At 51.1% G+C, this 118,725-nt stretch overlaps 4 protein-coding genes across 7 annotated transcripts; all 4 read left to right on the forward strand.

The window, feature by feature from the left end:
* The first annotated feature begins 797 nt into the window (after positions 1–797).
* Positions 798–17,223, forward strand: ACE (angiotensin I converting enzyme). The gene is made up of 25 exons (XM_034070122.1): positions 798–1,007; positions 3,779–3,946; positions 5,186–5,273; positions 5,549–5,692; positions 5,766–5,957; positions 6,094–6,191; positions 6,689–6,861; positions 7,081–7,304; positions 8,495–8,639; positions 9,112–9,210; positions 9,428–9,550; positions 9,998–10,209; positions 10,691–10,827; positions 11,116–11,274; positions 11,680–11,767; positions 11,957–12,100; positions 12,328–12,519; positions 12,810–12,907; positions 13,204–13,376; positions 13,795–14,018; positions 14,205–14,349; positions 14,542–14,640; positions 15,041–15,163; positions 16,208–16,395; positions 16,611–17,223. The coding sequence occupies exons 1-25, from the start codon at positions 798–800 to the stop codon at positions 16,805–16,807; spliced, it is 3,843 nt and encodes a 1,280-aa protein (XP_033926013.1). The 3' UTR covers positions 16,808–17,223.
* A 6,371-nt stretch (positions 17,224–23,594) lies between these two features.
* Positions 23,595–52,645, forward strand: KCNH6 (potassium voltage-gated channel subfamily H member 6). Its single transcript, XM_034070171.1, has 14 exons — positions 23,595–23,670; positions 26,629–26,859; positions 34,778–34,933; positions 40,948–41,159; positions 43,916–44,344; positions 45,015–45,414; positions 45,998–46,197; positions 48,273–48,525; positions 48,604–48,797; positions 49,500–49,599; positions 49,737–50,024; positions 50,446–50,626; positions 51,487–51,685; positions 52,370–52,645. The coding sequence occupies exons 1-14, from the start codon at positions 23,595–23,597 to the stop codon at positions 52,643–52,645; spliced, it is 3,195 nt and encodes a 1,064-aa protein (XP_033926062.1).
* Positions 52,646–54,227: 1,582 nt separating this feature from the next.
* On the forward strand, positions 54,228–70,534 carry DCAF7 (DDB1 and CUL4 associated factor 7). The gene is made up of 7 exons (XM_034070096.1): positions 54,228–54,586; positions 60,647–60,805; positions 61,170–61,281; positions 62,325–62,443; positions 62,989–63,198; positions 63,757–63,874; positions 64,268–70,534. The coding sequence occupies exons 1-7, from the start codon at positions 54,449–54,451 to the stop codon at positions 64,438–64,440; spliced, it is 1,029 nt and encodes a 342-aa protein (XP_033925987.1). The 5' UTR covers positions 54,228–54,448; the 3' UTR covers positions 64,441–70,534.
* Positions 70,535–76,606: 6,072 nt separating this feature from the next.
* On the forward strand, positions 76,607–114,048 carry MAP3K3 (mitogen-activated protein kinase kinase kinase 3). 4 transcript variants are annotated; one of them, XM_034070100.1, is made up of 17 exons: positions 76,607–76,749; positions 82,348–82,469; positions 82,782–82,871; positions 85,946–85,986; positions 90,050–90,149; positions 91,328–91,441; positions 94,119–94,239; positions 97,407–97,540; positions 98,167–98,240; positions 99,749–99,816; positions 100,030–100,122; positions 100,910–101,101; positions 102,790–102,938; positions 104,448–104,579; positions 105,319–105,448; positions 106,889–107,066; positions 113,970–114,048. In XM_034070100.1, exons 1-17 carry the CDS (start codon positions 76,746–76,748, stop codon positions 114,010–114,012), a joined length of 1,785 nt encoding a protein of 594 aa, XP_033925991.1. In that variant the 5' UTR covers positions 76,607–76,745; the 3' UTR covers positions 114,013–114,048. The 4 variants fall into 4 exon arrangements, with proteins under 4 accessions (XP_033925991.1, XP_033925988.1, XP_033925990.1 ...); XM_034070097.1 differs by lacking the exon at positions 113,970–114,048 and adding an exon at positions 109,345–113,834; XM_034070099.1 differs by lacking the exon at positions 113,970–114,048 and adding an exon at positions 109,345–113,834 and having other exon boundaries at positions 98,167–98,228.
* The last annotated feature ends 4,677 nt before the right edge of the window (positions 114,049–118,725 follow it).

The raw sequence follows: 118,725 nt of genomic DNA on the forward strand, positions 1-118,725 counted from the left end.
ATCAAGGCCACGGGCACGGGTCTGGTTTTCATTTGAAGGGAACTTTGCATTACTCATTTGTCATCAGCTTCATTCCTCCGAGTCCAAACCACTCAGTGGGATGGGATGGGATGGGATGGGATGGGATGGGATGGGATGGGATGGGATGGGATGGGATGGGATGGGATAGGATGGGGTGGGATGGGATGGGATGGGATTTCCTTCCCAGCCGGCAGAAAAGCTCCATTTCCCTGCAAACCTGAGGTGCTGCCAGGAACGGGGTCTGTTTGGTGAGAAACAGCAGGAGGTGGCCTCTGGCTCCCCCCAAGTGAGCGCTTTCCCTTCTGCTCTCCCCCTTGTGCCAGGGCACTGCCAAGGGGCACAATGCCAGCTTGAAGAGGGGAAGCCCAGCCAAGCACTATGGGCCGGTTGATCTGGATCCCCCTGTGCTGAGCTGCGAGGGGATGAAGGGGCAGCACCACCACCCTCTCCATGCAGCCTTTCCCCTCCTTTCACTTGTTTTCCACCTTCTCCTTGATTCCCCTTCCCTCCCCTTCTCCTATCCCAGCCTCTCCTCCTTCCTTCCCTCGCCGGTCAGCTGCCAAAGGGACTTTGCACCCTAAGGCACCGCTCGCTCCTTGCTGCTTCCCGCAAGGCCGAAAGGAAGAGGGAAAGGCTCCGGTCTGCCCTGCGAGGGGAGGCCGGCTCGGTGGGCAGGGTTTGTGTGAGCGCTGCTGCCTTATAAACCACCGGCAGCGGGAGGCAGAGCCGCTTGCGAGGCACGGAGCGACCGGAGCCCCGCTGAGCCCCGCACCGCGATGCCCCCGGCGCTGGGGCTGCTGCTGGGGCTGAGCCTGGTGGGTGCCCTCCAGCCCGGCCTGGAGCCCCCCGAGGCTGACCCCACTGAGGACGGGGCCAGGTTCTTCGCCAGCGCTTACAACAGCACAGCGGAGCTCGTCCTCGCCCAGAGCGTCGCGGCCAGCTGGGATTACTACACCAACCTGACGGCCGACAACGCTGCTCGGCAGGTGGGTGATGCCAGGGGGGTGATGCTGCCCCAGCAATGGGGGCTTGGGCAGGCTGGGAACACGGCACGGTCCCTTCCTCCCCATGGGCTCCTCTCTCGGCAGCCCGGGGTGGTAAAACAGGGCTGGGAAGCAGAGGGGTTTGCCCCAGGTTGAGCCTTGGGGAGGCTCTGACATCCCTGGTCCTGGAGTAAAGTCTGGGTTACTTTTGGAGGTGGTTTTCTCCGCTTTCCTTGCCCCCTTTCCCAGTTGTCAAATGTCCCTGTTCCTGCTGTGTCCCTGTTCCTGCTGTGTCCCTGTTCCTGCTGTGTTCCTGTTCCTGCTGCTTCCCCAACTTTGGTTTAAGCAGGCACCAGGAGCCCAAAGTGTGCACAAGCAACCGGGTGGCATCGGGTCCGAGGCTGTCACCCCTCATCCCTGTATCCCCAGCCCGTGGGGATGAAACCAGCTTCAGGGAAGCACTCCAGGCTGTGGGGAGCTGGACACCAGCAGGGAGTCCCCAGAGCAGCAATGCTGTGTGCATCCCACAGGCATCTCCATGTGGATTTGGTGGCGCAGGGAGTTTGAGCACCCAGGGTGCTCCAGCTCTTGCTGTGCCCAGGGAGCTGCTCTGGTGGCAGGGGGCACAGCCACGGCTCTGTAAGCAGCTTGGATATACACCAAGCACCCCATAGAGCTTGTGGGGCACAGTGTGCCCTGCGTCAGGAAGGAAACAGAGAGAAGATCACTACCAGGTCTGGCTGCTGCCAACTTGGCAGGACACTCAGGAGCACCCAAGTGCCCCTTTAGCCTCTGTGAGCTGACACAACATCTGGGCAGGTACCCAGTGTCTGCTGCAGATGTTGTAGTGGGGTCGGTGACCATGGGGCAGAGCAGGAGCATCCCAACCGTGCCGAGTCCAAGGTTAGGACCCGGAAATCACCTTGCATGGACCTTTCTCAAGAGGCATTTCCAGGCTAGATCCTTTCCTGTATTAATGATCCTGGTCAGGAGCTCACTGTGATGTGAAGGTTCCAAAACCAGCCCTGATCCCAGGCTGGCCCCTGAGATCACCCCATTGATGAGGGAGCAGGAACATTGCTTTGGGATGGGGTGGTCCTGAGTACTAAAGGGTTAACAGTGGGCTGGTGTGACCCAAAGGCTGAATGTGGGGGATGTGGGAAGCCTTGGGCCAGGCAAACCCCACCAGTGTCTATAACACAAGAGGGGATGAGCCAGACCATGCTGGTGTGGGCAGCTCTAGGACCTGCCACAAAAGGTGGCCCAGGGACAAAGTGACATGGGGGCCAGGAGGCTAAAGGCAGGGGTGGACAGAAGGATGCTGGAATGACAGACAGGGAGATGTACCATCTCCTGCAAGCTCTGGGTGAGATAATGGTGTTTGGGTTTCAGGGGCAGCTCATGGATGTGGAGCTTCTCCAGGTGCCTGGGGCAGAGCAGCCTTAGGGACACATCCTGCACCACTGAATCTTCACTGTGCATCCAGGAAGGTGCTGGTAGGGAGATCTGGGGGCCATGGGTACCATGGGGGCACAGCCATGGCTAGGGGGTCTTGGGTAGCACCCTGGGCTCCATCAGAGCTGTCAGGAGGGTTTAGAGCATGATTTGTCTAACCAAACACAGCACCTGTGCAAGGAGAACTCAAATCACAGCTGGGCTCTGCTTCCTCCAGCTCCCCTGGCTCTGCAGCAGGGGCTCAAAGGGGTAAAGGCATCACCAATTCCATGGGGTGATGCAAGAGCATCTTGCTCCAGAGCAGGGTATCCACATCCCGGCATGCTGGCTGGCTCCCAGAGTGATGCTGGGGGTGCTGGGATGTAACCAGGGGCACCCAGCACTATTGGTATCCTCATCCCACACCCTGCCCCGGGGCAGCCTCCAGCCCTGCAGAACTGAAACTCCCTTTCCTCCCCACTGCCAGGCAAGGGAATGTGCAGATTCAAGTAAAACAAACCAGTCTTCTTGGAGCTGGGCTAAAAATGCCACAAATAAGAGCTAATGAGCTCCATAAATCACACTGGGATGACACATGGACAACAAACAGTCTCTCTGTGTCCTGCACATCTCCCTGGCCAGGACGCTCCCAAAAGATCCATGTTTCCCCAAAACAGCTGACACTGGGATGCGACCGCCTGCGATACACCCTGTCCCAAATCCAGCTGCCTAAATAACCCCCCATGGTGCAGGCAGCTCCCCGCATCCCATGGCCCTGGGAAGGGAGGACAGGGCTGGCAGATGGGTGACAGTGAGAGACCCACAAGTGGGGGCTTGGCACAAAGGGGTGCCCCTCTGCAAGGTGGAACCCAGATATGGCACTTGTAGGGCACAGGCTGCAGACAGGCAAAGGAGAAGGGAAGAGATCTAGGGAAGAGAAAAGTGGATGTGGCATCTCCGTGGTTTTCCTTTGGGATCCTGCAAAGGTGAGAACCAGCAGGAACAGGGATAAAAAGAAGGCAGATCTCAGAGCTCCTTCTGGCACTGGGGTCAGGCAGCTGATTGATGGAGCCAGCCCCGCAGCACCCAGACACCCCTATCCCAGCATCCTCACCCCATGCAGGCCATGACACCCTCCAAAGCATCCTCAAAGGGCACCTTAGTGGGTGCTTGGAGGCAGGTGGGAGCTGCAGACACTGCTGGAAGCTGCTGTCTCTGTGTGTGAATGTCACAGAGCAGTGACAGCCCTGACCTCGTGTGCTCCACTCTGAACCTGGTCCCCAGCCCATCACTGAGTGGGTGATGGCACATCCCAAGGCTGATCCCGGCTCCCTGAGCAGGTCGAGGCATCGCTGGAGGAGCAGGAATTCCTGGAGCTGTGGGGGAAGAAAGCCAAGGAGCTCTATGGCAGCATCTGGAGCAACTTCAGTGACCCACAGATAAGGAAAATCATCGGCTCCATCCAAACCTTGGGACCCTCCAACCTGCCCCTGGACAAGAGAGAGCAGGTAGGGGAGGTCCTGGTGAAGCCCTTGTGAACCCCTTCAAGGGGTTCCCAAGCCTCCAGACCCTGTTTCTGGCCTGTTGCCCCCTCCACTGTGTTGTGAAGGGTCTCCCTGGCCTCTGCACAGTGATGGGGGGTGATGGGGTGCTGCCTGCAGGGGTTGTGGGGTGCTTGCTGGCCCCATGATCCAGCCCTAACCTCATCTCAGAACTATCCCAGTGGGAAGCGGAGATTTCCTGCTTACACAGAGCAGCCTTGGTCATCACCTGGACACCAGCCAGGCTGTGCCCATGGCCAGGAGCCAGTTGGCTCAACCCCTTATCCCCATGCAGCCCACTGGAAAGGGGAATTGCTGCAGCCACCCCCTGCTCCTGCGCCCTCCCTGTGAGTGCTCCAGGGACATCCTGAGCCTTCCCCATCACAGTCACTTACCTAAATGTGATGTGACTTTGATTTTCATGCATGAAAACCTCACCCAGGCTGGGGCTGGCAGCCTCTTGCCCCTGAGGCTGGCCCTGTCACCCCTTCCATCCCACCCCATGGCTCCCTGACAGCCCTCGCACTCAGACCCTGGCAAACCATGGGGATGCAGCCCTTCCCAGGGAAACCTCAGTTCCTTCCAGGAAACCCATCCCTGCCCTCTCCCAGATAACAGACAGCATCCATCAGCCATGTCTCGTCCTTCCCTAGGCAGCTCCGTTCCACATCCACCACCATTCCCCTATCTCCATCCCCTCCACCCAACCGGCTGAGAGCAGAGAGGGACACGGAGCACGAGGAATTTCCTTCCCTGGGAATGGGCTCCCCAGGCAGGTTCCAGGAAACCTCCTGTTGCTATTGTTTGCTGTTGTTGCAGTTCACAGGAATAAATCCCCCTCCTCCTCCTGCTTTCCTTAGTGCTGTTTTTTACCCGCTCACATAAACAGGCTGTGCCGTGGCCCCGCTGACAAACAGCTTTATAAATAGCCCCGCTCCGGGACACCGCGAGCGCTCGCGCCGCCTTCGAGGGGGGTTCAGAGAGTCAACATCCATGGATTCTATCCCAAAGAGCCTCCCAGCATCCCCCATGCGAGGGGTGCAAACCCCCTGCGTGATAACACACTTATCTCACCCAAAGCGCTCTGTGTAAACACCCCGGTCCTCCTCCACATCCCTCCGCACTGGGATCTACGCACTGTAGATCCCTCCTGGAAGGTCATTCCCATCCCCTTTTCCAGTCCCAAAGTCTTTTACTTCCCCACAGTACAACACCATCCTGAGCAACATGGACAAGATCTACTCCACAGCCAAGGTGTGTGTGGACAACAGCACCTGCTGGGAGCTGGAGCCAGGTATGGTCCCTCTCCATGGCCGTGGGATAGTGGTGGAATTGGCAGGCCTGGGGTAATGGTTGGACTTGATGGTCTTCGAGGTCTTCTCCAACCTGGTTAGTTTTATGGGACCAAGTCCCCACATCTCCAGGGGTTGGTCCCACCCAAGGTCATCGGGATTGTCCCAGGATGCGGATGGGTATTTGGGTCTGGAGCAATGGTGGTGGCACCTGTGGGATGTGAGCCCCTTCTCCTGCTCTTCTCTCATGTCCTGTTACTTGTCCCCTCTGTCCCAGACATCTCGGACATCATGGCCACCTCCCGCAGCTACAAGAAGCTGCTCTATGCCTGGGAGGGGTGGCACAATGCTGCGGGCAACCCATTGCGTGCCAAGTACGAGGAGTTCGTGAAGCTGAGCAATGAAGCCTATCAGATGGATGGTAGGAGTAGGACGAGGGATGCAGGGGATGCACAGGGATCATGGATAGGAGCTCATCCCTGCCTCCCTGGTAGGATTTGAGGACACAGGCAGCTACTGGCGCTCCTGGTACGACTCAGCCTCCTTTGAGGATGACCTGGAGGATCTTTACAACCAGTTGGAGCCACTCTACCTCAACCTGCACGCCTTCGTCCGGAGGAAGCTGTATGATCGCTACGGCCCCAAATACATCAACCTGAAGGGCCCCATCCCTGCTCACCTTCTGGGTAAGAGGGGGGGGACCCTCTTCTTCCAGAGGGGCTCATACAAAGCCATAGTGGGACAGGGAGTTCCCAGTTATCACTGTGTTTCTCTTCCTCCTAACCTACCACCAGCTTTGCTCTGGCTGTTTTCTCTTCTCAGGCAACATGTGGGCTCAGCAATGGAACAACATCTATGACTTGATGGTCCCCTACCCCAACAAGCCCAACCTCGATGTCACCAGCACCATGGTGCAGCAGGTGAGGGGCTGAGGGACTCACTGGTGGCACCAGCGGGGGACAAAAATGTGGGGTGCTGGCCAAGGCTTACTCATAACATTTACCCCATGGGACTGGTTTCTCATACATGCATAGGGGACAGCAGAAAAACCATGTCTGGGAGGGGAAGGAACAAAGAAATGACCAAAGAGGCAGAGGGTGGGCAAAGAGGAAGGACAGCGCAGTGGGACTGGTCCCCAGGTTGGTGCCTGCATCCACACCATCACACAGCTCCAAATGCTCCTGGACCATCAGCCCTGCTCACTTCTCCTGTCCGTGCTGGGCACCAGCACCATTGCTTGGTGCTTCTTAGGGATGCTCACACCAATTCTGGGGCTGGGGCTCCCCATCAGAGCAAGAGGGGCAGGACCCTGGTCCTTTGGAAGGACTCACCTCATCCCTATGGTGCTGGGAGAGCATCAGAGGCCATGCCCATGGCATGGGCAGCCCCTTCCTCAGCCACAACCTCCTGCCTGCAGGGCTGGAATGCCACACACATGTTCCGGGTCTCGGAGGAGTTCTTCACCTCCCTGGGGCTGCTGGAGATGCCCCCTGAATTCTGGGACAAATCCATGCTGGAGAAGCCAACGGACGGGCGGGAGGTGGTGTGTCATGCCTCGGCATGGGACTTCTACAACCGCAAGGACTTCAGGTGTGTGGGGCCATGCAGGGACCCAGGGCTATAGGGTGAGATGCTCCTCCATCCCCCTTGGTGTACAGCTCAGTCTAGGGTATGGTCTGTGTGGGGCCCCATGCTGCCCTGCCTTCCCCTCCATTGGTTTTGCTTACCCTATGGGGTGCTGCCACCCTCTCGGCGATTGTGAAGGGTCCTTCCCATTACAGGGTCCCTCACTCTGTTTTCACCCACCAGGATCAAGCAGTGCACAACAGTGACCATGGAGCAGCTCTTCACGGTGCACCATGAGATGGGCCACATCCAGTACTACCTGCAGTACAAGGACCAGCCCGTGTCCTTCCGCAGCGGGGCCAACCCTGGCTTCCACGAGGCCATTGGAGATGTCATGTCCCTGTCTGTGTCCACCCCCAGCCACCTCAAGAAAATAGGTCTCCTCAACAGTGCCACAGAGGACACAGGTGTGGTGGCCACCATGGGGAGCTGGGTGGCTCGGAGGAAGGGGCTGGGACATGCCAGGGTGGGCTGCAGGCTGGCAACACAAGACCCCATGGCTGATGTGCTCCTTTCATCCATGCTTGGCTCCATGCACGTCCCCTTCTTGTCTCCATGAGTCCATGGAGGAGCCGTCTTGTCTTTGTATGTCCATGCACAGCCCCTGCTTGGCTCCATGTAGAACCCTTCATGGCTCCAACCCCTTCATCCCTTAGGGATGGAGGCATGCTTTCCAGAGCTTGTATGTGCTCTTCCCTTCTCCATCAGAGCCCCAAATCTGCAAACAGCATCTTTGTGCTTGGGCATCTTTGACCTCCCCAGTGTTTCCCCCTCCTCCACCAAGAAGCATCCACCCTGGGGGCTCTGCAGAGGTGGCACTGAGTGCTTACAAGCAGAGTCACAAAGACAGTGTCATTAAATACATCTCATGATGGGGAAGCTATTGCAGCAGGCAAGTGTTGGGCCAGTGCTGCAGCAACACCACAGAGCAGATGGTCCCTGCCTAAAGGCATCTCTGCCTGTTCACCAGTCCTTGGCAGCTATACCACCATAGTAATGGCAGCCAACAGCACCTCAGGGCAGTGCTGCCAGCCCCTCTTTGACCCCACAGCTTCAGCTGGTCCTTTTCCAACCTTCCTTCCCTGTGTTTGCTCAAGGCAATGGAGAAAGCAGACATCACCATCCCCTGTGCTCCCCATGACAGGGTGACTGTCCTAGAGCTGGCTCCGGTTCTGGGTCTAAACCATGAGAGAACAGCCCCCTTCACCCTGAGGCCCCAGAGTGAACATCTGAAGAGGGAACTGTTAGAGTTACACTCACAAAGACCTTCCCTCTGAGAGCAGGACTGTAGGAGAGGGGACACTTTGTGCCATTTTACTGATTGGGAACAATGGGAGTGACAATGTCCCCTCTCCATGTTTGTCACTCCCATTGGTCCCAGTCAGTAAAAAGGCACATATTGCCCCAAGAAGGAGCAGTATCGAGAGAAACCTCTTGTGTCCTACACAGCCCTCCATAGGGAGCAATACTGCATGTTGAAATGCTGTCCCCATTTCCATCCAGACCTGCTCACCCCATTGCCCATAAGAAGCCCCATGGGCACAGTGCCGTGCAGCCAGACTCCTTCCCAACCTGGTTCAGGCTCTGTTTCATGCAGAGAGCAACATCAACTACCTGCTGAAGATGGCCTTGGAGAAGATCGCCTTCCTGCCCTTCGGATACCTCATCGACCAGTGGCGCTGGAACGTGTTCAGTGGCCGCACACCCCCGAGCCGTTACAACTACGACTGGTGGTATCTGAGGTAGGGAATGGTCATCAGGGATGGATGGGGTGTGCCAGGAAGGAGGGCAGGGAAGAAGAAAGGGAAAAGTAGCCATGGAGATGGCTGGAGAGCAATGGATGGGGTGGATGTGGTAGAAGTAGTAAATGCCCCATCCCTGGCAGTGTTCAAGGCCAGGTTGGGTGGCATCTTGGGTGAAGTGGTCTAGTACAAGATGTCCCTGCCCATGGCAGGGGATTGGAATTGGATGATCTTAAGGTCCTTTCCAACTCAAACCATTCCATGATTCTATGATGGGTAGATGGGTAGGTGAGTGGATGGGTGGGTGGATGGATGGATGGATGGATGGATGGATGGATGGATGGAGGGATGGGAATACATGGGAGCACACTCTAATTGTGCAGATTTCTTCAGCACTGTGCCTTTCCCTTCCCATTCCCTTCTTTGATTCTTCTGACTGCCTGCTCACACTCTTCTTCTCTGTCATCCTCAGAACCAAATACCAGGGCATCTGTGCTCCAATTTCGAGGAACGAAAGCAACTTTGACCCTGGAGCAAAGTACCACATCCCTGGGAATACCCCATACATCAGGTAGAGGAAGCACTGGCACAGGGACAGATGCGTGGGGAGCAAGAGGAATGGGGCTCAGCTCTGTGGGCAGGGATTGGAATGCGTTGCTCCTGCTCAAGGCATCCAATGCTTGGGACCACAAATGGTGGGGAGCTGGTACATGACATGATGCCTTCCCCCAGGTCCTGGGACTTGTCCCTTTATCCCCAGCACTCACTTCCATGGGCTTCCTTGGCAGGTACTTTGTGAGCTTCATCCTCCAGTTCCAGTTTCACAAGGTGCTGTGCCAGGCGGCCAAGCACAGCGGTCCCCTGCACACATGTGACATCTACATGTCCAAAGAGGCTGGAGACAAACTCAGGTGGGGACAGAGGAGGGTCGGGACAATCGCCACGGGCAGATGTGTGCGTGGAAGCTGATGGTGTGCAAAGGAAGGAAAGAAGAAAGGAAGGAAGGAAGGAAAAGTGGCTATGGAGATGGCTGGAGAAATAGCTTTGCAGATGGATGGATGGATGGATGGAAATACATGGAAGCACTGGGGTGGGGTGAGTGGTCCTCACCAGAGTACTGTTGTCACTGTTGTGAGTTCTCACAAGAGGTTACTCAAGCGCATCTGGTACCTATGACTCCCTGGGTGTTAGCAAATGCATGAGTATGTGATGGGGAGCCCTCAGTCCCCACAAGCAGAGGCAGTTCCCAGGTTCAAGTCCCACTCAGTAACAATGTCTTAAACCCTTGCGATGCTGAGACACCATCACTCCCATCCCATGTCCCAGCCTCATGCTCTTGCTGTCCCGCTGCTCTGCAGGGAAGTGTTGAAAGCTGGGTCTTCCAAGTCATGGCAGGAAATCCTGTTCAACCTCACTGGCACGGATAAGTTGGATGCTGGAGCCCTCCTGGAATACTTCAGCCCCGTCACCAAGTGGCTTGAGGAGCAGAACAACAAGACCCATGAGGTGCGGGGCTGGCCTGAGTTTGACTGGCGTCCTCCTATCCCTGAAGGCTACCCTGAAGGCATTGGTAAGGCTGCAACTCCTCCCTGGACCTGGGGAGGGGGAGAAAGAGGTCTGCCAAGGGACATGAGTAACCCCCAGGCTGAGGGAGGGGAAGGTGCCCATGCCAGGAAAGAGAAAGGACCAGCTCCGTGTGGAATCCCACAGGATGTTGCTTTCCAGGAAGCGGTGCCATTAGCCAACCCCTTAACGTGCCATTGTCTGGTGATGCCATCAGTCATGGTGTGACAGGTCACCAGTTCTCAGTGGCATGTTTTCTGCTCTCATGGAAGGGTCTAGGGCATGAAGCTTGCCCTGTTATCCCATCCTTTATCCAATGGGGCACCCCAGCATTGCCCCTCTGCCCCCATTTCTTGGCTCAACCTGCTTCCAAGTTGTGGCATCCTTCTATAGACCTGTAGTTCTGGCGAAAGCTCAACTATGGATGGGGTGATGCTCTTGCAAAAAGGACTCTCCTGACCTTCCTCTCCCTCCTCCACCTCCTCTAGACAAAATATCAGACGAAGCACAAGCAAAAGAGTTCTTGGCCGAGTACAACAGAACGGCTGAGGCAGTGTGGAATGCCTACACTGAGGCATCCTGGGCCTACAACACCAACATCACCGACCACAACAAGGAGATCATGGTATGGGAACGACCCCAGGGCCGTGCAGGGATTGGCATCAGCCAAGGCAGGCAGCTGGTACCCAGGACATGTTTCAGATGAGCTCTGAAAACCAGGGCAGCATCTGCCCCCAGCCAAGGAGTAATGTTCTCAAAGGAGGTGGCTTTGCCATGAAAACCCTCATCATGCCATGAGGTACCCACAAGGGAAGGTGTCAGTCATGGCATGCCAGGTAGCGTTTCTAGTGATGGGCTGTGTCCCAGCATCTCCTCAAAGTAACTCGTCTTCTGTGCTCTCCTGCCCTTGCAGCTGGACAAGAACTTGGCCATGTCCAGGCACACGCTTGAGTATGGCATGAGGGCCAGGCAGTTTGATCCCTCCGACTTCCAGGATGAGAGTGTCACACGCATCCTCAGGAAGCTGAGCATCATTGAGAGAGCAGCTCTGCCCGAGGATGAGCTGAAGGAGGTGAGCTGCAATGGAACGGAGCAGGACGGGGGGATTCTTGCCACTACCCAAAAGGATGTTGTAGTGAGGTGGGGTCGGTCTCTTCTCCCAAGGAACAAGGGATGGGACAACAGGAAACTTTAAGGGAATGCCTCTGGGCAGCCATCACCTACCCTTGAACAAGGTGATAGTTTGGTACCTCCTCCACAAAGCCAAGATCCTTGTCTCCAGGGTTATCCCATGCCAAGGTTGCCTTTTAACCCTGGCTCCATGGGTGTCAATGGCACATTGCTTATTGGCCCCAGTATTGACTCCACTTTGCCTCTGTTTGGTGACACAACCCAGAGGAAAACACCTGAGGACATCATAAGGGGCTGTGACACTCTCCAAGGATGGTCAGCTCATGTGCTCTAACTTCCTTTGCAGTATAACACCATCCTCTCGGACATGGAGACCACGTACAGCGTGGCCAAGGTCTGCAGAGAGAACAAAACCTGTCACCCACTGGATCCTGGTAAGATCTGGCAGGGGGTGCAGGGAGCCATCTGCGACAGAAAGGAGGGATTAGTTAATAGGGACAAGAAGAAAGGTCCTGAAAGGACCTCACCACCTTCTTTGTGGTGGTGGTAACAGAGAAGCAACACCACTGCGTCAGTCCAGCCCATCCAACAGCACCCCTTTGGCTCCATTGCTCTCTCTTCAGACCTCACAGATATCATGGCCACCTCACGGGACTATGATGAGCTCCTCTTTGCCTGGAAGGGCTGGCGGGATGCTTCTGGGAAGCAGATCAAGAACAACTACAAGCGATACGTGGAGCTGAGCAACAAGGCAGCGGTGCTCAATGGTCAGTGCCCCACTCCCTTGGAGACCCACCATGGTCTTAAGCCCATGTGAGCAGAAGATGGGGCTGATCCTACAACCAAGGGTCAAAATCTTGTGGATATGGAGGTTCCACCAATCCCTATGAGACCCACTCATAGATATGGGGGGACTTGAGGTATCTGAGCAACAAGACAGACCCTTACCCAAGAAGGGCAGTGTCTGACAGCTTCCTCTCTTGCCCTGCTACAGGCTATTCAGACAATGGGGCCTTCTGGAGATCCCTGTATGAGACATCCACCTTTGAGGAAGACCTGGAGAGGTTGTACCTGCAGCTGCAGCCCCTGTACCTCAATCTGCATGCCTACGTACGCCGAGCCTTGTACAGAAAGTATGGTGAAGAGTACATAAATCTGAAGGGTCCCATCCCTGCTCATCTGCTAGGTAAGGGCTCTGCTCGAGCAGGGTGTAGTTTACTCCGAGTCGTACCAAGAGCTGAGGCTGGTCTCTGTTCAGCTCTGGACAAAGGGCCAAGGTTGTATGAGATGGGCACCACACTCATCATGACGACCTGTCCTGCATGGACAGGCTCCTCCTTGCACCACCCTTGTGGATGCAGGGAGGGGACCAGGCAGGGTGATGCATCCCATGCAGGAGAAGGGAGTAACTTGGCTGCCTTTGCTCTCCTCTTCCTGCCTCCCTCCTGCCATGCGTTGTCCTCCTGCACTTCCCAGGGAACATGTGGGCCCAGTCATGGTCCAACATTTTCGACCTGGTGATGCCTTTCCCGGATGCCACCAAGGTGGATGCCACCCCAGCCATGAAAGAGCAGGTCAGTGCTTTTCCAAGGGGTGAACATGTGGGACCCAGCACCCATTAGGTGTCATTAGGGCAATTACCATTAGGGTCATTGCCTCCAGTTGATGACAAATGCTTTGCTATTGCCAAAAATCTCCATCCAAAAGCCTCATCCATATCCTCTCTCCACCTGGACATGCCAAAGGCTGGATCCAGCTCTAGCTGCCGTCAAATATCAACAATATCAACCAGGCTGTCACTGGCCTCCCATCCCTCCCACAGCCCCTGGCACCATCAGCATCCTCACCAGGTCCTCTGCTCTCTCCCCAGGGCTGGACAGCCAAGAGGATGTTTGAAGAGTCGGACCATTTCTTCACCTCTCTGGGCCTCATCCCTATGCCACAGGAGTTCTGGGACAAATCCATGATAGAGAAGCCAACGGATGGGCGGGAGGTGGTGTGTCATGCCTCAGCCTGGGACTTCTACAACCGCAAGGACTTCAGGTGCCCATGGGGAGCACACGGTAGCCCCAGCTGATGTGATGCTGGGGCAGATAGCCATGTAGGATGAGGGAACATGGCCTGATGTCACCACAGCGTCTCTTGCCTTGTGCATTGTCACTGGTACTCAAGATGCTGACATTGCTGGCAGGACCCTCCATGGTGGATGGAAGGCAATCAGGGCCTTCCCTGCCCTGCCATGGAGAATGTAAATGCCAATGAAGAGGGATAGGGAATGGGCAGAGTCATCAGGAGTTGCAGGGGGAAATAGAGGTAGCAAGCCCATGGAGCAGGACCAATCCAGCCTGGCATCAGATGTGGGGAAGGAGGCCAAAGGGAAAAACAGCTCAAGTGGGTGTGATGGTTCATGGTGATTTTCACCCCAGCACTGCCCTCCCTTCTGCCCTGTGTCCTGCTCCAGGATCAAGCAATGCACCGTGGTGAACATGGATGACCTGATCACTGTGCACCATGAGATGGGCCACGTCCAGTACTTCCTGCAGTACATGGACCAACCCATCTCCTTCCGTGATGGGGCCAACCCTGGCTTCCACGAGGCTGTTGGGGACGTCATGGCCTTGTCTGTTGCCACCCCAAAACACTTGCACAGCATCAAGCTGCTGGACCAAGTCACAGACAACATAGGTGAGGTGGCAGCAAAGGTGGGGAGCTGCTGGGGGCAGGATGGGCTGGGCAGGGTGGAAGGGGTCAGGGACATGCATGAAGGGGACAGGACCTGCTGGGGACACCCTGCTCTGGGGCAGAATGACCCATACAGGGTGGAGAGGTGGGGATGGTACCACCTCACTCACACCTTCATGCCCTGGGCAGAGAGTGACATTAACTACCTGATGAGCATCGCCCTGGACAAAATCGCCTTCCTGCCCTTCGGGTACCTCATGGACCAGTGGCGCTGGAAGGTCTTTGATGGGCGGATCAAGGAGGATGAGTACAACCAGGAGTGGTGGAACCTCAGGTGTGCTTGGATTCAGAGCCCCCCTTTGGCCATCATCCCACTGGGTGTTTTCTCCCTATGGTCCAGTTGGCCGCAACGGGACATGATGGGATATATAACACCTCATGCTGTCCTCACATCCCACTGGGTCCCCTCCTGGATCACCCAGCCTTCTCTTCCCCATGCTGGGCTAACTCTTCCTCTCTGGCCCAGGTTGAAGTACCAGGGTTTGTGCTCACCGACACCAAGGTCCGAAGATGACTTTGATCCTGGTGCCAAGTTCCACATCCCTGCCAACGTTCCCTACATCAGGTGAGCAAGCAGGGCTGGGGCAGGAGAGTCACTGCTTGGACACAAAAGCAGGCTCCCCAGTTGAGATGCCAGTGATGGCACCATGTTTGATGGCTGCTGGGATAGGTGGTGGTACCATCCTGAGGGTGTCAGGAACCCTGACAGAGCTTCAGAGGAGAGGGCTGGATTTGGGGGAACTTCTCCCTATCCAAGGAAGATGGTTCATCCACCCAGGCAATCATAAACACATGTCAAAAGAGAAATAGCATCATTAGTTTGGACTGAGTTGATGCAGGTGTAGCTCCAAAGCCAGTGATGCTCCTCCAGACTGGAAGAGTGCCACCAGGGAAAGAGGAGGGGGCATTTCTTCTCTTGCACAGCCACTAGCAGTGTCCATTCCCACATCCTCACCCCTCTCCAGGTACTTCGTCAGCTTCGTGATCCAGTTCCAGTTCCACCAGGCGCTGTGTGCGGCAGCCAACCACACGGGTCCCCTGCACACGTGTGACATCTACCAGTCCAAGGAGGCTGGGAAGATCCTGGGGTAGGTGTGTGGGGAGGGCAGAGCCTGAGAACATTGGGGCTGTTCAGGCTGGAGAAGAGAAGCCTTCATGGAGACCTCAGAGCAGCTTCCAGTGTCTGAAGGGGGCCTACAGGGATGCTGGGGAGGGACCTTCATTAGGGACTGGAGGGATAAGACAAGGTGTGATGGGTTCAGACTGAAACAGGGGGAGTTCAGGTTGGATATAGGGAAGAAGTTCTTCACTGTGAGGGTGCTGAGGCACTGGAATGGGTTGCCCAGGGAAGCTATGAATGCTCCATCCCTGGCAGTGTCCAAGGCCAGACTGGACAGAGCCTTGGGTGAGATGGTTTAGTGTGAGGTGTCCCTGTCCATTTCGGGGGGTTGGAACTGGATGATTTTAAGGTTCTTTCCAACCCAAACCATTCTATGATTCTATGTCCCCCAATACCTTAAAGCCAGCCCAGTTACACAGGAGACAACGCCGCTCCTGGTCATCCATCCCCAGCATGGGATGCTCCTGGCCCTGGGTGCAGGCAGGAGGTACCCGAGTGCTGGGTGCTGGGGCTGTGATTGCAAAAGCAGCCACTAGATGGTAGCTGGGACCCTGGCAGGTAGAAGGCTCCCTCTTCCTCCTCCTCCTCCTCCTTCTCTTCCTCCTCCTCTTTCTTCTCCTTCCTTTTCTCCTCCTCCTCCTTCTCCTCCTACACCTCCTCCTTCTCCTTCTCCTCCTACACCTCTTCTATTTCCTTCTCCCACCCCCTGCTCCTTAGGGAAAACACCCTCCTTGCTTCAAAAAAGGCACCTGCAAAATTAACCCTTTTACCCAGGAACTGCTCTGCATCAGGATCCATTCACTGGAGGGCTTTAATCCATGCAAACCTCCCCATTCCCCTAAGGAAAACCTCCTTCCTTATGGCAGCAAACCTTCCTACCCCTGCAGTGCTGGGGCTGCAGACTGAACACAGGGTTGCCAATACTCAGAGCCCCACGGCCTGGGGAAAGGGAAGGGCCAATGGCCAAGAGTGGGATGGGGAAAACCACTGGATCCCATTTCTCCTGCCCCAGGGAAGCACTGAAGCTGGGATTCAGCAAGCCATGGCCTGAAGCCATGGAGCTCATCACGGGACAGCCCAACATGTCAGCTGATGCCCTGATGAGCTACTTTGAGCCGCTCATGACGTGGCTGGTGAAGGAGAATGAGAAGAATGAGGAGGTCCTGGGCTGGCCTGAGTACAGCTGGACTCCTTACACAGGTATGCAGGGCTCAGCCAAGCACAGCAGGGCCAGGCTGGGGCACACAGAAGAGATGGAGCTGTCTTGGTGCCCCTTGGCCACTCACAATACAGAGTATTTGGATGCTCCTCCTTGATTTCCCATGGAGCTGAGTCTAAAGGGCAGAGAGCATCCGAGACACCCAATACACCAGAGCCACCAGCACCAACCCTGTCCCTCATTTCTCCATTTCCAGCCACTCCAGCCCAAGCTGGCTCCAGCAGAACTGATTTCCTGGGCATGTCCCTGGCCAGCAACCAAGCCACAGCAGGCAGCTGGGTCCTGCTCGCCCTGGCACTCATCTTCCTCATCACCACCATCTGCCTGGGGGTCAAGTTCTCCTCAGCCAGGAGGAAGACCTTCAAATCCAGCTCAGAAATGGAACTGAAATAAGGCAGCGGGGCCAGGGTGCAAGCATGGGTGTTTGGCCAGGCTGGCAGCTCTGCCAGGGCCACCTTTGCCACTGAAGCCATGGGTTTCCAGAGCCCAGGACTCCTCTCTCCAATCAGGTCAGATGTTCTTTAGCCACTATGCAAGAGCCGAAGCAGAAAAGAGCTATTTATTTGTCAACGTCTGCATTGGGAGAAAGAGGGAATTCGGGCACCGGCAGGCACGGAGCCGTGGCTCCCATCAGCTATCTCTGACCCTTAGGCCAAGCCACAGAGACTCCAAGTGACAGAGGGCAATGTGGGGAGGGATGGAGCCCATTCCCACCCCTCTCTGCCTGATGCCAGGCTGTTCGCTTGCATGGATGGAAAATAAACCCATGTCTTGTCACCCTCAGGGCACCAGCTCAGCTCCTTCTTGCAGATGGGACCTCAATGGGACAGGGCTCTAGAGCAGCACAACACAGTGCAAGCACAGAGCTCTGGGGACCAGCCTGGCTTTGGGGCAAGGCAACTGCGGCACCCGGCTTGCCCCATCCCCATCATGAAAGCTCAGCATCCTCTTCCAGCATCTTCATCCTTCCCTAAACCATGGAAACACCATGAACCACGTGCCTAAGGAAGGGGCTCAGTTAGGGCCAGAAGTCCCCAAGGTCCAGGCCTAATGTGTTGGGGGGTCACCATGTCCAAGCTGGGACAGGGATGGGGCTCAGAGCACAGGAAAAACGTGGCTTTACATAAGAGCTGGGGGGCTCCAAGGTCAGGGATCGCCTCCTGCCATCCAGCTCCTGATTATCCCGGGATCAGCAGCTCGAGGCTTCCCCCCCTCCCTCTTCTTTCTTCTGCCTCTGTAAATAAAACTTGGTATTTGTTCTGCAGTGATTAGGTGCAAAACTAATCCCAGCCTGAGGATTATTGCAGCCTTGAAGAGCTGTGATCTGCTGCAGGCTGGAGCCGCAGGGGAAATGAAGGGATCTGGGATGATCCACCCGAACCCTTCCCATCCGATGGGCTCTGACCCCCCCAGGCCATGTCTTAATGAGGGGAAACTGAGGCCTGGGAGGGGTTCATTGCAGCCGAAGGTTCCGACCCACAGCACACACCCACAGGGAGGTGAAGCCCCAGCTCACCCCGTGTCCTTCCCCATGGCCACATCCTGACGGGTCTGCTTTATATCCTGCACACCAGGCACCCTCCTCTCCCCCTTCCCGGCAGTGCAGGGACCTGGCACGGTGAGAGCTGCGGATGAAGCCAAGTGTATTTTCAGCCTGGGAAAGCAGCTGGTGCAGGTGTGCTCCATAGAGCTCAGCTCCTCACTGGCACTTTTGAGCCCCCTCTGGTTCCTTTATGCCCTGTTAGTGGGGGAAAAGAGGTCTCCAAGATCACCAAAATCCCACAGGTTTGATGGAAATTGCTTTCTGGAGGGGAAGAACAAATAAAAAGGAGACACACTGAACACTGGACACAAGCTCAGCCCTAATTAGACATCAGAGAATCCACCTCGGGCTCTGTTCTGGACACTGGACACAGCTACAAGGATGTGTGATGCTTACGTTGAGCTACGGCCTCCTCAGAGGCAGATGGACAACCCAAGCCCATCAGAAGATGGGGGTTAGACACCAGGTTACCTTGAAACACGGGTCCAAGGTCCATGTGACAGATGGGATGGGGTTGGACACCAGGCTACCTTCAACACAGGTCCAAAGTCCACCCAGGTCCACAAGCCCAGCCCAGGGGAAGGCTCAAGGTCCCACCTTGATCTTAAATGGAGCCCCTGGAGCAGGAAATGGGGGGGCTAGTGAAGCCATTTGGGATGATGAAGGTGTGCTGGTGCCAAGATGCCTTTAAACCCAGGGTGATTTTCCCTTCCCCGCTGTGATAACATCTGGAGAGGTTTTGCTGCCTTCTGGCTCCTGCATCGCGCTTTCTGCTGAAATTAGGAGGCTTAGAGAAATGACTCCCTCAGGAGAGAAAAAAACCCACGAAAACACCATAAAAGCAGCAATAAAAGGGGTAGATTCCCCTTTAATTCACCTCAGTCTTTGCTGGGGAGCGCAGGAAGCAGCGGGGGCTGCCCTGCACCCTGCGCAGAGGCTCCCAGAGCACAGATTCGCTTTCAAATCACGCAATTCAGAGCAAGAAACACCGTGGGCTCCCTTTGCCACCCTTTGGGCACCGCGGAGAACGGGTTCCCCTTCGGTTCAGGGCCGTTATCCACCGCAGGGGGGTGGCTGGGGGCTCCCGTGGCCCCACGCAGGCTGCGGCTGCCCAAGCCGGGGCTATTCTTAGCGGGCGGGTGGCCGCGTTCCTCACATTCCCGTTCTCCAGGGACAAGGAGCGCCTGGAAATGAGCAGCCACAGCTTGGCAGCAGCCGGGGGCCATCGGCAGGGGCTGCCCCAGGGCAGAAGGGGGGAGGCGGTGGGTTAGGGTCCTTGGGGAGCTGTGGTTGGAACCTGGGACTCCCCATCCCAGCTCCTTGCTTGTGGCTGTCCCCATGCAGGGAGCAGGAAGAGGGGGTAAGGAGGGTATAAAAGGCAAGTGGGGGACCCCAAATACACACACACATAACCAAAGCAAGCTCAGACTCCCCCCAGCCCCATGGCTTAGCCAGAATTCCCTACCAAGGGATCCAGCCTATTGTAGCGATAGAACAAGTGGTGATGGGTTTAAACTTAAACAGGGGAAGTTTAGGTTAGATATAAGAAGTTCTTTACTGTAAGGGTGAACAGACACCCCACCCTCCATTGGCAGCATCCCTCCATCTGCATCCTTAGGCTGCCTCGGCAGCAGGACCCGGCACAGGCTCTGCCTGTGTCCCCGTGCTGGTAGGGACTGTCCCCATTGAGGCCCTGCAGGTCATGGGGAGTGAATTGACAGCGCTGCAGACCCAAATGATGGGCCAAAAGCTTGGCACTTGGCTCCTCTGCATCCTGCCCTTCCTGGCATATCCTGCAGCATCTCCATGACTCATTGCAGCCACCTGCTCATCCCATTCCCAAGGATGAACCATGCCTCAGTTTCCCCCTCTGAGCAGTGAAGATGCTGGTGTAGCTGCCATGTGTCTCATCCTACAGCTGAGTCCTTCACCTTTTCCTGCCACTTCCAAGTGGGAAGTGGCTTTTAATGGGAAACAACGTCCCTGGTTTAATGTCATCGTGTCCCTCCCATGTTTGCAGCCTCCCATAGGGATGCTGTGGTGGAAAGCCCAGGCTAATGAGGGTTAATTTGGGCAGTGCAATTAACGGTGCTTCTTTTGGGTGTGTTTCTTTATAGTGAGCAAACAAAGAGTGTAGAGGTGAAAAAGTGGGAAAATACATCAGGATTTGTAGTGGTGGGAACCAGGAGCATCCTTCCCCTGCAGAATCCAGCTACAGACCTGGTTCCTCCCTCCTGCCACATCACTGGAGCATCTTCCAAAAGTGAGGGGCAAAGCAGGGGCATGCACCGTGCCAGGGAGCCAGGACACTGGAGCCTGTCTGGGAATACCATGGGGATGGTGCGAGCCCATCTCTCCAGCGCCGGCTGTATTTGCCGTGTGGCTGTAATTCAGCCATGTGGAAAAACACCGTCTCCCCGTTGGCAAACATCCCTCCCGACAAGTGTCAGCCGGGATTCAGGTGGATCCTGTCCTCTCCATCCCACATCTCCCACCCCAAACCCGCAGCCCATCTCCTGGCTGAACCTGCCCCTCACCAGGTGGGTGATGATTCCCTGCGGAGATGATCGTTCTGGTGCTGCAGGAGCAGGGAGGGGGAGGATACCCTTGGGAAACACCCAGGTCTCCTTTGTCCTGGAAATTGAGTGGCTTCCCACTGATTCCCCAGGGTCGGGAGAGGATGGAAAGAAGGGGAATGGAATAAAACACTCGAGGAGGAGGAGGAGGAGGAGGAAGAGAAGAAAGAACTGAGCAAGGGGGGAGGAGGAGGAGGAGGAAGAGAACAGGGTAGGGAGAGAGGATTTACTGCTCAGCTGAATTAGAGGGAGCTTCCTCGAACAGCAGAATTTGCCCAAACACCCCAATTCTTCCTACTTGGGATAAATGTAAGCACAGGATTAACTGCAAGCATATGCTTAAGACCCAAGGAATTGAAAGAAGTCTGGGCATAAAGTGCTCCAAGGAGGGCAGGGCATGGACGGGCATCCTTGTGGCTGGAAGAGCCATGGGAGGAACTGGAGCTTAGTCAATAATAACCTGAATGGGAATGAAACAACTCAATATGCGAGGGCTCAATGGGGGAGAGGTTCTTCCATCAGCCACGAAATGGGATGAGAGTCCCTGACCAGGGAAATGGGGATGAAGTGGTCCCACCACCATGCCCGGAGCAGGACAACTCTTCAGGGGGTCCCTCCCCATGCCCAAAGGCCCATTGGTGACCCCATGATCCCCTCTGCTGAGGAGGGGTGAAGCCCACACGTGCCCTTCTCATCAGACACATCCGTGTCCACGTGACGTGTCCATGAGCATCCCGGCCTGATTTATGGGATGAGAGGAGGGCAGGAGGCCAACCTTAAATCCTGACTGCTTGCTGATTAATCATCACAATTACACTCATATTAGCTATAGTAATCATAGTTTTGCTTTCCCTTTGCAGAAGTGGCCATCCAGGAGCCTCCGAGTGGCTTCGCAAGGCCAAGTGACCAACGTCCCTTGTTTTCCAGGGAGGAAATTGCAGCACAGAGCTGTCTCCCTCAAGTCACCCAGTATATCAACAAGAAAACAGAGAAGGCAGGAGCCTGGACTCCTTGTCCCTCTCCCTCCCCCATGCTATTAAGCTGCATCTGTGTAATATAGAGCAAAACATCCTCCACGAATTGCAGTAAATCATGGCAGAGGCACTGTTCAGGGTGGAGAAGGGGGGAGATAATGGGTTTTTCAACCCGCTTCAACAATAGAACAAGTTTCTCTCCACTGGGGAAGGATGACTTCTATGAGAGACAGATATAAAAGCAGCACCAGGGCTCTGAAATGGGGCTGAAGGGGCACCTGCCTTTGCTCAGCCACTTGCATTGATAGGAGGCACCTCGGGCAAGGAGGGTCGAGTGCCCCACGGGCACGGCCTGGTCCCCATGTGTATTGCTGAGGTACCCTGGAATATTAATTGAAACTCCCAGCAAAACACTCCTGCTGATGATAATGGACCATAATCCTCTTAGACCAATTTCATGCCTGAAAAATCGTGCATACCAATGTAATAATAGAAAGCCCCTTGGTGGACACCGTCCTTAGCAATGGGCCTGGGAGAAGAGGGGATTTCTCTGGAAGCAAAGGGAGCTGCTCCCCTTGGCTCTGACCCCCAACGGGCATGGAGAGATGGGCAGAGCAAGAGTTGAACCTGGGGTTGGGGCTGCTCTACCAGGGCAGCATCATTGTGGGACCCCCCGAACGCAGAGACCTGGGCACCCAGCGGACCCCTGTGTCCTACCGAGCCCGTGGGCCCTGCTGTGGGGCCGGGACCCCGGCACCCTCCGTGCCCACAGAGCCCCCCCAATAGCAGCCGCCCCCCGCCCGCCCCTTCAGCACCTCGGCGAGTGGACAGCGCCGGGAGCGGGGTCCCGTCCGGCCCGCGGCACCCGGAACCCCGGACACCCCCCCCCCAAGCACCCCTCATGGTATCTCGGTACCCCCCAACACCCCCAATGTCCCCAGCACATCCCAGCACCCCCAAGCACCCCAACACCCCCCAGCCACCCCCATCATACCCCGATACCAAGCAACACCCCCAAACCCCCCAGCACCCCCAAAGACCCCCCAACAACCTCTAACACCCCCCAGCACCTCTCAACACCCTGCAACACCCCTATATCTCCCACTCCCCCAACACCCCCAGGCACCCCAAAAACCCCCCAACACCCTCCAGCACCCCCACACATCTCCCAGTACCTCCAACACCTCCCAGCACCCCCGAGCACTCCCAGCGCCCCCCAACACCCTCTAAACCCCCCCAGCACCTCCAGCACCCGACCCCCTCCGGCACCCCGGCCTGCACCCCCTCTCCCCCCCCCCGTGCCTATCAGCATCTCTTCTGCTACACCCCCCCTTCACACCCCGCACCCCTCAGCGCCCCCTCCCTGCTTCTGCACCCTTGCACCCCCCCCAACACCACCTCTACACCTCCACCTCTGCACCCACCCCGACTCCCCTGCACCCCCTCCTCTGCCACCCCCTGCACCTCACCCGCACCCTCCTTCACCACCCCCATCCCACAGACCCCAGCACCCCCTGTCCCAGCCTCCCAAATCCCCCCCTTACACCCCCTGTCCCAGACCCCAAATTCCCCCCCGACATTCCCTGTCCCAGCCCCTCAAGGACCCCACATTCGCCCCCCAGGACCCGCCTGTTGCCCCCGGGGCACCCCAAGGCAGAGGGGCCGATGCTGCGGGACACCGAGGGGGTACCGGGGAGTCCTAAGGGGGTACGGGGGGCGCAGCTGTTGGTGCTGTGGGCTCCCCGGAGCTCCGTCGGGCCGGGGAGCGGTGACTAAGCACTTTGGGGATGTCTCCTCTTGTTAGTTTACTCCATTACCTTCTCCCCCTTTCAACGGGGTCCTCCCCCCTTTATCCTCCCTTCTTCCCCCCCCCCCCCCCCCCCCCCCTCCATCCCCCCCGCCCCATCCTCATCCTCTCCGGGCTGTGCGGGGCGGGCTGCGGGGTTCCCCCTTCCGGCCACCGGGAGCATGGGAGCCCCGGGCCGGCTCCGCTCCAGAGCTTGGGCAGCGCTGGGGTGAGGCGGAGCGGGGCCGAGCCGAGCCGCTCCGGAGCCGTTCCCGAGGGAAGTTGGGCGCATCCCGACGCGATGCCGGTCCGAAGGGGCCATGTGGCCCCTCAGAACACGTACCTGGACACCATCATCCGCAAATTTGAAGGGCAAAGTGAGTACCGCACCCCCCGTGGCTCACACCGGCTCCGGGGGGCACGGAAGGGGCAGAGCGGGGCCCCCGGAGGGTGCCCCCGGGGGCAGCGTCGCTGGGACCCCGAGGGGGTGGGCGACAGCCCCGAGGTTACAGACGGGGCGACAAAGGGGGGGCAAAAAGTGGTCCCAACCCCGGGGGGGGGGGGAGGATCCGCACCCCACACACAGTGTGGGGCAAGGGAAAGGGGTCCCACGGGTTTAGTTGGGGGGGGGGTCCCCAGGCAGGGGTTTTAGGGGGTCCAAATGCCCTACCGGGCTCGCTGCCTGTTTGCCTTCAACTCCGCGCTGCTCGCAGGCAGCCGTCCCTAGTGAGGTGTTGCCATTTGCTGTTGCTCGGAGCGATCCCTTTATGTGAATTTTGGGGGCTGGTTTTCACGTCAAAGAGAGTGAAGGCATCGTGAGCATCGGGGAGAGCTTTGGGGGGTGGGAATAGGGGTCCCGCTCTCTGCGCACCCCAGTGGGGTCGGGTCCCCCCTATGCAGCCAGGGGGGATGGAAAGGGGAGCACTGGGGGCACCCCAAAAAGCTGTGCTCGGGGGTGCGCTGTGGGATTCCTCCTGTGTGCGGTTTGCGGGGGGGTCCCATGGCTCCTGCCCCGGCTGTGAGTGACGTGACCCTGGGGACGGGAGCGAGAAAAACTGTCCCTGCTTCCTATCAGTTCCCACTGGGAAGCGGCGGCTGAGGAGCAGCAGGGGCAACACGGGGTGGAGGTGCCAGCGGGGCGGCAGCCAGGCCCCTGCATCCCTGCCTGCTCCCTGCCTGCATCCTGCCTGCGCCTTGCCTGCTCCCTGCCCACATCCCTACCTGCATCCCTGCTCACATCGCTGCCTGCATCCTGCCTGAGCCTTGCCTGCTCCCTATGCTCTGCCTGCATCCTGCCTACATCCCTGCCTGCTCTTGCCTGCTCACTACCTGCTCCCTGCCTGTGCTCTGCCTGCTCCCTGACTGCACTGTACCTGCTCTCTGCCTGCATCCTGCCTGTGCTCTGCCCGTTCTCTGCCTACATCCCTGCCAGCTCCCTGCCTGCATCGTGCCTGTGCCTTGCCTGCTCCCTGCCTGCACTCTGCCTGCTCCCTGCCAGTCATAGCAGGCACCAGTCAGGCTCTGCCCAAACATCTTCCCCTCAGCAGCTTCATGGTGTGAAAAGTGCAGGGAGACACCAACCCCCCCTTCACATCACCACCATGGGCAGAGCATGCTCCCATGCGTGCTTCACCCCTCCTGCAGCTCCCATGGGTGCAGGGGGGGAGGCCCAATACTTCCTTCCCAGTGCTGGTGCTGAGCCCCAGTGCCATGGGGCTGGAAAGGAAACCAGGGGTGACAATACCCCCAAGGAGACCTGACTGCAGCTCCTTCCCATCCTGGCCCTGGTCTCATCCCCAGGACAGCTCTGGCTCCCTGCAGCCGCATAAATCCTGTCCTGCACCAGCCCAGCCTGGATCCAGCCCTTGGTGCTGGCACTGGCTGGGGAAACACTCACAGCATCCCTCAATAGCAGGGCTTTGATGGAAGGTCCCCTCCTTGTGCCACCTTCCAGCTGGCAGAGCAGTTTAGATAGAGAAGGATCGGGAAGAGGAGGCTGGGAAACATTTGGCCAGGGTGGTTTGTGCTGTTTGCAGCACCAGTGTCAGCTCTGTATGGGAGAGGGAAAGGTGCTGGGGTGGGAATTCCCCACCTCAGAGGGATGTCATAGGCTGGGATGAGGCAGGAGACCTCAGTGCAGCATCCCTGGGGTCACATCCGTGGTTTACTGGGAGGCTGGGCCAATGCAGGGACACGAGGAAGAGCCCTGATGTGCTGAGGAAGGGTCCCCCCATCCCACCTCATCCTGGTGCCACAGCATGGGGAGGGTTCTCCCGCATTGGGGTGGAATTCCCTATGCGGCTGGAGCGCAGCTCTGGAGCAGGCAGGCTGCAGATGCCATTCCTGGGTAATCCAGGAGATTAATTGGGGTCTGGGCTGGGAGGCAGCCTCCAGACAGACCCTGACCTGCCTCCAGCCCCAGCCCAGGAGATGGAGATGCTGATGGGGGGGGGGGCACAGCATCCATCACATCAGCATCCGCAATCACATCCCAGCAAAGCTGTCCCAGGGAGGATCCTCCCCAGCCCAGCACCCCCCGAATTCCCTGGAATCAATGAAAATGAAACCAAATCAATGGAAATGGAACCAAATCAAGGCTCCAGGCTGGCTCTCCCCCAGGATAAGGATGGAAGCGGCTCCGTCTGGGCTGGATGACGTGAGCTGGATGCCAGCAAGTCCAGCCCAGTGGCTGCAGCAGCAGGAGGGGATGGAGTGCCATCACTCCCTGCCTCAGTTTCCCCTCTCCTCCACCTGAGCTCTTTCGTTGTTGAGTGCCAGGGCCCAGCAGGGGTTGGATTTCAGCTGCAGCCCAAGGGCAGGATTATCCTAGAAAACCTGAGGAGAATCATTAATGTGATGGGTTTCACCTGGCTCCCCATGGAGCTGAGCCTCAGCTCGCTCCTCCTCTCACCCCTTGCCTTCAGTCATCTGAGCCAGGTGGGAAGTCTCGGAGATCACTCAGGTTGCTGATGAGCTCCTGGGGAGAGATGAATTCTGCTGCTTTTCCCTGTGCTTGCAGTGCCAGCCGGGGACAGATTGCCCATGTATTAGACAGCAGCGAGTCCCCGCATGCAAGCATGAGGCTGTGTGGGTTGGCCCAACCCCAGCAGGAACTGGCTTCAATGGGGATCCCCTTCTGGGTCCCCATGGCCACCAATTCACATGAAATGGGGGAAACTGGGGGAATTTCTCCTCTCGGAAGAGCAGTGCGGGGTAGGGGGAGCTCTACTCCCCAGTGTCTCTGTATAAGCCCCACAGTCGGTAGCATCCAAAACGATGGGGCTGCCCTTCATCCCTATGGGTCTCCCTAAGCCCAGTGCTCTGGCTCCCCGCAGACCGCAAGTTCCTCATCGCCAATGCCCAGATGGAGAACTGTGCCATCATCTACTGCAATGACGGCTTCTGTGAGATGTTTGGTTACTCCCGTGTGGAGGTGATGCAGCAGCCCTGTACCTGTGACTTCCTCACCGGCCCCGACACCACCAAGAGCTCCATCGCACAGCTCACCCAGGCCCTGCTCGGCTCTGAGGAGTGCAAGCTTGAGATCCTCTACTACCGCAAAGACAGTAAGAGGGGCTTGACGGGGTGAGCTGGGGCTGGGAGGTGTCACCCGGCCTGGGCTTGGGGTGCAGGAGCTGGTGGGGGGGTGTGGAGGGGGTTTGATACTGTCAGGGTGTTGCTTTGTCCACGGGGGCCGTCACTGGGATGGAATCATCTTTGCCATGATGGGGACCTCAAGTGATGGAGTTTGTTCATAGAATCCCAGCATGGTTTGGGTTGGAAGGGAACTTAAAGCTCATCCATTCCCAACCCCTGCCCTGGGCAGGGACCCCTTCCACTGGAGCAGCTGCTCCAAGCCCCTGTGTCCAACCTGGCCTTGAGCACTGCCAGGGATGGGGCAGCCACAGCTTCTCTGGGCACCCTGTGCTAGTGCCTCAGCACCCTCACAGGGAACAGCTTCCTTATACCCAACCTAAATCTCCCCTGTTTCAGTTTGAACCCATTGCCCTGTCACTGCAGTCCCTGCTGATGCATCCTTGCAGCCCCCTTCAGCTGTTAGTGTCAGATTATTTGGGAATGGGGTCATTTACAGCTCCTTGGTGATGGCTCAGAGCTCCCGGAGCCTCAATGGCATCACTCCCTGTATCACAAATGAGGATCCAGTGGGAAGCCCATGGAGGAGCCAGGCTGGGGCATGGTTTTCCTGGTCTATGCTCCAAGACAAGATGAGACAGACCCTTCATCCCTGCCAAAAGCAGGCGCAGGCGATGGCCTTGGAGCTGCCATTGCAGTGAGCAGGAGGCGGCTGTGCGTGCACAGATGGAATTAGGCTGAGATGAAAATGAAGCTTTGATGGCACATACAAGTGATTAGTGGTAATGCAGCAGGAAGTTAAACACATATGTAGTGCTTGATGCTGCAAAGCAGCAGTGGCCACAGCTCCCAGGGGTGGGGATTGCAGATCCAGTGCTCAACAGAGGTTAACATAGGAAGTATTCCCCTTTTCCAACCTGTGGAGCTTTCCCATGGCTTCATCAGGGACTGAAGGACAAGGGGGGATGGGTTTAAAACTGAAACGGGAGGTTTAGGTTGGAGATGAGGAGTGACAGTGGTGAGGCCCTGACACAGGTTGCCCAAAGGTGATTGCCCCATCCCAAGGCCAGGTTGGACAGAGCCTTGGGCAACACGGTCTAGGGTGAGGTGTCCCTGGCAGGGGCTTGGAACTGGATGAGCTTAAGGTCCTTTCCAACCCACTCTATGATGGGCTGAGCAAGGGGCTGCACCCTGCAGGGGCAGGATGGAGAAGAAACAACTGGAAGCCAAGGGAAGGAGAAGGCAGGAGCCCTGGCTGCCAGCCCAGCACGCTATCTCCAAGCTGGGGCACGGGTGTCCTGGCCTCCCTCCCAGACCCTATCTCCTGGGCTGGCATCCAGGTGCCAGTGTATCAGCCCCGGGAATTATCCTCTGGCAGCACCCTGAGTGTTAACCGGCACAGTTAACGTGGCAGGGCTGGATCACACCACTCACTGGCTGCCTTTCCCATGGGATTTTCCTCCCATCCTCCCCAATTGAGGCTCTTCCCAGGTGAAGCGGGGCCAGGGCTTGGTTGTGCATCCCCACTTGGCTGCTGTGATTTGCACTGGAGCCCAGCACACAAGGAAGCGTGAGAAGTGGGTATATCCCTTTCTCCTGGTCCATCCCAATGTGGATGCATGGCCATAGCAAGGACATGTGCAGCCCCTTTCCCCTCCCTCAGGATAGTTTCCCCATCCATCTGCTCCACTGGGAGCCTGATCCAAAGCCTGCTTTGAAGCATTCCCACCTGGCTGGTGGGATGCTCAGTGCTCTCCTCAGAGCCCTGCTCTTCCTCTAGGCCACAGGAAACTCGGTGCAGCTCTGAGCCGCTTTCTTCTCTTCTTTATTAACAAGAAAGGGGAAAACTGAAGCCAGAAACAAGCCCTTCGTGTCTATTTTTAAACCCCAGCCCCACCAGCAATCTGCTTTCCAATTGTTTCCCCCCCAGCACTCAGCCTGCGACCGCTCAGCCCATTATAAATGGGTCTTATCGGCAAAGAAAAGGCCTTTGCATTATAGGGAGCTGCTGCTTAATTAACCAGCGGAGGCTCGGAACCCGCCTGTCCTCCTTTTCATGCCAGCAGCACCAATCTCCAGCCTCAACCTGCTGTTTATTACTGCGGTACTCCCGGCTCTGCAGCTCCCAGGGTTGTTTCCTTGCTTTTCTGTTTGCCAGAGGCTGTATTATACCCCAAATCCACCCATCAGAGCCCACACGGCTGGTGGGATGGATGGATGGATGGATGGATGGATGGAGGGATAGAGGGATGAAGAGATGGATGGAGGAAGGGAAAGGGGCAGCCTTGGGTGTCTGGGTACAGCAGGATGCTGCATGGTGGGTGATGGGTGTCTTGCTGCTCTGTCCTCATCCCTTGTGTCATCAGCTAATTATAACAGGGGAGCTGACAATGAGCCCAGCTCTGGGCAGCCAAAACAGAGCCAAGAAGCAAGTACAAGTGTGGGACAACAAGGGCTGTTGTCCCTCCTTGCCACAGCAGGCTCTGACAGAGGGGAGAGCCCGGCCATGGCACATGTGGGCTCTAATCCCCTGCTCAAAGCCGGGAGATCAGGGAAAAGTTAATTTCCTCACAAGATGCTACACAGCTGGGGGGTCATTATGGGATCATCAGGAGCATCCACAGCCACCAGCCCCAGGGATATGCTCCCCATTGTGGCCAGGGCTGAGCTGAGCATCCCAAGGAGGTGACACCAAGGGGCTGGTGGCAACAAGCAGGGATGGGGTTTTAGCCCCTGAGGGTGATGTGCTTTGCAGCAAAGTGACCATCAGGAGCCACTGGAGGCTGGTGGCCGGAGGTGCTGGGTACCACGGTGCTGGCATGGCCCGAGCAGCAGCTGGCAGCATTTAATCTGCATGAATGTGGTGCTTATGAATATGAAAGGGGAGATGTGGGGCCAAGGCAGGCGGAGCAGCTGGTGGAGCAGCTCCATCCCTGAGCCCATGGAGCAGTTTGTGCCGGTCCACTGGGGCCAGGGATTAGGGATGGGGATGAGGCTGGCAAACTCATTACACTGGTGCCATAAACTGGGCTTTCCCCCCAGAGGTCCAGGAGGAGGAGGGGGGGAGGATGCAGAGGGATTGGGATGCTTGAGCTGGCAGTTGTGGGGCAGGCAGGCACAGGTTTGGGTGTTCACTGCACCCAAAGGGGACAGCAGGGCTCATGGGACTGGAATCATGGAATGGTTTAGATTGCAAGGGACCTTAGAGATCCCTTTTGTCCCCAGCACAGGGCACATCCATAGCACAGCAACTCCAGTTACCGCTGCCAGGAAGCCCTGGCTGAGGCAGGCAGGGATTCATCCAGCCCTGTCCATCCATGGGGCAGACAGGGCAGGATGGAGGGGATGCCCCTGCTGGGAAGCACGGCCCTGAGCTCTTGGCTTGTTCAAACGTGTGGGTTTAAGCCAAGCTGGGGCCCTTTGCTTTGTGTTCCTTTAAGGGCCAGGCTCAGCAGAGCCAGGCTGTGACCTCCATAAGGACACACACAATGGCCCAACTCCAGACTGGGACTTATAAACATCCCACCCTGCAATGACAAACTGTCTGCTCCCAGACATCCCAAGCTGTGGGGCTGATTCTGCCACCCTCAGCACCACCATTGCCCCATGGACAGCACGATTGAGGCACAAAGCTGGAAGGGACACGTTTTCCATCCTCTTCTGCTCTTTGGATGCTTTGTGCTTGGATCAGGTGTCCCAAGAATAGAGGGACAGGCCCAGAGCATCCCCAGCACCGCCTGGATGCTTCCCAGGAGGCTTTTCCATGGAATCCCTCCCCAGCAGAGACAAAACCCCACTCAAATCTCTTCATCCCCATCCTCACTGCTGTTACATTCCCAATGGCCCCATATGCCATGGGGACAGGGCCCTTGGGGTGACAGGACAGCCTTGGGAATTGCTGTCAGCAATGCAGCTTTGGCTGCACAGCCCTGCGCTAAGCTGGACTAATTCCTGCAGCCGGCAGGGATTTAGGAAGGGAAGGACCATGGGTCTGGATGTGGCCACTCACTCTGTGCCAAGGAGATTAGGCTGCATTTTGCCAACCCCCTGTATTGATTCGGGGCCCCTTTTGGCTCCTGGGGATCGGAGCATCCTTCCATCTGCATCCAGTGTGCTTGGAGACATCCTCCTTGAAGCTGTGCTGTTGGTGGGTACCTGGAGCCAGCCAGAACTCTGGATTCCCCTGCTTCTCACCAGGGAGATCCCTGCTCACCACCTCACGGGGATACCCTCCATCCTCACACCATTCCTTCTTCAGGTCATTTTAGCACTTTGGATGTGCTGCAAGGACCATTAATGGTTGGTCTGGTGTCACAGTGGGTTTCAGTCTCCTGATGCCCTGTCTGGGTCTGGGGAGAGGCCAGCACCCATTGTGCACACCAGACCCCAAGGGTGCCCCATCTCCCACCAGCCATCATCTCCCATCATTTTCCATCCCATCTCCAGGATTTGCTATAGGCTCTCCCAGCAATCTGCACTTCCTATTGAAGTCCTGACACTGATCTTACCCTGGACAAGAGGGAGCAAGGCTGGGCCCTCCCAAGCATCACTCTGGCTTTGCCATGCAGCCCCATCTGCATCCTTGTCCCCATGCCCTTCCCAGCCCCTCTCCTCTGCTCCTTTATGTAATACCACTATAGATTTAACCACTGTGCCATGAGACCCTGCAGATTAAATCTCCCATCCGGGGGGAGGGAAGGACTCAGGAAGAGCTCGGAGGGCAGATTAATAGCTCGATTTTAATATTCATAACAATGCAGTTTGTGTCCTGCTCTCGGAAACCCCTGTGTCCTCTTGATTAGTTTCATACTGATGATCCCAACAAAGGCATTAACCACCGCGGATCAGAGCCGGGGAGGGAGGGCCCCCGATGATGGCATCTTTAATGTTATTAAATGCTCACTTTTATCAAGGTCAGAAGACAAAGATGGGTTGGGAAGCACAAAGCTCAGCCTGGGGGAGATGAAACCCAGCCCAGGTGTTTAGGGAATGAGCCCATGCAAACCCATCGCATAGACCCATGGAATGGTTTGGGTTGGAAAAGGACCATCCAGTTCCACCCAGTACAACACCTTCCACTGGAGCACCTTGCTCCAAATCCCATCCATCCTGGCCTTGAACAGGGATGGGGCAGCTTCTCTGGGCACCCTGTGCCTCAGCACCCTGGCATTGGCTGGGGGAGCCTCCAAAGCTGCATCCCTGCTGCATCCCTCCCTGTTCACAGCCCCAGGCTGGGTTTCCCACCGCATGGCCATGCAGCAGCCCCACAGAGCTCACTGCAGGTTGGGAATGCCCCCGGGGCTCCTCCAGGAGATCATTTGGCGGCTGGATAAAATTAGATGGATGGAGCAGAACAGCTGAAGGGAAGAGACAGGCAGATGGATGGGGACAGTGACTGCGGAATGGGGATGGGAGCAGGGTGCCCAGTTTTAACTGGGGGAGGGGGGAATGGGGAAGCTTGGCATTCCCATCCCCATTGATCAGGGGGTTGCAACTGGACGAGCTTTAAGGTCCCAGTCTGAGATTCTCTGATTCTATATAACCTGATGCTCCATCATCCCCTCGATGCCATCCATGCTGGATGCGGGTCTGAGCAAGGCACCAAGCTCCTGGCACACAGGGCTGTGCCTGGCAGAAGCACTTTTGGGGTGATTCCCCTGGGTTTGGAGAGTCCCACACCAAACTAACAGCCCTGAACTGGGCAGGTCATCATTACAGGTCCCTTCCATAGGTCTATTCTATTCTGTTTAAGAAAGGATCAGCCCAGGGGTGTGCAGCAGTGGCCATAACTCAGGCTGAGCACCTCTCAGATTTGCAGGATCAAACCAGGCACCAGCTGCCTCCCAAACCCAGCCCAAACCACATCCCAGCTGCTCCTTATATCCCTCCAACCAGGCTGTAACTGGGCCCAGTTTTCAGCTGTTCAGCATGGGCAAGGGATTAACACTTTGTGTACCACCTCCAGACATGGATCCCATGAGATTCCATCCCTTCCCATCACCATGGAGGGGTTACGAAGGAAAAGTGAAGCAGTGAAAGGGATGCAGCAGAGCAGAGCATATGAGCAGGATGAGGCCATCTAAGTCAGGATTCCCAGTCCATGGAACTGATGGCTGCCCATGGCAATGAGCCATGCTGGGATGCAGGTCCTTGGGAAGTTGGTGATGCTTCAGAGTCACTTGGGGGGGGGGGGGAATAGCTCATTTTATAACACAATAAAGCAGGAAGCATCCAGTGCCACCGAGCATCACACACACAGGTACAGACATGCACAGAGCCATAGTACCCCAGAGATAGCACCGCATCATCCCACTGGGCAGGTACCACCTTAGGACACCTCACTCCCCATCACTTAAAGGACACCACACACCTATTAGATCCCTAAAAACCTCACAGGAGCCTTCCAGTATCTGAAGGGGACTACGAGGATGCTGGTGAGGGACTCTTCATCAGGGACTGGAGGGATAGGAGAAGGGGTGATGGGTTCAGACTGGACCAGGGGAAGGTCAGGTTGGATATAAGGAGGAAGCTGTTCCCTGTGAGGGTGCTGAGGTGCTGGCACAGGGTGCCCAGAGAAGCTGTGGCTGCCCCATCCCTGGCAGTGCTCAAGGCCAGGTTGGATACAGGGGCTTGGAGCAAGCTGGTTTGTGGCAGGGGATTGGATCCAGATGAGCTTTAATGCCCTTTTCCAACCCAAATCATTCCATGTTTCTATGAAAGGGAGGGAAAAGGGCTCATTTCTCCCCACCCTGTGCCCGTGCATCCCTCCAAACCAGCTTTATCTGCTGGAATCCCCCCCCCCCCCCCCCTCCCCAGCTCACACATTTAAGTGGATTTCCTTTCCCTGCGGTGAACAACAATGAAATAAAGAAAGAAGGAAATAATCCCGGGCCCTTTAAACAGATTTTCCCATATCCATTTCTTTCCCGTTCTTGTGCATGTGTGTGTGTGTGGATGTGCACATCCCTGACGTCAGGGCAGCTTTGGAAGTTGCCCGATGCTGGCCATCTGCTCCTGATTACAGGAGGCCCTGAGCTCCTTAAAACTGTACGCAGGAAGGCTGATATGGAGCCATGGTGAGAGCACCGGAGCGGGATGGCAGCGGGATGGAGCCGCTAATCCCTGGTGATCAGGGAAAAGCAACATGAGGGATCCGCACTGGGCAATAGCTGCTGTGCGAGGAGGTTCTTTGCTTTGTGCCACTGGTACCTGGTTGCTCCCATCGGAACTGGTTGGAGTTAGGGCCGGGGGGTTGGAACTGCATGAACTTAAGGTCCTTTCCAACCTGAACTATCCTATGATTCTAAGATTCCAGAGGCTTGGAGCAGGTGTCCATGCAGTCCCCCTCATTCCCAGGACACTGAGCCAGTCCATGTGCCACCATGCCTCAGTTTCCCCATGGACCACTCCATGCCAGTGCCTTTAGGGGATGTCTTTGGGAGCCATCCCACTGATCCCACCACATCGTGGTGCCCAGTGCTGGGATGCGGCATGGGTCAGGCTCACCCCATTGCCCACATCCAGGACAGCTGAAGCCAATCCCCAAAACCTACCTGTAATTTCAGGGTAATTAGCTGCAGCCTGATTACAAGCAGGATGCTTAATGAGGTTAAACCAGTACCTGAGACTTTGTGAGTTCTTAATTACCAGCTTTTAATTGCTGCTCTCAAGTACATCAATATAAATGACTGGGACCAGAAGCAACCCAAGGCAAGATGTGATGGGTGTGAGCTGGGATGCTGCAGAGATGCAGCTCTTTCCCAGGGCTCAGCTTCCAAACCCTTTGCTCCCTATCAGTAGGGATTGCAGCCCAAGTGCTTTAAAGGCCTAAAGCTGTTGTGTGCTGGGGGGTGGTTGTGCAGAACCCCTGATCCAGCCTCTGCTCCACAGCCTCCTGTTTCCGCTGCCTGGTGGATGTGGTGCCGGTGAAGAACGAGGAAGGAGTCGTCATCATGTTCATCCTCAACTTCGAGGACCTGGCGCAGCTCATTGCCAAGAGCACCGGCCGCAGCCTGCACCATCGCCTGTCACAGAGCTGGCACAGAGGTGGGTGATGGCATCCGCAGGGGTATCCCCATCCCTTGGCTTGCAAAGGAGCTCGTAAGGGGTGAAGGATGCACCGTGGGGCTGAGCCCCACATCGTGCGCTGGAGCAGAGGTTTGTGTTTCTACATGGGGAAGGACCCAGCCAAAACTGGGTGACAAAAGGATGTTTGAGGCACTGTGCCCCTGCAGCCTGCAGGCAGGAGGTGCTGGAATGGGACAGGACCCGTGGGGGGGGGGTCAGTGGGAGGGCCAGGGGACATCTGCTGTGCTATGGGTACATCGCTGCAGGAGAATGGCACAAGGATGATAGTGCTGGGATGGCTCTGCCCTGGCTTTGATCTGTTCCAAAACTCATCCTGGAGTTTTGTGGGGCTTTTGGAGAGAGTGGAAAATTCCATCTCCCTTCTTTGGGAAGCCTGGATCAAAGGGAAGCTGTGGTGAGGTGCTCAAGCAGAAGTGGATGCCCAGAGATGCAGACATTAGACCTGATCATGGGAAGAAGAGCTGCAGCTCCTGTTACATGGCCCTCTGTGCCAGTCACCGAAGTCAGGGTATCATGAACCTCAACAAGAGGAAGAACTCCTTTCCACTGAGGGTGGCAGAGCCCTGGAACAGGCTGCCCTAATGGTTCTGTGACCACTGATGGGGACCCTGTCCGTTGTGTTGGTGTGATAATGGGAGCTTTAATAACACTAGATGCAAATCCATCCCCTGGAGCCACTGAGATGCTTGAATCAGCAGAGATGCTGTGTGTGGTGACAGGTTTTGTGTACCCTCAGGCACCTGGGGATTACAGCCATATGTGTGTGAATGTGTATACAGCCTGTGCATGTGTTCCTGTGTCTGTGAAGTGATGAGATTTGTATTTTGGGTGTGTTGCTTTAGTACCACTTAAATTCCAGCATCACCTCGAATCCTGTGTTCAGCTCTGGGCCCCTCACTGCAAGAGAGACCTTGAGGGGCTGCAGTGGGGCCAGAGAAGGGCAATGGAGCTGGTGCAGGGCCTGGAGCATGAGAGAAATGGGGAAGGGCTGAGGGAGCTGAGGGGTTCAGATGGAGAAGAGAAGGCTCAGGGGGGATCTGATGGCTCCCTCCAAGTGCCTGAGAGGAGGATGGAGCCAGGAGGGGCTGGGCTCTGCTCCCAAGGAATAAGGGATGGGACAAGAGGAACCGGCCTCAAGCTGCACCAGGGCAGGTTTAGATGGAGCTGAGGAACAATTCCTGCCCCACAGGGTGCTCAGCATTGGAACAGGCTGCCCAGGGCAGGGCTGCAGGCACTGGCCCTGCAAGGGTTCACACCCCTCAGTGCCATGGGTTAGGGGTGGCCTTGGCACTGCTGGGAATGGTTGGACTGGGTGTTATCAAAGGTCTTCTCCAACCCTGTTGGTTCTATGGTTCTATGATCAGTGCTACTCTGCAGCCCCCTCAGCTCAGTATGCATTGAACTGTGATGCATCCATTATCCCACCCTAAGATGGGGTGCAAAAGGATACCTGTTGCTCTCCCGTGCATTGGAGATTGCACTGTGCATCCCTGGGAGTGTTGGGAGGTCCAGAGCTGCTGGTGCCAGCCCAGATCCATCTCTCGTGTGTGGGTTTTCGGGCTCAGTCTTCCATTACCCGGCCATAGGCAGCCTCATTGCTGCTCCCTGGCTCTCTGCTGTGCAGGGAACATTGGCTCCTTTGCTTCTTCCAGCCGAAAAGCTGCTCTGGGCATTGGAGATGGGGTGAGTGGAGGGAGCTCGTGTGGGTCCCCCCATTGGCAGTGGCATTTTTGGGGCTGTCTGAGCAGCATCAGGGCTCTTTGTCCCCTGTGCTTTTCCCCCTGTGGGGAGCTTGTGGAGCATCCCATGTGCTCCAGGATTTAGGCCACTTTTGGTGCAGTCAATGGGTACACCTGGTTCTGGCCCAGGCCATGAACAGCAGGATGCTCTCATGCACTCTGCTGCAGTCTTCTCCATAGACCAGCATTAGAAGAGGTCAAGTGACTTTATACTGGGTGTCTCCATTGGGGGCACTGCCAGTTCCTCTCCACATATGGTCCCTTCTCCTCCTGAACCTCTTTCCCATCTCCTTGTCCCATGGTCTCCATGATGGCAGCAAGGGACTCCCCCTCTTTGGTCCAGCATCCTGAATAACTCCAGGGCCAGAACTGCTAGAACTTCTTAATTCCTCGCTAACTCACCACCTCTTTTGTGTTGTTCCCTCCCCCCCTCCCACCAAGGAGCTTTAGAAGCTCAATTTCCTCCAGGTCCAAATCCTTTAAGTAGCTTTAACCTCTGTAATTGGCTTAGGGATGCTCTGCACCTTTCCCACTTTGTGCCTGCAGTCCTAGGGGATCTCTCCTCCAGCCCAGCAGTGCTTTCTGCCAGGTCAGGCTCTGCCTTGAGCACTGTGATGGCACAGGAACAGCGAGTGCATTGGAGAAGGAAGGGCCATGCCCCAAAGTCTTCCATAGCCCTCCAGAGCCCCATCCGCTCCAGCCCTCGCATGCAGCTAGGTTACATCTGTGTCTCTTGTGTTTTGTCTCTCTCTCTAACAAGGTGAAGGTAGGAGGTTGAAGTGTAGTCTCCCGTCCCTGCGGCGACTCAAAGTCCAGCGGAAATCTCTGCCCACCAGTGAGTTTGATGGAGTAGCCATTGACTATGGAAAGGTAACCGTAGCTTTGTCTGATCTAAGCCAGGTCCCAGCGCTCTTCCTCCGCTCTCCCCATCCCGCTGTCCCTCAGCTGCTGTGGCTCGGGCCGTATCCGGTGTTAGGGGTTCCAGTGCTGGGTCAGTGTTGGGCATAGGGCCCAGCATGGACTGGAAGCAAGCGGCGGTGCTTTGGTGGCGTGGGATAGAGCTGGATGGTGCTGCTCTGAGGGGGGAGCGGGAGAGGTGCTGAGCTGTGAAGCTGGGAGGAAGGTCTGGCTCTGCAGGGCAGGTTATCCATGATAGTGGAGCTCCAAGGAGTCGTTTCCACCTCGAGGAAGGGACATGGTGGTGGCTGCAGGTGACTGGAGCGGGTCTGCTCTGAGCAGAGACTTGCAGGGCACAATTCCCATGTTTTCCTGGCAGGAGACAAGCAGCTCTGGCTTCTTACTCCTCCAGCAAAGACTGCGCTGTCTGTGATGGAGAGCAATGCTGGCATTGCTGGCATGGTGTTGGTTGGAGCTCTTTAGAGATGGATGTTCTTGGTGCTTGTCAGAAGTGCTCTGGGCAAAGACAGGCTGTTTTCTGAAGTGCTGTAGCTCAAGGCACAGGGCTGTGGGCCAGAGGCTTTTGCTCTGCTAATGCATCCCCAGGCGCCAGGTTCCTGCTGTGCTGGATGGATCCGGGCAGCCCAGACAAAGCTGCTTCCCAAACTCATGATACATGAGACAAAAGGTGCCCGTGTACTCAGAGGCTGTCGTGCTCATGGCAAGTTGAAGATGTGTGTGACATTGCTGCATGCTCTGGGTATGATGCTCCTACAGACACCAGCGGTGCTCAAGTCTATGGGTACCCACAGGCTGAAGCTGCTTGGGGCACCACAATGGAAGATGTGTGTTGAGGACAACCTAATGACCCACCACTTTGGTGGAGCTTGGTCCAGTTGGGGCAGCTCAGCAGATACAGGGGCTGCCAACCCCTCCAGACACCCAGTGCCAAAACATGCAGCAGGTTCCTTAGGGATGGTGACAAGTGCCACGCTTCCTCCCTTGGCCGTAGCTGGCATGGGCATAGACCCCTAGGTTTCTGTTCCAGAAGCTGCTGCTTTGTGCATCCCATTGCAGAAGTTGTTAAAGACTCTTTAGGTCTCCATGAAAACAGAAGGTTTAGCAATGGATGGGGGTGGCTATAGGAGAAGATTGACTACAAATGGAGCCCAGCATCTCCTCCAGTGCTTCCTGGTGCAGAGCATGCCCCCAGTACAGACATGAACACAAGACCCCAAGGCACCAACCCTCACCCTTGGTGGTGGCCTGAGCTCTTGCAGCAGGTGAGGGAAGGGCATATCCAGTGGTGGGATGCAGGGACACCATGGAGATGCTCCAGGCAAGCCTGTCCCTTAGGGTCTCCTCTTCTCGCCCTGGCCTGCTTCCCAGCTGCTCAGCATCACCTCACAATGCATCCCCCGGCCTCTGGTAGGAGATGGGAGCTGGGGTTTTGGCTGCCCCATTGCAGGTCCTGATCCCAGTTGGAGGCGACCTCCGGATCCGCAGCGCTTCCCAGCCCTCTGCCCCTCCTCTTACCTCCCCCAGCTCCCTCTCCTTCCCCCCCAAGCACATGAGGACCCCTTCTAATGAACCGCTTTCTCCCGGCTGTCTTAAAGCCTGGTGGTGACTCCCTGATTTTGAGGGACTTGAAGACATCGCCCAAGGAGAACTGTGTGCAGTCAGAGACCGAATCCCTCCTGGAAAAGGAGCGGAGGCCGAGCCTGGAGGCTGACCCCACTCTGCAACACTCGTCCCTGAAACAAGAGCCTCCCTTGGTGGGCCCACGAGGGTCGTATTCTGCCTGGGGTTTCTTTCGGTCTCGGCCCGGGGGCAGCTTCCACAGCCTCCGCAGGGTCTCCTCCTTGGACAACTTTGAGGCTGCGAGGTCTGAGTTCCAGAGAAAATTCAGGGAAAGGAGGGCAAATTCAGGTAGGGATAAACCCTGGAGCTGTGGGTCCTGTTGTGGGTCCAGCACGTCCCGGGGGGAGGTCTCTTACCCTGCTGTTCCATCTGTAAAGTGGAGATAAGCTGGGATCTGCTCCATGTGGTTCCCCTCGGAGGCAGGTCCTGTTCTCTGGGTAGGGCCATCCATCGTGATGTGTGTGAGATGTGAGACTGCAGGAGGTTGCATTTGGATCCTGATGCCATCCCACCTCTCCTTGAGGGAGGGGAGGAAGGGGTCTGCAGGCATGTGCAATGTGAGCTGTGTCCATGTGTCGGAGGCGGATGAGACACCAGCATGGCCACTGTAGGAAATGTACCTTCAGCACAATGTTCATGTCCAGCCCTCTTGTTCTCCACAGGGAGATGGTGACAGATACAATGGAGGTCAGGCAAGAAGAGCTTCAGTAACTGGGGTTGGATAGTCTGTGGTGTCTGCCTTGAGAAAATGGGGTGGGAATCATGATCCTTAGGTTATGGATCCTCAGGAGGGCACACAACATAGAGGGAAGGAAGGGGAGTGAGCAGGGAGAAGGGTGGCAGTGGTTCACTGGGCACCTTCAGGATGTCTTCAGACACCTCCTGCCCATGGGTCAACATCAGAGTGCAGGGACAGAGGGGCAGAGAACTGGAAACGTAACCCTGCTCTGCCTGGTAGAGATAGGCACTGGTTACGATGCCTTGGGATGCTCCTGAAGGGAATGTGGGTACATGCTCCCTTCCATGACTACACATTGCCTAAGCCTGGCCACGAACTGACCTCCTCTGGGGCTTTCTCCCTGCACCCATTCTGGGGTGACCCAGAGAGAGAGGTCCCATATCCCTAAGGAAAACTGCTGGAATCCAGCCCCACTACAGCTCTTCTTCAGGAGATAGCTCTGACCTCCCTACCTGGAGCCTGGGGATGGAGTATGCATCCACGTGGGGAATCATCCATCTCCTGCTGTTTGGTGGCCAAAACCCAAGGCAGCAGCTCATAAGCTTTGTTGATGAGGCTTGAGCATGCAAGGGTGGATGAGACCCACCTCCTCCTTCATCTGCTTTGGGATCCCTCCCTCGTGGGTCTCACTGGAGCTGGTCCCCATCCTGTCATGGTCTTCAGAGGTAGCAAAGGGTTTTGGGTGCCTCTGTATTCTGGCAGCTGCTCCGAGCCCCTTGAAGGAGGTTTCATGGCTAAAAGATGGATGATGTGGCTGAAAAGCAGCCCACTTTGGGCATCTCACATTGGGCTTCATGTCTGAGCCACCCTGAAGGCACCAAGCCCTTATGGCCAGGCAGACACCAGTACCTTGTGGTGGTGCCCACCTCCTGGATGCCCTTCACAGAGGCCAGGGCTCTGCAGATCGGCTCCTGTTCACATTGCCCTGCTCAGTGCTCCTCTCCATCCTCTTTCAGAGGCTTCCCACGTCAAACCCAACCCCCCGAACTCCACCTCGGACTCGGACCTCATGAAGTACAGAACCATCAGCCAGATCCCCCAGTTCACGCTCAACTTCGTGGAGTTCAACCTGGAGAAGCATCGCTCGGGCTCCACCACAGAGATCGAGATCATTGCTCCCCACAAGGTGATGGAGCGCACCCAGAACGTCACCGAGAAGGTCACACAGGTACGTGGGTACTGAGATGCCACCAAAGGCATCGGTGGGGTGGTGGTGCTGCCATTGGGGTACAGTCACAACCGTTCCTGTGGGGTTTGGAGTTGAAATCCTGGGAAATGCCAACATCCCTGTGTTTGACTTAAATCTCTTCTGAATGGTTCAAATGCTCCTTTTCCCCCCAAAATTAGCATTTCTGGTAATGTGTGGCCATGGGAACACCATGGTGGGATGTTGGCCTTGAAGAGAATACGTGTGCATGTGGCTTTGTTTGGTGCCTGGGAGCACCCATGGTGACATCAGGGACAGCAGATGGCACTGCACGGTCACCAACATGCATGGCACTGCACTGTCCCTGCAGGGCACACTTGTGGCAGTGCCCTGTCACTAACAGGGACATGCGTGGCCTTGCACTGTCCCATAGGGGACACACGGATGTCAGTGGCTGTGGAAGGTGCTGCTTCATCCTGCAGTTGAATAGAGAGCTCTCCCCAGTGGGGAAACTGAGGCACGGGAGAGCCGTGATGTACAAAATACACCTCGGGGCAGCTCCCGCTGGTGCTGGTAGCAGTTAATGGAAGTGACCCCTGGAAATCCTCCGGGATTGACAGTTTGATCCATCAGACCAGGCCTGTCCTCCCATCTCAGTGCTAGCAAACCTTTCCCCTCATGACCTCCATGCACAGCATGGGGCAGGTTTTAGGCTTCTTGTCCCCCTGGTTTGCCCCTTTCATCCCAAAGTCCACTCAGTCCCCCTGATTCAGGAGTGACCGCAGTGACATGGGATCATCCCCTGGACACCCTAGTGGGACAGTGAGCAGCTTCCATGGCCCCATCACAAGGGATACCCATGCCATGGGGACCGCTGGGGTGGTGGCACCAACCACTGTAGGGTGATGGGATCGGAGACGATGGGTGGTGGCTGCAGTGCATCCGTGCAGCACCCACAGAGGTCAATCCTCCCTTTGCCTGCAATCTCCAGGCAGGATGGAGATGGGGATGGGATGGGGTGGGGATGGAGATGGAGATGGGGATGGGATGGGGTGAGGATGGAGATGGGATGGGGTGAGGATGGGAATGGGATGGACCTCTCCTCCCCACCACATCACCCCATGGCCTCCAGGGTCCTGCCTCTCCTCATCCCAAGGTCCCCCAGGCATCCTGCCAAGCCACAGCTCCTGGATGCTGAATAATTCATGGATGAGGCAGAGCCAGTGGTGAGACACCACTAATGGCATCTAAAAATATGGGCAGGCGGGCAGGGAAAGGCAGACATCGGCTGGTCCATGGGGAGGTGCAGCCCCACCGAGAGGGGCAAAGAGGGACAATTCTGTGGCTCTGCATTGGTTTGGACACTCTTTGGGGGGTTCTTGTCCCTTTTCTGCCTCAAATCTTTGGCGTTGTGTTGTTTTATTAACTCCTACCAGGAAAACAATGGGGTTTGACCTGCTCTCAAGAGCTGGGTGCCAGGAGCACCCACAAAGTCAGGACTGGACCCTCAGAGCTGTCTCCAGCCAGGCAGGATCGGGGGGGTTCAGCTGCTGAGGACAGGAATGTTGCTGGGTTTCCTAAAGGTGTAGGAGCCCATATGGGCACATCTCAGCTGTGAGAACAAGCACCGTTCCCTTCCCCACGGAACCAGCCCCAACCTCATCCCATATCCCATTCCCCTCCACAGTGCCCATTCCCCTGCACAACGATTGTGTTTGGGTCACTTTTTCCAGTCCCTCCCCTCTCCATGCACCGACGTCGGCTGCTCCCTCTGCTCCATTGGCGCTTCCATCCCCACGGGGGCTCCGGCATCGATCGCCTTTGATTAACCCCACTGGGCTCCCCGATGCCCTTCGCATCCCACCATGCGCGGCTGCACGGGCGATGCCACGGCCCCGGTGCTGCGCCCGCTGTGCCGGTTGCTGCCGGGGCGCGCGGGACTGGGGACCCCCATGCTGGACACCCGCACCTCGAGGCTCAGCTGCCGCCTGGGGCGCAGGGCCAGCTGCAGGCAGGTAGGAGCAGGGCTGCATGCATACAACAGGATGGAGGAGTGGTGATGGGTGGTGGGATGGGGCTGTAGGGAGGGATCCGCTCTGGGTCACAGCAGCAGGAGCCCTTGGGAAGCCCTTGAATGAAGCTGGTGTCTGTGCAGGAGGGTCTGACTGACCCCAGCTCCCTTCTGTCACCATCTCTCAGCCCTCCCTTGCGTTGGTCCCTAAGGGTGGCTTCAGAGTCCAGCAGGAGCTGGCATTGGTCCTGTGGAGCTGGGATAGAGCTGGGACATGTTGGGTTTCCCTGGTGCCATGGGAGCGTGTCCCCATGAGGGCAAACAGAGCCGGGGACAGATGGGAGCGTGTTCACATGCTGGGGCAGGTCACCCCCTCCCTGGGGATGCTCTCCCATTACCTCCTGGGCTGGTGGCACCAGAAGGCACAGCAGGAGGCACTTTTCTCTCTGCTGGTAGGGTCTGTAGGGCATAAAGCAGCTGCCACAAGGGTTCTCTGGCCATCAGAGACAGACAAGGAGCTGAGCAGACCTTGGTGAAGGTTGGATTCATCTTAAAGGTCTTTTCCAACCTGGTTGGTTCTGGTTCTACGATTCTATAGCACTCAACTTGCCTGTTGCCTCCTGGACAAACACACGTGAAGGCAACAAAGGTGAAAAGGATGTAGGAAACTCATTGCATGCTCCTCACTGCATGTGGGAGCCCCTTGCCCAGCTCCTGGCCTTATCCAACCTCTCTCCTGGTCCTCCTCACATCCATCTCCTGGCAGGTGCTGTCCCTGGGTGCTGATGTCCTCCCCGAGTACAAGCTGCAGGCACCACGCATCCACCGATGGACCATCCTGCACTACAGCCCCTTCAAGGCCGTGTGGGACTGGCTCATCCTTCTGCTGGTCATCTACACAGCCGTGTTCACACCGTACTCAGCTGCCTTCCTGCTCAATGAGGAGCAAGTGGAGGAGAAGCACTGGGACTGCAGCTACTCCTGCGACCCGCTCAACATCATCGACCTCATCGTGGACATCATGTTCATCGTGGACATCGTCATCAACTTCCGTACCACCTACGTCAACATCAATGATGAGGTGGTGAGCCATCCCGGCAAGATCGCCATCCACTACTTCAAGGGATGGTTCCTCATTGACATGGTTGCTGCCATCCCCTTCGACCTGCTCATCTTCCGCTCCGGCTCTGATGAGGTACAGGCAGGAATAAGGGGGGACTCCTGGGTGGACAGCAAGAGATGGAAGGGAGAGGGAGAAAGGGCTATGAATGGCTTGATGTAAGCAGTGGATGGCTGCAAGAAGAGGGGTGGTCAGAGGGGTGGACAAGGATGTTATTTAGCTGCTGGGATTTTATTGAGTAGGGTCCAATACCACACAGGTGCTAAGACAGCCTCTAACTGGGCCCACTGCCCTTGCTGGGGCTGACCCAGCAGAGCAGGCTGGAAGCTCAGTTTAGGGACTGAATTTGGGGTCGCATTGCCAGCCAGACTCAGAATGTTGGCAGTGAGAAGGCCCTGTGGTTACTGTGCTACCTGGAGCACCCATATCAGCTGAGAGCCTGTGGGGTGGGTGAAAGGCAGCTGGTTTGGGAGCAATAGTTGGCAAGGAGAGGACCCATCAGGAAACACAAACCTTGCTCTCCTGTAATCCCAGAGCTTGTTGCCTTTATGGTCAACAGAGGGGAACAGCCCTTTCTGTGGCATGATGCATCAAGCCTATTTCAGATGTCACCTCCAGGACAAGGTGACTCGTGCTCTAGAAATGCATCCTCATCCTTCAAAGGGAGCACAGACAGGCTGGACACATGCTTTTGGCCACATTTACCTCCTGCTTATCCATAAGGAATCTCACCTATCCCCTGCAGACCACCACCCTCATTGGCCTCCTGAAGACTGCCCGGTTGCTGCGCCTGGTCCGCGTGGCCCGCAAGCTGGACCGGTACTCCGAGTATGGAGCAGCCGTGCTCTTCCTCCTCATGTGCACCTTCGCCCTCATCGCCCACTGGCTGGCCTGCATCTGGTACGCCATCGGCAACGTGGAGCGGCCCTACATGGAGCACAAGATCGGTTGGTTGGACAACCTGGGAGACCAGATCGGCAAGCGCTACAATGACAGCGACCTCTCCTCCGGGCCATCCATCAAGGATAAATACGTCACTGCTCTCTACTTCACCTTCAGCAGCCTCACCAGTGTGGGGTTTGGCAACGTCTCACCCAACACCAACTCTGAGAAGATCTTCTCCATCTGTGTGATGCTCATTGGCTGTGAGTGCCCCTGCATGTGTCCTGTTGTCCCCATCCCTGCTTTGGAGGCTGGAGGAGAAACAGGGAGAGCACATGGGATTTTTAGCCTGGAAAAGAGGAGCTGAGTGGAGGCTTCAGAGCAGCTTCCAGTGTCTGAAGGGGGCTACAAGGATGTTGGACAGGGGCTCTTCATAGGGACTAAACACAAGGGGTGATGGGTTCAAACTGAAACAGGGGAGATTTAGGTTAGATATAAGAAGTTCTTCCCTGTGAGGGTGGTGAGGCACTGGAACAGGGTGCCTAAAGAAGTGGTGAATGCTCCATCCCTGCAGTGTTCAGGGCCAGGTTGGATGGGCCTTGGGCAACCTGCTGTAGTGTGAAGCATCCCTGCTTGTGGCAGGGGGTTGGAACTGGATGATCCTAAGGTCCTTTCCAACTCAAACCATTCTATGATTCTATGATTTTAAGAGGGTATCTTACTGCACCTCCACTGCTTCCACACAGACAAATAGGTAGAAATATGGGTTTCAGAATCCAGGAGTTTCAGGTCCATGGCAGATCTGGGTTTTGGCCGGTCCTGCTGAGTCCTGCTCTCTCATTGCAGCTCTGATGTACGCCAGCATCTTCGGCAACGTCTCCGCTATCATCCAGCGCTTGTACTCGGGCACAGCCCGTTACCACACACAGATGCTGCGGGTTAAGGAGTTCATCCGCTTCCATCAGATCCCCAACCCCCTGCGTCAGCGCCTGGAGGAGTATTTCCAGCATGCCTGGTCCTACACCAACGGCATCGACATGAATGCGGTGAGTATGCGGCACGGAGGTCCCATGTCCTCACGGCACCTTGTTCTGAACAACCCAGGTTCTAGCTCAGACAAACCCATCCTTTCCATCAGGGAGGCAGGAGAAGACTTGGGAGGCTGGAGGCAAAGTCTGCCCATCCCTTTCTCCTTCTCCCCATCTGTCTGTCCATCCCTATGCTTCTATTCAGAGGCCATGAAGATGCTTCTTGGCTGGAGCACAGGTTTGGTGCTGGAGCACTGGTGAGGAGCTCAGAGGCCTCACCAGCACCAAGCACTTCCGAGCCGGTGTCTGTTGGTGTCACAGAGCCACGGAGCAGGGATCGATCCGGCTCCTCTCCATGCTGCTGGTTGCTAAGCAAAGTGCATCCCGCTCTGAGCGGCAGGGAAAGGAGGGCATTTAAATAAACCTCGATCCATTTTAATTAGAGCCGGGAGAGGAGGATGTTTGTTGGCAAAGGGGGATCAATGTGGGGCCATGGCGCCGTGTCTCCGAGCCTGGCAGGGAACCTGGTACCAATGGCACCAGGGCAGCATGAGGATGAGGAGGGTGCTCAGCTGAGGAGTCCTGGGCTGGGGATGAGATCAAGGGTACAGGGTGTAAAAATGTGCTGGCTTGAGAGATGCAAGACACAGAGAGGAATAAGGAAGGACAAGGCAAGGAGAGAGAAGGGACCTTGTACTCCCCATCTCTTGGCCCTGGGCAGGTCATTGTCGCACTCATTCTCAGTTCATGCCACCTTTTTTCCTACAACTTGATGCTCTTCCATCCCTGACCACCATCAGGACACAGATTTGCATGAATCCAACCTCTCTTGTCTTCAGTTGCTGCTGCCACATTAGAGAACTGGGCAGCACTGGGAGAGCTTCAGGTTAAACCTCTCCCATGGAGGAGACCTCAGTGGCAATAACTAGAAGCAAAGCCATGGCACCCTACCAAGCCCGGGTTCACCTGGCTTAGTGCAAACCCAGGTCACAAATCCCCTGTGCCAAGCTGAGCTTGCAGCTTGGACGTGCTGTCGCTCACACCAATTCCTGCTGGATGCTGCTGAGATGCAATCCGAGCTGATCAATCATCCCACAGCCCGATCAATGCATCCATCCCTCATTTCCCAGGAGGGAATCTAAGGCACTGCCATTAGCCTGTGGGATCCTGATGGAGCAGCCTGGATGTCCCAGATTTGACTGCCAACAGGATGTGAGCAGAGAGGAAAGCCCTAGGGCCAAAACCAGCCCAAATCCAGGCTCATTTTACCCCAGCACCATGAACAGCAGCAGCACATGGGGAGTTTGACCTTGATTTCACCTTCAGATTTAGCTCTTGTTCAACACAAGGTGTTTGCCACAGGTATATTTGCTGCCCACCACTGGCCCGTGCTGCTGCTTGGCACTCAAGGCAGGTGATGTTTAATTAGGACAGCACTTTGTTACCAGTCTGAGCTCTCATTCAGCCAGGATTAGTGGGTGTAAAGATGAAAAGGGGGAATGCCACCAGTGGGTATAAATAGGTTGAGCTGGTTGTTGTTATTTATTGCTCTCATCCCTGGCCATCTGCAGGGACAGGCAGGCAGGCATCCAACACGGGAAGATCAGAGATGTGCCCAGCTTCTGGCCTCCGGGGCTACCCATTTGGCACAGCCATACTGGGGAAGCCACTGCCTGGAGAAGAGAAGCTGCATGGAGACCTCAGAGCAGCTTCCAGTGTCTGCAAGGGGCTACAAGGATGCTGGAGAGGGGCTCTTCATCAGGGAATGTAGGGATAGGACAAGGGGTGATGGGTTCAAACTGAAACAGGGGAGATTTAGGTTAGATTTAAGGAAGTTTTTTGCTGTGAGGGTGCTGAGGCACTGGCACAGGCTGCCTAAAGAAGTGGTGAATGCTTCATCCCTGGCAGTGCTCAAGGCCAGGCTGGACACAGGGGCTTGGAGCAGCTGCTCCAGTGGGAGGTATCCCTGCCCACGGCAAGGGGTTGGAGCTGGATGAGCTTTAAGCTCCCTTCCAACCCAAACCATTCCATGATCCTATGACTGCACACTGTGTGGGGCAGATGGTGGTGTGATCTCTCCCTCGCTCTCGCAGGTGCTGAAGGGCTTCCCTGACTGCCTGCAGGCAGACATCTGCCTGCACCTCAACCGCACGCTGCTCCAGAACTGCAAAGCCTTCCGAGGAGCCAGCAAAGGCTGCCTGCGTGCCCTGGCCATGAAGTTCAAGACAACCCATGCACCGCCCGGGGACACCCTGGTGCACTATGGAGACGTCCTCACCACGCTCTACTTCATCTCCAGGGGCTCCATCGAGATCCTCCGGGAAGACATCGTGGTGGCAATCTTAGGTGGAAGAGTCCTTCCTTGTGCGAGGGTGAGGGGTGATGGGCAAGGAGCTGGAGCCTAACGCCTGTCTCTTGGCACAGGGAAGAACGACATCTTCGGAGAGCCCATCAGCCTCTACGCCCGCCCAGGGAAGTCCAACGCTGACGTGAGGGCTCTGACCTACTGCGACTTGCACAAGATCCAGAGGGAGGATCTGCTGGAGGTCCTGGATATGTACCCAGCCTTCTCCGACAACTTCTGGAGCAACCTGGAGATCACCTTCAACCTGCGAGATGTGAGTGCCAGGGCTGTCCCTGGGAGGGTCGATGCCTTTGGGAAGTGCAAGGATGCAAACAAGTGCTCCTCGCTCAGTTGGGTGGTGCAGTGGCCAACAGCCACCTTTCCCAAGGTACTCTCCATGGGGTTCTGATTCCCCCCTGTGCATCCCTAAGCTCTTCAGAAGGGTGGCCCCCCAAGCCCTGTTGGTATTGCTCTTTGACTTCAGCTTTATGAGTGGATTTCGTCCTTTCCTCACAGTTGTTTTCAGAGACACCTACCTGGTGAGATAGAAAAGAAAGTCAAACCCTGCCTATGTCCTGGCCCCCATCGGGGTGCTCCTTCCCTCCCCATGGCCCTCAACTCAATCTCACAGCAGCAAAGCCACCCTCTAGGATCCCCTGAGCTCTGAAACCAGTCCAGGACTCACTGGGTGGGACAGGGCAGTGATGGAGAACCAGAGGGAGCTGGAAACCAGCCCTAAGGAGGATGGGCTGTAACCCCTATGGCACCCATTGACAGGCCATGGCATCCATGGATGGGACTTAGCATACATGGATGGGACATAGCATACATGGATGGAACATCGCACTCATGGACGGGCTATGGCACCCATGAACGAGCTATGGCACCCACGTATGGGACATGGCACCCATGCACAGGCCATGGCACCCATGGGTGGCCCATGTCCCGCTGGTGACCAGCCCCTCTCCCCCCCCAGGCAGACAGCGTTCCCCGCTCTCCGCTCAGTGAGGAGTACGACTGCACGTACCGGCGGATGCGCCGGCGCAAGCACTCCCTGTGCCAGCCCAGCAAGCCTGGTGAGCACCCAGCACCCATGCTGCCTTCCATCCCTCTCTTCTTAGGGTGCCCCAGGTTATGGGTACCCTCGAGGGGATGGGGGCTGGTTTTGCCATGCGTGGTGCTCCCCGCATTAACCTGTTGTGCTGCCCCACAGACCCAGACACGGGCATCTCTGATGCAGAGCAGTATCACACCTACTCAGAGCTCACCAACCTGCAGGACCCGCTGAGTAAGGACCACTGGGATGATGGGGGCAGCAGCACCACTCCCTGCTCCCAGACCAGCGATGATGAAGCCAAGACCGGCAGCCCTAGGAAAGCTGAGCCCTTCCCCACATCCAAAAAGGAGGATTTGGCTCTGCCCACACTCAGCCTCATCACCACGGGCGCCGGCAGCACCGAGGTTGGAAAGCAGGCAGCAGAGAGCAGCCTGTCCTATGCAGGTACCACAGTGTAGCCCAAAGCTGGCAGGAGGGTGGTGGGAGATGCTTGGACATGATGACCTTGTTGGCCTTGTCTTGGGGCAGAGTGGATTTGAGGGCAGCCGAGAGTCTTTGTTGCCTTTTGTCCCCAGTATTATCTGCTCTGTCCCTCCCCTGCCATGCAGTTTCTCTTAGGACACCTTTGGAACCTTCCCAAGAGGCCAAATGTGTTGGGTGCCAGTGTGATGGAGTGTCCACAAGCACCTTGGGTCCCCAGAAGCACCCAGGTGCTAGGGTGATAGACTATCCCTGAGGACCACCTATGTCAGGGTGATGGCTCTCCATCATGTTGGGTGGTGGATTCTGGAGCACCTCTATGCCAATGAGACTGAAAGATGCAAGATAGAAGTGCTGATATAAGTGCTGTGTCCTCTCCTTCCAGCCACCCCCATGGACATCCCCAACGTGTTCTCCTTCTGGGAGGACCAAAGGCCAAACCACCACCCGGAGCCATTGCAACACATCTCCTTGGTACACAGCTCGCAGGATGTGCCCCTGCACAGTGACTACAGACCAGGACAGATCGAGTCCAGGCTGGAGCTCCTGCAGGCTCAGCTCAGCAGGTAGGCTCATCCCTGGGATGCAGGGATGGAGATAAACCAGGGAGCCATCACCATAGCTCCCTATGGGTCACTGCAGCTCTCTGGGGTCTCGATGGGTCTCCACTGGGACACTGCATTCCTTGGGGATGGAAGGTGATGGAAGCACCTTGCAAATGCAGCAGCTTCTCAAACCACAAGTCCTAGCCTTGGGGATCTGCTGCTTTGCTGCTGCTTCCAAACTCAATGCAATGCCAGACATGAAACCACCCCCTGAGCCCTTTGCAGGGCTCCTCCTGCTGCTGCAAAGAGCTGCAAGCAGCCTCTTGCTTGGGCACATGAGCCTCGTGTGCATCATTGCCCTCTAAATGAGAAATAAGCAACCTAAACCTCTCCCAGTGCAGCTTGAGGCCATTTCCTCTTGTCCCATCCCAGTTAAAACCAGTCTGTCAGCACAGGCAGCTGGCCTGGAGAACTGATCCAGGTTAAACCAAACCACTGCAACTCTTTCCCTTCTCCAGGGCAGTTTTAGCTTTGTTCAGCTCCCTGCTCCAGATCCTGGTTGGGCTCCACAAAAGACTGCCCAGGGAATGATGTAGTGTGGCAGGATGGATGGAGCCGTGGGTGACATGGTTTGGGGCAAGGCATCCTACCCATGGCAGGGGGTTGGAACTGGATGATCTTAAGGCCTTTCCCAACCCAACCCATTCTGTGATTGTGTTCTATGATGGATCTTTCAGTAGCAGCACTGGTTTGAATCTCTGTTAAAACCTCACCAAACAAAGCATCTTCACCATCACACTGGTGCCTGCTCCCCAGTGCATCACATCCCGCTCTGGCTCCCATAGGATGCACTGTGCTAACACAGGATGCTCTGTCCCCAGGCTGGAGTCCAGGATGTCATCAGATATCAGTATAATCCTCCAGCTCCTGCAGCGCCAGCTCTCCCAAGTGCCGCCCGCATACAGCCCCATCTCGCCATCATCCCACAGCCTGGCCATGTACAGCATCCTCCCGCGGAGCCTGGAGCCTCTTGCCCCCCATGCACCCCCAGAGGACCAGGAGCTGAGCACCCCAGAGCAGGTAAAGACACCCCTGGGGTCCCAGCCCCACGTCCAGGCAAAGCCCAAGGGTCATGAGATGGGAGCGGATGTACCTGGAGGTGCTTCTGCTCCGTGCATCACTGAGGAAGCAGCTCCCATATGGAGCCAGGCTGAGGGCACTGGGGCTGCTCAGCCTGGACAAGAGAAGCTGTAGGGAGACATCAGAGCAGCTTCCAGTGTCTGAAGGGGGCTCCAAGGATGCTGGAGAGGGACTCTTCATCAGGGGCTGCAGAGATAGGACAAGGGGTGATGGGTTCAAACTCAAACAGGGGAAGTTCAGGTTGGATATAGGGAAGAAGCTGTTCCCTGGGAGGGTGCTGAGGCGCTGGCACAGGGTGCCCAGAGAAGCTGTGGCTGCCCCATCCCTGGCAGTGCTCAAGGCACAGAGGCTTGGAGCAAGCTTCTCCAGTGGAAGGGGTCCCTGCCTATGGCAGGGCTTGGAGCTGGATGATCCTAACATCCTTTCAACCCAAACCATTCCATCATCTGGGGGCCCAGGCTGCTCTCCCCAGCACTATCCATCTGCCCCATCAGCATGGAGGGGAGTGGGTTCCTCTGCTCATGCAAATAACACATTTGGGGCTTGGAGCCTGATGGGGTGAGGAGGGAGTGTGCCTTGGGTTTGGTTTTACCATAACCCACCTGCTTCCCCCTTTCCCACCAGAGCCCAAGCTACGCGGAGGTAGAAAAGTTCCACTTGAAATCCAAGGACTCCTGTCCGAGCGGGATGCACCCGACTGCAGCATCGGATGGAAGCACGCTGGTCTGCTCCGAGCAGGAGCATCATTCCCCCCCTCTGCCCGTGCACCAAAGGGCACCAACCACACAGGGACTGTGCCGGGGCTCTCGTTTCCCTTCCCTTCCCGAGCACTTGGAGGCATCTCCTGAGCATCAGGACATTCAGAGACACCGCTCCGACCCGGTGCTTCCTGGCAGTTAGAGACACGGCTGCCAAGCAAGCCACGAGGAACCTCAGCTGCAGGCTCGGGCGGTTGCTGCTGGTTTTGACTGGGAGGGTGAGACCAAGGACAATGCCATTGGCTCAGGGCTATAACTCGTAGCTGTCTTCTGCAAGGAGGAGGAGAGTGACCGGCTTCCAAGGTCAGCGTTTGCCAGCCGTTCCCATAGAGTAGATTGACTTCATCTGCACATCCTAGTGAACCCCGAGCAGTTCTCTCTTGCAGCCAAACTGTGCCCACCACCTCCTCCTTGCCAAGGCTTCCTGTCGAGCACGGCACAAGCGACCAGAAGAAAGCAAAGGCCACTTTGCTGCCAGCTCCTTGGAGCAGGGACCATTGCGTTGGCACCGGGCTTAGATACCCCATTAGAGAGGGTGGTCACTGGAGGAGATCTCCATAGCGTGGTACTGGGGGAGATGCAGGTGGGAAGCCCAGGATAAGGACAGAGGACAGAAGAGGAACCACAGGCTTCAGCACGCTTCAGCACAGGTCCTAGGGCATCCGTGTCTCCAGCAAGGCTGATGGCACCTTGCAGACCCTGACCCAAATCAACCCAACCGGTCGCTGGCGTGGGCATATAAAGCACAAAACTCAAAAGCACAAACCCGGAAAGCCCCAAACACCTCACCCCAGCTTCTCCCTTTTGATAAAGGTTTGATAGATGCTTCCCGTTCCCCATCCCCTTCCCTGGCAGGGTCCCGCTGCATTCCCTGTAGGAGAAGCCCACTCTTAGCACTGCCGCCTTGCCCTTCGGTTAGATGCTGTGACAGTCCTAGGCTGCTGCTCATGTATCGAGCTCCCTTTGAGAGTAGTAAAACTGTGAGCATCTCTTCCTCTGGAGTTTTAGCGTACACTTTGCTAATAAAGATGTTTTTGGCACCTAAATGTGGATTTCACCCGTGTTTATTGGGAGCATCCCTGAGCGCATCCCTGAGCGCATCCCTGTGTGCATCCCTGAGAGCATCCCTGAGCGCATCCCTGAGAGCATCCCTGAGCGCATCCCTGAGCGCATCCCTGAGTGCATCCCTGAGAGCATCCCTGAGTGCATCCCTGCCAGGTGCCCATGTGCCTTGGGGAGGCTGCAGGCAAATCCCAGCTGCTTCATTCAGGGAGTGTGGGGCTCAGGGGTCAAGGATAGGGCCGGGGGGGCTGCAGCCAAATGACACCCCATAATTAAGCTTCGGTTAATGAGAGCCGAACCCGTCCCTGCCACCAGCTCGGCGGAGCCGGGATTCGAACCCACGGCCTAGCCTCCCGTTTGGCTCCGCCTGAGCTGACTGACAGCGCTTCCAGCCAATCGATGATCAATAAAACCCCAAGGTCCCGCCCCGCGCCACTGCGACCACGGGTAGCCAATAAGATGTCGAGAACTAGTGTGGCCTCCCTCCGGGGCGGAGTCAAACGCGACGATAGGTTTCCCCCAGTCAGAGGGTGAGGAATGAAGGGCAAAGCGACCAATAGAAACCTAAAGCGAGACAAACAGACGGATAAATTAGCCAATAGACACCCGATGCTCTAAACAACAGCCAATCCGCACGCAGGGGGCGGGGCTTCCCTCGTGGCTTCCGTTCCCGTTGTGTGAGGGGCCGAGTCCCGCACGGCCTCCGCGCTGCCGCCGCCGCCGGGGTCCGGAGCCTGGGGCTGCGGCTCCGAGCTGCGGCCTGCCCCGCTCCCTGCACGGCCTCCCCGTGCCCCTGCCCGCTCCCCCGTCCCGCTCGGGTCAGCCGGGCCCAGCGCTCCCAGCCGTCGGCCCCGCCGCTGCCCGGGACCCCCTCGGCCCAGCCATGTCGCTGCACGGGAAGCGGAAGGAGATCTACAAGTATGAGGCGCCTTGGACCGTGTACGCCATGAACTGGAGCGTGCGGCCGGACAAGAGGTTCCGTCTGGCGCTGGGGAGCTTCGTGGAGGAGTATAACAACAAGGTGGGCAGCGGGCACGGCTCTGGTGGCAGCGGGGCTGGGGCAGAGGGGAGGCCGGCACTTCTATCCCTCACTACAAGGGAGATATTGAGGGGGTCAATGGGACTGGTGCAGGGCCTGGAGCCCAAGGGTGATGAGGAACAGCTGAGGGACCTGGAGGGTTCAGATGGAGAAGAGAAGGCTCAGGGGGGACCTGATGGCTCCCTACAAGTGCCTGACAGGAGGATGGAGCCAGGAGGGGCTGGGCTCTGCTCCCAAGGAACAAGGGATGGGACAAGAGGAAACGGCCTCAAGCTGCACCAGGGCAGGTTAAGATGGAGCTGAGGAACAATTCCTGCCCCACAGGGTGCTCAGGCATTGGAACAGGCTGCCCAGGGCAGGGCTGCAGGCACCGGCCCTGCAGGTGTTCACACCCCTCAGTGCCATGGCCTTGGCACTGCTGGGAATGGCTGGACTGGATGAGCTGAAAGGGCTTTTCCAGCCTAGTTGATTCTGTATTCCCTTGAAGGGCAGGATGCTGGCCTAGATTCAGGCTGGTTTCCTTCCTGCGAGTCCTCAGCTGATGGGAGACAGGGACTGGGGTGGGAAGAGCCATGGGTGCCCTTCACTGGAGCATGCCTGGCTTTTTGTCAGTATAAAGGCTGGTTTGTGGCCAGGACTGAAGTTTGCTCATATACAGGTGTCTGTGTTGGAAATCTCTGCTGTTGTCATACTTTCTTGCTGGCAAGACTTCTGTGGGATAACTTCTTTCCATAAGTATCTAAACCATGTTCACTGATCACTCAGTACCTTTGCTTTGCTCTTAGAACAACGGTGTAATGAGGCATGAGATTATATCTTCATTGTTTCCATGCCAGATATAAGTGGAGAGCTTTATGTTGAGACTATGAGACTAATAGAGACTACGTGTGCAGCTTTTTGCAACTACAGTTCTGTCTGTTTGTGGCATGTGTGTGTTGTAGCTTTGTCAGGAGGTTGGTGTTGGGGATTACTGAGCTTTGTGCAGGATATAATGAGAGGGAGTGAAGGTACTGCTTAGGTGACATGTTACAGTACTTAAACTACTGCACTTGCAGCTGCCCTAGGCATGATCCTTGTGCTGAGCACTTCCTAGCTCAGGCAGGATGAGTTGGCTGTGGATGAGTTGTCTCCTTCCATTGGGAATGCTGCTGGGAAGAGGCAGGTCCTGCAGCTTGAGAACTGAATTTGTTTAACTTGGAAATGGTTTTGTAGTGTGTACTCTTGAGAAACCCAAACAACAAACTTGCCAACAGGTTGCTTGTTTAGAGGTTGTAAAAGTGATTCATCAAGGGGTATTCATTTAGGTTTGCCTTTACCTCCTTAAGTCTGGCCCTTTCCCTGGGGTTGCTCTCAATGACAGCGTGGTCAGGTCTTCTTTCCAGGTCAGGCTCCACATGGAAAGAGGTTGAGTCAGCCCCTCTCTTTTCTGCCCTTTACACTCACAGTTGTTGCAGACAGAAGGCACGTAGGACGATGTAAATCACTGCTGTCTGTGAATGTTCCCCTCTGAACTTCAGGACTAACTATTCTGGTGACTTCAGTCCACATAAGCACCACATGCTCTTGAGTTTTATGTGATGTAAAGAGCTGGAAGGTATGAGAATGAGGGAATGTCAGTCTGGATTCTGCTGCTGTAGAAATAAAGATGGTGTGTGATTGCAAACTAAACTTGACCAATAAATGTGGTGAAACCTTCACTTTGCTGAGATGGTTTGCTGTGTCTCTGCTATTTCAGAGTTGTTTTTTCTTCTTTTGTGGTGGATTTTTTGTGTGTCTGTGTGTGTGGTTTTCTTTGGTGCTTTTTGTATTGCTCTCAGGTACAGCATTCCACTGCAGAAGGGTCATTAAAAGTGTTGTTAATACTTCAGGTATTGATGTTGTCCCCTTTACTCTGGGGACCAGAACAAGCTTAGGGGTGCTGTTTAATATTCACTTTCTTCATGGTGTCTTATGATGTTTTACTATGACTCTCACAGCTTTTAGGGGATACTGAAACAGGGAATAGCATCATGCTCCAGATTGGGAACTCCTGGACAGGTACTCTGTGGTTGTGTTGGGTGTACACTGGTTGTAAATTCTTCCAGCTCCAGCTTTTGTCAGTGGTATATAACTAAGGGAAGGGGAAGTTGTCCTGTGTAAGTGGTCCATAACCTTGTGCTGCAAAGGGTCTGGAGCAGTTGGGTTTATAGCCTGACTTTTGGGGTAAGTAGAAGTCAAAGATTCCTACAGGGTACGTGTGAAAGTTTTGTCCTCCTGCATAATTTGCCCTTCCCAGTTGAGATGTTTTATATTGCCGGCTTCTGACATCAGAATACACTTAGAGGTGCAGTTGGTGCTAATTAAAAGGACAATGAAGACTCAGTTTCAGTTCAGCTTTCTCTTTGCATTTATAATCTTTTGAGATCTCTGATAATCTCCAAGCATCTCTGTTCTTGATGTTGCAATGGTTTGTTCCAAAGGCTTTCTCCCTTATCCTTAGTATGTTAAACCCCAACAGTCTGGAATAGCCGTTCTGGTTTGCTTAAAATCTAACCAAATAGGTGAATGTACCTTTTTCCTTATTACTCTTCTAGTTTAGGGCTTCTTAAAAGAAGACTTTAATGCACCAAGTGTTGCAGTAGTGCTCACTGTGAAGGAATTACAGTGAAAGGAAGAGGAGAGATTCGTGTCTCATTTGTCGCTGTGGTTTTCTGTTCCTGTAGAAATTACCAGAGCTTGAAATACTTGTGTTATGTATGTGAAATGCCTGTTTACATTTCTCCTTTATGGAGAACTTGGATTTATTGACTGCCAAACCTTAATTTACTGCTATCCCCAATTCCCAGACACTTCTAAGCTCTGTCAGCCCCCACACTAACAGCCTCTGTAGCATACCAAAAGCTGGTTTCCAGGAACTGCTTGAACCCCAGAGGAGTTTTGTTTCAGCTCGTGCACCTTTGCTGATAAATCACTGGTACAAGAGATGCTTGGAATGCTCTGCTTGGAAGAACTAAAATGATTTCAGGTAATGTTTCCTGAACTTCTGGGATTAGGAAACTGCTGTCAGCCTTCAGAATGGCTCGAGGGTCACTGTAATGGGAGGAAGCAGAGCTGTTCGTAAATCTCCCTGGTAATGCTGTTCCACAAACTCCTGACTGTGGCTTCATGGGTCAGGAACCATGTATGGAAAACATCAGGAAAGGTTGGTTTGGGAATCTATCTGCAAGGCAAAACTGGAGTCCGGTTTAGAAAGCAGTGAAGAATGGTGCTGTACACTGCTCCTCCCACACTGAAGCCCGTGTGCTTTCCACCTCTTCCTGAGCAGTGCCTCAAATCAAGAGGGTTCAGGGTGGTTGGTTTACCAGAGGGTCATTGTTTTCTGTCATGCAAAGAAAACTTGATTGCATGTTGAAGATGAATTGGGGCAGTGAGATCTTTCTGATTGTACCTGACCCTAAAAGAATGTTGTTCTTAGTAGTTACCAATTAGATTAAAGGGATATAGTTAAATAAAGTAATTTAAACTCACTTAACTGTTCCTCAAAGCACACAGGAAAAAGCAGCAAGCTGTTACCAAACTGTGCATTGTTTAATTCTGTGTCCAACTCTTTTGGACCATGTCGAAGAGAGATGTAATCCTTTTAGAAGTTAAGGAATGCTGATGAAATGATTTCTTTACAAGTTACACACTTGCAATTAAGCCTTATGACAATCCAGATCCATTTTTAGCATATCTTAATGTATTGGAGAAGCATTAAATATTTAGGATTTCTGGCTACTGTCACAGTGTAATTACAAAGCTAATGGAGATGGAACACAGTGGTCCTCATTTTCCCACTGGAATGAGTTGCAGGTAGATACAGAATGGTTCAAATCATATCCAGACTGACGGTTACTTTGCTCTTAGTATCCCCTCACTCTTACCTGGACTGGACTTCATGCAGCAGCACATCTTGCCTCACTTGCAGGAGGGAGTGACAGGGCTCTAATATAATTAAGCATCCTGAAACTAATTCCATCTCCTCATGCTCAACCTGCACAAGAGGATGAATAGAGGGATTCTGTAATTGCTGTATGTGATCAGGTCCAAAGAGAAGAGTCATACCTTTGAATATGCTAGTTAAGAAAGAACAGAGCTTCTCAAGCAGTATTGCCTGCTCCTGCTCCTGTCTCTGGGCAGGCCCAGTGCCTCCTGCTCAGAGCTATCACAGGCTGCTGCCAGTGTCAGACACCTGATCTGCAGCTCTTGCCCAGTGGTGTTAGTGCAAGTTTGGTTCTCCAAACTGGCCTACATCTACAAACATCCCAGATCACAAAGGTACTGGGTTGTCCCACAGTTGAGGGGTTAAACCTGGAGGTGTGGTGCAGGAAGATGAGCATTCACAGCAATGGAAGTGGGTCCTTTGCTGTTTGAGACTGGCTTCTGGTTCTGAGTATGTTGACTGCTTGTACTGAGCTGCGACCAGCAAAAGCAGAGGAAATGCTTTAAGGTCGTTTGTCTTCTGATCCTGCCCTTGCCATGAGATTTTCTATCTCCAAGGACAATTTGCTTCCTTTGTAAAATCGGCTTAGTAGTTGTGATCCCTAAAGGAGTTTGAAAGCTCTGTGTCAGTCACTGCAGGAGACTGGGAGATTCTTAACTGCTTCGTGCCAGAGTGTAAAGTGTAATAAGGAGTAGCTGTAATAGAGTGCAAGGCAGACAAATAACAGTTTCTAGAAGCATCCCATAGGGTCTTTTAGGGTTTGTTATGGGGTGGAAAGGACTTGTGACAGGGGCAAAGTTTGCATTTGTTATGAGCATCTCTAAATGGGCTCCTAACTGCTAATGTTATAGTTTAAGATCCACTGAAGCATTTGTTGGTTTTTCTATTATGTAGAAAACAACAGGGCAGATTTCTGATCTAGTTTAAATGTGTAGTTTGTTAACTAAATTGCTTATCCCACAATATTCAGGATTTTTTCAGATAGACATCTTAGACAAAATCCATTAAGCCACTCTTTCCAGGAGGAAGCTGCTGTGTGGAAAGTATTAGGAAGTTCCTACCATGAGCAGCTTACAAACACATTGTAGTGAGCTGTCCCCACGATGGTTGTGTTTGAGCAGCATTGAACACAGTGGGGCTTTCATCCTGTGGTCACTGCTAGGTCAGACACATCCTCCCAGCACTATATTGTTCTCTGAACACTTTGACATGTCACTGTTTTTCTAATAACATCATGTCTGGCACTTCAAGCATTACTTCAGGTGTTGTCATGACCAAACTATGTGGAGATAGTTTCTTGTTTGTTCTGTCTTGCATCACTCTGATGTGCTTTAGCCCTTCCCCTGTCACATTACTGTGCAAGAAACCTAACTCAGAATTCAGTCACCAAGAATCCTTCAGCAGATCTGCTTTCTTGGCCTTTTCACACAAAACATTGGGATAGTGATGGAAATCCTTGAGCTTTCCAATTGGGTTTTTAGGTCTAAATTCTGTTCTGCTTTCTGACCCATTGATGTGATTAATGTGGATCTTAATTTCATGCAGTTGTGACAGAGCATTTTAGGTAATGGGATGCTGAAAACAGCTTGATTAATTAGCTGACAGGATCTGTCGCAATCTGAAGGGTTATGGCCAAGAATTCCATGATATGGGCTTTAATTGTGGGTGGTTGTTGTGCAAACTGCAGCTCCTCCTGCTCTGAAAATGACATTGCCAGCATCAGTTCAGTTAAAGATGAGTTGCAATAACATTTGTGCAGTTTAAGCCTGTGATTTAAACTAGGCTTTGCAATGTGGAAAAGAGAAGGGTGGTCTTTAATCCCTTAGGATTGGATTTTGCTTCATATGAGATCATCTCTTCAAAGTAAAGCACTGTGCGGATGATGTGGACTTCACTTGGCTTACATGCCCCAGCTTGGAAGCAAAGCTTTAATGATTTCTCATTCCATTGGCTTGATAGGACTTTTATATTGTCCTTGAGGTTACAGAAGGTGTCTATCTGAAATACATACTCAATCTTAATGCTGTACTTATAAATGAGTACTTTGATAAAATGCTTTCTTTGAATATGGCTTCTTACAGGTGCAGCTTGTGGGTTTGGATGAAGAGAGCTCAGAATTCATTTGCAGGAACACCTTTGACCACCCCTACCCTACCACCAAGCTTATGTGGATCCCAGACACCAAGGGAGTATATCCAGACCTGCTGGCGACTAGTGGTGACTATCTGCGAGTGTGGAGAGTGAGTAAATCCTCCCTAGGAAAAGATGAACCATTGTTTTTGTTGGGTCTTGATCTCATTTTCACTCGAGAGCAGGTTTCTTGACGTGAGTTACTTTCCTTTCAGGGTGTCTTGCCCTTGCTACGCTATTAAGGCATAAAATCAAGTCAGAGCACTTGATGATTTGTTTCCTGAATTGCAATAAATGTGCTAAATATGAAGATTATAGCAGAAGTGGAATTGTCGTGGTAGTTGCTTTAGTGAAGATAGAGACGGTGATTGTGTTTCCCAGAGCTTTAGGATTAACACCTTATGTTTTGGGAGGTGCAAGTTGAATGAGTTGTGTGATGTGGATGCTTAATCAGATGTTTCACTTTCTCCCAAGGTGGGTGAAACAGAGACCCGGCTGGAGTGTTTGCTGAACAACAACAAGAACTCTGATTTCTGTGCTCCACTCACATCGTTTGACTGGAATGAAGTGGATCCTTATCTTCTAGGTGAGACTGACAAAACACTACGTGTTTGGCATGGAAAAGCCACGCTTCTGAGTTCAGTCTGATGAATTCTGGGCTGTGACAGGCTGCTGTTTCATTGCATATCCCATGGTTAATCTGATAACTACCCAGTGGACAAACTTCTGCATCATAAAGCTACATCATGTGCAGCTCATGGAGACTTTCTGCACTGAAAGGTGCCCTGTTCAATACAGAATAAGTTGGTTAAGTTGGATTAGGCATGTTCCTGATTTGCAGATAGGGAGGCTTACTCTTCAGGGTATGTAAGCTGCTGTTGTAGTGTTAAGTACTGATGTACATCAACTCCTGTGGCGTATTTCAGTGTGTTCTGGAGTGGATAGAAAGCTGTGTACCAAGCTTTATCTTTTGTGAAGCCATTTCAGCAGCAGGAGTCGAACCAAGGGCCCTTAATTCAGTTGGAGGAGGGGGCTGAATGCTTAAGGTTTAATTATTAGGCTATGGGACAAATTGTGAATTCGAGATGCCTGATCCAGCAGAGGTTTGTTTCCCAGAAGAGCACAGCCATTTATGTCAGGGGGATTTGCCGAGAGATTAACAGTGATAATGTGTCTTAGTAATTATTTACTACATGATTTATTTTTTGTGTGTTGCATCTCTCATCTCTTAAGAGCTTTACTGCTCCCCCCCCACCTTCAGCCCACAGGAACAACCAATTAATAATCACAGAGTATTGCAACACTGACTGAATTTTGCTTTTGACATGCACATGAGACTTAGAGGATGGGTAAGCTCATCTCAGAGTTCCATCAGGTTTCTCAATAGATGGAAGTAGACATGAGCTATTTACACTTTATTCCTGTGTGCAAGACTATTTCTGCAGCTAAAAGGTCTGGGTCATTTAAATGCATGGTAAGCTCTTGGCTGTTTGACATTCCTGATTTCAGTCGTGTTGTTCTTGTAGCTATTCCAATCTGTAGATGTTGGAGGGTATTACATTAATCCAGTAAGTGATTAAATACTTTGTGATCATATTAATTTTGATAACGACGTGTTTTTTGTTTCAGGTACATCTAGTATTGACACAACCTGCACTATTTGGGGTCTGGAGACAGGACAGGTTCTGGGAAGAGTAAATCTGGTCTCCGGCCATGTGAAAACCCAGCTTATTGCACATGACAAAGAGGTGACAGGGCTTTTTCTGATGGTTTATATTACGTACTTTTGAAGTGGTAGTAAAGGAGCAGAACTTTTCTGTTTTCCCCTTTTTCTTGAAAGATCTGATGATCCTAAAAGGTAGTTTATCTAGGATTAAGATACCCAGTTTTGAGTACTACCAAACTCATTAAAACTCTACTATTGTCTATCAAAGCTACTCTAGTTACTCATTGTAGAATCTGGACGTAAATGCTTGTTTTATTACGCTATGCTCCTGAGTCATAGAATCCCAGACTGGTTTGGAAGGGGCCTTAAAGCTCATCCAGTTCCAACACCCTGCCACGGGGCAAGGTTCCACTAGATCAGGTTTCTCCAAGCCCCATCCAGCCTGGCCTTCTTCCTCCTCCTTTTGGCAAGTGTTATAATCACTAAAACTTGCTAGGAACATCAAGTACTTTGCAGCTTATGTCCCAACTAGGCCTGCTGTCCATAGGTAACACCCTTTTCGGTGTGAAGGAGAAGGCAGTGTTCTCACTAAAGCCGAGGTTTTCTTTCTGCCCTGTCACCAAACAGGTCTATGACATTGCCTTCAGCCGGGCAGGCGGTGGCAGAGACATGTTTGCTTCAGTCGGTGCAGATGGCTCAGTGAGGATGTTTGATCTCCGTCATTTGGAGCACAGCACCATCATTTATGAGGACCCACAGCACCATCCACTGCTGCGTCTCTGCTGGAATAAGCAGGATCCCAACTATCTTGCTACGATGGCCATGGATGGTATGGAGGTAAGGTGGCAGCTCATCCTCTTTGGGTGCTGTGGTTTCGTGGTACTGCTTAGTAGTCAGCTCTTTAAAGGGCAGTGTCAGTACCTGAACTGGAATATGATTAAGCACCAATTCTTCATGCACTAACTTTAACTTAAGAAGTAACTTTGGCATTGTAAACTTGAAGATCACAGTGGCCCATGTATTTTAAGCTGATGTTTAAGAGGGGTCTGTGAGCCACTTGAGCAATAACTTCCACATAAAGTCTTCCCTGCAGGTGTTTCAGTCACCTTGTTCTGGGTTCACCATACAGGGCAGGGTATCTTCATTTGTCAGCTGTGCTGCTTCAGGGAGGCACAATTCCTTTGCCTTTGTGTATCCTGCAAGCTCTCCCTGAGGTCTGACTCCTTTTGAGACATCGGTCACATTGACCAGGGTTAAGTTATTATATGAGAGCAGTGTTTGCTTCCCGACCACATCCTTTAGGAAAGGGCTTTATTTACAGCCTTAGCTCAAAATATTTGGTTTTCTGAAGAAACAAATGCAGGTTCCTAATCTGGTTGTGTTTTGTTTCTGAAGGTTGTGATTCTGGATGTCAGAGTTCCCTGCACTCCTGTTGCCAGGTTAAACAACCACAGAGCATGTGTAAATGGAATTGCTTGGGCACCTCATTCATCCTGCCACATTTGCACAGCTGGTAAGTGGGATCCATCCCTACCCAGCTGCATTGGTGAATCCCTGAGTGGCTTTCAGTGCTATGAGGTGGACACTTAGCAGCTTATTGTGTGATAGCAAAGCCCAGTGCCCAAACTGGGCATCTGCTTTAGCTAAACTGGAGTATCTTAATATTCCTTAGCTTTTTTGCTATCTAGTTCTTTAATGTTTTCAGTTGAAAGGAGTTCCACTGATCACTTGGTTTTCAACTCTGTCCTGGGTAATGTATAATGATCCAAGTTGATTTTGTTGGAGCATAGTTGTATCTCCGAACTACGAAAGCTCTATCCTGTCTTAACTTCCTGGACTACATGCCTGTCAGTAGCCATGTATGGAGATCTTTGGTTGCATTTCCAATTTTCTCTTCCATTTGCAGCGGATGACCATCAGGCTCTCATCTGGGATATCCAGCAAATGCCTCGTGCCATTGAGGACCCTATCTTGGCCTATACAGCAGAGGGAGAAATCAACAATGTACAGTGGGCATCAACTCAGCCAGACTGGATAGCTATCTGCTACAACAACTGCCTGGAGATCTTGAGGGTGTAACATTACTGCTTCGTGCCACAGTGAGGCAGGGCTGTATAACTTCCCCTCCCCTCTAAAGTAAGAACAACGCAAGTCAAGTGGCCAGTATCTGTTGTTGCTTTGCATCTACTGTTAAAAGGAACCGTTACAAGAATCAATGGCAGGTTTCTCCTGTCTCTCCAAGACTCTAAAATGCAGAGACGTGCTGAGCCTCTTGGACCTTCTGGGTTCTGGTTTCCTTCTTTTCCCCCCTCAGTTAAAGTTCTGTATATTTGTTTGACTGTATTAAGAAGCTTGCAGGCTTTTAAGTTGCAGCATATGTCCATGTGTGTGTCAGCCAGCTGAGGTAGCACATCAACTAGTTTAAGAGATGCAGGTGCAAAACAAGGTGGGGGGGAAAAAAAGACACTGATGTTAACAGCCACCTTGGCAGGAATCTGTAGCATTCCTGTTCTTGCTGCCTCTAAACTGTTGAAACATTTGTATGTTTTTTATATATTGGGCTATAACTTTCTATTGAGTAAGGTGGTTTTTTTTCCTCCCTAATTCTTACTTTTGATATGTGACCCATTTCCATATGCCCAAAGCAGGATCTATTCCTTGATACAACACTGCAGGCTCCCTGGCAGTAAAGGCCTGCCAGAATTAACTGTTGCCTTGGCTCTTATACCTGGTGAGCTGGGCAGAGTTTCCTGGTGCTGTGAAGTACAAGTACTTGTTGCACAACTTCTTTACACTTCTCTGATGCTAGAGGCAGTTGTTACTATGGTAGGCCTTATTTTTAACTTATAACTGGATTTGTGTGTATCCTGCACTTGTGTTAGCTGACGGAATGGTTATAGGTTTCAGGAAGAAGATACGTGCATGATTTAAGCTCCCAGGAGGTAAACTGCTCCTGGCAAAATGTGACTTGTAATGGACTTGGGATGGAGACTTCCAATCACACGATTTCCCTTCGGAAGACTTCCTATCTAAACCAAAATAAAATGGTTTCACACTTTGTAGCTTGCTTGATTGGCAAATGATCTGAGCAAGATTTTGGGCTTAGCCTGTACCTTGGGCTGTGTTCCTGGGAGGTCTTGAGAGGACTGCAAAGCAATCTTCCTTGCCAAAGTGTGTTTGCTTTTTGCTGTCAGGTCTTGTTGCATGAGGGAGATGAGTCAGAAGAGCTGGTCTGCTCTCGAGATAAAAGCTGTTTCTCTGAAAGAAATTATTCCCTAATGCAATGCACAAAGATAGATATCGAAGGAAAGAAAGTGCCACTGAGGCTAAGGTTTGGCACTTGTCACCCTCATAGCTTTGGGGGATGTGCCCAAGGGCTTCTGTTTCAGTGTTGAAGAGTGAATCACTCTACAGTAACACTTTTCAATCAAAGCTGAGTGGGTTAGGCAAGATAAAAGTCATCACTGAAGTCTTAATGTGATGTGGCTACTCAGATGGATGCTCTGCAGTGCTGTCCTGGTGAAGACATGCCAGGCATAGCTGGTCTGGGAGGGTATTCCAGCTGAGTCTTGATGTAAATGTCAGAAACTATCAAAGTTCTTTCCATCTAGTGAGTATTCACCTGCAATTGGAGGCAGCAGAACACTGGCAAATGTGGATCTTGGCGGTTTTTGCAGGAAAGGCAAGTTGGGAATGTGATTGCAGTGAAACAGTGAAGCTGACACTGAAAGCACTGTCAAATAGAGAACAGAATCAGAGGAGTTTCATCACTCTGGGCATACAGCAATACTCTTCTACAGGCTGCTTCTCAGCGTGGAGCTCAGGAAAGCACTGCCTGGCTTTGAATTTGATAGGATTTCAGTAGGGACAGCTTTATTCCATCACTCCTTTTACTATCGGAGAACCAAGAGACTCTCACACAGTTCAAGGTCATGTTTTGTCAATGCCATTCCATGTTTGGTTTGGAATACTTGATAGAAAGCTTGATTTGACTTGAAGGTCAGGTTTTTCTTACTAGCAGCAGTGCTATGAGTCCCATAGATCTGATCTAGATGTCAGACCAGTGTTAGCTGAATGATTAGGGTACCACTTATTACAATAGCACTTCATCTTAAGCTGGCAAATACTTGTGCAGAATGAAGTGAAGATGAAGATTTCCTTAGTGGAAGCACTTAATGGCATTCACAGCTTTAGATACTCATTTACAAATCTGTACTTGTACTGTTTAATTATGAACAGTAGGCATAATATGCTGTGTTACTAAGAGGGAACTACCTGGAGTTTTAATACTTTCTGTAGTCCTCTTTATACTTCAAAGCCATCTTCTTGTATCAATGGCTTGAGTAAAAGATGGTACATCTGTGGCTCACCTTAAAAATGCAGCTTTTACAGCTGCAGAGCTGTGCTTTAAAAAAGACAGAAGACAATTTAAAGTCACTAAAAGACTCCATAGGCTATATTAAATGGCAAAGGCAGTTTATTCCTAGAGGAATACGATCTACTATACTAAGATAAGAGACCATGTATAAAAGAGCTAATAGTCTGAACTTTTGCTTCTGTTGGAAAGCAATCCGGTTATGAACTTGATGAGTGTCAGTTCTTCCATCCATAAAGCTGCTTACAGTTATCTGTGGAACTTGGAAACCTGTTTCAAACTTGTCAAAGACAAGTGAAGGCATCTTGTAGGCTCCAGTGGGTTCTAAATAAAGCCTGAATCCTGTTTAGCCAGTTGGGGTACCTTCTGGATCCACAACATATTGCTTTGGGCACAGTCCATTGTCATTCTTCATGTGAAATTACATTTGAAATCACTGGAGGCCGGTTTAGAACAGGGAAATGCTCCTTAAAATAGCTTCTTTTCAAAGGAGTCACTTGAAAGGTTAATGGCTGAAAAGACATGAAAATCCTCCTGGGTGAGATGTTCTGTAGTGCAAATGGCACTTCCAGACAGAGAAGGAAGTGAGAGGCTTTGGTGCCCTTTTGCCAGCACCTGCTGACACAGAGGCAGGAAACTCATGGTCTGCCTCCTGCTTCAAGTTTATTTGCAAGATAAAATAAGCCCCTGAGCCTTGTCACTGTAGCCTGTGATTCAAAGGGTACGGTTCTTGTCACGTTTTACCTGCTTAACAATGATGTTGAGTGTAAAGGCCCTATAAGCATTAGTTTTGCCCAGTTTACTGCACAAGCAGAGGATGCAGAGCAACTGCTTTCAAATGCTTCATATCCCTTGAGTACAAAGTAACATGCAGGGAAAAGAGAGCATCAGTGAGGTTAGCAAAGCAGAACAGGTGCTATTGTTGGTACAGGCAAGACTGATTCTGGGGCAGAAAGATACAGACTTACATAGTTCTGTATCAGTTCTCCAGTTGATTAATTCCAGTTCCTAAGCTAATGTTTGGTGGTTATATTCTGTTTTAAACCAAGTTCTCTTGGTTTAAACAGAACATAGATTCTTGCTTATATATTGGCTCTCAACCAGGAGGTCTTGATCATGTAAAACTCATTAATAAGGTGAAAACAAGTTGGCTGGCGCATTAGTGCAGAGGATGCCAGCTCTCTTAATTCTCTAAATGAAATGGGCTATGGGAGGTTGCATCTCTGGGAATTGTGCTGCGTGCAGGGATTTAAAAGGCAATGGATCTGAGTGCTCTGACAATCTATTTCGGAAGAAAACAAAGTGGTTTCAAAGAATGATACAAAAGGAGACTGGATAATACAGGTTGTTCCTTATGGAACCTTGAAATGTACTTAACGGGGGAGGCATTGCCTCTCATAAGTCAAACTTAATGAGCCTTTCAAAACTTAGCTGCAAGTCCTCTCCTGAATGTTCTGGATAATAGTAAAAAGATCTATTTTTGCCTGGTGTTGCAATGAGAAAGCTGCATCAGTCTCCCCTGCAGATCACTGCATGCCAGAGACGAGGGGAGGAGTCCCATAGCTTAGAATTCACAGATGCTGTTGTGCTTGTTTTAAATGTAAATGAAGAAAAGCTGAGTGTGTCTGGTTTGTTCTCTTGCAGATGGCACTTTATCAAGTATATTTTTGGTGAGATTAGGAGGGGAGTCATCTTTTCCTCAGCCCTTTTATGGTAGGCATTTGTCTGTGTGTTGTCTGAAATGTTAAACACCACGGTCACCAAAACCCTAAACTGACTGTGGTGGTTGTGGACCCTCTTGGTTCCACTGAACACCAAAACTGAGCACTTGACAATGCTGTTAACGTGAAACTGAAGCTCTGTATTGAGACTGCCACAACGAACCCAAGCAACCTCGTGCTGCTTGTCACCCACAGAGTCCCTTTTGCTGAGGACCTTGATGGTGTTTTGAGTCTTCTGCCATCCGAACACAATGGCAGAAGTTGGTTGTGTAAAGATGTAGCTGGGTTCTTTGCTTAACTTATCTTTGTGATAGACGAACTGCAGCTGCTGTCTGTAAAGTCTGACCTAAACTCTGGAACTTGTCCTTTCTTTCTTAGTGGTATTTAAACTCTTTCACATCCTGAAAAGGATGAACAGCAGCAAGGGTGAGCTCTTGGCTCAATAGATTGCACAGTTCCATCAAGGTACTGAAGGGTTTAGTCTTCCCACTGCTAACTGGTCCTGCCACCCCAAATCCTGGTTATGGTACCCCATCAGTTAACGCATTCTCTCTTATATATATTTCCTGCTTTCTAGCAGTATTGCAGAGCAGGCCTCTACTTATGGTACAGTGAACATGAAAAGGAAGTGTCCAAAATCAGCTCTGGAATGAGCAATGGCCCTGCTTCTCTTGATCTTGGCAGAGAATCTAAGGAATCAGTTGTATGTGGCACTTACTGAGCACTTTCTCACACTTACTTGGAGATGCAGCTGCATTCCCCCTGCTTACCTGAGACCAGTCAGGAATGTCAGGTTTTCAAGGACATTGAAAGGACTGTAGCATGCCCCTGGCTCCTCCCTTTAAAGGGAAGACATCCCCAGTACTGGTCAGCACCCTTCACCAGCACTAAAACCTGGTAATATACAATGCAGCTAAATCCCAGTCACTCACTAGTGATTCATGGCAGACTCCAGAGGCAAAGGCACCTGTGAGCCTGGCTTGCTGCTGCCCCATTCCAGATGATCCCTTTGCCAAGTATCCCAGTGGCTTTTCCTGCAGCCTCTGATACTTGACATCAAACTAGAATCCCCATCATCATAAAAGCAACGTACAAAGCTACCCACGTGGCATCCATCAAGTTGATTTCTGGTCAGAAAATGTAACCAAGAGAAGAAATAAGCTGTTTCCTGAAGAAAACGCTGTGGCCACGAGTAGCTGCGAGCCCATGTTCCAGCTCTCATCCCTTGGAGTTTGCTTTCCTGCTTGCAAGACCCGCAACTCCCAAGTCCCCTCGGATAGAGATGAGGATGAGTCTGTGGAGCCTGAGCAGGGCAGAAATGCAAGAGGCAGAGAATGAGTGAGTCTGGTCCAGCTGAGAAGCTTTGCTTTTCCTTTGACACCCTGGTAAATATGAATTCTGCAATCTACTGCTTAAAAGGAACCTTTTCTTTTCTTAGCCTTGGGTTGGGAGCAGTGCACAATGTAACTGAAACCTCTTGCACCGACGCATTTTTGTTCCCAGTAGTCAAGTAGGTGTTCACTTTTCTGTGTGTTTTCCCTTCTGCTCTTCCCACTCACCGTCCCGTTGTGGTAATTTCCTGAAGGTGTAATCTTTGTAGCATGATTGTACAAGCATCCATAGGCGATTCCTGACATCTTGTTCTCACTAAACTATGTTAAAGCAATAGTAGTTCTACTTCTGTCCTCCTTTTCTCCACCTTCCCTATTGAGATTTGTACCTCTGCTGCTGTCCTAGAGGAATCCTAGTATCCTGCTATTCAACAGACCTATGTTGTTGACATGGATAACTGCAGTGTCCCTATATTCCTTTATTTTTATGGAGAAAATACAAAAGCCAGTTTTGTTACAATGGATTTTAACACCTGAATCATGGAACCGTGTTGTTGAAACTGTAAATTTAAACGCAACTTTCTGAAATGGCTTGGACGTTGCATCCTTTTATGCTCTTTCCTGCTTCCTATGTAGTTCTATTCCGGTTTTTTAACCTCCTTTCTAAGTTTCAGCCTCCTGTGTATTAGGTACAGTATTTTCTGCCTTTCATACTTTGTAATAAAAATGGAACATTTGTAGATCGACTGCAGTTCACTGTGTGGTGATCCTGGGATCCATTGGGATGAGCAGGGAGGGACACAAGCTTCTTCCCTTCTGAATGAAGCTTATTGCCGTCAAGGGGAGGGCTATTGCTTTATCCTGTCTCTGCTGAAGTGTATTGATCTCTCATCCTAAACACCCAAACTGGATCGTTGTGGTTCCTCCCAGTTGCAAGTTATCTCCCAACAATGGTGTTGTTAGGAGCCCAGTCACAACAGAACTATGATGGGATGGCTGGTGCATGTGGACTTCAAATGTGGGGTCCCTGTTTTTGAGTGGTGTTTGTGCTTAGGTTTTGCATTGTGCTTGTTCCCTGCGCAGCAAATGGTAATTCCCTGCCTGTTGTTGAGATGATCCCAAATAATTGGTCTCTGAGGCTTTCTTGAGTACAGGTAAATTGAAGACAAAGCAATTAGGTGCTGGTTTAGCTTCTAAGTCACTCCTGGGTCCAGGTGAGCTCTGCTCAAGGCTGTTTTCTTCATAGGCTCAGTCACTGGTGTCATCAGAAGTGGGACCTAGAGGGGGGCAGAGTGGCAGAACTTGGAGATCTGGGGTTCCCTAAGACCTCAGTGAGCAGGACTGATGCCTTCAGTCAGTATTTAGATGAACTCCAGTGCAGCTGAGCTGTTGTCTGGCAACACTGAATTCCTCTCTAACTCTTTGTGTACAGGCTTTGAAATCAAAGCTGCTTAAGCTTCATGACCACAGTGGAAAGAGTTGCCTGTGAAGATGCTACAGTGGTTTTTAATCTATATATGGACTTCGTTCTCGTGGTCCTTATTTGGAAAAGATGCTGTCCTTCTAAGCATTGTTTGTCTTTTACCACAGAGATGTATTTACATCCTCCTAGATACTGCATCCTCCTGGATAGTTTGTTTTCCCTGGATCTGTGCTTTGGATCTCTGAAGGAACTTTCTCAGCTTCCACTCCAGTGAAAGAAGGCAACTTTGGAGCTATAAGAAGGAGCTGATAGATGAGACGAGCAACAGATTCTGTTAGTGGGGGGAAGCAAGAGCCATAAAAGCCTTTAGAGGAGTATGGGTAGAAAAAGATATGAGGAAAAAGTATTGAGGAGCAGCTGATCTCTGGCTGACCTGCTCTGATGGCAGCTGTAAGTGAAAAGCACATGGTCACTGATCAGTAAGTGCCTTGAAAACAGTGGAAATGAAAGAAACGTTATGGAAACAATATATTCTGCACAGGGGGAGAGAAACGGTGGTATCTGAGGTGTCTGGGGGCCTGTGACTCTAACAAGCACTTAATTGTGTGCCTTTTACTTAGTGCTGCTCAATAAACAGTCCATGCTGCCAGCTCAGAAGGAAGGAATGACCTAAAAGCATGTAGCATCTCTAACATCCTTCCTCTTCTTCCTTCTCTTTAGCTTTGCCCGTTCCACCAGCAGAACGGCTCCTGGTTCTTAACCAGTTTCTGAGCCCCCTCTGCTGGAGTGCTCTCAGCAGCAGGACAGGAGCAGAGGAACAGGACGGGAGCAGAGGAGCAGGATGGGAGCAGTGGAGCAGGACAGGAGCAATGGGACAGGACAGGAGCAAAGGAATAGGACAGGAACAGGACAGGTATTGCAGCTGCTCTTCAGAGGCTGGGCAAAGGTGCTCCAGGCAGGCTCTAAGGAGCTCCCCATGGCTGATGGATGCTGCTGGAGGTGAGGTAAGGTTTGGCCAATATATCTCCTGCCACCCTGCCCTGCAGTTGGATAATGATGTTGGGTTTCCATTAACTTCACTTTCAAAGCTGAGAGCACAAGAAGAAAGCATCAGCAGCACCAGAACTGCCTGAAATGGCTGAGATTGCTCTTCCCTCAGATCTGCAGCAAAGAGTGCAGAAGCCTTTCATCATCCTTTGAACATTTACAGGTTTCTCCTCCTCCTCTCCTTCAATTCATTAGTTCTCCTCACTGCTCCTGTTCAGTGTCTCTGGCTCTGGAGCCTAAGATGTAGAATAAGGAAGTCTTGGTATGGGACAAGACGCAGCATGGAGACTGCTCAGCTCCCCAGGAAGGATGTGTCTACCTAAACAAAAAGGGCCACGGGAAGGAAAGAAGAAATAGTACATCTGATAGCAAGGAGAGGCTCATTGAGTCACACAGGTACACTGCAGACATGGAAACACTTCCCAGAGAGAAAATAAGGTGATAAAGAGACTGGGGAAAGATGCCAGGAGTTAAATCCTATTCCAGACTTCCTGTGTGACTTTGAACAAGTCACTGGCTCTCTGTGCAATGCCCTTTAAATCCCTAACATAGGGATTCCATTTCCTTTTCATGCTGCATGGTGAGCCTCTGTAGCAGTTCCCTTAAACCAAATGGGCTGACTATAGAAATGCAGGAGTTCCTGGAGAGGTGGGGGAACAGCTTTAGTGATGATTTGAAGTCAAATGGCCTCAAACAAGCTGAAGAGCTTCAGGTTGAAGAGTTTTTGTTGCTGTTGACAGGAATGAAGCTTCTCTTCTGCAAAGCTGCAGCTGCGAAAGGATGTGGGCAATGGGGGTGGAAACCCACAGGGTTATAGTTTGTGCTGGAGTGTTCTGGGTAAAACCTGGTTCACATCACTTTGATGCACAAAATGAGCAGCATTGAGTAGACAATAAAGGCCTACTTGAATTGCTCTTTCCTGTTTTCCTTAACTTACACTAAATAGGGGCATCTCTTTTGGCAGATACTTTAATTCCAGTTCAGGAAAGGTTCATGCACTTCTCAGGGGAATAAAAGGCAAGAAGGGTCTACAGTGGTCCCCAAAGGTTTAATGTAGGTAGTGTTGTGATAATGTGTGTGAAATGGCAATAGAACCACAAACTGACATCTAAAAAGGCAGGTTTAGACATTGAGACATTTCCACTCTGCCCACGTGGGACCCCACTTGCAGCACCTTGTGCGCTTCTGGTGTCCTCAGCATAAGAGGGCCATGGAGCTGTTGGAGCAAGTCCAGAGGAGGCCATGAGGATGCTCAGGGGCTGGAGCAGCTCCTGTATGGAGCCAGGCTGAGAACACTGGGGCTGTTCAGCCTGGAGAAGCTGATTGGGGACATCAGAGCAGCTGCGAGTGTCTGAAGGGGGCTACAAGGATGCTGGGAATGGACTCTTCATTAGGGACTGGAGGGATAGGACAAGGGGTGATGGGTTCAAACTGAAACAGGGGAAGGTCAGGTTGGAGATAGGGAAGAAGCTGTTCACTGGGAGGGTGCTGAGGCGCTGGCACAGGGTGCCCAGAGAAGCTGTGGCTGCCCCATCCCTGGCAGTGCTCAAGGCCAGGTTGGACACAGGGGCTTGGAGCAGCTGCTCCAGTGGAAGGGGTCCCTGCCCGTGGCAGGGGTTGGAGCTGGAGGAGCTTTAAGGTCCCTTCAACCCAAACCATTCCATGATGAGGTTTGATAGGTGGGTGAAGCAATGAACTGTTAAGAATAAATCACTCTATTTTCAATTTGACAAAGGAGAGGCAGAAACTTCAGTGCAATCCAGACACCCTGGGCAGTTGGAGATGGAAAGAACGTGTTTTACCAGCATGGCTGTCATCCTTCCATCTGCTGGGAGCTCCTGCTCACTGTCACAAGCTGTCTGACACCTTTTGGGCTCACCTAAAGCAAGCTTCTACACAAGCGAAGTGCAGTCAGTCTCATTCAGCAGGACTGCAGCTGAGAATGATGTGTGCAAACTGGAAGACAGGCACAAATGCCAGCTGGTGAGGTGACAATGGAACGTTTTGACATCAGGGCTGGTGCGGTGGGGAATTAATACTGAGTTCTTTCAGTACTGGTCCCACGAGTAATCTCACTTAAAGCCTTTTCCTAATGACCTTGGCACAAAAAGCGAGTGTGATAATTAAATGTGGTGCTGAACAAAAATGGAATATCTTAGAGGATCGATGCCTTTGAAGAGTGAGAAATAAGAGATGAGATGAGATGCAGCAGAAAGTGCAAGGCTGTGATTTAAGCCAGAAGGAGAAAACTGTGAAGGATGCTGGGAGTTATCCTGCATCTTGGAAATGAGTGAGGAAAAGAAGCTGGGATTTAGTACTTGATAGAGGATAGTGATGAGCCACTGTGAAGCTGGAAAAAGGCATGGAGAAAAGTTGGTCCAAGAGCAGCTCTGTGTGCTGTCATACAAGAGAGAGGAATTCAGACTGGAACTGGGGGGGAAACCTGCTCTAGTGGAAGGTGTCCCTGCCTGTGGCAGGGGCTGGAACTGGATGAGCTTGAAGATCCTTTCAACCCAAACCAGTCTGGGGTTCTCTGATTATGAAGAGGGAGTGAATTACTTGTGTATTACAATGATACGATTATCTTGATGTACTTAAAAATACCAGAGAAGAAGGAAGGATTATTGAAGTAAAAGGATAATCTTGGCATGAAAACAAATGGCTGTAAACTGGCCGCAAAAACGGGATTGAATACACAGAAAGCTGCAAATACTTTTCTAGCATCAGAGCAATAAGCCAGCATTAAAAAAAGACAAGTCCTGAAAGAAAGAGAAGTCAAAACACTATCAGCATCTGTCTGGGTTGGGAATTTCAAGCTGGAATCCCTGGAAGTCATCTAGTCCAACCCTCTGCTCGAAGCAGGCCACCTTCAGTGTTCAGTTGTTGGCTGTGACCACAGCTGCATGCTCTAGAGGGACCGCATCCTTTGATCTAAGCATTGCATTACACATCTTTGTGACTACCTACTATGACATTGTGAGATCTTGTTATTATCCCATCTACTCAGTGAGATCACAGATAGTGTTGTCATGCTTTGGCCAAGTCCCAACTTCCTCCTGCTCTGTGGGCTTTGGATTCCTGCACTTGCCCACCCTTTTGAGCCAGTTCCAATCTAGTATTCTTCTTTGTGTGCCTTACCCAGTTGATGTAACCTCTTTGCCATTGCAGCTGCATTGCCCATGAGCAAAACCCACATAAACCCTAATGCACTTGCTGCTATAGATGGTTGCCAGATTGAAAAGCAGCTGCTAAAACATCTGCTGGAGGTGGGTTTCCCAGCAGCAGGGTGCCTATTGCAACGCCAGGGAAGGAGGGCTGTGCTTCTCTATGAGAAACCAGACTGCTGCTGTCCCTTTGGCAGCAAATATGCTGTAACAGCCTCATATAGTGGGGGACCTGTGGTGGCAACAGGATCTCTTCTTAGAGGAGCTGCTGGAGGTAACATGTCACGGGTGCTGGGTGATGCTCTGGGTTATTGCCTCACTCTTTACTCCTGCTTTCAGTGTCTTTTGGGCTTTTTAAGTGGTTTGGGGTTTAGTTGGTTAGTTTGGGTTTGGTTAGTTCTTTCCCTGTCTTAAAGAAAACAAAGCGATTTAAAAGCAACAATTACGCTCTACTTAGGTGGGTCAGTGTGCACAGGGTGCATTTCCTCCTCCCGGCCACTTTGTCCACCCAGAACAGTGGTTTAGGGAAGACCTGGTTTTGAGCTGCACAAGACGCTGATGGTTGAGAACAGGTAGGGAAGGATGAGGCTGTGGGATGCGCCCTATTGCTGGTGATGGGCGAGGATGATTCTGGTTCCTGCCTGCTTGCAAGAGGGGATGCGCTCTAGGACCCGGGCAGGCTCTAGGACCCGGGTGGACTCTAGGACCCGGGCGAGCTCTAGGACCCGGGCGGGCTCTAGGACCCGGGAGGGCTCTAGGACCCGGACGAGCTCTAGGACCCGACCGGGCTCTAGGACCCGACCGGGCTCTAGGACCCAGCCGTCACTTTGATTGACAGCCCGCTGAGGGCCGGCCCTGGCCTGCCCCCTCCTATTGGCAGGCTTGGGGGCGGAGCTTAACGTCCCCCTGTCATTGGCCGGCGCCTCGGCGGGCGTCGCGGCCGTTCTCACTCCCATTGGTCCGTTGGCGTGTCTCGTCGGCGCTGATTGGCGGACGGCTGCGGGTCGGCCCCTGTGATTGGCAGGCGGCGGCGGGTGCGCGGCGGCCGCTGAGCGGTTTGTTTTGCTCGCGGCCCGGGCCCCCTGTGGTGGCGGCGGCGGCGGCGGCGGCGGCGGAGGGGCCGGACCGGGAGCGGCCGAGCCCCCGGCCCGCACCCCCCGGCCCGCACCCCCCGCTCCGCCGCAGGCCCCGGCCGGAGCGCGGCCGCCGGAAGCAGGGAGGCCTGGGAATGTGGCGGCCGCTCTGAGCCCTCCCCTTCGGCCCGGCCGCCATGGAGCCGCGGCGGTGACAGCCCTCACCTCAGCGCGCCGCGGGCCTGCCGCCATGGGTGAGAGCTGTGGGGAGGGCGGGGGGCGGCCTCCGGTGGGGCCGTGTGGGCTCCAGGGCTCCGGGTGGTGGAGGCCGCTCGCTGTGGGTATCGGTGCCCCCCCCCCCGTGTGGTGTTGGGGGTGCGGGGAGCCTCACACCAACACCGTGTGGGGTGAAGGGGGTTTTGCAGCCTCCGGCATCGGGGATGGGAATTTATGGGCTTAAACTTAATAGGGGGAAGTTTTACTGCGGTGTTAACTGCACCGAGAGTGTTGGAACGGGGGGGTTCTCTGAGGATGCCATTGAGTTCTCGTTTACCGCACTTAACCCAGTCAGCAGTGCATAAAAGCAAGCAAAGGAGTCAGAGGAGCTCTGTTTCAGGAGTAGAACGTTGCTATCCGATGTTGCCGTGAGTGAATGGAGGGATTAATTCTGTTGCCCGGTAAACCCCACATAAAGAACTGCTTGGGGAGGGCTTTTTGCATTATCTGGATCCCTTTTCAGTTTAAAGAAGAGCCTCGTGTACCAGAATGAACGATATAATTGCTCTAAAGCAGGACTTACTCCTGCTTGCATGTTGGCAAGGGAGTTACTACTGCTGTCCTAAGTGGAGCTGCCTGGCTTTGTGGGTTACAACTTCAGTGTTTCTTCCCTCCAGCTAAGCTTTCAGAGACCAGCCTTCCTCAGTTAGTCTGTGTCTATAGTTCCTACACTGTCAATCCATAAAACATTGGGTTGCTCAAAGCAAAAATCCACCAACGTCATCTCCTTTGTGTTTGCAAGTGCAACAAGTACATCCAGATCCATCAATAGGCTTCTCGCTTGGAAAGTGCTGGGTCTGCGTCCCCTCTAAAGCAACCACATGGTACAGAAGCTCAGAATAGTTGAGAAGGAAGAGGTTGGATTTCCATGGAAGTGTTTTCCAGCTGCAAGCACATGATTCCTGCTCGGAAAGGCCTGAGTTCATTAAGCATTGTGATCAGATGGATGAATAATACTGCATAAGAGGCTGGATTGCACTTGGCTTCTCTCCCATCTTGTTTTCCATCAGCTGGGCTGGAAGCCCCCCGGGATGGGCAGCAGCAGGATCTTGCCATTGCAGTTTGTCATCACTCCTCCGGTGCGGCTGTGGGTCCCTGGGAGCAGTTCCCTGTCCCTTTGCTGCAGGGGTTGTGACTGAAGTTTATTTCCCTACGGAGAGCTCCTTTGGCAGCATTTAAAGCACGGCCGCTTGCTTCTGATTCCAAGGAATCCATGTCTGGGCAGTGGAGGGGAGCGCGGCGCTCGCTGTGCGGCAGGCCTGCAGTCCTTCCCTCGATCCGCTCTTTTCCTGCCTGTGTCACTTCCTTCCCTTGGCTCTCCCATGCACCCAGAGCTGAGCTCCCGGCTTCACAGCAGCAGTGACACAGGAAGCAGGGCTCAGCCTCCAGGTTAGGAGCAGCTTAAATCCCAGCCTTTCTGTTTAGTTTGGGGGTGAGAAGGGGAACCCCAAATACAGATGTAGGAGCTCTGCTTTTTCTTCGAAACCCACAAAGCAGCTCACTTGTGATTTCCTAATGCTGGAGCAGAACAGTGCTTTGTGACCACTCTGAGTAAAACCTTTTCCAAGGCTTTTATTTCAGGGTTTTGAGTTAGACTCGGTTTATGTGCCTCTCTTGAGGAATTTCCTCATTGCCCCTGGCTCTGCTGATCACCTGCACCATCAACTTCACTGTCGGGGTAGGAGAGAACGCACACACTTGTTCGTGTCTTTCATTTAAACCAGTGTAGCATCATGGCCTTTCCAACCCAAATCATTGTGGTTCTATGTCTTCTATGATCCTGCTGTCTAAAAGAGCATCCTGCACTAGAAGGGTGCCCAGATTTCCTGCCTTCACCCATGTGAAGACACTTTTACTCTGATTTCAGAGCTGTTTCCATCTCTGCCACAGCAGATACGCCAACTTGCTCAGACGTGGTGTAAACCAGGTATTAGCTCTGTGCAGAGGAGCAGCTTTCTCTGTGAGGAGCAGTTCCCTTTTATCGATGTTATAAAGATCTTGGAGTGTAGTTTTTCAAACACGAAAAGCATTTCCTGGACAACATCTCTCCCGCACAAAGCAGAGCTGTGTTTCCCAGACCTACTGGAGACCAAGGGAAACAGGGGCTCTCAGTGCACTGCAGCAGTTGCTGGGGTTTCAGCTGGGAGGGCTTTTGCATTGTGTGATTAATGGGATGCTGCTGCACGTGCTGCTTTAAAGGCATCCTATGGAAATCCTCTGTTTTGATGGAGATAACAGTGCTTGTGCTTCTCAGCATTCAATCCATCCCAGCACTGTCCTAACTGGAAGTGTTTTCTTTCCCTGCACAAGCTCAGATCAATATTTGATGTTTCTTTTATGTTTTTAAAGCTAAATAGTCCATAATTTCCTATCTCACCACCATAGGGTTGAATTACAGAAGCTGTGTTTTGGTGCCAGAGAGCCAGTAGCTCAGTGTAAGGCTGTTGTAATAGGTATAATCACGTAAGGCTCAAATTCACCTGAAGCTGTTCCACCAGCCTCTGACAGTGCCATAAGTGCCTCTTTGCATGGGCACATGTCACGTTTCAGCATCAGGACTTGTCTGCAGAGGAATCTGAGCTCACGAGGGTTGAAATGCAGAACTGGCAGTGCCCTGACTGGGGTTTAGATGCTCCCCAGGTGCTGCCCTAAAGAGTTTCATGTCTTAGTGTATTAGAAATAATAATAAATATGCTAAGAGGAGGCCACAGAGGGTTGGAGCAGCTCTGCTCTGGAGCCAGGCTGAGAGAGCTGGGCTGGGGCAGCCTGGACAAGAGAAGGCTCCTGAAGGGGAGACCTGAGAGCAGCTCCAGTGCCTAAAGGGGCTGCAGGAAAGCTGGAGAGGGGCTTGGGACAAGGGCCTGTAGGGACAGGCCAAGGGGAATGGCTTGAACCTGCCAGAGGGGAGATGATGCAGCCCAGGACATGGTTGACTTTCTGGCCTACAAGCGCCCAGGCTTTGGGATCCAGCACCTGTAGCCAGCCATTGCATTGCAAACACTGATCTTTATTGCTGTGTGATGTTCCAGTACTGTTTAGATGTGAATTCTTACCCATAGTCTGTGATTAGCTTGATTTCTTGTCAGGAGTGCTTAGTTATACACTGCTTTCAGGGCTGTTTTGCTTCTTGCCCAAAGGAACTCTGCCAAGACAAGCTCTTCTTCATCCTCCTGGTATCTGGCCAAACCCAAACTGCACTGTAGTGGAAAACTTGTATCCCAGCTCTTCGCAGCGTGTTTTGGGTGGTAGGCACTCCAAGGATATGCCAGGCCATGGTTTCTTGTCTCTGTCTGCTGGGTGACTCCAAAGCTATGCTTAATATCAAACCAGATTAAAGACTGAGCCAGTTGAAACCACTCCAGCAAGGTAAAATGTTAAACATTCCAATAGAAAGTTGGAAACAAAGAAGAAAGTTGTGCTGTTGGTTACCTGGAACTTTCACTTCATTCACAACCCTGGTTTCCCATTTTCCTCCCACAAGGGGTTACTTAGTGCTGAGATAGATCCCAGCAATTATTTCCTTTGGCTGACGTGCTTTTCAAACAGCAACCTCTTGCTTTGGTTGTGTTACCTACACCCCTTGCTTCTTCTCCATGCTGTTGGAATTCCAAGGAGCTCTCTCCCTTCCCCACTGCCACAATGTAGTTATTGTCTCCTTTGGCTTGTCTTGGACAGCAGAGCTTTGATGGGTTTGATTTTGCTTCTTAATCTCTTGAAGTAACTTTCTTTTCTCTGCTCAGCTTTCTCTTTGTAGAGTTTTCCTCTGATTAACACCTGCAAACGAACTGGGAGACTCTTTCCATTCCCCTCTGTCATCTGGGCTGGGTGTGATGTTTCTGGTAGCACATGGTGAAGTCCATAGTGGAAGCAGCTCTGCTCTAGTGTTTGGTCCTCTCAGGATGCTAAAGCAGAACCTTTGGGCAGAAGCTATCACTTGTGAGCTTCAGCTCTGAGTGAAGTTTTAGGTGATGCCCCCTTACAAATAGGTCTTTTTTTCCCTCCTTTTTGCTGCTAAATTTTGGTAACATTCACTCCCAATTATTCTTCTGGGCATACTCGGAGCTGATCTTATCACTGCTTCCGATTCCATGCCTAAATTATGCTTCAGTATCAGGAATAATGTAACTGGATGTAAGGAAAGAATGCTTTATCCCTGAAACCTGTTGAGGCTTGATATGTGAGACTCAAGCCCAGGAGTCCAGTGAGCACTGTGTCCAGCTCTGGGGCAGCAACACAGGAGGGACATGGAGCTGTTGGAGTGAGTCCAGAGCATCACAGAGATGCTGCGAGGGCTGGAGCAGCTCTGCTCTGGAGCCAGGCTGAGAGAGCTGGGCTGGGGCAGCCTGGACAAGAGAAGGCTCCTGAAGGGGAGACCTGAGAGCAGCTCCAGTGCCTAAAGGGGCTGCAGGAAAGCTGGAGAGGAGCTTGGGACAAGGGTCTGTAGGGACAGGCCAAGGGGAATGGCTTGAACCTGCCCGAGGGGAGACTGAGCTGAGCTCTTAGGCAGAAGCTCTTCCCTTGAGGGTGCTGAGGCGCTGGCACAGGGTGCCCAGAGAAGCTGTGGCTGCCCCATCCCTGGCAGTGCTCAAGGCCAGGTTGGACACAGGGGCTTGGAGCAGCTGCTCCAGTGGAAGGGGTCCCTGCCCGTGGCAGGGGTTGGAGCTGGAGGAGCTTTGAGGTCCCTTCAACCCAAACCAGGCTGGGATTCTATGTGTGTGCCAGCAGCAGCTCCTGAGCGATCACAGTGGATGTGCTGTGTTACGTTGGTATTACACTGGTATCAGTCGTATTCTGATCCAAACCTCTCGTCAACTTCTACCTTTTGCAGTATGGAGGAATTTAGGATTGTTGTGGTTGCAAAACCAAAAGGTTCTTTTCAGTAGCTCTTAGCCACTTAGAAGAACACTTTAAATTGGTTACATCAAGAATCTGAGCTTTGCAAAGTCATTTGCAGTTGGTCAGATGTCTAAGAAAAATCTTAGTATGTGGTTTTTGTTGTCTCATGATATGGTCTGAGCTTTGTTCCATCAGCTTGTTTTGGGGCAGAGAGGAATGTGTTGGGGAAAGCAATGCAAGTGGGTTTGTGTTCGAAGGTGACTTTGTCCAGATTCTCATTGTCCTCTCTCCTGGCTGTGGTTTGTTCCATTAGGAAGCAAGAATTGTGAGTTAACAGGATATAAAATTAGAACGAACAGATTCTTCCCAGGTTTTCCTTGGCAGAAGCACATCAGTTTGCTCTTCCGAAATGCCCTCTGATGATCTAGCACATCTGTCCAAGTTGTGCTGCTGGTTGTGAAGCTGACAGAACGGAACTAGGGGTTGGGAAGATTTATTCTAACCCTTACTATGACCACATCCTTTTGTGACACTGGACAAGTGACTTAAATGTCATCTGTCTGTTTACTACTTCATGATACGAGGTTAAGTTTGGGCTTTGAATGACTAAATGAAATTCCAGTGTATTTGTATCCTAAAAAGGGTTGTCTTTCTCTGAGCCAGCAAAAACCAAGTGCAGATGTGTTATAGTTGATACTTACTTACTACTTACTTACTAATAAAATTCTTGTGCATCACAGACGAACAAGAGGCCTTGAAATCCATCATGAAGGACCTGGTAGCACTCCAGATGGGCCGACGGCACCGGCTGCCTGGATATGATACCATGAAGAACAAAGACACTGCTCACTCCAACAAACAGGTAAGAAGCCGCTTGGTGAGTCCTCAAAATCATTATGTGGAGGTGGAAGGGACAGAGTAGTTTAAGAGTGGGTCTGTTGCCTGTGGTCTGTTGTGGGTTTTGCCAGCTAGGGCATCACCAGTGGGTTATCTCCCTGTTCTTACTCTGGCCATGTTGCCAGCTTGGTAGCTCTTTACTTTATATTCTGCCTTTCACCACCACCCATGTTTTTGATGGGGTTTGGTCTGTGGAGATTAGCTAAAAGGTTTTCCAAGTGGTTTTCTTGTTTCATGATCATATTTGCTGTTTTCTTTTTAATGCCTTCTATTAAAGAAGAAACACAATGCCAGCAGTCCCTCCGTCCTGGGCAGCCCTGCAATCACCACCCAGTGTGCCTCTGCAATGGAAGAAAAGAAAATCCCGGTAAGAAAACTGGTTTCCACTTCAATATTAGCAATTCTGAGGGGCATGTTTGGAAGTTGTGTGCAGTGACCTCTATGCAATTCATTTAAGCAGGTGTGGAAGGCTAGGAAAGCTTTTCTCATTCTGCCATAATGCACTTTTCATTGTAGTGAAGGTAATACTTCAATTCAAAGCAGGGAATTGAAAAGCTTCATGATGAAAAGGAATCAAGGATTTCCATTTCTGATGCAAAAGGAAGTCACTGCAGGTTAAAGCTGCAGAACACAGTCAGTTGGATAATGAACTAATGCTGGTCTCATCTTCACATGACTTGGGCTGCATGTGAATACAGAATGAAGATCCTGGTAAAAGGTCATTCAGCTGAAGCTGATCCAAGAGGAACAGTGAAAAGGATTGTCCAAAAGGACTGGCTCTAGTGGAACTGTACTAAACCTGGAGTGAAAAAGGAAACAGCTATTTGCAGGTGGATAAACAGAGGCAGTGTCTTTAATGGAGAAGATTCTCTGGAGTTACCCATCATATGTCACATGAGGACAGGAATGAAACTCATTTATTTGGGTATGGGGATGTGAAGTCTGTTTTTCCAAACTTTTCCCAAGGTAGTAAGTGCAGGATCAGTGCTTTAAAGTCTCTCTAAGTTCATCCAACGTTGCTAGAGACTCTTTTTGTTGAGAAAACTGTTGCATTGACTTTCCAGTAGCAAGAAAGGACAGAATATGTCAGTATATGCTGCATGTCATCTGAGTGAAACACTTCAATGCAAAACCAACAATTTCAGTCAAGACTTGTTTGTCCCTTACTGCCTGAGTTAAATCAAGTTCCTGGCAGTTAGACTAACGTTACTTAACAGGAGAAGTTGCCCATGTCAGTAAAGTAACTCTTTCCAGGTTTATTCGTATTACAGGCTTAAGCTTCTTGGAGCAGGCTTTACAGTTCATATCTGTCTCTTCCTTATGCTTTGTCTGCTCATAATCTCCTTGTTCAGCTGGGAGCTGTGATTTCCTTGAATGTGCCGGACAAATTCATAGATGGAGGAGTACAAAATCCTTTCCAAATCACTTTGAAACGTAAATTCAGTGATGTCTTAAATCAAACTGTAATCATTAGCTATGATGCAGCACCACAGAACTGCAGTGCCAAAGTACTAAACTTGGGTTTGCTTTTTCACTCATCTCTTAGGATAGTTTGTATGAGTTGCTTTAAAAAATGGCTTGTACAGGTGGTAGGTTCATTGCTTTCAAAGGACACCAAAAGCACTTGATGTTTAACTCCTCCAAGTTCCTTCTGAAATGTCAAAGCCAAGATCACTTTGAACACCTTTTCTTAGACACAAATCGCCAACCTCTGACCCTTTTGGAAGGAACACAGGGAGAGAGATGCCATATTCCAACCCCCCACATTCCCTTTGTTGCAGATTATAGTGTTGAAAGCATGCAGTGGAGTTGAGAAAGGTATTTCAGTTTCCTTAGGTACCTTGGGTTGAAGAAAGGTTTCCAAAGAGCCTTGATTTCCTGCAGATCTGAATATAAAGGGATGATTCCTCTATCCTTTATGTGCAAGAAACAACTGTTCCATCGGTGGCTGGCTGGTGGGCATCTTTATTCCCATGTTGTCTGTTGCATTTTTATCTTTACTATTCAGTTAAAAGTAGTTCTCTTTCACTTCCTGCATTGGAGAAGTCTTTGCTAAACCTCTGTGTACATCCCCTGCAGATGAGTGTGGCTCTAATGGGGAAGCTCATTTCTCGTGCTCAGTTCTGGAGCCAGGGTGCTGCTGCAGGAATACCGTGTACTCCTGGTGATTGCATGGGTCCCTTTGAACTGCATTCTTGACCACTGGGCCTGCCAGATACTTCCTCCAGCTAAAGAGCATTTCCTGGCCCCATTTTTTTGAAGTTCCTCGATGTATGATTGCCTATTGTCTGAGGCTTTCACAGATGGCTTAATCTATTCCAATCACATAAATTGTGCAGCAGGAATGATGGAGTCGTATCAGAGCAGCTCTTTTGCCCTTTTATTTTTATCTTTGTGACCTAAATTGGGATTTGAACTTTGGTCTCCAGAGTTGACAGTTCAGAGCGTTGGCTCTTCCGTGCCGCAGAGCATCTTCGGAGTGAAGTGCACGGGTTGCATGGTCAGCGCTTATAACCAGCTGCCAGATATGGATGATGACCTCTTTGCACTTTAATAGTTAACTTCTTTGTAACTTCAGAGTTTGGGGGGCTGCATTTCTGCAAAAGCAGAGATTTAATCTATGTTTTAAGAATACAGAATGCAGCACGTTCCCTTGATCTCTCTCTTTTTTCCCATAGAAGAAAACATGGTTGCTTTGAGAATGCACAAAAAAAATTGGCTTCAGTTCAGATGAATACACAGTTGGAATCTAGTTCTGATTCTTGCCATGCAGTATAAAAGATAGATTAGGTTTCCTTATAGTTCCCTGTTTAATTCAAATTGCAGCTTAGTTTTAGCATAGAATCATGGAATGGTTTGGGTTGGAAGGGACCTTAAAGCTCATCCAGCTCCAACCCCTGCCATGGGCAGGGACCCCTTCCACTGGAGCAGCTGCTCCAAGCCCCTGTGTCCAACCTGGCCTTGAACACTGCCAGGGATGGGGCAGCCACAGCTTCTCTGGGCACCCTGTGCCAGCGCCTCAGCACCCTCAAGGGAAAAGCTTCTTCCTTATATCCAACCTGATTTTCCCATGTAAGTCTAAACTCATTGGCCTTTGTCCTATCACTGCTGTCCCTAATGCCAGCCCCCTTAGGCAATGGGAGCTGCTCTAAGGTCTTCCCTTAAGGAACCTTCTCTTCTCCAGGCTGATTTTACTCCTTTCTTTCCCTTTCTCCTTTGGTAATTTCTCCATTCCTCAGGGTGTCAGCCACTTGTCCACAGTCTGCTTCCATGGAGAGAGTTATGAGACTTGTTGTATCTTGGTTAGCCTTTTGAGGAGGTGATGCCAACAGCTATCACAGATTGGCCTATTTTGTGTTTTGGCCTTAAGATCGTATTCTTATCCATTTGGGTGCTATGATGTGTGCATTGTGAACTAACCTTTTGTTCTTTCTCCTGCAGAACGATGTAAGGATCAAGTTTGAACACAACGGGGAAAGACGGTGAGTCTGTCTTCACTACTCTGATCCTTTGCCTTGTAGAATAATGTAGTCATCAGTAATTCAGATTCAGTCTGGTTTTGGCTCCATTTTCCTTGTTCCTGCATGGAAAACACACAGTAAAGGCGGTAACAAACAGGCCATACACAACTTGGTGTGTCACACAATGATTTATTTCCACAAGAGCTATTTGTGAATCGCAGTAACATTAAAAAGCTGATAGGCTTATTTCAGATAGGTTCCCTTTCGGTTTCATTTAGTTAAAGCCAAATGAAACTGATAAATTAGTGGCATTCTTTGCTAGTTTCTCCCTTCCTGATGACCTCGCACTGTCACTGTCCTGCTGTGGCTGAGCAACACATACACCAAGGGAAGATTGTTTCTTCTTATGTGCTGCTCTTCACAGACATCCTGTGGGAATCCTTTGGTTTCTCCCATCCTAGATACTACTTTCAACATTGAAGTAGGTCACACTCCACAATAAATGCCAATTTAATGTTAATAGTACAACAGGACAAGTTGTATGTAGTGATTCTCATAGCCCATTGCTGTCAAAGCTCACTGCCAGAGCTGCTTAAGCTCCTCCTCAAGTATGCTTCTTTGTCAAATTTAGGTAGTTTTTTGTTGGCAAAGCAGGCAGTGAGGATAAGTTGTAAGGTTTTCCTCTGTCATTGAACTGTTTCAGTCACCAAAGTCTCAGGTGGTGAATTCTGTCTCCAAAAAAAACCTTTGGTTTTTGGGGCTCAAGGAGAAATTTTCAAAGCAACCATAGCTGGAAGGTGCTGCCACCTTTGTCAGACAGATACTCTCAGCACTCTTCTGTATCAAAGGCATTGTGTGCCCTGCAGAGAAGGACTTGGGGGTGTTGGTTGATGAGAAACTGAACATGATCCAGCTTCACTGTGCACTCACAGCCCAGAAACAAAGCGTGAGCTGGGCTGCATCAAAAGAAGCATGAGCAGCAGGTCAAGGGAGGGGATTCTGCCTCTCTGCTCTGCCCTGGTGAGACCCCATTTGCAGCACTGGGTGTAGTTCTGGTGTCCTCAGCATAAGAAGGACATGGAACTGTTGGAGCAAGTCCAGAGGAAGCCACAAGGATGCTCAGGGGCTGGAGCACCTCCTGTATGGAGCCAGGCTGAGAACACTGGGGCTGTTCAGCCTGGAGAAGAGAAGCTGTGGGAAGACATCAGAGCAGCTTCCAGTGTCTGAAGTGAGGCTACAAGGATGCTGGAGAGGGGCTCTTCATTGGGGACTGCAGTGATAGGACAAGGTGTGATGGGTTCAAATTGAAACATGGGAAGTTCAGGTTGGAGATGAGGAAGAAAAGTGGTGAGGCACTGGAATGGGTTGCCCCAGGAAGCTGTGAATGCTCCATCCCTGGCAGTGTTCAAAGCCAGGCTGGATGGAATCTTGGGTGACATGGTTTAGTGTGGGGTTGGAACTGGATGATCTTAAGGTCCTTTCCAACCCAAACCATTCTATGGTTCCATGCCTACAGCAGAGCACTGCGTGATGTGTCACAACTTCTTGTGCTACCACGTTAGGACAAGGGATCTCGGAAGCCAAATCTTGTCACTGTAGTGCTGTCATCTTGCCTGTCTTCTGCCTGAGTGCTTTTCTGATGGCACAGAGGGAAAAGAAAGGGTGGGCTTTTTTCTGAAGTAGCATGAAAATGAAAAGGTTGATTGTGTGCTAGTCTAATTATGCAGTGACCCTCGCCTGAATTCCCCATCCCCAAAGTGGTATGCAGTTACAGACAGCGAGCTTGCACTGAGAATGTAAGTGTGTGTGCTTGGTTTCAGAGGAGCTGCCAGATCTAACCACAAATATTTAAGGTGGTCAGGCAGGAATGGGCTCCTTAAGCCCTGCAGTCCCTGATTTTGCGTTAGGAGAGTGCACAGAGGGTTTTTAAACTAATAGAGTTTGTGGCACCTGAGAACAGCGCTGCTTTTGAATGCATTGAGTGTAGAATGGAAGCCTTTATAAGGGCCTTCAGTTCAACTGAGAGCTAAATTACATTTGTATGGGGCCACAGCAGTGTAATTTCATGGATGGGTTTCTTGGTAATATGTTGGAAATGTTATTATGGGCTACTTTTTAACAAGGACAATTCTTTCTAAAGAGCTAAATGGTGCAGGTCTGGGAGCAAGATGAGCCCTTCCTGGGAAGGGGCTGGGGAAGCCAGTGAACACTGGAGCTATTTAAAACAAAAGCTGCACATGGGGAAAGGATACCCAGTGCTGGCAAAGCGGGCTGATGGACATCTTGGCAACCGAGCCTTCTATCCAAAGCATGAACTCGTGTGAGCTTCCCCAAAGGTGATTTGGGGTTTCACTGAGCTCCAAGAGTTGCCCATGGGAGTGAGATGGGTCTTGGGTTTCTGTGGTCCATTCAGATCTTCCTGTTTCTGCTTGATGGTAAAATTGTTGAGCGGTGCTAATAATAAGGCTTTTTGTGGCAGGACTTCAGCTATGCCAAAGCTTTCAGTCCTTTCAGGTTCAAGGAGAAGGGCTTGGGGGTGTTGGTCAATGAGAAGCTCCCCATGACCCAGCTTCAGTGTGTGCTTGAGCCCAGAACTCCCTCATATGCTGGGCTGCACCCCCAGAATGTGAGCAGCAGCTCAGGGAGGGGATCCTGCCCCTCTACTGTGCTCTGGGGACACCCCCCCCTGCAGTCCTGATCCAGCTCTGGGGCAGCAGCACAAGAGGGACCTGGAGCTGCTGAGAGAGGCAGAGGAAGCCATGGAGATGCTGCGAGGGCTGGAGCAGCTCTGCTCTGGAGCCAGGCTGAGAGAGCTGGGCTGGGGCAGCCTGGACAAGAGAAGGCTCCTGAAGGGGAGACCTGAGAGCAGCTCCAGTGCCTGAAGGGGCTGCAGGAAAGCTGGAGAGGGGCTTGGGACAAGGGCTTGTAGGGACAGGCCAAGGGGAATGGCTTGAACCTGCCCGAGGGGAGACTGAGCTGAGCTCTTAGGCAGAAGCTGTTCCCTGGGAGGGTGCTGAGGCGCTGGCACAGGGTGCCCAGAGAAGCTGTGGCTGCCCCATCCCTGGCAGTGCTCAAGGCCAGGTTGGACACAGGGGCTTGGAGCAGCTGCTCCAGTGGAAGGGGTCCCTGCCTGTGGCAGGGGTTGGAGCTGGAGGAGCTTTAAGGTCCCTTCAACCCAAACCAGTCTATGGTATGATGTGAGTTGTAGCAGAGAGGTAAGCAGCTATCAGAGTTTTCTAATAGCTTACAGAAGGATGGGGGCTGTCAGCTGTGTCCCCGAGCTGTTTGTTCAAGCTGCCCATAGTGGAGACAGAGTGTGGCCTCGTGGCCCATGGAAGCAGATGGTGAAATGTCTGGTTGCAGGAGCCCGAAGGCAAGAACAAGCAACCATCTGGGCCTTGTGCAGCAGAGAGATGAAAACTGGGTTTTTGAGCAGTAGATGTCCTTGGTTTGTTACAATAGTGGATTGTCAAGTGAAGTTCATGTTTGAATCCTCCAATCTTGACCCAGGATATTTTACTCCTGGCAAAACAGCAATAGAACCAGACCACCTTGGGAAACGGGGGTTCCACATTCCTGTGCATCCTCCTGCTGATGCTTCCCTAGTTCAGGACTAACTTTGTTGAAACCTTCCAACTGGGACCCATCTTGGAGGGTTTTAGGGAGCACCTTTTGAGTTTGGGTGCTGCACTACTTAAAGCAAACACTTGTTTTGTTCTTTGGGCCTTCTGCAGCTCTGAATGCAGCTCTCAGTGAATGTATCTGTGTTTTGTGCCTGAGGCAGTATTCTTTAAGCCAAAGTGCATAGGAGATCCATATCCTGTTATGTAAAGTTCATAGATCCTTTTCTATCCAGGGATAAAAGCATTCACTCTATTTGATACCTTCACTTGTATATTGCATTTTGACAAACCACTTGGAAATGGGCCAGAACTCGAGAATTCCCTGTCAGAATGATGTGTAGCAACTCAAATTAGAAAGGGTCAGTACCTGCTTGAGGATGGAAGGAGAACACTTAAATGTGTCTTTCATGCCTCAGCCATCGAATTTGATTGCAATGTCAAGAATATCTCTTTCATTCCAGAATTATCCCATTTGTCCGTCCCGTACGCTACGAAGATGTGCAACAGAAAGTGAAAACAGCCTTTGGGCAGCCACTGGACCTCCACTACATGAACAATGAGGTACAGAGCATTGGTATCAGTGCTCGGAGCATGTATCACCCTCTCTGGATGAAATCTCCTTTTCCCATCCCACATTCTTTAGGCTTAAATTTAACTTTCAGTTCTTCCCTCTAATACCAACCATAATGGAATCAGTGTTCTGGAGGCAAACCTGCTGATGCTGACAGCACATCACCCTGATGTGTGTGTTGTATGAGCGTCATCGTTTTGCTCCTGTATTTCTTAGGAGACTCTCTATGGGAAATAAAACCAAGGTATTTGAGGTATTTTGACTGTTGAAAGCAACCAGTGTAGGTACAGTCTGAGGACTGCAGGCAGTCCCAGGGTCATTTCTTCAGCTGCCCAATAGCAGAGGCAGTATTTTGTGGTGCTTGACTGCTGACCAGCCTTTTGTAACACACTTGCCTCCTGCTGGCTGCAACACTTGCTGCTTATTGCCCAGCTATCAGAGGAACAAGGGGTGTTAGAGAGCAGGGGGCCTCCTTGGTATGAGGTGAAGGGGGGGTGGGCACTGTCACTGGAAAACAAAGTGCCATGGGGAATAGCATTTGTCTTTGAGGAGCTGGGCTGTCCACATTAATCATCTAAAGGGTTTTGTTGGCTTTCTCACTCTGAACACCCAGGCTTTTCCTTGTTTCTTACTGTTATGGTGGTGCCCTCCCACTGAGAAAGATGCAAAACCCCATTCACCAGTAGGAGCTGGACAAAAAGGAAAGGGGTTCTTCAGTGTTAACAACATTCACATTGTAGAATAGAATAGAGGGTGTCTGAGAATAATTCCATGGGGTCTGAATAACTTTTAAATCCTTCTTTAAAAGTCTTCTCTTCTTCACATCAGTTTCTATCTGAAACCCATTCTCATTTGATCTGTAGGTCTGGATTTGTAAGTATGGGGAGACAATGTTCTCTTGCTTATTCTTTGCAGACAGTAAACTCAGATAGCAGTTAATACTGGTGTGGATGGTGAGCTCCTCTAAGGAATGGGTCAGCCATTTCTCTGTCATGGAGTAAAATCCTTGTTGAAAAAGACATGAATACCTTTCATTGTAATGGAATAACTGAGCCATCAGAATGCTACCTTATACTCTGATTTTTTCCCAATGTTTATTTAAATACCTCTTGTAGGTTTATTTTTCCTGTCTTTTCTAATGACTTTTTCCCTGTTCTTTACTTTGCAGCTCTCTATTCCTTTGAAGAACCAAGATGACCTGGATAAAGCAGTAGATCTCTTAGACCGAAGCTCTAATGTGAAAAGCCTTAGAATATTATTGCTGTCTCCGGACAGAAACCATGTAGGTAACAACTTCTGTGGCTGCAGCAAAATGAAGGGGGTTTTCTTACCTGTAAGTCTCTAAAACTTGATGGTAGCAACCCATAACTGTATTCAGAAAACACTTCATCAGTTTCCTCTGCAGATAACTTATTTTACCTTTGATTAATAGCACAGTGTTGGAAGTGTATGTAATTATCTTGCCTTTCAGAAAGCACAGGTTGTCCTTGCAGACAAGCTATTAGCACTTTGTTCCTGGGTGAGAAGCCTGAGGGCAGCTCCCAGTGGTTTTTCAGTTCTGCAGCCTTAAATCCAGCCTTACTCCCTAGAAACTAAGTTGCTTTTAGCTAATAATGGGGTATTCACACTTAAGATGAATTTGATTGTGTCTCCGTTCACTTTCTGATACCACAGGTGACTGTGGCAGCGAGTGTCAATGGAGTTTGTTCTTTTCAGCAGAAGAGATCATGACATGAGAAATAAGACTTCAAGTCAAGCTCCCAAAGGTGCCTGTTTTGAACAGTGAACTGAACCACAAGCTGAAGAGGGCAAAAAGAGTCTGAACTTCCCTTTATTCCTGATCTGTTCCTGCAGAACTTTGTTCACTCAGCCAATGCCTGGTTTTCAGTTAAGGTCACACAACTTTTCAAGCCAAAGACCTTGAGAGCTTAGATGTTTTAGCTGCAAATTGCCAAATTCTCTTGAAGAGACTTGAAAGCTCTGTTGATAGCAGCTTGTTCATGTTGAGTGTTCATCCCTGTTCAAGTTCTGCACCTGTAATCCTTGGAACTGTCAGGAGAACTGAAATACACTTTTCACTATTTGATAGTCCATGTTAATAGAAATACAAAGACCTTCAGGAGTGTTAACAGCCCTTTCCCAAATGACTGGATGCCAAAAGCTGGAAAGGTGTAGGAGGGATGATGATGTTCCTTGTCCTATGTACTTTCCTTTAGCATTTGTTTCTGGCTGTTCTGAAGACAATACTTGTCAAGAAGGCCTTTGGTCTGACCTAGCATAGTCCGACCTTGTCCTGTGTTGTCAGGAAACGGTCTGTAAAAGGTGGCCTCAATTTTTGCTCTAACACAGTGAAGCAACCCTCTTACAGCCCTCTTTTAACGTCAGTGTCTTCAGACTGCAAACCAAATGCCAAATGATAATATCTCAGCTTTACATAAGCCACTCAGTAAAGCTCATCCCTGCTCCAGCCAGGAGCCAGCACTGTGGTGCTGTCCTTTTATTAGCTGTTTTTTCCTCTTTTGCTCAAAGCAGAAACAGCAAAGTCTTCACTAAGTGCCACTGTTTCCCCCTTCTCCTCCAGCTTCCTCTGCAGCTCTTGACAGGAGAGCCCTACATGTGATAAAGCAAAAGACCACAAGGCTGAAGGAGGTTTCTTGGCTGCATGATCTCATCCCACTGAGGCAGCGGGAAGCATTATTTTTCCTGCAGTACAGGATGCAGATTTTGTTTTGGTTGTGCTCTTTTTTGTGCTGGGGATGGAAAGGTAATGCCATGACTTTGGCACAAAGAGTATCTAAACCAAATGAACTCTACAGCAGTAGCTGTGTGCCGGGTACTGAGAGCCTGTGTTGGTGAATAGCATTTATATTCATCTGCCTTGTGCCTGTTTCTGTGGCTCACTTGGGCTTGCTTTTATCAAGCATCCCACTTCTGTTGGTCCTTTCTTTCTTTAATGGGAAGAGCTGGTTAACAGTTCTACAGTCAGCCTGTCCACATGAGTGGTGGCCCCTCTGCACCCTTTATTCAGCTCCCATGGATCTATCATGGTAGAGTTTATGTCATTTAAACCAGGCTCCCTCCTTATCCTGTGCAAGGAGAATCTGGTGTCCTGGTCAGTCCTCTGTTAAGTCTGCTGTTAAGAGCCCCTGTATCACACAGGGGTGTTGCCTGCCTGTAGCGGCAGCCTCAATAGTTCCAAGTGAGCATCCTCTGGAGTCTGTAATTGCTTTGCAGTTACTTGTGGCACAAGGCAGACTTCTTGGGCAGCATCTTACTGCCATCAATTGCAAACCCATCCTGCAGTTCCTCTCCCTGCCAAGCACGCTGGAGTTACCCCTTCTGTCTTCTGAAACAAATCAAGGAGGGCTCCTTTAACATGTCTCCTTTCATTCCTTGTTCTGCTTTGAAGGAGCTGAAGGCACCATGGAAAAAACCATCCTTAATGATGTTATGTCTAGGGAAGGCTGACTAAAACCAGCACAGGCAGCATTCATCTTGGCATCTCTTAAGCTCTGTAGAGTTTCTTTTCACTGAGAGCATCTGAATTGTCAGTTCACTTTGTAAAGGTTGTGGGAGCCAGGCTGGTGTCTGACTGCTTCTGAAAGTGTGCAGGGTTCAGAAGTTACCTCTGCTGGCCAAGGTGGCTGATAGAAACTGATGGTTCTTCCATGCTCTGTTCTCTGGGGGTGTTAGGAACCCCTCCTTGGTTTCACAGGTGGAAGACAAACATGGAGGCTTGTCAGTCCTGCATTGGATTTGAGGCTCTAGTTGTTTGGCCCCTGTCTTACAGAACTGTAAAGCTTGCTCTGTTGCAGCCTTTATTCCATTCTGGGAAGTTAATAGGATTTCAGGCTCTGGAACTGTTTCTCAGCTACTTTCCTGCTGCTAAACAGAATGAGGGTTTTGAAACTGTGGCCAGACTGCTCCTGTGGCTCATTTCATTTTCTTTTACCCAACAGACCAGTTCTTCTCCCCATTCTGGACTGCCCAAACAAGTCAGGATTAAAACCTCCCAGTCTGTGGGGGATGTGAGCACACCCTATCAGCAGCCAGAACCCAGAAGTAGGCATCTGTCTGTCAGTGAGTATTTCTGCCACTTTTCTTTTGTGAAGCATGCCTTTTGGGTACAAGGATTTATGGAACAGCATTTAGGAAAGCCATGAGAAACTGAAAGGTTATTCCAGGACAAAGCAGTTCATTTTCAAAAGCTCTTAATACGTTTACAATAGAATGTTTCAAAGTTCCTTACTAAGTTGTTGAACAGCTGAGGAGCTGTTGAAGGGGATGTCCTAAAGCCAGATTCATTGAGGTTAGACATTTGGAAAGCTTATGCAAGTCCATTAAGCTTCTTATTTAGATTGGCAATCCCAGTTCATGAAACCTAGATTTGATTTGGGGTCTGTTTTTATGTTGGGTTTTGGAATCTCTCCTCACTCCTGTAATGAAGCATATTAGCAGCAGCACAGGAATTGCCATGGCATGTCCAACATACTCCATTCCCTACCCCTTCATTCTCATCATTACCAGATGAGTAGAGCACAAGGCTCATATACCATAGGTGCACAAAAGGTAATGAGAAAAGTGAGAGTAATCTGTACCTTTGTCTCATTTCCTTTGTGTTTCTGATGGCTTAGTGGTCAGTGGAAAGGTCCATGTAAGACTCCTCTGATTTTTATGCCTTCCATCCCTATGGATTTGTCCGAGTTGTCCCAGTTTGTGTTACAACCTCCTGGGTAACTCTACAGTCCCATTCAAATCCATGGTTGAAAGCTGCTCAAAGCAGCATTGAAACAATGCAGTGCAACCTTAATGACAAGTAATAAATCCAGTTCAGCTAGGATGGACAGTCTCCATACTGGGGGATCTAAACTGGAGGCAGATCCACACGAAAGTAATTGGGAGAGTAAGTTCACTAGGGAAGGACTGGAGAACTAGACGAGTAGTTCCAGCAGACCTGCTTGTATCCTGCCTAGAGTCTGCTGTACAGTTTGCTTTTATGAAGTAGCACACAGACAAAGTGCTGAAAGCTTGTGAAGTACGTGACTGAAACTGGGACAAAAAGAGTTTCCCCATCCTTTCTTGTTGGAAGTTAATTGTGAAGGGAGCAGCATTCCTCACTCCTGTGAAGAAGGCAGAGTATCCACGCACTGGAAATGTGTCTGAACACCCCATTTCTTTTTGCACAGACAAATTCAGTGCCAGAAATATTCTATTAACAAAAAAAAATCTCCTTTATTGGCATTCTGAAGTATCCAAATAATGATGCCAAAGCTAACAGACTGTACTGAGTGTCTGTCATGGGTAAACTGTATAGTAATAAGGGGCCCCTTCTGTATTCTAGTTTTACAAACTCTTTCCTCTTATCCCAGCTTATGGATGCTTCCTGATTATTGCCCTGTCATTCACCAATCGAGTAAGCATTGGTTTTCTTTGCTGAACATGTCGAAGTACCAGACTCCTACATTATTAAGAGCTCCAGTTCTGTCAGAGGTCTGATGGTAATTCAGCTGTAGCTCAGTCTTCCTTCTCTTTTCCTTTCTTTGATTGGGAAGAGGATTGTGCTCCTGTTCTGTAGTCTTTCAGGTGTGGAGACTACTCCTATTTGCTACCACAAGAGAAGTCAACAGCAGTTGTCTGCAAGAAGATGTATCTGTAGTTCCCGTCTTCTGAAGCGGACGGGCCTCAAGCCTGCAGTTGCCAAGGCAGAGGGTTGGAAGTAAAGATAACTTTTAGCTTAAAACATTAAAAAAAGGCAAAAAGCTGCTCAGAATTCTGGCAGCACTTGTGTTTTTTTCCACTCACTTCCTTTGATATACACTGATTTAGTGCCGACTTCCTTTTCCTGCCCAGTGATGGTGGCCTTTCCACAATAGCAGCTGGGCCAGTGCCAGCAGGACTTGGGCTCCCTTTGGCCAGCCATGCCACTGGATCGGAAGGAGTGAAAGTGTGCTCCCGGCCTCAGTGCAGCCCCAAAGCACACTCTCTTGTTTATCTCCACACCAGTTGGCCTGTAACATCACGTGAGCCCTGCAGAGCCACTTGGTAGCTTTAAGCAATAGGTTATTTTGGAGCTCACGCCCCCCCCCCCCCATGCACTCTAAGCCAGCATTGAGTTGTTGAGTCCCTTTTTCCTACTGCAGTCCTCCAAAAGATGTGTCCCTGCTTTGCAGTGAGCTTCTGCTGATGTTTGCCTTTACCCTGTATTACAATAACTGCTGTAGAAAATATTTTCCTTGGGAGAGGATTTGCTGATCTTTACCCATCTTTCATAGCACCTGAGTACACACAGATAATGAAAGACAGCGTGGTAAAGAGCATAGATCTTAAAACAGATCTTCACGGGTGACCTTGAGTAGATTGGCTGAAGCACAGCACATCTTGGAGCTCCCAGGGTGCCTTGGTGGGAGCTGCAGGTGGATGGCTCACTGCAAAGAGGGATTTTGTGTTTTCCTCCTTCGAAAGTGTCATCAGCTTTGAGATCTGCAAGGGAAAAACATAAATCCAGGGGGTAAGGTTTCTCTCAGTAGGTAGCACAACAGAAACTCTTTAGCTAGTACTGTGCACAGATGAGTACAATGGTTTTCTCCCCTTTGGGCCCCTAAACTTCCTCTCTGCCCATGTAGCAACCTCATGTAAGTAACAGACACCGCAGAATTCACCGAAGTAGTTATATAGTTTTGAGTTTAGGCAGTAAAACAGACATCTGGGGGCTCTTTACAAAGGTAACGGCTCCCATGGGATCCTGCAGTTGCTTAGTGTACATATAATTAGCTCAGCTCATTGTGACCAGCAGGAATAGTGCTGGCACTGAGGGTAAATGGTACCAGTTAAAGCAAAAGGCAGAAGATAGGTTGCTCTAACAAGTGTTTTGTTAAGTGAAGATTAGCAATGAGATTCATGCCCAAAAGCCAGGGATTCCTGGAGTCCTCTTCACCCCTTAGATACTGAAACTGCCCTCAGAAGGTTGAGCAAGATTGATTAGCAATAGATGACTTCTCTGTTATGGGCTTCAATAATACCATGTAGTATGTAAAATGACAGTGCAGGTGCTCGTGGAACAATCTCCTTTCTGCCATGGCACTTCCTGGTTCCATTTCTATCCAGACTGTAGTGTTAAGGTTCACTCCAGAGTTGCTGTGATCATAGAAGTCTCGTGTTAGAGGTGAGGCTTTGGACTCTGTGTACGTGCATGTGCAATCTCCTTTCAAGAAGCATTCATGCCCAAACTGTGCTTCTTCCTGGCCCAGGTTCCCAGAACACAGGCCGAAGTTCACCACCTCCTGGGTACGTTCCAGAGAGGCAGCAGCGCATTGCTCGGCAGGGTTCCTACACCAGCATAAACAGTGAAGGAGAATTCATCCCAGAAACCAGTGAACAGTGTGTAAGTATGAGCATTACAGGGAGAAAAACTAAATCCAGCAGTTAAGTAACTCTCTGGGCCCTCTCACTTCATAATATTCACTAGCTGTAGTTGCATTAGCACCTAGTAGTAACTGCTCTGTTCATTTAAACTGTGCTTCAGACTCATTTGGAGATGTACATATTCAAAGCCTTTGTTGCAGTGCCAGGAATTGCTTTGTGAATCAGGCATTGTCTGTCCACCTCTGAATGAGCAGTTTTGGTGGGTGTCACACATGTGCACTCAGGTTTGTGTGACCCTCTTGCATCTGAAACTGCTTTCTCTATTCAAAGAGTAGGAAGTAAGGCCAAAGGGCGGTGTGCAGGTGGAGGCAGCAATGCAGCAGCAGCAGAGACTCTGTTCCTGAAGTCAGTTGGGATCAAAACACAACCCAAGGCTGACTTAAACTTCGACACCTAAAGCAGTGTCTCAAATTTGATATGTCCTTAATTTCTGTGGGAGGATAAATGTAGATTCTAAACAGCTTTAGACTTCCCTCTTTATCTGAACATCTCTAAGCAAGCAGCAGTGGACTCTGATCCTCCTGCACAGCCTCTTAGGCATTAGATTGAACTGATGTTACCATGTGATTTTTTTCTGTGTTGCAGATGCTGGACCCTTTAAGCAGTGCTGAAAACTCAGTATCAGGAAGCTGCCAGTCCTTGGACAGGTCAGCAGACAGGTACAAATGTACAAGCTGTTAGGAACTGATGTGCTGAAATCAAAATTCCAATTGTACTTCTGCTAAAGTGTTTTCCAGCTCATACGTTAGCTTGGAGGGAAATAGGAACTTATTTCCTACCTATATCCCAATATATTTCTTGAAGAGAACAAATTGTGTCATAAGACTGGTTTATTATCTGGCAAAACCAGACACCAACCTACTGGTGCTTCAGTAGCTCTGTGTTAGAGAGTTCTGAAGCATGCCTGCATCTGGCTGCAGCATCTTTAAATCTCCTTTAGACAAGGCTTACTTGCTCATTTAAGAAGAGAAAAGAAACAATTAAGGTTACAGAAATACACTGTTACAGTAGATCTCTGTGTCCTGCAAGGTAGAATATTAATACCAAAGGTAAAGAAAGGGGCTCTTCCTTGGATGAAGTGTTTGTCATAGTCTGATGCTCTAGATCTTTTTCTTCCCTTTCTTTGCCATTGGTGTTGAGGTGTGATGGGCAGTTGTAGGTCCTATTAACTTGAATAGCAGCTGTGGCTACCCAGCACCTGTAACATTGGGCTTCAGCATGTTTTTAAGGTTCCTCCAAGCTGATTCCTGTGTAGGTGTCAAGCACTGGAGGTTTGGGTTTGTAGCTCTTCACTTCCTCCAGTTTGGGGAGCCACAAGGAAGCACCTACAGTTAACCTGTGAATATGCACACATTCAGTTGGGGAGGGCATTGCTAATGTGTTACCTGTCCTTCTCTCCCGTTTCCCTGCCCTGAGTGGAGGAGTGTGGAGGGGGGAAAGCCTTCCTGGTTGGTTGTTATAGGAGTGGGCATCATCTGGGGAAGCTGCTGTTCTTCGTGTAGGAGGAAAGGAGTCTCACTTGGCAGTCTGAAAGTTGTATCAGGCTTACTCCGTTTCCACTAGTTAACAAAAATGGAAGTGAAATAACATGGCTTTGGCAATGATGGAGTTTGTGTGATCTCTTAAGAGATGGTAACAACCTTCTGCCAAACAAGGGGGACCAAACTTAGGATTACTTGAGGAGTCCTGCTTACTGCAGAGGAATGGGAGGGTTATAAGCAGTGTGCCATCAGCTACGAGTAGAGAGGAAAATGCACTGAGGTTTTCATGAGAGGAACTCACCCTCATGGTAAATCACTGGGGACAGTAGTCCCCATTCTCTACTGCCCTGTGAGCAATGTGAGGATGATACCCTGTTCTGCTCCTCCTATTAGCCTTGCTTTTAACCTTCCACATCATGTGTCTAAAGGAAGCACTTGCTCTTTTACCACAGACTGGGGAGCAGCTGAATAAATGGCACAAACTGAACAGAAATAGCTGGGAAATAGTCTGGTTGTCTGGGGCTAAGCCTGGCTTAGCTCTGCAGCAGTAGTGTGCAGTCATTGCAAGGACATGGGTTTGCAGCTCACTGTTACTGCTGTGCAGATATATTAGCTTGTATTTAAAGTCCACGTAGGTTTGACTCCAGTGGATTGTAAAACTTACTCTTGCTTTCTTTCTTCAATAGTCCTTCTTTTCGGAAGTCACGGATGTCCAGGGCACAAAGCTTTCCTGATAATAGACAGGAGTTCTCAGGTATGTCAGTGTCCAGTGTAGAGATGCAGACATGCAGGCTCTCCTCCATGCTTGCTGGGATTGTATAGACAGAAGACCTGGGGATATGTTGGTTGCGAAGTTGTGAAGTTTATTTCCTCTTCCTAAAAGGATCCTGCTCTTACAGCAAACTTGTGTCACTAGAACATAGACTTTATGAAGGAGCCTCACTCCTCTCTTTACATCTCCTTCCAGACCGTGAGAATCAGATCTATGACAAAGCAGGGAAAGGTGGGACCTACCCCCGGCGCTACAACGTCTCCATGCAGCACAAAGACTACAACGATGGTGAGTTGTTTCCAGACCTTCAGTTCCAGGCTTGAACAAGAAGGTGAAGCAATGGCAACCTCTAGGGGCAAGTGGAAGTGCCCTGGTCCTTGCAGTTAGTGCTAGAGTTAATGTGGCCATGCCTGGTGCCACATCTTCATAGCAAACCACAATGCCTATTTGTAATTCTGTGCTTAGTTTGTCCTTCTGGGGGTATCCAGGCTGACCAGTGAGGATTGAGCAATGGACATAGTTATTAGCCTTGGTCATATATAGTGGGTTCCTACCTTAGGGGTTCATTTTGCTTTGCTAATTCACAATGCAAACTTGCTTCAGGGTCTTTCAAATATACCAATGACTTAAAGAATCGCATCCCTGCTCGTCAGATGGCTTTATGCAAACGAATTTCTCAACCAAGAGCTGCAGGTTTTTTCCCTGTATTTGATTTGCATAATGAAAGTTCAAGCTCGTTGTCTAGAAAGTCACTCTGTGTAACTGTTAACAGGCTTTGGAGCTTGGGTGGTAGCCTGTATAAACCAGATTCTTACTTTGGAAGGCAACTTAAGATCTATGGGGAGTTTTCTCTCCCTTCTGCTTTGGGAATGATCCAAAGCTCTACTGAAGAACTCAAGCAGCATCAGCCCTGAGTGGTTATATTTTTGCATCTTCTCTGCTTGGCAGTGGATTCTACTCCATGGGAACAGAGCAGAATGTGTTCTTTCTCTCCCTTCTCTTCAGTGCTCAACCTCTAGAGCACCTCTTTCCCCTTGGAAGCATGTTACTTAAAAATGGTCCTTTTTGTCTTCAGGTCGCAGGACATTTCCCCGGATACGGCGTCACCAAGGGAATCTCTTCACCTTGGTGCCTTCAAGTCGTTCCTTAAGCACCAATGGGGAAAACCTAGGCCTGGCATTGCAGTACCTGGACCCCCGGGGCCGCTTGCGGAGCGCCGACAGTGAAAATGCCCTTGGCGTGCAGGAGAGGAACATTCCCACCAAATGTAAGTAGGAGTCATCCCGGTGGTAACTGGGGAAAGGCCTCCTGGGGTTAGAGGCAAGAAGGACTTGTAGAGATGAAGTCCAGACCCAATACATAACCATAGCTGATTTTAACAAGCCATTCAAAAACAAATAGAATTGTAGAACCCCAGCCTGGTTTGGGTTTGAAGGGACCTTAAAGCTCCTCCAGTTTCAACCCCTGCCACAGGTAGGGACACCTTCCACTGGAGCAGCTGCTCCAAGCCCCTGTGTCCAACCTGGCCTTGAGCACTGCCAGGGATGGGGCAGCCACAGCTTCTCTGGGCACCCTGTGCCAGCACCTCAGCACCCTCACAGGGAACAGCTTCTGCCTAAGAGCTCAGCTCAGTCTCCCCTCTCTTGGGCAGGTTCAAGCCATTCCCCTTGGCCTGTCCCTACAGGCCCTTGTCCCAAGCCCCTCTCCAGCTTTCCTGCAGCCCCTTTAGGCACTGGAGCTGCTCTCAGGTCTCCCCTTCAGGAGCCTTCTCTTGTCCAGGCTGCCCCAGCCCAGCTCTCTCAGCCTGGCTCCAGAGCAGAGCTGCTCCAGCCCTCACAGCATCTCCATGGCCTCATCCAACAGCTCTACGTCCCTCTTATGCTGCTGCCCCAGAGCTGGATCAGGGCTGCAGGGGGGGTGTCCCCAGAGCACAGCAGAGAGGCAGGATCCCCTCCCTGAGCTGTTGCTCACACTCTGGGGGTGCAGCCCAGCACACAGGGGGAGTTCTGGGCTCAAGCACACACTGAAGCTGGGTCAAGGGGAGCTTCTCATTGACCAACACCCCCAAGTCCTTCTCAGGGCTTCTCTCAATCCAGTCTCTATAATTCCGTGGCTGTGTTTTGAGACCCTTCTGTTAAGGCCTTTGTATCTTTCATCTGTTCCTTAGTAGAAAGGTTTACTTCTGTGTTGATGTCATCCCTGAGTTGTTTTGTGGGGAAATTTTATATTATTAAGAAAAAATAAGACAATAGATGATTTCTGATGAGCTTCAGCTATCCCATACTCAAACTAAAGGATCAAAATGAAGACATTAATGCAGCAGAGGAAGCAACACCCTAGACCACTGACTGGCAGGAAACCTGACTACATTAGACATGGCAGAGCTCATCTTTCAGCTCTTCTATATCTTCACACTGTCCAGATGGCTGGTTCCTCTCTTCATTTTTAGAGTTTCTTGATAGACTCCTCATCATTGGCTGCATTGCACTGCACAAGGCTGGTGGTGTCCTGTACTGGTCTTTGCAGGGTAGGCTTTGGTATGAAGTGCAGTCTGAAAACCTGGGCTGAGGTGTTAATCTGTGGGTCAGGAGACCACTGCTTGTGCAGTGCAGTAGAACAATGAGAACTCAGCATTCCCTCTGATGTAATATCCTGCTGGGCTAGTGGAGACGGCTGTTTTAGCTGGTCCTCTGATATGTATTTATTAGAGTCTGATTGTTCAGCAGATAAAGAAGATATCTGCACTGTGCTTGTGTTGTGGCTCCTACCTTATCACTCTCTAGTAGAGAATTATGACTTCTCATTCTTCTGCTGCAGAGATAGCCGTGCAGTGAAACCCTTCCCACTGCAAAATACCTTTTCCAGTCTCAGCATGATGGAGATTAATCTTTGAAGAGCTCTGCATTATCTTGAAATGATGGAATGAAAAGAGAAATGATTGCTGTTCTCTTGCAGCTCCAAGTGCTCCAATAAACTGGCGACGAGGGAAACTGCTGGGCCAAGGTGCCTTTGGTCGTGTGTATCTCTGCTATGATGTGGATACAGGCAGAGAGCTTGCAGCTAAGCAGGTCCAGTTTGATCCAGAGAGTCCTGAAACAAGCAAGGTAATTCTCATCACAGCTTCTAAAACCCTATGAGATCTTCTCAAGTGCCTGGATCTGTCTGTCCTCCAAAGCTGGCACCTTCCTTAGTTTATCCTGGGGTTTCAAGTCATGTGGAGAGGAGTAGGAGTCATTATTCTGTAAGATTAACTTCAGCCTGGAACTAAAATCCATTTTCTGGTTTCATTTTTGGCTCTCCTTTCTCAGCTTTTTGGTTTGTTGCCAGGTTACTTGAGGAATACTAGGCTGCCCTGTGTTCCTGGTTAGGCATGGATGTGAATGAAACTAAACCCAGGAAAAGTAGGACTTTTATTTGGTTCTAAACAAAAAAAGACTGCCAGCACTTGGAAAATCCACTTTCTGAGCTTATATGGTAGGTCTCTGTATCAAGTGTGTTATTTACCTGCTTCCTTTTCCAAATTCTCCCTGTCCTCAAAACAACTGAACTCTGGTGTGTCCGTGCATGAAGAACAGGAATGTGACAACACATTGGAAACAGTGGAGATGGGAAGGGGCACCTTGAAATTACAGGTTAGCACCCAGCTCCCTGCACAATGAGTGCAGCTGGAATGGCTGTCAAGTTCTTTGTTAGCATTTTAACAACGTACCAATTTCCCAGTGTTTGAAATTCACTTTGAGCTGGAATAACTGATCCATGAAGATTGAATTATCCTGATTTTATGAGATATCAGTGCCAAGTCCTAACTTAGTCAGTTCCTACAAGTGTCTCTGTTGTAAACCAGACAGAAACTCTGAGCCAGAGAAGAACAGCCTGGAATGTTCACTGCAGCTCCAAACCTAAAACTATCAGTTTGCCCAATTAAGCAACTTCCTCTGATTCCACACATCTCTGCAGCTGCCAGGTCCTTGCTCTTGAGGAGCTGCATCCTCTCCCAAAGGGAGAGAAGTGAACCTGGCACCTTCCAGTAGCAGGAGTGGAGAGAGGGAACTGGGACTAATTTTGGGGAAATCATCATTATTTTTCCCATATATCCTTATGCTCTGGTATCTTTATTCATCCTGTTCATTCCCTGGATTCAGGAAGAACCTGATACTTTTCCTGGGCAACAAAGATTTCTGCTTCAGTCTGGAATTGTTGGATAGCCTGTGTGCTATGATACCCTGTTTTCTGTGGCAGTAATAAAGCAAAGAATCTGGATCATATGCAATAGCTGCAGATTGTGTGAAGTAAATAAGAGAGGAAGCTGTTTCTGAGTTGGTTCAAGTAAAACCATCAGTAGGAATCAGAACAGGACTGTGTAGGAGCTCTTAGCACCTGTAGTCTTGTAGTAGACTTGTAGTCTTCTTGTAGACTTGTAGTCTGCTCCAGTAGTTACCAGCTTATTATACAGTAAGGATTAATTTGCCTGTTCCAAGAGGTAGGTGAACCAATGCCATGGATTAGACTTCTTCAGTGTAGTGGTGGTCTCGTATTGTCAGTGACTTGGACACATTTATGAGGATGGAATATTTCTGGGTCCAGAACCTCATTTTCTCCTTCAACATCCATAGGAAGTGAGTGCCCTGGAGTGTGAAATTCAGCTGCTGAAGAACCTCCAGCACGAGCGCATTGTTCAGTATTACGGTTGCTTACGGGATCGAGCAGAGAAGACCTTAACCATCTTCATGGAGTACATGCCAGGGGTAAGAGCTGACACAAGCAGTGCAGTTACAGATCATGCAGTCAGATGAGTGGGTTTATTAGTTGGTGTGATCACTCTATGTAATCCACCTAATACCCTCTTAGTTGTGCCACTTTTTCATACTGGGTTATAATCATAGAATCACAGAATGGTTTGGATTGGAAGGGATACCTTCCATGGAGCAGCTTGCTCCAAGCCTCTGTGTCCAACCTGGCCTTGAACACTGCCAGGGATGGGACAGCCACAGCTTCTCTGGGCACCCTGTGCCAGAGCCTCACCAGCTCCCTTCATTAGTCACTAAAGGCAGTTCTTTTCTTTAGTCTGAATTTGTTCTACCAAAGTACTTCAAAGGACTTGGGCCAGCTTGTAAATGGGGCTCAATGAATGAGCAGTCTCATATAGTGCAGCAAATGAGGCTGAAAGTGACCCTGCAAAAGGGAGGGTTTTGATCTGGACCAGTCTGCTGAACTGTTTTATTGCTTGTCTTCACAAGCAGTTGTACCAGCACAGCTCAAGAGTGGAGGAAGCAGAACCTCCTTAAACTGTTTTTGCCATAAAGCATCTCCTTGCTTTTCTTAAAAGGAGCTTCTTAGGGCAAAGTGCTCTAAGAGCCTCATAAAAAGGCTGTAGGAGACAGTTGGGTGTATAACCCACTTATTGCTCATGGGAGTTGAATGGAGACTGCAAGGTGTGTGGTTTGGCATTTCTTTACCAACCCATTCTGTTTGCTTTTGGTGCAGGGATCAGTGAAAGACCAGCTGAAGGCTTATGGTGCTCTCACGGAAAATGTAACCCGAAAATACACTCGCCAGATTCTCGAGGGAGTCTCGTACCTTCACAGCAACATGATTGTGCACAGGGACATAAAAGGTGAGAGCAGCTCATGATTGATGCCTGTCCCACGTGCTAAAGGAACTCTGGAAACAGAAGTGTTGGGGCTTCTGAACATTGCTTTGCTCAGTTTGTCCCATTATGGTCTTGTGTTCATGTGCACAGCTTAAGGAAGGTGATGTCCTAGGCTGGGTAAGGGAAGTTGGGCTGTTCTCTACGAGACCTGAGAGCTAAAGTCCTGTTTCTCAGGTGGTAGGCGTACCAATTGCCATAAGCACTCTGTGCCTGTCCTTGACAATCCTGCTTACACCTGGCTCTTGTGAGTATCCTGCCTTGTCTGTGTAAGAAACCTCCAGTTTTCCATGTAGAGCCTCTGTGATGAGTCCTTATTCTCCCTGTTCCCAGTATAACCCCATGGAGCCAGCCAGTCTCCTTAAGAGTTAATGGCAACAGATGTGGCAAACACCACACAAGTTCTTCTGTGTTCTAGAGGGACCACGAGGGTTCTTCCTGCCTTCATTATGTGCCCTCTGGGCTGGCAAAGGGAAAAGATGATGCTGATTCTTGAATAACACCTTGTACACCACTGAATTCAGCTCTTCCAGTGCAGAAGGGAAGTGATGAAACTGTCTCCCAGCAGAAGTGCATTTTCTTTAAGGGCAGAAGGATTTCACATAGGCTCACACCACATAATGGCAACACAGGGTTCTTTATCTTATTGTGCCTTTGAAGGAAGAATTGGGTTTGGTGTCTGAGTCTTAGTTTGTGTCCACATATCGTAGAATCACAGACTGGTTTTGGTTGAAGGGGACCTTAAAGCTCATCCAGTTCCAACCCTGTGCCAGAGGCAGGGACAGCTTCCACTGGAGCAGCTTGCTCCAAGCCCCTGTGTCCAACCTGGCCTTGAACACTGCCAGGGATGAGGCAAACACAGCTTCTCTGGGCAGCTAAGCAGGCTACAGTCTTAAGTTTGCTTTTTATCCTGGTCCTTCATGTTCAGAACCTCTGACCCAGGAGAGTGGAGATTGACTTGTTTATTGTAGGAGTTCAGAGTGCTTTCATTAGCTGCATCTGTTACCCAGCTGACCAGAAAGCAATGATTGTACTCACCAAAGCAGCATCTCAAGGAAAGTATTTCCTACACAGCTATGTGCTATCCAGCCATTGGCCTGGGGGCCCTGCATAGGCTGAGCTGTTTACAGGCAATGTAACAATGATGGTGCTGACTCAGCTCTGATTTCCCTTCCCCCTTCATTTCCTTGTGTTTTTCCCCTGAAGTTTTTCCCATTTACAGCCATTAGCAGTTGTCTGCAGTCTGCATTACAGCAGTGATGCTTAGCAGCTCACCTGAGGCTTAATAGGGAAAAAGCCATACCATGAGCATGGTATCTCTGGTCTTGGGTATCAGCTCCATCGGCTGCAGATCCAGCAGTTGGATTGCATGAAAACAGCTGTCTCCATTCTTTGTTTCTTGTCCAGGAGCCAATATTCTCCGTGACTCTGCTGGGAATGTGAAGCTTGGGGACTTTGGGGCCAGCAAACGGCTGCAGACAATCTGTATGTCTGGAACAGGCATCCGCTCTGTCACGGGCACACCGTACTGGATGAGCCCGGAGGTGATCAGCGGAGAAGGCTATGGAAGAAAAGCGGACGTATGGTGAGGCTTGAACCTTCTGTCCATAGATCAGTTTGCACCTTTTCTGGAGCAAGATAAGACACATATATTCTGTCCTTCATATATCCAGATTGTGATTCTGCCTGGATCAGAAGTTTAAGGCAAAGTGGAGGAGTTGGTTTGAACTCAAAACAAGACCTGCTGCAGGCTGTGCTTTGCAGTGTCAGCATGCAACTGCTCCTATAGCTCCTCAGGGACAATTTCCACTCATTCCTCCCTCAAACTGATAGCTGATTTTCTGTTTTCTGACTGGTGCAAGGTTTCCTTCCTTATATCCCTCGTAAGAGAGCCTGAGGGTTGGTTAGGGAGAATCCATTCATTTGGTTATAAAATGAGAGGTGTGCTTATAACACACTGGAAATGAACAGAATGGAGAATTTGAGCTTTAGGGGAAAGATGGCCAAACCTGGAATAACACAAAAGATACAGGTCAAGATCAGAGGTGATCTGAACTATGCATGAATGGAAACTGTAGCCATGCTATTATTGGAATAGCCAGGAAACAGCCTCTGTTGAAAGAAAAGGGCCAAATGTCCTGTGTCAAAATGTTAGTTTTGGAGGCCCTAAAAAGGTGAGATGATAAAACTAAACTAAAAGGTGTGTTTGTCTCTGCACAGTGAAGTGAGGCCAGTGCTGTTTCCTGTACAAGCAGGGAGTGGAAACAGCCAAAAAGTGTCTCGTATGGAAAGAGTTAAGTTCTGCAGACTCTCCCAGATGGGATGCTTGGGGAGAGAATGGAGCACGTGCCTTTCCCCTTGGGTTGGTGCAGTTGTGGATTTCCTCTTGGTGCTGACATCGGTCCATTCCCATCAAAGAGACGCTGCTGTTGGCTGGGCTCCAGTTCCTACAATCCCAATGGTTCTTTAAGGGGGTCAGAAGTTTCCAGTGCAGCGTTAGTCCCAGGGTAGATGTGTATGGCCGAGAGGCTCAAAGACGTAACAGATCTGAGCCTCTGGCTTTCTGCCACTGCTGCAGGCCCCTCTCCAGTTTTCTTTTTCCTAAATAGCAGAATATGTGAGCTATTTGTTATTGCTGGAGTGACTTGACATGAAAAACATTCCTGCCGTTTGCTGAGTATCTTAAAGAAACCGGATCTGCTTAAACGGCATAAATCAGTCTAAACAATAATATATCCCTGCTTGCTTTTGAGCAAGCCCCCAGCACTTCAGCACACATGGTTTGCATTTTCTGTACTCTCTTCTAGTAAAGTCTTAAATGGCTGGAAACCAGGGTAAAATGTTCACGTTGGATTTTAAACCTTGTCAAGAAATCATTTCTTGCATATTCCCTGGGTTTAATTCCTTTCCTTCCTTGTCTTGGCAGTTGGTGCAAGCCTGCCCGCTGAAAACGTCTTTGCTTTGCTTTGCACTTCAAAAGGGGGTTTAGTTTAAGGCTACAAGAGGCAGTTTTGCCTTTTTCATGGAACTATGTGATCAAAAAGGACTGGATATTAGATCTTCACTGACTGCTTTTGCTTAATCTGTGGCCTGGAGGAAGCATTTAATCCTGAAACCCTTCCCTGTGGAATATTGGCCTCACACTTGTTTCAGAGAGGTGGCTCAGCTACATCCATCCTCATCATCTCCTCCTTGCCTTGAAGTAGCCTGCAGAGCTTCATTAACTGTAGGAGTTTTGCCTTGACATAATGATGCATGTACCCACCAGTGTTTTAACTTGCTGCCTGCTCACTTTGGAGCTGTTAAGACTTTACTTTTTGACTGCCTACGATGGCTGGTTTCTTCTGAAGTAAAGATATTGGGGCATTCTGAGGCCGTGCACTGAAAAGGGATTTGACTTTTTGGGATCAATCAGCTGGGATTCACTGGAGCTTGGTTAAAAAGTGTGGGTTTACCTTACACCAAGTGCCTTAGAGAAGTACCAGGAGCAGCAACACCTAAATACCACTGAGGTCAAACAGCACCTTGAGGGACATCTCTTGTGCCCCTCCTGTCCTCTGTTAATGCAGATGTTTGCTGAGAGGCGAGTTTGAGCTGAGAGTAGCTGGACAGATGGCACTAAAGTGTTCTTGGTGCAGTGAGGAACCAGCCTCCCTGTCTCAGCACTTCACTGCTGAGCTGGCAGTAAGAAAAGCAGCAACCTTGGCAGGTCTGGCTCTGCGCACACATGGGGTTTGTTGAACACAAAGCCATCTTCTAGCTGGTTTCAGAGCAGACCTGGCCCTTGCTGTTCGCTGCTCAGCCGTTGCGTGTGTTATTGTGTGTCAATCCTTGCTTCTTGTTTTCCTTTCCTGCTTTTCCAGGAGCCTGGGTTGTACTGTTGTGGAAATGCTGACAGAGAAACCCCCCTGGGCAGAGTACGAAGCCATGGCAGCCATCTTCAAAATCGCCACCCAACCCACCAACCCCCAGCTCCCTTCCCACATATCAGAACATTGCCGGGACTTTCTAAAGCAGATCTTTGTGGAAGCCAGGCACAGACCCTCTGCTGAAGAGCTGCTCAGACATCAGTTTGCACAGCTCCAGTACTGAATTACCTCCCTCGCTAGCAGCTCCTGCTGGGCTCTCCATGCCCCGTCTGGTCTAGTTGTGGTGCTGCATCTTCCAAATGCCAACTCAGCTGGCCTAGTCCTTTGGGGAAGTTTATGCCAAGGAACCTAGGGTCTGCTCTTGTGCCTGATACCTTTGTTTGCTGGACTGATGTTTGCTCTACTGCCAGCTATCCAAACAGAGCTGCATTTTTGCCCTAGTTACCTTGATGTGAAATTGCAGCTGGCTGCATGTTCTCTGCAGGCCCAGGAATGGGAAGCGTCTCACTGCTTGAATGGAGAAGAAAGCTGAACCAAAGTGGGAACTGGAAGAGCTATGCTCTTCAGAAGAGAAACGTGCCACAGCCATCCAGACCAGCTCTCTACGTGTGGGTCACTGTTCTCCAGACTTGCTAGGGCTTTAGAGGCATCTCTAGGACATGACTCCAGCAAAAAGCCATGTGTCATTGAGCGTGCGCTCGCTTTATAATGATCTATTTTTCTTCTGAAGTATTCAGCATCTGAAGGTGTTCAGAAAATACTGATTCAAAAGTATGTGAATAGTGTTATTTTATAATGAAACCATGGATTTGGGGGTAGGGGTGAGGGAGGTTTTTCTAGCTCAATGGCAGGGTAAGCAGCAACGCTTCAGCAGAATGCAGTCACTCCAGGCCCTGAGGTGAGGGCTCTGCCACTGATGTTAGAAAAGCCAGAGCTTGATTTCCAAGGCTCAGTCTGTGTTAGCATTAAGACAGTGTCCGTTTGTGTCCTCAGAGCCGACGAGTCTGTGCTCCTGCTTCATCTCCCTTGAGCTGCTGGGTCCAAGCAAACCCTTGTGGAAGGGAGTTCTGTGGAACAGCTTTCTGTCACACCTATCTTTTGGGCTGGTAACTTCTTACCATCCTTTAAACCAAAGAGAGCTCATCTGGTGCCCAGGAATTTACTTCAGGAAGAGCCTAATGTGTTTGTTTGAGGACCTGGCCTAATAGAAAATGGAGGTTTTTATGGGGAGGAGATGGAGCTGGACACTAGTTTTACTTGTGCACAGTAAGTTAGAATCAAGCTCAACCCTTCAGTGTGTGTGCTTTGTTTTACAGGTGTGCAAGTGTTCATTTAAGATTGCCATAAAATGTTACAGCCCTATTTCAAGAAGCTTTTAAGTCAAATTGAACAAGAGAGAGCATTGGCAGTGCTACAATATCGCTATCATTAACTGGAGAACCCACACAGGTACCAAGTGAAAGGTACTGAATCTCTTAAGTTCCCAGTGGTTCACTGACCTCCAATACTCTATGTTGATTTGGGCACTACTAATCCTTGTTTCACTCCTAAAAGACCAGCACTCCTAAGGATTAATGGAATTATCTGTGTGAAAGGAGACTAAGGAAATGTATTAGCTAAAATACTGCTTTATAGAGCAGCACTGAAGGTATTCTGCTCTTGGGTTGGAAACCGTATTAAGGCTCCACATAACCTCCACTCCTCCCCCATAAAAACTTGAAAACTGCTTTCCTAATGCAGTAAAATGAACAGGTTTTAAGTGAATACTGGTAGTAGGATAAGGCAAGTTTTAATGAAACCTTGACCACATGAGAAAGACCTGGTTGAATTCAAAGAGGGGAAAAAAAGAACCTTAAAAATGCCAAATAACCAAAATTCCCTGAAAGGGTTTAACCAACCTGAAGTGGGTTTTTTGTGCCAAACTCGGAGCAATGTGTACTCAGTTGTTGCTTTCACTTTGAGGCTCTCCTGCACTACTACAAGGATGCACTGTGTAGATTGTAGGCACTTAAGGGGGATGCCTTTTAGGAAAGCTCTTGTTCCATAATTTATTAATTCTAATGAGAGCACTTCTATTCATCTGTTCCAAAGCTGGAGCTTGACTGCACATTGTCAAGACACATGGCCTGACTTATAGCCTGCACTTCACTGTAGCTCATACCCAAGGGAAGCAAGGGCATGACACTGCTACTCTGTGGTAGGGAGCTTTTTACACCACTTTGCTGTGGGATAAACGGCTGCCTGTGTTGCAGAGGAATGTGAGATTATTCCTGTAGTCTGGATGATAGGAATAGGGGGAGGGCAGCACTCTTCAAGCCTTGCAGCTGGCACCTAAATATACCAAAGATTGGAATTCATCACACTTCACCCTGCGGACATAGAGCAGCGATCAGGAGTGTAGTGATGCTGCCTGCACAGGTTCCTCTCTCCCCTTGGCTTGGCCTCACCAAATTGAGACCTTCATCCATGGTTTTTCCCTTGCTATCCCACACATTGTGTTCTGGGAGAGAATGGGGCACGAGGAAATGGTGTCACTTTTCATGTTTCAAAGCAACTAAATCCTCAGGATCTGTTGTGGCTTTTACCTCATACACGTCATGGAAGGCTGTTCCAGAGCAGAGCAAAGAGCATCCTGGGCTGATGGGCTCAGTCCTCTCCCCACCAGAGCATCTGGTCCTTCCCACCACCTATGCTGAAATGTGCCTACTCTGTATACACTTGTATTCCAGTGTGTAGCAATGAAAGCAAATAGCAGTTGTACAGTGACAGAGAACATGGGGTGCCAGCTTGGACTTCCTGTATCCCAGCACCTGACCCAATGCCATCTCTTCGGCACAGGAACAAGCCAAAGCATTACTTGTATGTTTGGAGATGCACTTTTATGAATGTAGTTTCTATCGCTCTTTTTTTAGCTCTTTTTACATCATGTAAACGGTGATGCCTCATACTTTTTTGGTTTATTTATATGGTAAAAGATCATATTTGGTGATTTTTATATATAGCGACTGTTATGGGGCGGGGGGGGGAGGAGGGGAAATACATTTTGACTCCTTTATGAACTTACAAAGGAAAAAAAGCAGCTGGTTTTGCAGAGAATTTGCTGATGGTTTAGAACAGGTAAAGCCAAGCCAAAATGCCACCCTTGTTTCCTCACAGCCCTCCTGGGGATGGGAAAGATCTGGATTCCAAAGCCCATTGCTTGGGACCAACACTTACACATGGCCCAGGCAGCAAAAGCATTTGAAGTGGACATAAATGTAATGCCACCTCTGGATTGAATTGCGTCCAACCTCTTTATCCTGGCGGAATTGGATGAAAAACTGGGAATAACTTCATTTAGGAGAGTGCCAGGCTGACACTGAGCTGGTGTGTCCATTTAGTGCCATGGAGGCCTTGGCAGTGCTGGGGTAAAGGCTGGGCTTGATGATCTTAAAGGTCTTTTCCAACCAAGCTGATTCTATTCCAGATGTCATGCTGTGCTTTCTGCTGTTCCTTCCAGGGAGAGGTGTATTGAGCAGTGAATCCTGGATGGAAGGTGCTGCAGAAATGGGGAATATTCTGCTTGAAGACAAATATCTTGGAAGAGTCCCATTATCCTGAGACAGTTGGAACTGAGCAGGAAGATGTCTGAGATTCCCATCAAAAAGGAACCTGGGGGAATGGAGGATTTGCCTCTCCTTGGGTTGTTAGGAAACCAACTGTTGGCATTTTGGTCTCGGTGTGACGATTCTGAGCATTCCAGGTTATTTGCTTGTTCTCCAGTAAATGCAGCCTTTGCCTCTTCTAGTGGCAGTGATTTGGATTATTCTTTTCCCATTTTTGGAGCAGTTTTCCAAAGGACTTGATGCTCCAAACAAACAGCTCCCGTTGCCATTATTTACCAAACCAAATTGACCAAGAGGGAAATTGGTACCTGCTCAGGTGACACCTGGGATTCCCAAGTGCCCAAAGAGCCAGGATAACATGGGAATCTTCAATAAACCCATCCATCCCTGCTGTACATGCTGATCCTGGTAGGCAAAGGCCAGATCCAGGAGGCTGAATAAGATCCCAGGGACTGGTGCTTAGGTTAATAGCTGCTGCATGGGAAGGTTTTATCTCTTTGGATACAGCCCTGTGGTACCTGCCCTTGGAGCTGGGAGCATTCAGTCTGTCTGTCTTCTCAACCTAAAATAGGTGTCCTCTGTGGTTTAATGGTGTTTGGGCTTCAGGTCTTCAAACCCCAGCCTTGTTCAGGAGCAGATCTCACTGAGCAGCTCCGATTTCCCAGTTAGGAAAGGTAAAGGTGCCTGGGGAGCAGTTCAGAAAGGGAGAAAGGGACTTCATTACCTGTCTGACATAGGGTGGAGCAGGGAGAGCTGCTTTAACCTGGATTGTGCAGAAGACCTTGAACCAGTAGTCTATATGTACCGACCGGGGGCTTGCAGTGCAAAGCCAGGCCAATGTATCATTTTATTTACAATAAAATTATCATTTATATGAAAGCCTGTGTTTGGTGGTGGTTTGCACACAGTGTCTCTTGTTTCCTGTACAAGTGGTGCCTCGGGATAACGTGAATGAGACAACTTGTTTCCTTCTAACCAAGGACCTGAACTGATGGAAGCTGTTGTTCCTTTCAGGTGTTCATTCTTTGGGAGAGTTGGAGCAGTGTCCTGTCAGTGAGGTGTTGCTTCCTGGATCAGGTAAGCACGTGTCCTCCACAAGGCTGCCTCTGAGGTAGGTGACATTGAGCCTTGCAGGAGAGGAGCTGGGCTGCTTTGTTGGCTCTTCATGTGGAGATCAGAGAATCCTTTAGGTTGGAAAAGACCTTTGGGATCATTGAGTGCATTTAAGATCATGGATATCTCAGTCTCCTCTGTGGCAGGTTAAAGCCAATGGGCAACCACGTTTCCAAGTATTTTCAGGCTGCATTTCTTTTTTTCCAGCAGTACTATCTTAGGAAAGGACAGAAATAGTGCTGCTTTAAATTCATCTCCATCACTTACTGAAATGCTCATTTCTCCCTTGTGCTGCTCCTAGTCTTGGTGTCACTTCAGCAGTGGTTTGAATGCCACCGTGGTCCCTCAAGATGCTGCCCCATGGGTCCTAACCACAAGCTTCCCTCTGCTCGCCTTTCCCAGGCCATGGTAGGGCTCGTTGCTGTGTTGATTAAACACTGACGTGTTTGTAAGTGTAAAATGTGCTCAAATGAGAAGAAATGGGTTAACAACCTGATGCAATAGAGCCCCGTGCACATGAAATGAGCAGATGCGTCACACTTGTGGGCTGGCCCAGAGCAGATGAGAACCAGACATGAACTTATCCCAGAACACAGATGGCTTGTGGACCCAGAAATAACCACCTCCTGCTGCTTCCTGCCACCCTCCGTGTGTGTTAGAACCTGACAACCCTGCCTTGGCTGAAGGAGGAACTTGGAAGTTGCCTTCACTTGAGGAGATGCTTCCCAAAGCTGACGCCTTCGTTCTCCTTTCCACTCTGTATGTTCAGTGCTTAACGTTTGCTTTATGAACGTGAGGTTCACACCTTAGGCTTGTCCCGTGGCGTGTTTGCCCCTGGACTCCCCTCTTACGCACACCCCTCTAAAGTAAATAGCTCTGTAGTGATTCTGCTTTCCGTAAGTGTGTATTCCTCACTTGAATCTTTACCATACCTGGCCAAATGGAACCATCTGGAGGCTTGGGTTGAAGGTGGATCAGCCACAAAGCACTGACCAGCACACAAAGAAATGCAGCTAAAAGCCTCTTCTGCCTGCCCTCATTCCTGGGGATGCTTGTTCTATGCACAGTGTGGCCCAGGGCAAGGTGACACAAGGTACGTGTCCTCTCTACATCCTCTTCTGAAGCAAATAGAGTCTCAAGTCTCTATAGAGGTTGGTTAATACTACACTGCTGTGGCTTGAGGAGGTGAAGTCTGAACTAGGAACAACGTCTTCTGGATTTGATATTGCCTGGGTGTGGGTGTATTGCATTGCATCCAGGAAATGCTGGCACGGTGAGCTGTTGTGTCACTTCTGCTGTTCATCTCTGCCTGGTGCTCTGTATCTTGGCCAGAACTGGACATCTGCATGATACGGATACAGATGGATTCTCACTGATTTATGGTTTTCCGATTATTCCATGAATCTGTTAGCTTGAGTTTTCAGGCTCTGGGAACTGTCCTTTCCTGAGCTCAAAGGCAGGTTGGTAACAGAAGCCTCGTGCTTGCATGGGAATGCAAAGGGTTGTGGTGGCTGTTCATTGCTCATCACTTGTATTGTCTCCTCAGTGCTAAAACCAGGTCTGCTCTTTGGAGGTGCAGGCAGCAGGGAGCCATTTTCTATGCTTCACATTAAGGGAACAGCCCTTGTGCTGCTATTAAAGCCACTGCTCTTGAGCTCTTGCTGCAGCGCCCTGGAGCCCAGAGAGCTGTAGCATCCTCTGCTTTGCCTCCTGCTTCTCTGCTGAGGATATTTCCCTATGGAGCTGCTGCACTGCTTTTGCTGTGCTGGAGCAGCACAAAGAAGCCCCACAGGAGCCAGGTCATGATTTGAAAGGAAGCTTAAGATAGAATCATAGAATGGGTTGGGTTGGAAGGGACCTTAAGGACCATCCAGTTCCACCCCAGACACAACAGGAACATGGAGCTGTTGGATGAGGCCAGAGGAGGCCATGGAGATGCTGCGAGGGCTGGAGCCAGGCTGAGAGAGCTGGGCTGGGGCAGCCTGGACAAGAGAAGGCTCCTGAAGGGGAGGCCTGAGAGCAGCTCCAGTGCTCCGAGTGTTGCAGTGACTGTGCTGGTGGGGAGGGTTCAGAAAGGAAGGTTCCAGTCCCAGACCAGCTCTCATCATAAATCAGCTGCACGTTCAGGACATAGAGACAATGGTTTGGCCTTTCTTTGAGTCTATTTAAATCTGTCTTACAGAAACCTCCCATCTGGAGCCATTTGAAGCTGTGTGCACGTGGATCAGGGAAGCAGGAGTTGGCTCCTTTGCCTGCAGCAGCCGTTCTGTCAGGTGTAGCTGTAGTGGATGTCTCTGTCCCTGGGTGAGTCTGATACTCACCAGCTTCTCCCCCCTCCCCTCAACTGTGGAGCCTGGCTCCGGTTGCCACAGAATCAGAAACCAATAGAGCAGGCTGAGGTTATCAAACCGTGTGCTCACACATCCTGCTCCCATTGCTGCCAACCAGTGAGAGTTGGCTGTGCCCCTGGGAGACGGGATAGGTAGAGAATGGTGTACTACTAGTTCTGGTAGCTCTAGAGATGTATTAGTGTACTACTAGTTCTAGCAGCTCTAGAGGTGTACTAGTGTACTACTAGTTCTGGTAGCTCTAGAGATGTTCTAGTGTACTACTAGTTCTAGCAGCTCTAGAGGTGTACTAGTGTACTACTAGTTCTAGTAGCTCTAGAGATGTACTAGTGCACTACAAGTTCTAGGAGCTCTAGAGGTGTACTAGTGTACTACTACTTTGGGTAGCTCTAGAGATGTACTAGTGTACTACTAGTTCTGGTAGCTCTAGAGATGTACTAGTGTACTACTAGTTCTGGTAGCTCTAGAGATGTTCTAGTGCACTATTAGTTCTAGCAGTTCTAGAGATGTACTAGTGTACTACTAGTTCTAGCAGCTCTAGAGATGTACTAGTGTACTACTAGTTCTAGTAGCTTTAGAGATGTACTAGTATACTACTAACAGTAGTAGTACTAGAGATGTACTAGTGTAGTACTAGAGATGTAACAGTATTCTACTAACAGTAGTAGTACTAGAGATGTACCAGTGTACTACTAGCACTGGTAGTACTAGAGATGTACCAGTGTACTACTAGAGATGTACCAGTGTACTACTAACACTAGTAGTACTAGAGATGTACCAGTGTACTACTAGAGATGTACTAGTGTACTACTAGCACTGGTAGTACTAGAGATGTATCAGTGTACTACTAGCACTGGTAGTACTAGAGATGTACCAGTGTAGTACTAGCACTGGTAGTACTAGAGATGTACCAGTGTACTACTAGCACTGGTAGTACTAGAGATGCACCAGTGTACTACTAGCACTGGTAGTACTAGAGATGTACCAGTGTACTACTAGCACTGGTAGTACTAGAGATGTACCAGTGTACTACTAGAGATGTACCAGTGTACTACTAGCACTGGTAGTACCAGTGTGTGCTGCTGTCTTTAGACAAAGTTCCCAGTTCTGGGGAGGAAAGGGCAGACCTGGAGCAATGTTCATGCTTGAAGAAGGTTTCTCCCTGCCCCGTAGTGCTCTGGTGCTCTTCAGCCTGCTCTGGACCTGGTGGTCCCGCTCTGGACCTGGTGGTCCCGCTCTGGACCTGGTGGCCCCGCTCTGGACCTGGTGGTCCTGCTCTAGACCTGGTGGCCCCGCTCTGGACCTGGTGGCCCTGCTCTGGACCTGGTGGTCCTGCTCTGGACCTGGTGGCCCCACTCTGGACCTGGTGGCCCTGCTCTGGACCTGGTGGTTCTGCTCTGGACCTGGTGGCCCCGCTCTGGACCTAGTGGTCCTGCTCTGGACCTGGTGGTTCTGCTCTGGACCTGGTGACCCCGCTCTGGACCTGGTGGTTCTGCTCTGGACCTGGTGACCCCGCTCTGGACCTGGTGGTCCTGCTCTGGACCTGGTGGTTCTGCTCTGGACCTGGTGGCCCCGCTCTGGACCTGGTGGTTCTGCTCTGGACCTGGTGGCCCCACTCTGGACCTGGTGGTCCCACTCTGAACCTCGTGGCCCCGCTCTGGACCTGGTGGCCCCGCTCCGCAGGCACGAGCAGCCGAGGCAAGGGATGGGGAAGTGAGGCCAGCAAGGAGCAGGAAGTGAAACCCAGGAGTTTGCTTTCATTTTCCAAGCCGACCTTCAGCAGGAAGAGGCCACAACGCGCCCAGCACCGCAGAGCAGCAATCCCAGTTCATCACTGCGGTGATGGGCAGGAAGCAGCTTCTGCCACGGTGTTGGTGTGAGGAGCCCACAGCAGCACCATGGGGACAGCCCCAGCCCTTGGTGAGGCTGGAGCTCAGGGCAGCCTGAGCAGTCCCTGCTGAGCTCATGGTCCTGGCCCTTTAAAGGAGAAGGAATTTATCCACTATGAGGGACATGGGGCTCCTGGGGTCACCTCAATGCATCTCTGAGGTTGGTGCCCACCCAGAGCCCAGGGGACTTGTGACCTGGGTTAAGAGTGTCTCTATGTACCCTGTGTTCCTCTGGACCATCCATATCCATCTGCTTCCCTCTTTGCTCCTGTTTTTGTGGCTGGTTCTGGATTCTCTCCATCAGTGGGAGCTGATGGTATTGGCTGGTGAAGGAACAGGGGCTCTTGCTGTGATGCCAGAGGCTCTATGGGCTCTGAAAAGCTGGATTCTTGTAGCATATGAAAGGTGTGGGGTTCCTTG

The sequence above is a fragment of the Melopsittacus undulatus genome, chromosome 17, assembly GCF_012275295.1.
Source record: "Melopsittacus undulatus isolate bMelUnd1 chromosome 17, bMelUnd1.mat.Z, whole genome shotgun sequence".
Taxonomy (NCBI): Eukaryota; Metazoa; Chordata; class Aves; order Psittaciformes; family Psittaculidae; genus Melopsittacus; species Melopsittacus undulatus.

Excerpts from the sequence above, each read along its gene's own strand:
- ACE (XM_034070122.1), top strand. The coding sequence starts at position 798 with ATGCCCCCGGCGCTGGGGCTGCTGCTGGGGCTGAGCCTGGTGGGTGCC. Across the intron at positions 6,192-6,688 it reads CCAGCACCATGGTGCAGCAG|GGCTGGAATGCCACACACAT; the intron begins GTGAGGGGCTGA and ends TCCTGCCTGCAG. Across the intron at positions 13,377-13,794 it reads TACAACCGCAAGGACTTCAG|GATCAAGCAATGCACCGTGG; the intron begins GTGCCCATGGGG and ends GTCCTGCTCCAG.
- KCNH6 (XM_034070171.1), top strand. The coding sequence starts at position 23,595 with ATGCCGGTCCGAAGGGGCCATGTGGCCCCTCAGAACACGTACCTGGAC. Across the intron at positions 45,415-45,997 it reads CTGTGTGATGCTCATTGGCT|CTCTGATGTACGCCAGCATC; the intron begins GTGAGTGCCCCT and ends CTCTCATTGCAG. Across the intron at positions 50,025-50,445 it reads GAGCAGCCTGTCCTATGCAG|CCACCCCCATGGACATCCCC; the intron begins GTACCACAGTGT and ends CTCTCCTTCCAG.
- DCAF7 (XM_034070096.1), top strand. The coding sequence starts at position 54,449 with ATGTCGCTGCACGGGAAGCGGAAGGAGATCTACAAGTATGAGGCGCCT. Across the intron at positions 60,806-61,169 it reads ACTATCTGCGAGTGTGGAGA|GTGGGTGAAACAGAGACCCG; the intron begins GTGAGTAAATCC and ends CTTTCTCCCAAG. Across the intron at positions 63,875-64,267 it reads CTGCCACATTTGCACAGCTG|CGGATGACCATCAGGCTCTC; the intron begins GTAAGTGGGATC and ends TTCCATTTGCAG.
- MAP3K3 (XM_034070097.1), top strand. Across the intron at positions 98,241-99,748 it reads TTGGACAGGTCAGCAGACAG|TCCTTCTTTTCGGAAGTCAC; the intron begins GTACAAATGTAC and ends TTTCTTCAATAG. Across the intron at positions 105,449-106,888 it reads TGTGCACAGGGACATAAAAG|GAGCCAATATTCTCCGTGAC; the intron begins GTGAGAGCAGCT and ends TTTCTTGTCCAG.